Source organism: Lytechinus variegatus, chromosome 1 (assembly GCF_018143015.1).
Source record: "Lytechinus variegatus isolate NC3 chromosome 1, Lvar_3.0, whole genome shotgun sequence".
NCBI lineage: Eukaryota > Metazoa > Echinodermata > Echinoidea > Temnopleuroida > Toxopneustidae > Lytechinus > Lytechinus variegatus.
This window is the reverse complement of record NC_054740.1, coordinates 69,492,910-69,637,088: the sequence shown is the minus strand read 5'-3', so window position 1 is coordinate 69,637,088 and position 144,179 is coordinate 69,492,910. Positions and strand designations below refer to the sequence as shown.

The following is a 144,179-nucleotide window of genomic DNA, read 5'->3' as shown; positions in this document are numbered from 1 at the left end:
TACAGTACACGTACGGGAGAAATTATACATGTACAGCAGCCTTGACAACTGTACATGTATAATTTCTCACAGGGGCAGATAGCTATGGGGGACCTTGATTTAAGCTACGCCTACCATTGTTCTCTACATATTGTACACATATTTGAATAAATGCCAAAATGGAAAGAATAACGAAAATGTTACGCCTTTAATCATCGATGATATATCATCAAACAAAATTGGTCATCTTGAATTATTTACAAATTTTCCGAAGGCCCAGGTCTAGTTTATTTGCAAACAAAGAGAAGTGTTACTTTCGACACAAATAACAAGATGTCTCTATTAGCCATGACCTAGTTTTTCCTTTACAACCCAAATATGGATATTCCAGAGCACACCTCTGTAACTAATTCTTGAATCTGATCTCATGTTGTTTTCTTCGTTTTCTGCATTTGCTATCACGCCCCACGTATCCATTTAAGACTATTCAAAGAAACATCTCGATTGCTTCAGGAAACTTGTTTTTTTCTTGCAATTGTTCTTAGGTTTCAAGTTACCAAATTGAACAGAGCAGAAGCACTTAAAGAGATAAAGAACAATTCTTCTGGCAATTTCTAGAGTAATTATTTCCGCTTATAGCGTAGATCATTGATGTTGACTTTTAAACACCGATTAAAAGTGAAAAATATTAGTATCATACTTTCGTGTGTACTAGATCATGAAAAACAACTTGACTCCTGTAAGTTTGTGACAATGGAGTTAACCTACACATCTGCGAATTAAAGAAAAGTCTAAACTTACACCTTTGAAGTAGTTGCTCCCCTGAAAAAAAACCACAAGTATGTTGTTTTCGTCCTTAAGCACATGTTATCATGATTGAAATGGATTTGTATTGCTCCAGCACTTTTTCTTTACTTGGATATATACGTGAGTAGGTATGTTCAGGATGTAGTGTTACTTCGTCGCCATATAACTACATAACTGCGTCAAAACGTGGCACTCTTTGTTGCTTATACTACATACATTACTGGAAAGGATGGATATTTTTATTCATTTGATTTGCGGGGTTGTCTTTTAGCTTTGATAAAATGGAATTGTTTACTTTCATCAGATGTCATCTTTAAGTTGTTATTCGGGTAATTCTTTCTCAGGGGCATATGGTTTTGGTGACATCTAGGTGGAAGTTTGAGCGTGGTAACAACAGGAATCAATACCTTGTGGTTATCGCATGACCGTGTAGGGCCGTCGAAAGTGATGGAAACCCACCCTTTTTTTTAAGAGAGGGGTGAAGGAGGGGAAGAGAGTGATAGTCGGGAATCAATGTATTTTGGATAGGGTTGCTATGCTTATGCTTTAGGCACACAAAAACTATAGAATCCAGACCGATCAAAGTTATTGGGTTATTTCGAATGACATGTCTTCGGTCGGTTCGAAGTCGGGTCAGTTGGTGTGACTGATGTCTTAAACTTCACCGATCGTCCTGTGAACACGGGCGAAAACAGATTACATATCGTTTTCATTGTTGTTGCAGTTTATTTATTTACTGAATAAGTAACTCAAGCTGCTCTACGAGTGTATTGACTATCTTCATTAAACAGTTTCTACTGCTGGAATTCTGTCAGGGAGATCGCGTTACGAACATATTCACGTAATTAGTTTGAAAATACTTTAGGCGCAAAAGTCAAGTGATTCCACCCAGTCGTTTTTGTATCGTCTGTCAAGTTCACGTACATTATAGCATACTATACGCAAATGCTGTGGTCTTTTGTTGTATTTCGTTTTCAAAGAAAATGATTAGTTATTTAAGACTTAGTCAACTAAGTGAAGGCTGGAGGACTACTCTCATTGGCACCAACATATATATGAAAACTGCTCTGATTATTAGCGATTTCGACATGGCAGTGAGTAATGCACATAAAGCCACTTGTATAGTTGTATATAGTTTACATATTGAAAGTTTAATAAGTTTGATGAATGATTGGACATAAATAGACATTTTAATCTATTACAATGCAATCATTACGTTTTGAAGAATCGACGTCTAATTACCTACATGAAGACACCAATGAGACTAAAAACCTACCTAAAATGTAGCTTTATTGAATCTTGTATTTTTAAGCACTTGCTGCTTAATCTTTTCAAATAAGATTGCATTCATTTGCGTTCTAAAGCAATCAATATCAAGTAAGATCATTCCAAATGCAGTTAACAATAACCACCAAACATCGCTTAGGTTTGTGTAAATGAAACGTTACAACATAATGCAAAATAAATTTCTGATTAGTTACATGGTGTTTAAATGAATATGATAGGAATATGATAATAATGATATTAATACCAATAATGATTATGATAACAACAACAATAATAATAATAATATTGATAATAATAATAATAACAATTATGATAATGGTAATAATAATAGTTAATGCACTGACGTAAGAAAGCATCACATTTTTATTCATAATAACGAATGCTTAAAGAAGAAAAATATAGGTATTGCCTATAGTTGATATTGCTTGTATACTCCAAATCCTTTAAACCGTGTATTTAAACTTAATATGGACTTTTACATCATGTGTCAATATCACAATAATTACTTCTATGCCATGTATTGAAGATGTAAACATATTATATTCGACAGTTTTTCTCGACTACCATCACACACCGCTACCACTATTACTGATGATACTAATAATATAACTGTATATATAACATTTTCAAGAACTCTCATTTTCTTATCCTTCTTTGTTATGTATTGAAAATGCGAACATAATCTATGCTATGCAAAGGTTATTATACTGATAAAAGAAACTACACCGACGGCCCTTTTACGACTTTAATACTATTGATAGTACTGCTACTTCTTTTACTTCTTAACCCTACACTGCCCTTTCTTTCTTTCTAGTCTCTTCCTCTTCTTTTTCAAATTCTCTATCTCATTCTTTTTTCTTTCTCCTTACTCTTTTCCCTTTTCTGCTTTTTCTTCTTCTTCTTTTCCTTTTTTCATCCTCCTTTTCCTCCTTCTTCTTCTTCTCATCCACCTCCTTCCTCTCCTATTTCTTCCCCCACTTCTTCCTTCTTCTCTTTTTCTTCTTTATCTTCTTCTCCTTATTTTTCCCTTTTTTTCTTTTCTTTATTTCCTTTTTCTTCCTCCTCTTTCTTCTTCTTTTTTACCCTTTTTCTTTTTTTCTTCTTTACCTTCCTCCCCTCCTTCTTCTTCTTTTTTTCTTCTTCTTCTTCCTTCTCCTCTCCTATTCCTTTCACTTTTTTCTTCTCTTCTTCTTCTTCCTTTTTTTCTCTTCTTCATATTCTTCTGCTTCGTCATCTAATGAAGATGTGAACACACTCCATATCAAGTTGTTCATGTGGGCTATATGAGTAACTAGAAATCTGACTTGTTTTTTACGACCCACTTACTACAGCTGTTGTGGCTGTTGCTAATTCTATTTACTACTACTACTACTACTACTACTACTACTACTACTACTACTACTACTACTACTACTACTACTACTACTATTACTACTACTACTACTACTACTACTACTCCTACTACTACTACTACTACTACTACTACTATTACTACTGCTACTACTACTACTATTACTACTACTATTACTACTACTACCAATAAAAATAATTGCCGGATTTATAAAGCGCTTTATGCCAGAGGATACAAAGCGCTGCTATTATTACCCCGGCTTTAGCTCGAGCTACCATCATTGGCGCTCAGTGCATGCAAGGAATTACTCCTACCGGGTACCCATTCACGTCACCTGGGTCGAGTGCAGCACAATGTGGATAAATTTCTTGCTGAAGGAAAGTACGCCATGGCTACGATTCGAACACATGACCCTTTGTTACAAAGGTGACAGTGAGAACCACTAGACCACGACGCACCCACGCACCTACTACTACTACGACGACGACGACGACTACTACTACTACCAATACTACTACTGCTACTACATCCACTTCGACGCTAGTCTCGGTTTATTATTTCTTCTTCTTCTTCTACTTGTTCTTGTTTGTTTATCTTCCTTTCCTTCAGCTTCTTCTCTCTTTGTATAACACAATTTCTTGAAGATAATTGTAAACCTACTCAGAACTTTTCAACCTATCAGTCGCCCCGCGTACTATCCCATAAGAATCGATAAACCGTTTGGTTTTAACCTGAATAATATTGCATAATTAATGAATGTCTGCAGAGGCAATTGGAATTAACATTTTGTTAACTTCTCTTAGAATCAACTCCCATACACAGGACTAATACCTTTTAGATATGTGTCAACGTATTCATAGGAGCTTTTGAAATAACCTAAAAGGGTAAATCATTACTTGGATAAGGGGGCGAGTAAATATATACAGTATATATAAAGAGAGAAACTAAGAAAAGCAACAAAAAGGTTTCTTTGTCATAAATGATGAACAATCTGCGTTAAACTATGCTCGCAAACAGGTGATGAGACATTTAGAGGTAAATAATATATCATTGTTTTTATCACTTAACAATTGATGGTGTGACTTTGGCATTTATCAAAGTAAAAAGTAAATAAATTTTATATATATATATATATATATATATATATATATATATATAGGGGGCTGATCCAGGATTTTCCAAAAGGGGACGAGGGGACACATTTTGCACAGAAAAACTTTGACTAAACTTTGATTTCGGAGGAGTATTAAAGGAACTCTCCAGGTAAATTAATCTTAAGCACGATTGTTACCCCATGAAGCGTTCGCTTCAGAAAAAAAGTAACCCGCGGGTTATCAGGTAATCGGAACATATAGGGACGCCATTAGCAAGGACACCGTTCATAACAATCTCCTCCCGCTGATCTGCTTTTATGGATATCCAGTGAAGGTGTCAACAAGTGGGTCATGGGCATTTTTAAGGGAAGGGCTCGAAGTCCCGAATTTTTAAAGGGGTAGATGGTAGATAAAGTCGACACATCTGGCACTGATCGAATTATATTGGATAGTTTGATGGACTGGGACATTAACAAAAAAATCTATAGACGTTGCACTAAATTAGATGATTATGACTGTCATAGCGCTTTTTCCTTTTTTTTCTGAAGTCTCGAAGTGCTCTACGTAATACCGCATAGGTTTTCTTGCTTATACAAGGAGTTAACATACAAGGGGATGTCTCATAGATATTTAAGCATAACTTAAAGCCACACATATAGTTGTTAAATACCCCTATCCCCTTCTCTTTCCTGGTTACAACTTACCTCACTTGGTTTAGACACTTTGAACAGGCCGCTATTTTCAGCGGCGACTTTGTCAAAGCGCGTGACGTTCAATAATAGAATATTATGTAACGCTATCCATGATATCATAGCTAAATTACCATGCATTAAAATGAATATAATCAACTTCAAACGCCTACTCCTGGTTGTAAAATGAAACATAATAACATTGAAACCCTCCTTTGATAATATATTACAGGGTCAAATAAAAGGTTGATGACAGTACATGATATAATATACGTGACTGGAGGGGAGTGATAACAAATCCTTCTATCATATCTTGAAGACATCCAATACGTCCCATCACCGCTTTTAAACCTATCCTTGATGGATAATACCATACTTTTCTAGGGAGAAGCCATATCGTAGTTCAATGTCATGTTCCATGGGCCTCATTTCCCGACGATCGCCAACGCTTTGCTTAAATGGAACATCGGAGAAGATTTTAATCAGGGTCTATTTCAATTCTCCACTAAAATTGAGCTCCCGGCTATTTTTTTGACGACTGAAAACTTGAAAGCGATGTTTTGCAGGATTGTAGCCTTGGAAGGAAGGGGGTGGGGGTGTTTACAAATACTCAAATGTGACTCAAATTGATGCATTCAATGCAGACGCGCACATGAGGTTTAACGCGTAATCTGATTGATTGAAAAACAGTAGTGCGCGTCTTCGGTCATGAATTGGCCAATGCGGTGATGCATTTCATACCGCAGTGAAAATCAAGGAGGGCTATGATGTAGTTATTGAAAGTCACATTTAAATCCTTGTGAAGGTTTGTGAAGGGGTTGCAAAAAATTAGAATATGGATCTTGGTGTGAAGCCAACAGGTGGCCTTATTTTATAAGGAGACTATCCTTGCTTGCAAATTATAAGTCGTGATCAATCACTAAAGGAGATGTTGGCAAGCAATCAAACATTTACGGGTTTATAGGTCGAATTTAACACTAACATGCTTGATAGTTTGGTTTCGGATAAGCTTGGATTTGAAGGCGTCGTGGTCTAGTCGTTCTGGTCCCCGTCTTTTAATCAGAGGGAAGTGGGTTCGGATCCCACTCATGGTGTGTTTTCCATCTGCAGTAAATTTACCCGTTTTGTGCTGCACTCAACCCATGTGAGATGAATGGGCATGATCAACTCCTTGCACTGGAACGGCAGCAGCAGTTCAGCACGTTATACATGTACATATATATAGATTTTGATGATTGAATGCACTATTTAGAGTATTTTACACAGTAAAAAATAGCACGTTGTTTAAGCCTTTCACTATTAACATGTTGTTTAAACAACATGCTTAAAGTTTTAAACAGCACTTTTACAGTGTAGGATTCAAATATTTTCAATTTATTTCATGTTCATTATCACTAGTATAATGTTAAAGCAGTTATTACAATTTTAAACGAATAGTCACGTTTAAAATTTCATTTCCAAGATAGTTATATATAATAGTAATGTTGTAGATATGCTGTGCCATGACATGAGATTATCAGAAAAAATGTAAAGGTTATTGATTTACGTGACTTCTCTTATTTTCAGCTATCAACTTCACTCTTTTAGCCACCTAGGTTACCATGAGTAGACTGGAAAATGAGAACATGGATATCAAAAATGTAATGTGAGATGTCTGTTCTATCTTAACAAGGATGTTTTCCATAGTTGCATATAAATAGATCAATATAATAAAAGCTGTTATGTCGGTGAATTGCTACGGCGCTGCATCGAGTGTGGGAGGGAATCTCACAGAGGTCAAGCAAACCTTTTGTTTGTCAATCTCCTCATTTGAGAAATGTACTCAAACTGTTCCGATAGCGCCATGGGTGTCCATGACCATGCCTGACGGACGTGTGCGTTTATGAATTAATCCACCATTATCGTCACTATATTATTATCTTATATAGAAAAAGATAAATATATGATTATTCCCTTTATACAGTGATGTTGATTATTAGAAGCATTTGTTTTCTTACATTTCAATATCAAAATGTCATTCATACTACCAACATTAGATATTTCACGAACTTGCTGAAAAGAATACAGTTCACACAGTGTGATCAAAGTTAGTTTACAAAGTACACCGTTAGAATGCTCAAATTCAACAATGTTACGATGTTTCACACTGTGGACACCGAGACAATGTGACTGGTCACAGCGTGTGTACATCGACTACGTGATTCAAAGTGTTGAAATGCTTAAATTCAACAGTGTGATGGTGATTTCATATTGTGTTCCACACTGTGAACACACTGTGGCATACACTGTGGGACAACTGTGTCCTTTCCATTATACACTGTAAAAACTGTGGTGTTAAAACTGACACCAGTTGGTGTTAATAGAGGACCACACCCTGAGGTGTTAAAACTATACCCTAGAGATTGAACATAACACCAAAGAGTGTAAATATAACAACCAAAGGTGTTGTAAATAACACCTATGGGTGTAAAACTAACACCACCAATTTAACACCGGTGTAAAACAACTGGTGTGCTCCTCTATGTACACCGGTTAACACCACAGTTTTTGCTGTGTACAGGGAGAGTTCAAAACGGTTCGTTTACAATGTTTGGTGGTACGAAGAAGCCTTTCGAGAAAACCAAAGACTACTTTTGAGAACGATTTTTTATAGGTCATAATTTTCGAGTCATACCGATTGCATGCGATTGGAAATCACATTCTGGCTTTGGTTGGTGTTGGTAGTTTCGCTGGTGCAGCGGAGACATAAGTACGGGAAAAGTTGTTCTAACTAGAACTCAGTTCTGTTTCGTTAAAGTTTGTATATCAAATTGAGGTCATGATTCTGCATTCTTTGTTTTAAACACCCTAACGTAGAGAGACACTGTCACTGAACTCTTTCATCGATAGCATCAAGAGGCTGCTTTTTTTTCTTTGACATGAAGGAGTTAACAGTGCAAAATATAATGAACGTTTCTAGGTAAACTGTCAGTCACTCCTCTTTTTATATCCACCACTAAATTGCATCTTAAGATTTGGCTTTAAAAGGGCTTCCTCGCCACAGGTCATAAAGGTGGATTATCAGATTCAAGTTAATGGTGCCATCGGTTTTTGAGTGATAGCCGTAATTACCTCAGAACCATTTCCCATTTAAATGATCCCAGAATAGACGCATAGCTGACCCCTACAAATTAGAACTGTGACAGATAAGCTAATCACATATAGTGCAGATACTACTAATATACAACAGTATAAAGATTTGCAATGAATAAATAAATGAATAAATAGTAAATTCCCCATAATCTCATTATAGTAAGTATTAAATAATTATGCTTACTCAGAAACGCTATTTGAAAGAGTTGGATAACAAGGTTCGAGTAACGATTGCAATTACATGATCTAATATCCGCCAGAAAATTACTCTGAATAAAAAAAAATCGATAAATAAAGAGCCAGGGGCCTCCTTGAAAATAATTAATATTTCAACAGATTTCAGGCCAACAATAAAAATTCGAAACTTCAACTTTCTAAGAAATACATCTAAAATCTTTTACAATTATGCTTGATTTGATCTGTTCATTAAAATAAAATGAGACTTTGGGGGGAAAAGAACACATCGGCATGATATCAACAGGCCCCACTTGGAATAAATATTTATATATGTTTAATGTCTACCTATTTTTTTCTGCTTAACCATTTCATTCATTTTTATAGAACATCTCAATTCCATTTTAAGTGTATGAATTCATTATTTTCATTTTCTCTTCTCTGACTTTGCTTTTTCCTTCATATATATGAAATAAATCCCATTTGTTGACCGCCAATTGTTTAATGAAAATCTTAACCGACATTTTATCAGCTCGCGAAAATACCATTTAAACGCATTCAATTATTCACACTAGACGAACTTTAAATTCTGCATATCAAACGAAAGAAACTTGTAATGTTTCGTGTTTCGTCCTTGTAATTATACAGAAGAGGTACGAAGTAAGACAATAAAACGCGTCCAAAAGAAGGTTGCCCGTCATATGATAGCTATAATGTTTTTTTTTTTTACACAAAGCCTGAATTCCGGTTTATCTCTAGGGGTTGCTCTTCGGGCTTATTAGAAAAGACGGACTAGGATTAGGTTGTGCCTTATTTATATGTGTCCACCTGCGTATTCTGAAGAAAAGGGTCAAAGAAAAAAAAGGGATCTTTTCTCCGCGACGCACGACAGATTCAAGAACACAGTAAATATATTGAAAATGCCCATCAAATTACAAAGAACGGCTGTACAAGGTGTCTGTCGGAAATTGGTGAACCAGAACAGCGATTTCATTTTAAGGTTCGGAGCTGACGAAAAATTACGAATAAGTCGTTCCTCCAGGGTCTAATCGGGTGTTGCAAGAAATTTGCGATCAATCGCAAGTCTATTTTTGGTCCCTAAATCAATCGTATGTCTTGTAATTAATTGCAAATTAGTGATTGATTGTTAATCTGTTCCTTGAAACAAGAAGTTTAATCTGATTTGATACAGCTAACGTTAATCTATCAGTTATAAAATTGCAACAAAATATTAGCAATTGATCGCAAATATTTTATTGCAACACCCCTAAGACAAAACTGCTGTTTTTTATTTGCCATTTTTTGACAAAAACTTATTAGTTGTTCATTGAAGGACGTTTGGCAATAAATTTTCTTATCTAAAATGGTCTAATATTTCTGAAAATAAACTTGAATTAGAAATTCTATGTTCTTGAATTTTTTTGTCTTATGATCTCATTACGGTTGACCTCTAACTTATTTTGCAGGGGACATTGCAATAATTCTATTTAATGCATTAAAACAAGCCTGAATAAGAAATCTATCCCAAAAGGTATCCAGGCTTGATCTTAATACAATTGTAGGACTTTTTAAAAGTCAAATGTACAGCAAGGAAAATTAGAGAAATCATAATTTTCAAGGTTATCTGTCATGAACTGCAGAAATAGCGCTACTGTCTTATGATTTGGATGCCCGAGGAAAACTATGTGTATCAACTTTTTCTCCAAAGCTAATAAGATCTGCACGTCATCAAACATTCTTCTGCTTATTCCCAGTATTCAATCGACGTCATTTTCCAGTTAAAATATATCGAAACTCAAGCTTCCCTGGGCGCTATTGTTTAATCAAATGATAAAATAATTCTCATAAAGGATTTGCTTCGAATGGAAGCTATTACACCTTAGTTAGAATGTGACTGGGATCCTCATTTATGTTTTCGTGTCTTCCCTTCTCGAAAACTGTAACGGTATCTTGTATGGAACCCCGGATAAAGATATAGCAAATCTTAAAAAAAAAATCGAAAATTCAGCCGCAGGACTCTTCTCCAGATCCAAGGAACACAACCGCATCTCACCAATCCTCAAAGAACTTCACTGCCTACCCATCGAATCACGAATTCGCTTCAAAGTATTTCGAATAACATTTAATGCTGTCCACGGTCTTGCCCCTCATATGTTTCCGAATTCATTTCTCCATACACCCCTCAAGGACACTAAGGCCATCATCCAACAGCTCCTTCAAGACTAAGAACTAAGGTGCCCCCACCTTTGGAATGCCCTATACTCTCCGATTCATATACAAAATAATCCCGGACTTTTCAAATCCCAACTTAAAACGTTTCTCTTCAATGAAGCATTCATTAAGTAAATCATTCCTTATACTTATGACATATGTAATTCATTAATGTTGATGTTGTTTATGTGTAATTTCAGGTAATTTCTTATATTTGTATGATTTTATTTCTGTAAAGTGAATTAAGAGTCCTAGCAGGTCTGAAATGCGCTATATAAATAAGAGCTACACTATCATTATTATTATTATTCGTTATTAGAATAAACGTAATATTTCATGAAGGATAGTGTTTCGAAATACACCACTGGAAATGTGGAAAGTTACCTCTTTTTAAAACATCAAGGTTGCATCGGATGTCGTTCGCAATTTTTGAAATTCTATGGTTTCATTATTTGCACCCCTTACATCTTTTTGTACCCAATCTTTGGAAGAAATATTTAAATTTTAACAGGTATTGTTTGGAAATACTCTGGTGACGAACAAAATTTGGCGTGTGGCTCCAAACCTGTGCAGTGTCCCTTTTCTGCGCATCTGCGCATATGTATATCGGTGCGATGCTAATGAAAAGAGACACACACAACGACCATACATTTTTTTTACCTGCAATGCATAGACATTCAAAAGTCAAATTGGTGCAATAAGAATTTCAGGCATTTCATATAAAGACGTTCAAAATGCAGGTCTTTTTTATCAAAACGTCCAAAAATCGTGTCTAAATAAATGGATGCGCAGACAAGGGACACAACGTTGAATCTGAAAACGACTGGCCGCCATATTTTGTTTTCAAAAATAATAAATACATATTTGGCCAATTTTTGATGATATGTTTGCTGCGTTTACTCGTAATGAAACACGGAACAATGTCAAAAATTCATTCTTAATCTGGAGTTCATTTGTCATAAGTGCACTGACTTCTGGCACCCGTTCACACGAGAACCAGTATATGGAGAAGCTGTGAGTGATTAGTAAAAGAAATACTCCCGAACGAAAGAGGGTGGGAGAAAGGAGAGTAATTCATCTATATATTTTATAAAATTGACAATTTTGTTTTTAGAATTAATCATGCCGTGCTGGCTAGTTGTTAAAGGTATCACACCCCAACACTCTCAAAAATTTATATCAACTAAACCAAAGGTTGGTTATGATACGAATCATACAACTGTTGGTTAAAAAATCCCATTTTATTCTGAATGCAATTCTGTTTTAACTATGAGTTGGTACTTTATACTTGAACCAACTTAAGGTTGGTTAAAAAAAGATTCTGAGAGTGCACTGTTTACCAACTTTCATATCTATCCAAAACATGTCTTTTCGATATCATAATTGATGAATGTCTCAGTCCAATATCAAATTTAATCAAATAACCTGTTGAAAATGTGAATATATTTTGTTACTTTTAATAAGGACATTCTGTATTTTTTACATAAAGCTACATCATTACAGTTATCATGCCAGATGTTTATTTGTTAATGGCTTTTGTAGTAGAAATCATTCGAGTATGACAGATATTTTGAAGATAAAAAATATCAAGAATACAAAGGAAAATGATGAATGTGTGTTGTTTTCTAGTATGGCTTCCACGGCGTTTCTTTTTTTCGTTTTGAGTGTTTTTCTTTCGATTTTTCTACTTTAACATCGCCTTGAATAATCTTCTGTGCTTTTGTCTTGACCAATTCCCTTGTGCATTGATGACATCCTTCACCCGTTACGGATGATTTATTTTCTAGTACGACGTCTTTAATTATACAAGCCGCACTCCCTTATGGGCCATACATTAACACCCTTATACAAACAGTATTAACGTCTATTGGAGAAGAAAACATATTAGATATTTCATAATCAAAGAAAGAGGTAAATCAAATGGAAAAGTGGGCTCGAACGCACGAATGTGCATCAAAGAGAAAATTTGAATTTCAAATGAAGTCGCTTTCGTAAGCAAGTAATCAATCGGATGAGGTTCGAGGTGTCTGATTTGAAGCTAAAATGTGACAGGGCCATGGCTGTATGGATATCATCGATGAGTTATGACGTAATATATCTCAATCTTGGTTGAGAAAATGTCTACAGTGATGATTTCTGTGACGGTGGATTGATGAATCAAACTAGAAGATGCAACTTATGGCAATAAATATTTGCGTCTTCAGTGAAATCAATCGTTGATAAATAAATCCGAAGTTGACTTATTTTTTTATCAATGCGTGAAAAACTAGAATCATCACTGCGAGAAATTCCACAAGATTTTTTTTCTTAATGCTTAACTCTTTACATGCTGAATTAATTTTGTATAATGACATGTGTTTTCTTATTATTTTTTTTAAATTCAAGATTTCTAAATTGCACCATTGATGCTTATTATTATATATGTTATCCAAGAACTATTGCCTTTTATTAGCTTATTCAATTTGAAGGAAGGTGCGAAAACTGAATATTAGGATTGGTGAATTTAATTGTACGAGTGTGCAAGATTGCAACATCAGCATGAAAAGGGTTAAAAAAATCTTTCTTTCACTCTTTTCACTCACAGGACTAAGCTTCACAACCATGGTGACTGACACAACTAAACTCTTGCTACTGGCAGCCATATTTTCTGTTATCCTAGCGTGCCTTCCATCGCTCGGCCAGTGCTTCGTGATCTACGAAGATGAAGTCGACGACGAGAACGAAAACGATGGCGAATGGAAAAGAGGGTACTCCCGGAATAACGTGGTAGCCGATCCTGTTCTAAGGTCGCCGGTTACCTACAGTTCAATGAGTAAATATTTACAAGGACTGGCATCAAGACGATTTGTAAGAGACCCACGTAAGTTTACGCTCTCTTCTGTCCTTAAAATGTTTGACACCTAAAAAAAGGGGGGTGACATATTCTTTTCCTACCAACCAAAAACTAATATCATAAGAACTATGTAAGGTGGACTCTCACCCATGCCCCCCCCCCCCCTCCCCGTACTATAAATATTGTCATACGTATTTCCTTTAACATCATTACTAGTTGTTAATTCTAGCCAACGTTAAACAATATAGAAGGATATTTGAAAGTGCTAAAATGATCGGAGAGTATCGAGCAACCTTTATTTTTTATTTTTGTCCTACCATTACAAAAAATGTTAAAACTTTATTAAAACTCTTTCATATTCTGTTTAATCAACGCCATTATACTGAGGGATAAACTTTTTTTGTGTAATTTTGGGTGACTTAAAAAGCTTTACAATTAAATTGTTGAACACGAATGAAGGGTCTATTCCAAGCAACATCCAAAGCTCTGAAGTTTGTACGATTTTCATTTCCTATTTGGTTGAATGGTTTAAGAAATACTTCCCTGAGGAGGGGCTGGTCGGTCGATGTATGAACCTTAGAACCTTAAATCAAGAAGTACACGATGAACTCGGCCACCTTTCCTAAAAATTCCGCAAAGACGATGACGCTCTCCTATCGACCATCGGACAAAATGTAAATATTATTGCATGTGATCGGTAATGTGAATATAATGTCAATAATTGGGTGCCGCACTCGAACTTATTTCTCAAATGTAGACAGCTGCAGGAAATCTCAGCACATCATTCAGTATGCATGGGCATACACTAATGTTCTGAATGTGCCAAAAGGTCCACCGATGTTTTGAGTTTGTTTTGTTTTCATTTTTTTTTTTGGGGGGGGAGGGAGTGGGTGTGTGTGGGTGGGTGCACGCGTGAGCTTAGATAGAGTTCATGGCCGTACGCAGATTTTTTTTCGGGGGGGCAGGACACCTAAAATTTTAGAAGAAACTCGAAAGCGATGGAAGAAAATGACTGAGCTTGCAATGGGGCGCATTTTCTAAGGTGATATGAAACGGTTTTGTTCAAACTTTTGAAGATTGTTGTGAGCGTTTTCAGTAAAAATTATAGGTTTCCAATATTTCGGGGGGGGGGGGAGGGGGGGGGGCAACTGACCACCCCCCCCCCCCCCCCGCCACTGCGTTTGACAATGTTTGGGTATTTTTTCAGTTTAACTTCTCTTTCAGGGTTGTCCTCATGGTTCTTAAATACGATCATGACTTTCTTCTTCATAATTATCACAATGCTTGGTAACTGGATATGTTTATTCATGTCGCATTTTGACAGTGTGATATGTTTTCCTTGAATAATTGGTCACATCTGGGCCATATAAAATTAGGCCTTCTTGGTACTTTGCAGTGCCCCCATAGCCGCAGATTAGGATAATACTAACGCTCATTTGATTTTAAATAGGGGTCAATCATTGATAAAAGAAAGATTTTGGAGTTCGAAATTAATGTGGGTGTATTCATTGGGTGTATTGAAAAAAAGTATTCATCAATGTATCAAAGAGAAAGGATGTGTATATTAATTTGTTAACAAATTTGTGGCTTTACTCCTATTTGTTTAAGATCAGTATGCTCGATCTGTAATGAAAATCAAAAGATCAGTATGCTCGATCTGTAATGAAAATCATAAGATCAGTATGCTCGATCTGTAATGAAAATCATAAGATCATAAATCAGAAAAAATTGGAACCAGTGGGATTCGAACCTGCCATCTACTGCTTTCCGGGCAGTGACTCAACCACCAGGCTATTCTGGTTCACGGCTAAGCCCTCGATCCACTTCTTTCTGACTCATTAATATTCAAATGCCGTCCGCCGTGGACAATAGATAGTAAATTAAGAGGGTTTTTTTTATAGGAGGAAATTATAATTTGTTAACAAATTTTTCGGCATTACTCCTATTTGTTTAAGAACAGTATGCTCGATCTGTAATGAAAATCTGTGTATATTATTCTGAGTGGGTAATCATGTGTCTTCGAGTTAAAATATTACGAGGGTGTGTGAATAACAACGATTGATAGTACGAACATCTAACACATTTTTGTTAGTAGACATAAAGCGCTTTACTAAGACAGAAAATTTTAGTAATAATACAACAAACCATTAACATGAAACATGAGAATGAAAACCTTGCCTTAGTCTGCTCGTATAAAGTGGGATGGTTAAGGAGTAATTACATAGGAGAAGAAGTGTCTGGATAAAAGAGAAATATAAAGGGAATGGGTTTGTGCGAGAGAGTGGATGGATAGAGAGCGTAGACAGAGAAGCGAACGCAAGAGGGTGTGCTTGTGTGAGTGGGCGCATTAGTTGGGCGTAATTGCGTGTGTTTGTGGTTTGTACTTGTAAAGAGGAGAGGGGTATTCTAGATGCAATTGTATTTTCTGTGTAATTACTGAAGTGTCGGTATTCTGGGTGGCTGGGTTCGGATGGGTGTGTGTGTGGGTGGGTGTGCGGTTGTGAGTATAGGAATTTCTGCAAGTCGAGCATAGTACAAACGGAAAAAGGTGAATGGGGGGGGGGAAATATCCTCTTCTCTTCACCCATTCCTTTAAAAAAATAACCCATGATTTTTCTAGCATTTAACATGACCGATAGAAGTGGTAGAACCAGTGTAATACTACATCCATGCTTATTCTTATGGCTGTGAGTCAAATGACCCATGATTTAATATTATGATATGAGTCAGTCAACGGTTGAATTCACAACCTAATATTTGTGTGCTATGCCAACTGATCCAACTTGACCTGTCCTGCAAGAGCAAATGAAAAGTAGATATCGAGAAAGGGTGTAGGGAAAAAGGGTAAAAGAAAATTTCCGGGGGGGTGGGCAGGTGGCGTATTGGCGTAGGATTAGGCTTCAAGGGCGACGAAATTCGAAGTGTTGTTTAATTGCATCGTATTTTTAACGTAAAATTTTTCATTTGTGTCCTGCAATATCTTTAATATTAACGCCAAGTTAATAATGAAATTAACATTTGAAATATGAATCATGGCTTACTTGCTTCGCTCGCACGCAAATTGTCCATGATAACACTCCGTACCCAAATTTATTCCCCTCAAATAATAGCCTCGTTATTACGCTAGAAGGACATGCAAAAGGAGGGAAAGAGGGGCGGTCGGTAGATTAGGGCTGCTTTTGACCTTAGACATCAGATACTTCAGATTTCAATATCCGGAGAATTTGAAGTGGGCGACAAACATTTTGTCACGTGTTATTACTTATTAGTCTCCAAATGACGTGACAAGTCTTCATCTTGAATAGTTCTCTAGCTTCAGTTTCCGTTTTCGTGGCACCGAGAGCCACAAACATTATTACAAAATATGGGTCTTTTATGATAAGCATCATCGCGTCAAAATGAAAACGGAATGTGTAAAGAAGTTACGGCTAATTAAACTTAAAGAACCATTTATGTTGTTACTATTGGTTATCAGCCATGATCCGCTTTTTAATTTGTAGGCGTAATGGCTGAAAACCTTTCGACTGCCGAATACATTATTGGCATAAAGATGTCTAAAATTTCGAATGAGACATGACAAGTGTTTAAGAAATTACCGATGTTACATGAACACACTTCTGGTATTACCATGTCGTTTGCTGAAATACTAGACCAGTGTTCCTACTTATGAAGTAGAGACCTTAGAGTTAATTGTGAAATGGCCATTATGAAGAAGATCGACCGAGAAATCTTTGTTGAAATTGGTGAATCAAACCAACAATTTCATCCTTGACTCTGGAAAAACGACACATTTGCAGTTTTTTGGACTGCTTCGGAACACAAATGTTTGACAAAGACCTATGAGCCCCCCCCCCCTTTTTTGCTTTTTAACAGGCGTTTTCACTACATTTATTGTGTACTCGAATCCGTCCCCGTTGCTTATTAGTTCATCCGGGCCACATCTCACAAAGATCTGAGATTGATCTGGGGCCCTTTTCATGAAACTTGTTTTAGTAGCAAAATTTGCAATAACAGTTAAAACCTACAGAAATCCCTTAATCTGATTGGTTGATAGTAAAATTGTTTAAAAATTTAGCAGTTTTTTTATAATATCAAAAATAAATTCAAATGTATACGTTACTATCTGAATATATCTGTTCTGTTACATCAACATGCACAGTTTCTGTGCCCCGTTCGGAGCCACCTCTTTTCATCTCACGGGTATTAACCTCTAAACTTTGGAACTCTTGAGGAAGTCGCAGAGAGACTCTATTTTGTCAGAAATCGCCACCTCCAAACTTGTACGATGGGAACTCGGAGCCGATATGAGAGTATCTAGCTTAATTAAAGTTTAACACTTTCCGATCCTTGTATCATTCTCTTCTTGGAAGATCTCTTCAGAGACATTAATATTGAATTGCGTTGTCCCTTTGGTTTTGTGTCACCAGATCGCCTCCAATCATTGTCAAACGCAAGGTCTGTCCTGTGGCAAGTGTAACAGGTTATCCTCTTGAGCCACGGACGCGGTTTAGTTACAAATGCTTTAGTTTCAAGCGAAATCGTCAAAACAGTAATGATAAATAATTTTGTTCTACTTCCGTCCCCCTCCTTTTCGTGATATTCTTATTTCTGAAGATTCCTGAATGTCAGACATTATTATAATGGTATTGATAACAAATACAACAGCAATAACCACATTAAATGTTTAATGATGATATAATGATGATGATGGTAATGATAATAAATATATAAGGGTCTGCTATAGCGCCCATTCTTTATCAGATTACTCATTTCTCACTTTTTTATCAATTCAGTTTTGAATGGACGACAAAGAACTTGACGTAATCAGACCAGTCGTTTTTCTCTAAATGCAAAACCGGAGACATGTTAGAAGAGACATGCCTACACTCCACAGAGATTATCACCTAAACTTAACATGCAATGACCCATACTTATCAATTTGACAAGTGGTTGTCTCTGAAGTCTTCCTGTCAGCAATCAACCCCATGGACACCGAATAAGGGACACTGCCTGACGGTGATAAATTCCCGGCAGAAGGCATCCCCTCCATTGGTCAATCCGTCAAAAGAATCCCCAAGAATCACCAAGCCGTCAAATCGACAGGTCATTTGCAGCCGTTCTTTCCCCTCTTTTAGCGTAGAACGCGGTTCATCATTTTCAGATAAAAAACTTGTCGTAATAGCATGGGCGGCGCTACAGGGGTAGGGACAACCACCCTTTTGATTTTTTAAAAGTAATGGAAAAAGTGTGAAAACGAAGAGGGAAAAAGGGTAAAAAATAAGGAAAGTATAAAATCCCTATAATTCGATTGATAAACAAAAACATTACGTCATTTTCGTGGTTAGCCTCCCCACCCCCCCCCCCCATAAATGAAAATAATCCGGCACTGCATCCGTTTATTGTATACCTGTAAAACAAATAGACCAATAATATTAAAATATTGATAGATCAGTCGATTTCTATAAGAAAGTACAAAACGAAAGATTAACGAACAAATTGCTAAATACAAAAATAAATGGATAATTAGGTAAATTAATAAAAAAAATCTGAATCATGATAAAAAATAAATACTGATTGCAGCATTATTTCGTCCTGAAAAAGATAAATGGTAGATGTGAAACTCTTCGTTTGGCCACAGTCTAAAGGACGTATTTCATTCACTGTCGCCTTGATTAAAGATATGTAATATGCATGTCTAATTTTGTAAAATGATACCATCTTGTCTGTAATAATCACCATCTTTCCACCCCATTCACTCCCCCCTTCTGACTTTCTCTTTCTCTTTCTCTACCCCCCCCCCCCCCCCCTCTCTCTCTCTCTCTTGTTTCTTTCAATATTGCTTCCTCATCCCTCTTTTTTTCTCTCTCCCGGTGCATCTTTCAACTCAACAACCATTCACGTGTAATGCATATTGCTAATTCTTTATTTATAGCTATTTATGTCCTTTAATCAAGTTAATTCAACAATTTTGAAAGAAAGCCGTCTGTACACTGGGGAAAAGCCTTCAATTTTCCAGAATTTCTTTTAAGCTTTCAGTCCTGTCTGTCGTATTAATGAGAGTTCATGAACGTCATGAAAGTCTAGGTTTTACTACATCGAGATCTAGGTAGGCCTATACGGTATATCTTATGACATCGTTTGGTCTAATCGGAGACATTTTAAGGCTCGAATTTATTTGAATTTACAGCTCTCAAACGAAATTATATTCCAAAATAACCAGAAAGAACACATGCTTCTTCCGTTTATCGGTTTTGTGTATCTTTACCCAACCTCGTATATTCAGTTCAAATTTATTTTGCTATGTGAATACTAAAATCTAAGGATTTAACATTAATCCACTGATCAGCCGAATATTATATAGATTTAGATTTAAACCTTGTGAATATGAATTTAAAGCTGAAAGGTTTGAAATGAAATCTTTTGAGATAATTGTAATCCCCGAAACGTTAAAAATAAATCCAGTATTCGCCTGATAACTATAATCACAGCCAATATGAATTAATTCTAAATGACTGGAATTTAGATTTGATAATATCTGTACATATACTAGGGAAAAGCATAATTACACTTTTAGATTAAAAACTGTATAATAGTATACGGTGACTTAAGGACGTCATTGAGGAAATTGATTGCAACTCAGCTGCCAATAACTTTCAGTAGGTTTCAACAGTCATGACGCTAAAAAATGGGAAATTCATGTAGTGAGGTTATGAGCCCACTCTGTACTTTAGAATTATGTACTATTACTAAATATTTCACCTCAAAAGAAGGCTCATACTTTTTTTAGTACAGCGAGTCAGTTAAGAAGTGCAATCAATTGTGAATATGAATTAATCAAAATCAGCCTTTGACGATCATTTGGTAATCAAGACATTACTAGGGCCACAGGAAGATGGAAAAATCACCTTTACTTAGCCAAAGAAATGTCATGAATCATCCGAAGGTTCAATTAGCGTCCTATATTTTGAAGCAGTGAATTTAAGACACAATATTTGGTGGTGTGAGGGCGCACATCGTTACCACTGACCACTGCAACTGTATTCAATCTTCTTTTTTTAATGCTTTTATGCGCTAGCTACATTACTTTTTTAACGCAAATATACTCTAATGATTATTCAGCCAACAATCCGACAATCCATCCACTCTTTTTGGTTATCACAATTCACTATACATTTTTCATTTCTAGTCTCATTGATTTTTTTTTGTCCACTCTGTCTGCCATTGTTTTTATTCAATAAAAAAATATTTTCATAGTTTAAATTGGACCTCTCCTTTTCCAGCCAAACATTGATCCATGATAGTTTTTGGATGGCAATGAGTATTTTAAAATTTCAGTTTCGAATTAAGATATAAGCTTTATATTGCATTTTTTAATAACTTTAATTGTTAATATCCATGATACTTGTATGTATTTTGTACTTATTTTGTTGTAATAAATTGAAATAAAAAATAAGAATTGTTAATTGAAACTGAACTGAACGCCCGTTTTGTCGAAACACATTATATGGGTCTGAATGTGTAGGCTACAGAAGACGAATATGGAGTGTGCAATGTAGTTTCTCCAAAATAAGAGTTTGTGTCAGTCCTCTATCAAGACCCACATTTGTGGAAAATACAGTTGAGTAACTTTATGCTTCCATCCAGGCAGACTGCATGTCAGCTGAATGTCACGACCGTTGTAATGTGGGAATTTAATCTTTAATGTTGATAAACTTGACGATTAAAACATGATCTGATTTGATTTCTCTTCATTTATTCCTCACATTCTCTCTTCTGTCTGGGTTGATATATATCCGTATTTCGCTTTGTTGTATTAATAATACATTTCATGAATGCACATGTTTTTGAAAATATTCATGTATTAGAGTATTTCAACCATTAATATTTCTCCCGCCCTTCTATGACGAAATCCAAAATAGACTGTGTCAATGAATGAATGTAATGTTAATTAATTTCTCTCCCCCCTCCCTTTCTCTCTCTTCTCCCCTTATCTCCGCCCCCCCCCCTCACTTTCACTATTACTTTCTCTTTCCTCCTCCTTTTTTTCAACAATCAACCTTATCTCCATCCTCCTATCTTCTTCTCTGTTTCGCTCTTCATTTTCCCTTCCATCTTACATCTCTATCTTTCAACATTCAGAAATGGACAAGAGACAAGTAAATGTTGGTCTTCGTCTGGTGTCATTGGAAAGGTTACGTAATCATCTCAACACCGTGGCTGATTCCAGGAGCAGACAGAAACTTCGTCATAATCAGAATCTCATGGACCGGGTCGGCAGGAGGAGATAATGATCTAATGCAGCAGTTATAAACAGGTAATAAAGATATCAATCGGAAAATATATATTGAAACAAACATTAATAAAGCACTGTTTCGGTTAACGGCCAATGGCCTTCATCTTCTCATCCACCAAATGTATACGAAATGGCTTATTGTTGTTCAGTGTTCGCATTCTGTTCAACTCTGCAGTATAATGCAGCTGAACATATTCGTCGTCTAAAAAAAAAAAAAAAATAATAATCTACTTTGTCAATCAATAAGGCAGCTGATGATTTTTTTTACACTATTCGTACAAACACTAAATTTCAGGTATCTTTTCTTTCTCCATTCTTTATAGGGAACATCAGAATTGAGTGCACAGCAGAGTCAATGTGGAAGACAGCATCTTTTTACAACAGGATGTTTAGATACTAAACAGCTTGCGATTTTCAGTTTAGGTGATACAATTGTTAGAATATGTAGAACCAATCCTCTATCTTCCTTATTATGCTGTTTTACAATAGTCACAGTATTCTGAGGTCATAATCCAATATGACCATTGATGGCGTAATAGGAAAATGTTAGGAAAAAATAAGGTATAGGCATAACGCTTTAGTTAATTTTGCATTGCTTATTACATTACAATTTTCGTAGTCGTCTTTTAGTTTGAATTATGCTTTCATATGCATCGTAAATAGATTGAACATGAAAAGATTGCCTAAAATATGGCAAGCAGTATGAATAGTGTTTTATCGTCATGAGAGAAGGGGTACTGGCAGATTTGTACCCCTCCCCCACCACAAATAAAAAAAAACTTCTTTTTGTTAAATTCCATCACAAAGCCCTATTCCCATGCAATTTCCACTGCTCTTTTATTTTCGGCAAATAAAACTTCATTCTTCTTTATCTTTTATTACGTATATTTTATTCGTATTGGCATTTTTTTCTACCATGCTGCCCGCGACACACGCGTACAAATGTGCCGGTTGTGAAACGTTAGCCAAAATAGCATCCGAAGTAGAAATGAAAAAAAGAATTATATCAATCAAAGTAAAAACTGTATTCTTGTGTATTCTTTATATTTTTCAGTGCTTATGTTATGAAAGCGTGTCGTGTAGTTGTGGTTATCTCTTTAGATATTGTTGTAGTTTGAAGCTAAATGTGCGATTAGGCAGGCATCTTGTCGATTAGGGTATTAATTCACAATTTCTTTACATGCCTTTTAACATATCAATATTGACAGTCCACCAATGCAATACGTTTAGACAAAGAGTTAATGTAGAGTAGACTTTAGATGAGAACCCCGTTACGTTTCATTTCCTTCAATCTGTATGGCTGTTGAACATTCCAGATCAAAGATAATTTTGTTACTTGTGTTTTATGATGATAACATTGTGTATTTTTTCTATTATTTTTTCAGCATTATATTGGAGATGAATTGAAAATGTGCATTCATCCCTGTTAAAGGTGTGCTTAAGAGCCAAATATATTGCATAGGTTTGGAGGAAATAGACGTGATATAATGTATGTAAATATTAATTAAGAGAGAGTATAAGGAATATATGTCTTAAGATTATGCTTGCAAGTTGCATATAAATGGTGCTTTTATTGGGAATTGTGAATGATCCAGACGTCAACGTTTATTCATTCATTATTCACGCTTTGAGAATGGTAGGAATCTTTAGACAATTATCTATGTGATTGAAATGAATGCCAAATACGCTTGGAAATTATGATGAAATTAACACTTTAAAAGTGATTTAAAATCTATCGATCTATATCGAAAAAGTGAATACATGCACCCTTATAATGATTCACAGTGATTTACATGATATTATAATGTACTTAATTCCTCGTAGAAAACCGAATTGATTTATATGACTTACCATTACCTATTATATCCAGGCAATCAAAACATTAAAAGTCACATTGTACTTTAGGATCGAAAATGTATTCATCTATCTTGTTTCATTATTTGAAGCATTAAACACTATTTCTTTCTTACATATAATTTATGTCGGCTGTTGTAATATAATGAATGTGAATAAGTGATATAATAAATGATATATAATAACTGAAAAAAAATACATTTTGTATTACGTCATTTTCTTTTCTACATGATTGTCACAAGTTGATGAAAATTGGATCATAATGGAAATAGATACCGTGTTGACAACCATAAAATTAAAAACGATGTATTTTTTTTCTATCGAGAATACTATACGCATAAACAGACAGGAACACAATAAGAGAGCCCGTGAGAGAAATGATACGTTTAATTCTAAAATGAGCTAAATCCAATTTTAGTGTTTTCCTGTGAATCAATTTTTTTGGGGAGCTTTTTTTTTAAAATCAACCACTTTCCCTTGCCACCGACGGCTATTTAGTTTTGATATATGATAGTGCTATCATCTCAGATCAATCAAATCTAATATTAATCAATCTACCATTTAATATCAATTTTTAAGATTTTTTAAATTAATTTTTCGTGGATTTAGCTCCTTTTGGAATAACACCTTATTTGAATGTCCATTTTTGCCTATTTAAACATGTTTATTATTGGAAATCGAACACGAAACACATAAATATTGCTAGATGAGTACATGTTACATCATATCTGATACCCATTGAAAATTTGAAAAAGAAAAAAAAAAGATATTTTTTATCTTTTCTGAGGACGGTGGCTTTCCGATATTGAAGGAGCTAAATCCCCCTAAAATCATAAGAATAATAAAATTATGTTATTTTTAATCAAAATGTGTACAGATGCTGTGAACTTGTATCCACAACATGTAACAAAAAAATTGAATGCATAACTTTATGTAAAGTGGTAAAATCAACCGATTTTAAATGACCCTGTAGTGGATTTGGCTCCTTTTGGAATGAAAATCAAAATTTGCAATCAATGTTTACCAATCTTCACACTTTTTTAATGCGAGATGTTGCATTTGATTCTCATGTGTAAAATACATATATTTATTTAAAAAAAAAAATTTTGCTCAAAGCTGGACTTAGCCCCTATATTTGAATCAAGCTCTGAAATAAAGACGAAGCTTTCAGACTGTATTTGTATTTGCATATCTTAAGTTATCTATATTTCTGTGATTCATTGTTTCTGAAGATAACTGGATTTTTTTTTGCTATATTTCTAAGCTGTATGAATTTCTGAAGTTTGCTTAAATTTAATGGTTACAGACTAGTTCCCCACAATTATCTCCATTTCCATACTATTTATTTAATTTTGATGAATTGATCCATTTCTGTGTGAACTCACGTATCATTCTATTCGTGTGTTCGTCCAGCTTATCCGGCCAGATCTATCTAAAAAAATCTTTTACATTTGTTTTTATTATTTCTGCATTTACCTACTTACCTATGCTTATTTTATAAAAAAAAAATCAAATCAACTTTCAGTTGAAATGGACTAGTCCTTTTAAAATATTCTTAAATAACCCCTGGTGTTCGTTTCCTTATTTTCTTTTAATAATAATCATGATAATGAAAATAATAATTATAGTAATGATAATGATAATAATATTATTAATAATAATAATAATAACAATAATAATAATAAAACAACAATAATAATAATGATGATAATAATAATGATAATAATAACAACAACAACAATAATAACAAAATAATAATAATAACAATGATAATGAAATGATGACAGGTTGACTTTCCTCTTTTATAATGAAGTGATGGATGAAAACAAGGGAGTGAAATTGGAAGAGAGAGAGAGAGGTACAGAGACAGGGAAATGAATGAAAAAAAGGAAAAGAAGAAGAAGAAAGCAGAAAAGGGAAAGAAGTAAGGAGAAGAAGAAGAAAAAAAGAGTGAGAGAAAGAATTGGAAAAAAGAAGAGGAATTAGACGAGAACGAAAAGGCAGTAGTATAAGTAAAAGGATTAATAAGTAGGAGAAGTAGCAGTACTATCAATAGTATTAACTAAGTCGTAAAATGGGCCGTCGGTGTAGTTTCTTATAATCAGTATGATAACCTTTGCATGGCATGGATTAAGTTCACATTTTCAATAAAATAACAAAGTAGGATTATCAAGAAAATGAGAATTCTTGAAGAGATTATAGTATACAGCTATATCATTAGTATTATCAGTAATAGTGGCAGCGATGTGTGATGGTAGTAGAGAAAAACTTTTAAATAAAAGTATGTTAACATCTTCAGTAGATGGCACAGAAATAATCATTGTGATATTGATACATTTATTTGTGTTTCAATTTTTTGTAAAGTCCACTCTTGAAAGGCCCGAACCAAGGCAAAGACACGCTTATCCCGTGCTGGTCTTCAGTTCTTAATGAGACGTGTTCACTGATTTCTTTATAAACGATCAGTCACCACTACAACAAAATCACTACCACTACTACTACTACTATTACTACTACTACTTCTACTACTACTACTACTACTACTACTACTACTACTACTACTACTACTACTACTACGCTGCTGCTGCTGCTGCTACTAATACTACTACAACTGCTGCTGCTATACTAATAATACTACTTATACTACTATTACTATTACTTCTACTACTACTACTACTACTACTACTACTACTACTACTACTACTACTATTACTTCTACTACTACTACTTCTTCTACTACTACTACTACTACCACTACTACTACTATTACTACTATTAATCCTACTATCATAATTTCAAAAGGAATGAAAATGAAGATATTTCGTATTTCATCTGGGTGGGGTGCCACCCCTCCCCTCCCTCCCTCGTAGCTTACGACCATAACAACAACAAAATAGCAAGGATGAGGAGGAATTATCATCATATCATTCAAATTCGACGGATTTCTGACCATTTTCATCGTAGCAGAAGGGAGCATACCAGGCAGGATCAAGGGGGCGCCATTCAAGAATAGTGCCAATTCATTTCAAGTATAGTATTTTTAAATATTTTTTCACACTAACACAGAGAAAGAAGTAGAACCGACATCATCATCATTATAGCTGTTGACTGTTGTTGTTGATAATGTTGATGATGATGATGATGATGATGTGATGATGATAATGGGACTGATAATGAGACTGATGATGATGATAATGAGACTGATGATGATGATGATGATGATGATGATAATAATGATGATTATGATGATGATGGTGGTGGTGGTGGTGGTGGTGAAGATGAAGATGGTAGTAATGGTGTCATAATAACGATGGTGATGGTGGTAGTGGTGGAGGTGATGATGATGATGCTGATGATGCTGATGATGATAATGATGATGATGATGAAGATGAGATGATGAAATTACTGTTATGCCAGTAATCATCCAGAAATTTCTAATTTCCGCGCCAGAATGGGTGTCACATATCATATATACCTGAAGAGATAATCAATGCAATGTTAATAATATATTTACATGTATTGATTTTAAGAGCATTCAAAAACATTCCAGTGATTTATACAAATTTCTATTTCAAAGCATCTCTGAAAATGAAAGCCTTTGTATAATTTGACGTGAAAATGACATTTGTAAACGACAATGTGTCTCACTAATCGTAAATTGTGAGCGCGAAGCTCGACCTGAAAAGGGACATTTAAAGGAAGAATTGGTCCAGCATTTTTTTTTGGGGGGGTGAAGTTGATGTTTAAGTACTTTTTCACAAGATAAGATAGTCACATAGGGACTTAAAGATTATACAAGCGCGAAGCGTGAGCTGATTTTCAGAAATATATACTAACCTGAAAAGGGACATTTTACTATATTTAGCTATTTATGAAGGGGATGTATATCATGAATCAAGTAATGCGAGCGGAGAATGGGAACTAGAATCGTTTGTGATCAGACCTGAAAATTGAACATTTTTAGCCCCTTTATTACTTACAAACAGTATCCGTAAATAAACGATTTAAGCACTGCTTGACTCCCCCTCCCCGAAAAAGTCAACAACAAAAAATCAAGTCATGAAAAGAGCATTCATATGCTGGTACAAAGCAATATGCGTGTGGAAAGTGTGAGTTGAAATTTTAAGAGATAAAAACCTCAAGAACTTGAAAGTTTACTTTATGTAATCACGAACAAAATCGCATCTATATAGCTTAGCATATAACTGCTTATGTGATTACGAGCTGAAGTGATTGATATACTGACATGTAAAATGATGGTTTAAAAGACAATTCCGAGGAAGCTATCGAGAGGAGACATTTTTCACCCAAATTTAAGGTAATTTTGTCTCGTCCGCGAAAAATTTGACAAAAAGGTCCTCACTTTCGAGGGGGGGGGCACTTGTGTTATAAAGGCATATTTGAATCACAAATTTTGATAATGCCTCTCAAGGGGAGGGGGGCAAGGGCTAGATGCCCCCCCTGGATCCGCCAATGGTGACACCCATGTCCTCGATATCTTCAATTTTCAGTCAAACCAACGAAACCTTGTCCAGCCCGGCTGATGGTACGTCATCGGTGCAAAATGTAGGGGCAGATCTGGCTATTTTCTAAGAGGGGGTTTGACCAGGCCCTAGAAACATTTTTTTACAGGGAGGGGGGGGGTTCTGGTGTAAATTGACAAAAAAAACATCGTTTCACTACCAAATGGTCATATTGGTCCAGAGAGATTTAGCAAGCAAAAAAATGAATAAATAAATAGATAAAATAAAATAAACTAAAACAAAAAAAATGAAATAAATAAAATGAAATAAAATAAAATAATATAAAGGGATTCACTGGTAAATGAAGGCATTTTTTAGTCCCGAGAAATTTGAAGAGTACAAAAAATGTCCAAAAATTAGAACCCTATTATTTTTTTTATAATTGCCAGCCCAAGGCGGGGGGGGTAAACCCCCTTAAACCCCCCCCCCCCTTAGATCCGCCACTGGTGCGGAGTCGCTTTCGTTGTTGTATGACTATGGTACAACTTTTGAGCTCATGATGACCAAGGACATCCCGAAAAGAGATTATCAAGTTAAATGAAAGCTTTATTGATTAAATTCAACGAGGTCAGTGGTCAAGCTCAATGCAGAGGTATTCGATCAATATCAGGGGGTATTTCAAGAAGAATCTTCACAGTGATTTCATGAATCGTGTTACAAGCTATGAGTATCCTTGCATCCGATTGGCTGGTACCAAATGTAAATCACTAATAATGTGTGACGTACTTGGTATTCAAACAGACACTTTTGAATTCGGGAGACTCGTATACCTTCGGGAAGGGAACGCGATCTTCGTCTCTATTTCCCTATTCTTCAGTGGACCTGCCGGTAATGTATCAAGCATATTATTTCTTTTTAATCTTAGCATTAACTCTCATACTCATATTATATATCAAGTTTTAGGGACAGGGGATGTGGATAAGTGATAGAGAGAGAAAGAGAGGGAATCCTGACTCCTGTATTATTAAAGAGCAGTGGTTAATGGCCGTTTCTCATTTCCAAATCACCCTCGTTACTGAATAGACCAGTTCGTAGTTACTTGATGGACAATTTTGGTCAAATGACTTTTCATTTCTTTCATTATGAAAGGCAGATTTCAAAGCAAGATATTACGTAAGCTTGTCTTACATAGCAGGGTGAAGGAATTGAATAGACCAGGTGACTAGAAAAGCGCACCGATGAACACTTTATGAAGGTATTTGTTGCATTCCTACTTTGAATGCATATCATAGCATGTTGCACAATGTACTTGGCAAACTGTGAAATACCAGTCGTTCGTGGACGCATTGTTGTTTTTTGTGGATGTTAATTATTTTTTTTAGTGAATTATTGATATATATTTTGTTTCAACTTTCAATTCTCTCAGATTACTATGTATTTTTTTGTAGTTTTATATCATGAATTCCCTAGTTACTTGGTTAAATTGTATTTGTTATTTTTAATCTATTTGATGAATTTATATTTATATTCAATTTTTAACATGTTGTATCAGAAACATGATGTAAAACAGCTGTGCTGATCATGTTTTTATCCTGTATAAATAAATTCAAATAAATAAATACATAAATGAAAAACAAAATTCAAAAAGAATATATGAATAATCAAGACATCAAAGTTGGTGCTTATCTCATTAGATTTTAAACCACCATGTCACTTTAGTACAAATGACCTTCCTCTGATCATGCGTAGAATCTTTTGATCATGCGCAGAAAGGAACTACGAACTGGCTTATTCTATTGTTGTAGTGTAATGTAAAACATGGATAGTTATTTAAAATGAAATATTTTGATTTCCTAGGATCTTAAGCTTTCATTGTGTTTCATTTACTGTATTGCACAAATGATATAAGTTAATTTGCAATTTATAGCGATTTTCTTCCTTATAGATAATGTAGATACACAGAGGCCTTTAGTCTTTAATTATCCTTGGATTGTAACATTATTAGAGATATATCATCTCATTTCATCATATCATAATTCTTTTCTAAATTATAATCAACCTTTAGTATAAACTGATGATAATGACACAATTTTGGATAACTTTTTTTCTTCATGGTATCATAAATTGATTTGTTGGGACAGTATATGACATTTTGAGGTCTATTTTTATGCATTCGTCTCAGGCGCGTATCCAGGATTCTGATTTTGGCGCCATATGTACTTTTTGAAAAATTGCGCCACCTCCCTCTCCACCAAGCAAACAAGTGCCTTAAATGCATGTTGAACTATTTTATTTCATAGTCACATGAAAAAGCGATTGAAGACTACTAAGAATTTCAGTAAACTGATCTGAAAAGGAACCTGGTAATGACAGTTTGCAATGACTCATGAAGAGGATATTGCGAGCGCGAGCTGAAATTTTTGATACACTGATCTGAAAAGCGACCTGATGATGACGGTTTCCCGTGACTCATGAAAAAGATAGTGCATATATATTACCAATCATATAATGCGATTGCGAGTTGCCAGCAGTATAATAGGTTTAAGTACCTTTTGTGAAAATAAACAGAATAGGTATATATTCAAACAATATTGATGCGAGCGCCCCCCCCCCTTCAAACATCAATTTTGAGACCCTGGTTCGAACATCGATTCGCCGCCCCCTTCTTTGAACATCAATTTGGCGCCCCCTAATTCGAACAACGATTTGGAGCCCCCGCCACCCTATCTCGAACATCCCTTCGGACCCCCCACCTAGGTGGAACATCAATTCGGTCACCCCCCCCCTCCTTTGGTTTGAATATCAATTTAGCGTCCCTTCCCACTTCAAACATCAATTTTGCACCCCTATTTCAAACATCAATTTGGAGTTCCACTGGGTCAACACCAATTTGGCGGCAAAAAGTTTGAACTTCAATTCGGCGCCACCTAATTCAAACATTGATTCGGAGACCCCCCCCCCCGCCTAGTTGAAACACCAATTTGGCGCCCACCTTCTAATTCGAACACCATTACGGCACCACTAGTTCAAACATTGATTTTTGCCCCCTAACCCCGCCCCTACCCCCCCCCCCCCCCCGTTGTGAATATTGATTCGCCCCCTCCAAGTTGGAACATCAATTCGGCGCCCCCTTTTAGTTCGAACATCAATTTGGCTCCCCCTAGTTCGAACATCAATCCGGCGCCAACTAGTTCAAACATCAATTCTGACCCCCCCCCCCCCTAGTTGGAACATCAATTCGGCGCCCCCCCCCCCCTCTAGTTCGAACATCATATGTTCAATTCAATTCATTTCATTTTAAACATCAAGTCTGAGCCCCATAGTTCGAACATTAATTCGGCGGCCCCCTAGGCCGAACATCAATTGGTGCCCCCTAATGCGAACATCGTTTCAGAGCCCCCGCCACCCTAGCTAGAACATCCGTTCCGACCCCCCCGCCGAGTTGGGACATCGATTCGGCCCCCCTCTAGTTTGAAAATCAATTTAGTGCCCCCCCCCCCCACTTCAAACATCAATTTTGTGCCCCCTATTTCAAGCATCAATTTGGAGTCCCACTGGTTCGAACATCAATTCGGCGGCCCTAAGTTTGAAATTCGATTCGGTTTGAACATCACTTTTGCTCCACCTAATTGGAGCATCGATTCGGCGCCCCTTATTTTGAACACCATTTTGGAGCCCCCACCTAGTGCGATCATCAATTTGGCTCCCCCAAGTTCGAACATCAATCCTGCGCCCCCTAGTTCGAACATCAATCCGGCGCCACCTAGTTCAAACCTCAATTCGGAGCCCCCCCCCCACCTAGTTGGAACACCAATATGGCGCCTCCTTCTAGTTCGATTATCAATTTGGCTCCCCCTATTCTAACATCAATCCGGCGCCCCCTAGTTCAAACATAAATTCTGAGCCCCCCATCTAGTTCGAATATCAATTTGGCGCCCCCTAGTTCGAACATCAATCAGGCGCCCCCTAGTTCGAACATCAATTCAGCACCCTGCCCTAGTTCCAACACCAGTTCGGTGCCCCATCCATCGTACATTGTTTTAGCCCCTCCCCCTATTTCGAACATCAAAATGGAGTCCCCAATTTCGAACATCAATTCCAATAGGCGCTCCCTAGTTCAAACATCAATTTGTTGCCCCCCTAGTTCAAACATCAATTCGATGCTCCCAGTTCAAACATCAATTCGGCGCCCCATAGTTCAAACATCAATTCAGCACCCTGCCCTAGTACGAACACCAGTTTGATGCCTCCCTACTTCGTACAATGATTAACCCCCCCCCCCCATTCTGAACATTATCAATGCAGCGTCCCCCTTGCTTGAACACCAATATGCTCTTCCTAGTTCAAACATTCGGTGCCCCCTAGTTCAAACATTAATTCGATGCCCCCAGTTCAAACATCAATCCAGCGCCCCCTATTTCAAACATCAATCGTGCCCCATAGTTCAAACATAAATTCGGCGCCCCCAGGCCGAACATCAATTCGGCCCCCCCCCCCCTTAGCTCGAACATCACTTTTGCTCCCCCTAGTTGGAGCATCGATTCGGCGCCCCCTAGTTTGAACACCATTTCGGAGCCCCCACCTAGTTCCATCATCAATTTGGCTCCCCCTAGTTCGAACATCAATCAGGCGCCCCCTATTCGAACATCAACCCGGCGCCCACTAGTTCAAACATCAATCTGGCGCCCCTAGTTATCCGAGCCCCCAATCTAGTTCGAACATCAATTCAGCACCCTGCCCTATTTCGAACACGAGTTCGGTGCCTCCCTCCATCGTATATTGATTAAGCCCCCCCCCCCCCCTATTTTGAACATCAATTCAGCGTCCCTCTTGTTTGAACACCAATAGGCGCTCCCTAGTTCAAACATTAATTCGATGCCCCCAATTCAAACATCAATCCAGCGCCCCCTATTCAAACATCAATCGGCGCCCATAGTTCGAACATAAATTCGGCGCCCCAAGGCCGAACATCGACTAGAGCCCCCCCCCCCCTTAGTTCGAACATGAAATTTGCCCCCCTAGTTCGAACATCAATCCTGCGCCCCCCTAGTTCAAACATAAATTTGGAGCCCCCCCCCCCCCCCCATCTAGTTTGAACATCCTTTTGCTTCCCTAGTTGAAGCATCGATTCGGCGCCCCTAGTTTGAACACTTTTTCGGAGCCCCCACTAGTTCAAACATCAATTCGGCGCCCACCTCCCTCTAGTTCGAACACCAAATTTGCCCCCCCCCCCTAGTTCGAACATCATTCCCGTGCCCCCTAGTTCAAACACAAATTTGGAGTCCCCATCTAGTTTGAACATCAATTCGGCGCCCCCCCCCCCCTAGTTCGAACATAAAATTTGCCCCCCTTGTTCGAACATCAATCCTGGGCCCCCTAGTTCAAACATAGATTGGAGCCTCCCATCTAGTTTGAATATCAATCCAGCGCCCTCTAGTTCAAACATCAATTCGGTGCCCCCCCATCTAGTTGGAACACTTATTGGCGCCCCCCTCCCCATCTAGTTCGAACATCGATTTGTACCCCCCCAACCCCGGCCCCTACCCTCCCCTCCCCTTGTGAACATCAACTTGCCCCCTCCCCTTAGTTCGAACATCAATTTGAAGCCTCCTAATTCAATCATTAAATTTGGCTACCCCTAACATCAAATTTGCCCCCCCCCCCTCTAGTTCGAACATCAATCAGGCGCCCTAGTTCGAACATCAATTCAGCACCCTGCCCTATTTCGAACACCAGTTCGGTGCCTCCCTCCATCGTATATTGATTAAGCCCCCCCCCCCCCCTCTATTTCGAACATCAATATGGCGCCCCATAGTTAGAACATCAATTCAGCACCCTGCCCTATTTCGAACACCAGTTCGGTGCCTCCCTAATTCGAACAATGATTAAGCCCCCCCCCCCCTATTCTGAACATCAATTCAGCGTCCCCCTTGTTTGAACACCAATAGGCGCTCCCTAGTTCAAACATTCGGTGACCCCTAGTTCAAACATTAATTCGATGCCCCCAGTTCAAACATCAATCCAGCGCCCCCTATTTCAAACATCAATCGGCGCCCCATAGTTCGAACATAAATTCGGCGCCCCCAGGTCGAACATCGACTACAGCCCCCCCCCCCCTTAGTTCGAACATCAAATTTGCCCCCCCCCCCTAGTTCGAACATCAATCCTGCGCTCCCTAGTTCAAACATAAATTCCAACCCCCCCCCCCCCATCTAGTTTGAACATCAATTCGGCGCACCCCCCTCTAGTTCGAACATCACTTTTGCTTCCCTAGTTGAAGCATCGATTCAGCGCCCCCTAGTTTGAACACAATTTCGGAGCCCCCACCTAGTTCGATATCATCAATTGGCTACCCCTTCTAGTTCGAACATCAATTTGGCTCCCCCTAGTTCGAACATCATTTCGGCGCGCCCACCTCCTTCTAGTTCGAACACCAAATTGCCCCCCCCCCCTAGTTCGAACATCATTCCGGTGCCCCCTAGTTCAAACACAAATTTGAGTCCCCATCTAGTTTGAACATCAATTCGGCGCCCCCCCCCCTAGTTCGAACATAAAATTTGCCCCCCTGTTCGAACATCAATCCTGGGCCCCCTAGTTCAAACATAGATTGGAGCCTCCCATCTAGTTTGAATATCAATCCAGCCCCTCTAGTTCAAACATCAATTCGGGCCCCCCATCTAGTTGGAACACTTATTTGGCGCCCCCCCCATCTAGTTCGAACATCGATTTGGTACCCCCCAACCCCGGCCCCTACCCTCCCCTCCCCGTTGTGAACATCACTTGCCCCTCCCCTTAGTTCGAACATCAATTTGAAGCCTCCTAATTCAATCATTAAATTTGGCTACCCCTAACATCAAATTTGCCCCCCCCCCCCCTTCTAGTTCGAACATCAATCAGGCGCTCCCAGTTTCGAACATCAATTCAGCACCCTGCCCTATTCGAACACCAGCTCGGTGCCTCCCTCGATCGTATATTGATTAAGCCCCCCCCCCCTATTTCGAACATCAATATGGCGCCCCATAGTTCGAACATCAATTCAGCACCCTGCCCTATTTCGAACACCAGTTCGGTGCCTCCCTAATTCGAACAATGATTAAGCCCCCCCCCCCCCTATTCTGAACATCAATTCAGCGTCCCCCCTTGTTTGAACACCAATAGGCGCTCCCTAGTTCAAACATTCGGTGACCCCTAGTTCAAACATTAATTCGATGCCCCCAGTTCAAACATCAATCCAGCGCCCCCTATTTCAACATCAATCGGCGCCCCATATTCGAACATAAATTCGGCGCCCCCAGGCCGAACATCGACTACAGCCCCCCCCCCCTTAGTTCGAACATCAAATTTGCCCCCCCCCTAGTTCGAACATCAATCCTGCGCTCCCTAGAGTTCAAACATAATTCCAACCCCCCCCCCATCTAGTTTGAACATCATTCGGCGCACCCCCCTCTAGTTCGAACATCACTTTTGCTTCCCTAGTTGAAGCATCGATTCAGCGCCCCCTAGTTTGAACACCATTTCGGAGCCCCCACCTAGTTCGATCATCAATTGGCTACCCTTCTAGTTCGAACATCAATTTGGCTCCCCCTATTCGAACATCAATTCGGCGCCCACCTCCTTCTAGTTCGAACACCAAATTTGCCCCCCCCCCCCTAGTTCGAACATCATTCCGGTGCCCCCTAGTTCAAACACAAATTTGGAGTCCCCATCTAGTTTGAACATCAATTCGGCGCCCCCCCCCCTAGTTCGAACATAAAATTTGCCCCCCTTGTTCGAACATCAATCCTGGGCCCCCTAGTTCAAACATACATTGGAGCCCCCCATCTAGTTTTGAATATCAATCCAGCGTCCACTCAGCGTTCACAACATCAATCAATTCGGTGCCCCCCATTTAGTTGGAACACTTATTTGGCGCCCCCCCCCCCATCTAGTTCGAACATCGATTTGGTACCCCCCCACCCCCGGCCCCTACCCTCCCTCCCCGTTGTGAACATCAACTTGCCCCCTCCCCTTAGTTCGAACATCAATTTGAAGCCTCCTAATTCAATCATTAAATTTGGCTACCCCTACATCAAATTTGGCCCCCCCCCCCTCCTAGTTCGAACATCAATTCAGCACCCTGCCCTATTTCGAACACCAGTTCGGTGCCTCCCTAATTCGAACAATGATTAAGCCCCCCCCCTATTCTGAACATCAATTCAGCGTCCCCCTTGTTTGAACACCAATGGGCGCTCCCTAGTTCAAACATTCGGTGACCCCTAGTTCAAACATTAATTCGATGCCCCCAGTTCAAACATCAATCCAGCGCCCCCTATTTCAAACATCAATCGGCGCCCCATAGTTCGAACATAAATTCGGCGCCCCCAGGCCGAACATCGACTACAGCCCCCCCCCCCTTAGTTCGAACATCAAATTTGCCTCCCTAGTTCGAACATCAATCCTGCGCCCCCTAGTTCAAACATAAATTTCGAGCCCCCCCATCTAGTTTGAACATCAATTCGGCGCACCCCCCCCCTCTAGTTCGAACATCACTTATGCTTCCCTAGTTGAAGCATCGATTCAGCGCCCCCTAGTTTGAACACCATTTTGGAGCCCCCACCTAGTTCGATCAACAATTGGCTACCCCTTCTAGTTCGAACATCAATTTGGCTCCCCCTTGTTCGAACATCAATTCGGCGCCCACCTCCTTCTAGTTCGAACACCAAATTTGCCCCCCCCCCCCTAGTTCGAACATCAATCCGGTGCCCCCTAGTTCAAACACCAAATTTGAGTCCCCATCTAGTTTGAACATCAAATCGGCGCCCCCCCCCCCCCTAGTTCGAACATAAAATTTGCCCCCCTTGTTCGAACATCAATCCTGGGCCCCCTAGTTCAAACATAGATTGGAGCCCCTCTCTAGTTTGAATATAAATCCAGCGCCCTCTAGTTCAAACATCAATTCGGTGCCCCCCATCTATTTGGAACACTTATTTGGCGCCCCCCCCATCTAGTCCGAACATCGATTTGGTACCCCCCTAACCCCGGCCCCTCCCGTCCCCTCCCCGCTGTGAACATCAATTCGCCCCATCCCCTTAGTTCGAACATCAATTTGAAGCCTCCTAATTTAATCATTAAATTTGGCTACCCCTAACATCAAATTTGTGCCCCCCCCCCCTCCTCGTTCGAACATCAATCCGGCGCTCCCTAGTTCGAACATCAATTCAGCACCCTGCCCTATTTCGAACACCAGTTCGTGCCTCCCTCCATCGTATATTGATTAAGCCCCCCCCCCCCTCTATTTCGAACATCAATATGGCGCCCCATAGTTCGAACATCAATTCAGCACCCTGCCCTATTTCGAATACCAGTTCGGTGCCTACCTAATTCGTAAAAAATGATAAAGCCCCCCCCCCCCCCTATTCTGAACATCAATTCAGCGTCCCCCTTGTATGAACACCAATAGGCGCTCCCCTAGTTCAAACATTCGGTGCCCCCTGGTTCAAATATTAATTCGATGCCCCCAGTTCAAACATCAATCCAGCGCCCCCTATTTCAAACATCAATCGGCGCCCCATAGTTCGAACATAAATTCGGCGCCCCCCAGGCGAACATCGACTACAGCCTCCCCCTCTTAGTTTCGAACATCAAATTTGCCATGCCTAGTTCGAACATCATTCCTGCGCCCCCTAGTTCAAACATAAATTTCGAGCCCCCCCCCCCCCCCATCTAGTTTGAACATCCAATTCGGCGCGCACCCCCCTCTAGTTCGAACATCACTTTTGCTTCCCTAGTTGAAGCATCGATTCAGCGCCCCCTAGTTTGAACACCATTTCGGAGCCCCTACCTAGTTCGATCATCAATTGGCTACCCCTTCTAGTTCGAACATCATTTGGCTCCCCCTAGTTCGAACATCAATTCGTGCCCACCTCCTTCTAGTTCGAACACCAAATTTGCCCCCCCCCCCTAGTTCGAACATCAATCCGGTGCCCCCCTAGTTCAAACACAAATTTGAGTCCCCATCTAGTTTGAACATCAATTCGGCGCCCCCCCCCCCTAGTTCGAACATAAAATTTGCCCCCCTTGTTCGAACATCAATCCTGGGCCCCCTAGTTCAAACATAGATTGGAGCCCCTCTCTAGTTTGAATATAAATCCAGCGCCCTCTAGTTCAAACATCAATTCGGTGTCCCCCATCTAGTTGGAACACTTATTTGCGCCCCCCCCCATCTAGTTCAAAAAACATCGATTTGGTACCCCCCTAACCCCGGCCCCTCCCGTCCCCTCCCCGCTGTGAACATCAATTCGCCCCATCCCCTTAGTTCGAACATCAATTTGAAGCCTCCTAATTTAATCATTAAATTTGGCTACCCCTAACATCAAATTGCCCCCCCCCCCCCTCCTCGTTCGAACATCAATCCGGCGCTCCCTAGTTCGAACATCAATTCAGCACCCTGCCCTATTTCGAACACCAGTTCGGTGCCTCCCTCCATCGTATATTGATTAAGCCCCCCCCCCCCTCTATTTCGAACATCAATATGGCGCCCCATAGTTCGAACATCAATTCAGCACCCTGCCCTATTTCGAATACCAGTTCGGTGCCTACCTAATTCGTAAAAATGATTAAGCCCCCCCCCCCCTATTCTGAACATCAATTCAGCGTCCCTCTTGTATGAACACCAATAGGCGCTCCCTAGTTCAAACATTCGATGCCCCCTGGTTCAAATATTAATTCGATGCCCCCAGTTCAAACATCAATCCAGCGCCCCCTATTTCAAACATCAATCGGCGCCCCATAGTTCGAACATAAATTCGGCGCCCCCAGGCCGAACATCGACTACAGCCCCCCCCCCCCTCTTAGTTCGAACATCAAATTTGCCCCCCCCTAGTTCGAACATCAATCCTGCGCCCCCTAGTTCAAACATAAATTTCGAGCCCCCCCCCCCCCCATCTAGTTTGAACATCAATTCGGCGCACCCCCCTCTAGTTCGAACATCACTTTTGCTCCCTAATTGAAGCATCGATTCAGCGCCCCCTAGTTTGAACACCATTTCGGAGCCCCTACCTAGTTCGATCATCAATTGGCTACCCCTTCTAGTTCGAACATCAATTTGCTCCCCCTAGTTCGAACATCAATTCGGTGCCCACCTCCTTCTAGTTCGAACACCAAATTTGCCCCCCCCCCCTAGTTCGAACATCAATCCGGTGCCCCCTAGTTCAAACACAAATTTTGAGTCCCCATCTAGTTTGAACATCAAATCGCGGCGCCCCCCCCCCTAGTTCGAACATAAAATTTGCCCCCCTTGTTCAAACATCAATCCTGGGCCCCCTAGTTCAAACATAGATTGGAGCCCCTCTCTAGTTTGAATATAAATCCAGCGCCCTCTAGTTCAAACATCAATTCGGTGTCCCCCATCTAGTTGGAACACTTATTTGGCGCCCCCCCCATCTAGTTCAAAAAACATCGATTTGTACCCCCCTAACCCCGGCCCCTCCCGTCCCCTCCCCCTGTGAACATCAATTCGCCCCATCCCCTTAGTTCGAACATCAATTTGAAGCCTCCTAATTTAATCATTAAATTTGGCTACCCCTAACATGAAATTTGCCCCCCCCCCCCCTCCCGTTGGAACATCAATCCGGCGCTCCCTAGTTCGAACATCAATTCAGCACCCTGCCCTATTTCGAACACCAGTTCGGTGCCTCCCTCCATCGTATATTGATTAAGCCCCCCCCCCCCTCTATTTCGAACATCAATATGGCGCCCCATAGTTCGAACATCAATTCAGCACCCTGCCCTATTTCGAATACCAGTTCGGTGCCTACCTAATTTGTAAAAATGATTAAGCCCCCCCCCCTATTCTGAACATCAATTCAGCGTCCCTCTTGTATGAACACCAATAGGCGCTCCCTAGTTCAAACATTCGGTGCCCCCTGGTTCAAATATTAATTCGATGCCCCCAGTTCAAACATCAATCCAGCGCCCCTATTTCAAACATCAATCGGCGCCCCATAGTTCGAACATAAATTCGGCGCCCCAGGCCGAACATCGACTACAGCCCCCCCCCCCTCTTAGTTCGAACATCAAATTTGCCCCCCCCTAGTTCGAACATCAATCCTGCGCCCCCTAGTTCAAACATAAATTTGGAGCCCCCCCCATCTAGTTTGAACATCAATTCGGCGCATCCCCCTCTAGTTCGAACATCACTTTTGCTTCCCTAGTTGAAGCATCGATTCGGCGCCCCCTTGTTTGAACACCATTTCGGAGCCCCCACCTAGTTCGATCATCAATTTGGCTACCCCTTCTAGTTCGAACATCAATTTGGCTCCCCCTAGTTCGAACATCAATCCGGTGCCCCCCTTCAAACACAAATTTTGAGTCCCCATCTAGTTTGAACATCAATTCGGCGCCCCCCCCCCCCTCTAGTTCGAACATAAAATTTGCCCCCCTTGTTCGAACATCAATCCTGGGCCCCCTAGTTCAAACATAGATTGGAGCCCCCCATCTAGTTTGAATATCAATCCAGTGCCCTCTAGTTCAAACATCAATTCGGAGCCCCCCCCCCATCTAGTTGGAACACTTATTTGACGACCCCCCCCCCATCTAGTTCGAACATCGATTTGGTACCCCCCTAACCCCGGCCCCTACCCTCCCCTCCCCGCTGTGAACATCAATTCGCCCCCCCTCCCCTTAGTTCGAGCATCAATTTGAAGCCTCCTAATTTAATCATTAAATTTGGCTACCCCTAACATCAAATTTCCCCCCCCCCCCTACCTAGTTCGATCATCAATTGGCTACCCCTTCTAGTTCGAACATCAATTTGGCTCCCCCTAGTTCGAACATCAATTCGGCGCCCACCTCCTTCTAGTTCGAACACCAAATTTGCCCCCCCCCCCCTAGTTCGAACATCAATCCGGTGCCCCCTAGTTCAAACACAAATTTTGAGTCCCCATCTAGTTTGAACATCAAATCGGCGCCCCCCCCCCCCTATTCGAACATAAAATTTGCCCCCTTGTTCGAACATCAATCCTGGGCCCCCTAGTTCAAACATAGATTGGAGCCCCTCTCTAGTTTGAATATAAATCCAGCGCCCTCTAGTTCAAACATCAATTCGGTGCCCCCCATCTAGTTGGAACACTTAATTGGCGCCCCCCCCCCATCTAGTTCAAACATCGATTTGGTACCCCCCCCTAACCCCGGCCCCTCCCGTCCCCTCCCCGCTGTGAACATCAATTCGCCCCCTCCCCTTAGTTCGAGCATCAATTTGAAGCCTCCTAATTTAATCATTAAATTTGGCTACCCCTAACATCAAATTTGCCCCCCCCCCCCCTCCTAGTTCGAACATCAATCCGGCGCTCCCTAGTTCGAACATCAATTCAGCACCCTGCCCTATTTCGAACACCAGTTCGGTGCCTCCCTCCATCGTATATTGATTAAGCCCCCCCCCCCCTCTATTTCGAACATCAATATGGCGCCCCATAGTTAGAACATCAATTCAGCACCCTGCCCTATTTTGAACACCAGTTCGGTGCCTACCTCATTCGTAAAAATGATTAAGCCCCCCCCCCCCTATTCTGAACATCAATTCAGCGTCCCCCTTGTATGAACACCAATAGGCGCTCCTAGTTCAAACATTCGGTGCCCCCTGGTTCAAACATTAATTCGATGCCCCCAGTTCAAACATCAATCCAGCGCCCCCTATTTCAAACATCAATCGGCGCCCCATAGTTCGAACATAAATTCGGCGCCCCCAGGCCGAACATCGACTAGAGCCCCCCCCCCCCCCTTAGTTCGAATATTAAATTTGCCCCCCTAGTTCGAATATCAATCCTGCGCCCCCTAGTTCAAACATAAATTTGGAGCCCCCCCCATCTAGTTTGAACATCAATTCGGCGCACCCCCCTCTAGTTCGAACATCACTTTTGCTTCCCTAGTTGAAGCATCGATTCGGCGCCCCCTTGTTTGAACACCATTTCGGAGCCCCCACCTAGTTCGATCAACAATTTGGCTACCCCTTCTAGTTCGAACATCAATTTGGCTCCCCCTAGTTGGAACATCAATTCGGCGCCCACCTCCTTCTAGTTCGAACACCAAATTTGCCCCCCCCCCTAGTTCGAACATCAATCCGGTGCCCCCTAGTTCAAACACAAATTTTGAGTCCCCATCTAGTTTGAACATCAAATCGGCGCCCCCCCCCCCCTAGTTCGAACATAAAATTTGCCCCCCTTGTTCGAACATCAATCCTGGGCCCCCTAGTTCAAACATAGATTGGAGCCCCTCTCTAGTTTGAATATAAATCCAGCGCCCTCTAGTTCAAACATCAATTCGGTGCCCCCCATCTAGTTGGAACACTTATTTGGCGCCCCCCCCCATCTAGTTCAAACATCGATTTGGTACCCCCCTAACCCCCCCGCCCCTCCCGTCCCCTCCCCGCTGTGAACATCAATTCGCCCCCTCCCCTTAGTTCGAGCATCAATTTGAAGCCTCCTAATTTAATCATTAAATTTGGCTACCCCTAACATCAAATTTGCCCCCCCCCCCTCCTAGTTCGAACATCAATCCGGCGCTCCCTAGTTCGAACATCAATTCAGCACCCTGCCCTATTTCGAACACCAGTTCGGTGCCTCCCTCCATCGTATATTGATTAAGCCCCCCCCCCCTCTATTTCGAACATCAATATGGCGCCCCATAGTTAGAACATCAATTCAGCACCCTGCCCTATTTCGAACACCAGTTCGGTGCCTACCTAATTCGTAAAAATGATTAAGCCCCCCCCCCCCCTATTCTGAACATCAATTCAGCGTCCCCCTTGTATGAACACCAATAGGCGCTCCCTAGTTCAAACATTCGGTGCCCCCTGGTTCAAACATTAATTCGATGCCCCCAGTTCAAACATCAATCCAGCGCCCCCTATTTCAAACATCAATCGGCGCCCCATAGTTCGAACATAAATTCGGCGCCCCCAGGCCGAACATCGACTAGAGCCCCCCCCCCTTAGTTCGAATATTAAATTTGCCCCCCTAGTTCGAATATCAATCCTGCGCCCCCTAGTTCAAACATAAATTTGGAGCCCCCCCCATCTAGTTTGAACATCAATTCGGCGCACCCCCCTCTAGTTCGAACATCACTTTTGCTTCCCTAGTTGAAGCATCGATTCGGCGCCCCCTTGTTTGAACACCATTTCGGAGCCCCCACCTAGTTCGATCATCAATTTGGCTACCCCTTCTAGTTCGAACATCAATTTGGCTCCCCCTAGTTGGAACATCAATTCGGCGCCCACCTCCTTCTAGTTCGAACACCAAATTCCCCCCCCCCCTAGTTCGAACATCAATCCGGTGCCCCCCAGTTCAAACACAAATTTTGAGTCCCCATCTAGTTTGAACATCAATTCGGCGCCCCCCCCCCCCCTCTAGTTCGAACATAAAATTTGCCCCCCTTGTTCGAACATCAATCCTGGGCCCCCTAGTTCAAACATAGATTGGAGCCCCCCATCTAGTTTGAATATCAATCCAGTGCCCTCTAGTTCAAACATCAATTCGGAGCCCCCCCCCATCTAGTTGGAACACTTATTTGACGACCCCCCCATCTAGTTCGAACATCGATTTGGTACCCCCTAACCCCGGCCCCTACCCTCCCCTCCCCGCTGTGAACATCAATTCGCCCCCTCCCCTTAGTTCGAGCATCAATTTGAAGCCTCCTAATTTAATCATTAAATTTGGCTACCCCTAACATCAAATTTGCCCCCCCCTCCTAGTTCGAACATCAATCCGGCGCTCCTTAGTTCAAACATAAATTCGGAGCCCCCCATCTAGTTCGAACATCAATCCGGCGCCCCCTAGTTCAGACATCAATTCGACGCCCCCTAGTTCAAACATCAATTCTGCACCCTGCCCTAGTTCGAACACCAGTTCGGTGCCTCCCTACATCGTACATTGATAAAGCTCCCCCCCCCCTCTATCTCGAACATCAATTCAGCGTCCCCCTAGCTTGAACACCAATTAGGCGCTCCCTAGTTCAAACATCAATCGGGTCTCCATAGTTCGAACACAAATTTGGCGCCTCCCTAGGCCGAACATCAAGTCGGAGCCCCCCTACCCAGTTAGAACATCAATTCTGCGCCCCTTACTTCGAGCATCGATACAGCGCCCCTCTCCCCTGGTTCGAACATTAATTCAGCATCCTTAGTTCAAACATCAGGTTTGCGCCCCCTAGTTTAAACATCAATTAAGCGCCCCTCTATATAGTTCGAACATCAATTCCCCCCCCCAGCGTGATCATAAATTTTGCGCCCCTAGTTGGAACATTGATTCGGCACCCCCTCCTAGTTCGAACATTGATTCGGCGCCCCCTCCTAGTTCGAACATCAATTTTGCGCCCCCTAGTTCCAACATCAATTCGGCGCCCGTGTAGTTATTCGAACATCAATTTGGCACTCCCTATTTTGGCCATTACTTCGGCGCCCCCTAGCGCGAACATCAATTTTGTGCCCCTCTAGTTCAAACATCAATTCAGCGCCCCCTGGTTTTAACCTCATTTTTTAATGCCTGAATTCCTCCGTAAGTGCCGTCAAAGTGCTTATATTTGTCCAATTTTGCATTCTATAAACGCAAAATTTCTCGCGCTCCGCCCCCTCGCTCAATCTTACTTATTTAGTCATGACAAACTCCTATATTTGCTTTCGTTATAAAGGTTATATATCTGCTGCATCACGAGAGTATGGTATAACGAGTCATTTATTAATCCCTCATTACCAGGCCCCTCGGAGAGGACTTATGCCGTCGGTTTTCTGGTTGCTTCCTTAAAAGCATTCATGCTTTCTTAGCAATCGGGTAAAAATTCACATTTATTCACCATATAAATGTAAAAATATTCTGTATTATGATTATTAATATCATTATTACAATTTTATCCATTTTATAAGGTGGGTAACAACTTAAACTTGAAAATAACTGAACTTGAATAACTCAAAATAAATTTTATTAATCTCATAAGAATTTTAAAATGTGAATGAACTTTTGTTGAATGTTGAATGTTGATTTATTAAAAAAAATATGCAAAATCTTTCCCTTCTATTTGCATCAATTTTCTATAGTTTCAAGATTTTTAAAATAAGGCATCCTTATTCTTAATAGTTATGATCCCATTTTCTTTCATTCTCATCTCACCTCTGACTAATGGGTAAATGGGTTTTCATTTACAAAATTTCGAATATCTAATCCTCGTTTGCTCGTTTCAATCTATCAACCTTCTATCCTCCCCTTTTTTTCTAAAGTCTTATTATGGATAAGTTAACCCTTACTTTCCTCTATTATGTGCACGTTATTTGTAACGACGCAATATTAGAATGATATTGGAATGCTTATAGTCTCCCACGTACAGGAAGACAATTTTGAACACCATGCATTCACTCTTTCAACGACTAAAAATTTGCTCGCTCGCTTTGTTCGCTCGCATAGTATCAATAATTGTCAGCCTATCTGCAATTGCGTTTTTTTAATTGACTGAGTCAATTTATAAAAAAGAAAAAATCATTAAAACAGCCATTGAAAAAAAATCGTTATGGGCACCTTCATCACTTTAAGTGTTGTAGATGGTGGTGTTTTGTATACGTTTTATGTACTCCAGTATACTTAGCCCTTCATGTGGAGTGTCCCCAAAATTTGCCTTTTTTTGCTTTCACCGCCCATCGCACGATCGGATCGGATCGGATCTTCGCCAGTGTACATGGTACCTCTATATTTGACCCTTACAAATGTAATCTGCCGCATCATGTGCAGGGTATGGTGGTATTTAGTTGTTTATGCCACATTAGAGTCATTTAAACAGCGAGGGTTAAAAAAATGTGCAAAGCCTTAACTGTCATCACTAATAGTGATAGATCATCTTAATATATATAATTTACATGTACCCCTGCATACATGACCCCTAATGCCGGGTGCCCCCCCCCAAAAAAAAAGTTTCAGAATGTATAATGCTATCATCTCCCCCCCCCCCCGATATACCCCATTTAAACAAGAGTAGAAATAAGAATTAAAAATGACTTCAACACTATAGAGAATTTTTTATACATATACGTATATTATATAGGCAGTTATTTTAAACGGGTTCTAAATATTTTGGTCATATTGCTACGTATATGAATTTGGACATTTGGAAGGGGGCGGGGGCTCGGAGGCCCCCCACCTCCTCAACTATTCGCGCAATATTTTCGCCGCGCGAAATTTTTGACCGCGCCGCTCGCTGACTTTTTATTTTCAAGTCTTGCGCAACTTTTGAGACCAATTTTGCGTCACCCGGGTACGTGGTTCCGAAATTACGCAACATTATGTAAGTGCATGTCAGACCAAAAATTGCTCAAAAACGTGATTTTGTGTACAAAGTCAATGCAAATTGTGTTTTGAACTAAAAATCATAAATTTATGATTACTTTTAGTTTTACTGGTCTAAATGTATTTATTTTATGCTTTTTATGATCTCAGAAGAGTCCCCAACAAATTTCATTGAAAAAACACGGAAAAACAAAAGGTATATAAAAAAAACCAAAGGAATACTTAAGAAATTGCAAAAAACAATATAATGCATAAGAAAATAATTTGATATCGCAATTTCGTTCATGTACACTTGCTAAGAACACCACAAACAGTTGCTATCCAAAAATTAGAACATTTGGAGCTTTATTTAGGGAGTTAGAGGAAAAAGTATGATTTCGCATATTAATTACGCATAAATTAGCATAATCACTTAATAGCGATTCGTCCCAGGCAACCAGCGTGCCAATTTTTGGCGCGATCGCGCGGTTGACGGCCGAGATCTCAAGGGGGGGGGGGTTGGGGCTCGGAGGCCCCCCCCCCCCCCGGCCATATGAACTCCCAAAATACCCCGGTCTAGATAGGGTTATAAGGGTATTCCTTGTTTAAAGTAATACATAAAAAGCATTAAAATTTCATCAAAATTGTACAAGGAATGAACAAAATTTATTAGGTTTTACCATTATTTTCGTTGATATTATGAATGAGTAATAATGGCGGCATGAATCGATTTTTTAAAAAATATTGCTTAACTTTAAGTTTAATTACTTTGTTATTGATATCAGATTTTGATTAAATCATAAGCTTTTTTTCTTTTTTTATTTTACTTAATTTACTTATTAATTATTTTCAGCCCTGTGTATCCCTTTTGAAGCTGTAGGCTAACAGATCGTATAGTAAAATTGTTTTTCAAGTATTTCAAAGAATGTCAGGGAGATACTGTCCTGTGAATTATGAGCCTACTGGGCTAAGCCCTTAAATTTCAGGAAAATGAAGCACCAGTCTGATTATTTTATTTTTTTTTAGGAATTTGGCATAATATTGTTAACAAATTGTTCATTTCTGTCTGGGAGATGGTTTCCTGTGAATGATGAGCCTACTGGGCTAGCCCCTTAAACTGTAGGAGAACGGAACGCCCAGACAGATTTTTTTTTTTTTTTTTTTTAGGTATTTGCCATAATATTGTTAACAAATTACTTCTGTCTGGGAGATGGTGTCCTGTGAATGATGAGCCTACTGGGCTAGCCCCTTAAAGTGTAGGAGAACGGAACGCCCAGTCAGATTATGTTTAAACTGTATGTATTTGTATTCAAATAAAAAATTTTGTCTTCGAGATAATGTCCTATAATGAGCTAACTGGGTTAGCCCCTAAGATTTATAGGAGAACAGAGCTCCCAGTCACGCAATTTTGTTTTTATGTTTGTACAATTTTTTTTCTAAGAAATGGTATCCTATCATTGATTAACAAAATTGGCTAGACCTTTAGGTTGCAGGAGAACTGAACACCAAGTCAATTTACTTTTCAACTTAAAGTATTTTTAAGAATATTGCTTAATTTCTGTCTGGGAAATGGGGTCATGTGAATGATAGGCCAACTGGATTATCCATTTAAATTGAAGGAGACATTAACAACAAGTCCGATTACTTTTTAATTTAAGTATTTGTAAGATTGTAGTTAATATTCTGTCTGGAAGATGGTGTCCTTTAAAAGATCGGCCTATGCAGGGCTAGCCCTTTAACGTCTATAGAAAACTGAACGCCCAGTGGGCGAAAAGATTTTACTGTCTAAATATCTTTTTTTCAAGAATGTAGTTAATTTTTGTCTGGGAAATGGGGTCATGTGAATGATAGGCAAACTGGAATATCCATTTAAATTGAAGGAGACATTAACAACAAGTCCGATTACTTTTTAATTTAAGTATTTGTAAGAATGTAGTTAATATTCTGTCTGGAAGATGGTGTCCTTTAATAATAATAAAAAAATAAATAATAAATGGTGTCCTATACAGGGCTAGCCCTTTAACGTCTATAGAGAACGGAACGCCCAGTAGGCGAAAAGATTGACCTGTGGGCGAAAAGATTGTACAGTCTAAATATTTTTTTTTCAAGAATGTAGTTAATTTCTGTCTGGGAGATGGTGTCTTGTGAATGTTGAGCCTACTATGCTTGTTCGTTAAATGGTTAGAGAAGGGAATGCCGCCCAGACATATATTAAAAAAGAAATATCATTTTAAGTATTTGTAAGAATACTGTTAAATCTTGTCTGGTAGTTGGTTTCCTTCGGATTATGAGCCTTCTGGGCTAGACCCTTAAATGACAGGAGAACAGAACACCCGGTCAGATCTTCTTATTATTATTATTATTTTAAGTATTTGTATGTTTTGTCTGGTATAGATGGTGTCCTGTGGATTACCCACTGGTTTAGCTCTACAAGAATTACACTGTAAAAAATATTGAGTAAAATTTTAACCAGCATGAGGGTAATTATGTGTCCAACCGAATTTGGGAAGTATTTTACCCAGTGCTGCGTGCAGGAAGCATATTGTCCAGTAAGGTAAAAAAAAATGCAGCAATTACTTCAGAATGGGTGAAATTTATCACACTGGATAAATAAAAATACCCAATGTTCTAACGTTATAATATAATTACACTCACGGAGCATTTTTCCCCAATATTTTTTATAGTGTTTAGGAAAAAGGAACGCCCATTTTTTTTTTCTAAGAATTTTGTTATTTTTCGTCTGGGAGATGTCCGATAAAACAGGAACCTACTGGCCTTGGGGGTATTCCAGGTTGAAATTGATATGACAGTGAAAATTTCATGATGAGTAGACAAGGAGTAAATGAAGTTATGAAGTGGAGCCCATGCATGTTTTAATTTAGCATAAATTCGGTGGAGCCCATGCATGTATTACGGAAGGTAATGATGTCACCGTGTCCTTCCCACTTTTTATATGAAATGATATTGAAATTAAAAACTTTTTAATTCAATAACTTTGTTATTGTTATTATTGTTGAAATCATAGCGTTTTTCTTCTTTATTGATTTTACTTTATTTATTATTTCATCTTCAGCCCGGTGGATTCCCCCTTAGCTGTAGGCGAACTTGTTACTTTGCCCTTATGACAATTAACTACCATATGGTAACAGGGCTCATCAGCCAATCAAAATCAAATCTTCCATCACAGTTGCCATAATGGCAATGTTACCATACTTGTATAACTTTAAGAATCGGACCCCTGGTCGTAATTAGTCAAATAATTTTAAAAATATTTGTATATAGGATGTAATAAATATCTGTCTGCAAGATGGACAGTGTCATGTAAAAAAAATCTGCCTACTGGGCTATAGCCCATTAAGTTGTAGGAGAATAAAACGCCCAATCAGATTTTTGTTTAAATTCAATCATTCTGTCTGTGACATTATGTCCAGCTAGCATGTTGGCATGCTGATAGGAATAATATTAATCGTGTGTATTGTGGAGGAGAGTCAGTGCACATAGATTTGCTTTAATTAATCACAAATTTTCCCTGATGATCATGATGCCATCAATAGTATAATAAATCTTGCGCGAGCAGTGGGGACAAGATAACAATATATTGAGATGGTTTATTTTTATTATCTATTTTTTTGGGGGGGTGGTACCCCCACATCGAGGGTTATGTACAGTATACGGAGTACATAGAAATGCCCATAATTATCATCTATCGCATTTGGTCGTGACAGTAAAGGTCTGCATTTTATGGCTGTTTTAATGGTTTTAACTGACACATGTAAACTGCGGTTGCAATTATGGGCTGAACGTGCACATTAGTGCGAGACAGGCGAGCTTATAAATTAGTTGAAAGACTGAATGGTGTCCAAACCGTGTTGCTTTTTTTAAACCCCAAAACAAGAAAAAAATTAACATTTGCAAATATATTCCATGAATATTAATTTTACAATTTACTTGGTTGATGCAGGAGATATGAGAATGTAAGATTTTATAATTATCAGGAATCAGACGTAATTAACTCCTCGAAATGAATAAAATAGCTCATAATTGATGCAAATGAAATGGAAAATATTGCTGAAAGGAATGAGTTTGAACAGTCATTATAATTAAATGCACAGATTGTGCACTATTCAAAATTGTAAACAAAAGTTCACATTTTCAATAGTTTTTAGGTTTCGTGCTACACGTTAATTTAAGTCTCATTTGAATAAAATTGATAGATCATAAAGTTGTGAGGTATAATATTGTTCCTGTCTTTTACTAATTTGATCAGTGTCAACAGTCAGTGGAAAAATAAGTCAAGCATTTTGAGGGGGCCAGATGTGGTGTTTATGGGGCAACATTTCAAGAACTTTATTCAGATACTAATATCATATTCATTTCCCCATTTTTCTTGGTTTTTAGAATTTCGGGGGTCTGTGCCCCCATAGCCCTCGCCCCATCTGTACGCCATAATCATTTGTATTCGATTGTATATTTCACTTGAAGATTCCTCAATAGCTTATATTCTCTTTTTCGAGTTTCAAGATTAAATGTATATATCAGGAATATCCCACCGGTGCATGGGGACCCTCTGTACGTCTACGCGACCGGAGAGACAGGACGATGTCTGGAATGTGTCTTAAGGGACATGATCCGGTAACCTGTAAAGGCAATAGTCTTGATTTTTATAATGACAATGATAAGAAGAAAACACTAAAAATATATATATAAAAAAAGGGGGAGGAGCAAAGATTTTGTGGACCGGCCACACGGAGGAAAAGGAAAGGAAAGAAGAAAGGAGGGGATGGCATTGAGAAACCAGCAATGAAACTGGACTTTTTTTAATAGTACACTGTCATTAATGATAAATTAGCCTTAATTAGTTTGAGATGATCAGGTTAATATTTAGATGCATATGTATTTTTGTGTTGATTAATTAATACTTGTAGTACAAGTATATCCACAGTTTGACCATATTAAAGCCTATTTTGCATAAAGCTGACCTCAATTTCATACATTGGACCAATCGAATTCACCTTCTCGTTTCAGCCAATGAATATCGCCGTTTTATCGATGATCGAGCGTAGCTTATGGTTAAATGGCAGAGAAAGAATAAATTACGAAATGCGGATACGCCATTGATACTTCATGTTAAATCCATAAATGTATCATTTTGGTGACTTTAAATGTCTCGAAACTCGAAGATGACTACTGTTCACTTTGTTGTCCATCCATTACCTGGCACAGAAGACCAACTGAATGACAGGTAAGGCTGTTTTATGCAGTTTGTTGTGTCATGTAATTGTAAGACACGATGTAAAATCGGTTCCTAAATGTAGTCCCATGTGTATTGATCTGCGTGATGTCTGCATCAACTGAAAGCGATTCTCTAGCCACGACTACGTTGCTCGTTGCCGTTGGCAAGTTAGTGCTTTGGCTGGGATCGGGCTTAGCCGAATGAGAGGTGGTGGGGGTAGCCAGGAGGCTCCTAGAGATTAAAAATCATTTACTAACCTATGCTTACCCTCCACAGAGCCGAGAATTCCTTCCCATTCATCTGCACGTACCGCCAAAAAACCTGAATTTACTTTCGCCCCGAATCGAGATTTCTACTTTCCTTCTAAAACTTGTAAAACTAAAAGATCTAACAGTTAGCCCTAACATAAATCATGTAAACCAATGGGATACAAAGTCATTTCCAACATTTTTATGCTGTTAATTTCGTCTTTAAACAAGAATTTATCAAAAAAATGAGAAAAAAATTATGAAAAGATGGAGACTTGCCCGACGTTTTACCGTAAGTAACGGTGTATTAACCGCACCTTTTTCTCGGCGGGGTAGAAGCAAAAGTCGGGGGTGCGGTTTATACACGGTGACGGGTCTGAGCCAGCCCGCCGTAACCCCTCCCGTACATGTACGATGTCTGCCAGTTCACAACACATCGAGTGGCCGGGCGTAGCCGCCCAGGCAATGTCGTTTAGAGGGGTATGAGCCGCGGGTAATGGGAAGCGATTATTGCAATATTAATTAAATGTTGTCCATAACAAACGCACCCACCTTCATGACACTAATTTTGACTTTATTCTCGATTCAAAGTAGTGAAGTTCCCTGGCTAATTTAAAAGAGACGCCAAGCATACTCGGTAAAATTTTGTCACCGCTGAGCGAGAGTTGAGTGAGCTTAGAGATTGCGTTGTAATGTGGTTATAGTGCGACTTAAGCTGGCGCTATTCAAAGTCCCGTTTCGCGCCAGCTTGTTTTTTTCCTTCCTGTTTGCTTTTCATAAGATACCATGTAAACCACGCACGAGAGAGACGGCACGAAGCCGTAAAAAACAACTGGAAAAAATGCCAATTTCTTTGTTTCTTGAACCTTCCTATAATCCTGTATCCAAAATTCATGCTAAGACATCAAATTTCTGAAAGTGATTGTGAGATTGTGACGCAAGAAATGTGAATGTTTCTTCCTCCTACACTGGGAAAGACACAGATCATAATTTGATAAGATGTACTGGCATGACTTGTACTGTATCGTAGTTTGCAATGTAATGGTGAGCGAGTGTGTAAGTTGCCAATATTGTCGGGACCGTTCTTTCTTTCTAACATTTGTAGATGAATTGATCAAGAACAGCATATTTCTGCATACTGCTAATTTTTTTTGGATACTTTGAAATCTTAAAAACTTAGATTTTGTTTCTTCGTACCTTAAATCTGCATGTAAATGTGAGAAGATTTTTTTTTTTTGTCCAAAGTTGGGGGTGGGGTTAATACACGGGTGCGGTTAATACACCGTTACTTACGGTATACGCCATCATCTTGTTTCCTATTGTTCTTCCCCAATGTTACGCAACGCACTTGTTTATAATTATAACATTGGGAAAGAACAGTAGGAAACAAGACAGTGGCGTAAACATGCAAGTCTCCTCCGGTGACATTACCCATTAACTATTTGTTAAATATTATTCTCATGATGTAATTCAATTTTCTGATATTGTCAAACAGAATGTTATTCCTATTTGAACATTAATTGACTTTTGTATCCTATAATCATTGATCTGGTAAGAGTCTCTTGTAAATCTGAAAAAACAGAATAGAAATATATACTGTATTTAATTTCATAGTATGATTGAATGACATCTTGGACTCTCATTTGCTTATAAATCACTGTTGTGAAAATAGGGAATTGATATAAAATGTATTTTTAATTCACATCTGATTTTGATAAAAATCTATGTTAAGCTTGTTTTTTTTTATCTCTTTGTTGAAATAAGCTTTTCATTTCCAAGGGTAAACTTTAAGTGCATAAGTACTTTTTTCCATTTTGAAAAATACTAAGAAATTTGACATGATTGCAAACTGTAACAAAGTGCATACACATGCATGAAGCTCTACATGTAAATAAAAATATTGGAGACAAAGAAAAAGGGGGATATAAATTTTTGCATGATTAATGCTCTTTGTTTCTTATTTCTTTAAATTTAACAGATTGAGAGAGTTATCTGAGAAACTGTACAGGCAACCAGCACCATGGTAAGTGTGTGTGATCCCTTATTCAGGGTTTAAATTAATCCACGGCCTCCAATGCCAGCAAGGCCATTGCCTTTTGGATGCCCTTTTGATTTGCGTCAAAGCCTTTCTCATTGGCCTTAGATATTTTTGGTGCCCCATTTTTCTTGGCTGCATTGCAGAGTGACAGGAAAAAAATTACATAAGGGCTAGAGCGATTTAGCCCTGGAAATGCTCACAATAGCCCTGGAAAATACCCATTCCTTGCAATGTTGAAGCTTATCCAATGTTTACAGTTCTATTTGGGCAGTAAGTTGTGAAAAGTAGCCTTAAAAAAACAACAACTTTTTGCCTGAGAGTGAGACAAGCATTGCTTTTCCAACAGCAGCATTTAATCAATTTTAATAGAAAAAAACCAATAAGATTGTCTTTGAAAATAAGCCCCAGTAGTGTGAGAGTTGTTTTGAATATTTAGAAATTTGTCAGCTCGAAAGAAATGACTATTTAGTGATGTTCAGTTATGAATTTCAGACATACATTACATTTAGATTTTAGCAATATTTGTTGGAAAATTGATGAAATTATGTAATAATTAATATTAATAATGAGTTTGATGCAGCGATACTGATGAAAAAAAGAAGCACAGAGAATAAATGATATTCGCATTGGTTGGTTGGATGCTTTTAGTGCTTCATACATGTAGAACTTGATGATATGTGATCATTTATTGTTTTTTTCTTAAATGGCCACCAGAAAAAATTAGTGGGATATCAAATCTCTCGCATAGACCTTTTGAGGAGAGTATGACAAAAGAAAAACCCAAATCACTTTAATGCCAATTTTCCCTTCTATCAATCTGACAACTATTGAAAAGAAGAAGAAGAGTGATCAGCAAGTTTGGCTCTACTGTTACTAAAATTTTGTGATACTAGTATTGGAGATGTCAAATAGCTGCCTGCCATGACTCAAGTGTGATGAACAGTGATAAATGTGATCCATCCCATCTTTCATGTTTACAGTGCTTCAGGAGTTTTACCCCTGAAAAACCTTCCAGTGAAAAGCATAACTGTTGGACCAAATCATGCAGCTTTTCTTCTTGAGGTAAGTCTGCGGTTTCATGCAGCATTGAGGATTTGTCATTCTGTCTTGTTACCAATATCCACTGCCAGACATTCATATTTCTCTGCCAATCAAAACCAAAGACTTCACAGAAAGGATCAGATTTGATAACTTAGTGCTTGCTTGCTTGAATTGATTGATGATGATGATGACAACGGCAATGATGGTGATGATGACAACGCTAATGATGGTGATGATGACAACGATAATGATGATGATGGATGATGATGGATGATGATTATGGATGATGGTGGTGATGACGATGATAATGATTCTGCTTCTGATGTTTGTTTTACATATGGTGGTGATGATGATATCAATGATGGTGAGGTGTGGTGTAGGTGATAGTGAATTTGGCTATGAGGATGTTGGTGAGGAGAGTGATGATAGTGATGATGCTGGTGGTGATAGTGATGATGGTATTGATGATAGTAATGATATTGATGAGGAAGATATTGATGAGAGTGGTGATGACAGTGTACATATAGCTGATAGTGATTTTGGCTGTAATGTTGGTAATGGCAGGGGTGATGATGATGGTGATGATCTTGATACTCATGATGTTGGTGATGATAATGATGGTGTTACTGATGATGATGTGTTGGTCATGATACGTATTAATCTACAACTGTATAATTCCTGTCATAGGATGGTCGTGTATGTCGTATGGGATTCTCAATCAACCCTGAGAAAGTTGACAGTGGTCCAACCAAGAGTGAAAGCTCCAAGAGGTAAGATCCATTTCATTTTGTTGATTTCTATTCATGTCAAGAAGATAAAAAATGTTATGTTCACACAAGTTCAATTTAATAATTCCGCAATAAATTAATGAGGCAGAAATGTTCAGTTGTTACTCTGACTGATACAACAAATTATCTAAATTGTATACATGTAGTTCAGTAATGGTTTCTTATAAGACCCCATGCACATAGACAATGTTCATACACATCGTACTATTTCCAGTGCTGGATGGCTCTGGGCTGTGATCACAGAAAGCGGATTATGCGTGCATTTGTTCCTATTGATAGTCATACGCATGCACCTATATTACAGGATGTATGAAATGATGCTTTATTTTTTATTTATTTTTTACAGCAGCAAGAAGAGCTGGGCCTCCTCTGCTCAGTTATCTTCAGCTCGTTCTTCATCATCTTCATCATCATCGTCACGGCCTACTAATCCTCTTAACCCTTGGCTCATCAATGCCGATGAACCTTCTGGAGTTTCGTCGAGGTGAGAAATCAAAATGTTGTTGTATCTCAATATTGATTGCATGGATAGGAAACTAATCCATGTAGAAATGAAAATTGACTTCTGGTAGACACTTTCAATCATTTAATTTCACTGCTCAGGATTCTAATTGTACAACGTAATATGTGGAATGAAATTGGCATGTTTCTGGTCACTTTATTTTTCACTTTATGAAGCACTAAATGATAATTTTCAGGTGCAATTTTTTCAGGCCTTGATATTTACAACACGTCACAGATGCAGGTGATAAATGGGACCTTCTAGCAAAGATTTAAAAAAAGTCAAATTAATGTTAGCCAATACCTTTTAAGATGTATTCCACTGTGTCAAATAATAATAACTTTATTTTTTGTAGTAAATGGTCCTCTAATTGCCGTACCCCATCCAATCGCACAACATCAAACAACAACTCCAGTGCTTCCCGTAATCGAGGGCGTGTCATCCGTGCTCACTCCCGGGGTCGTGGTGGGGTGATAGTGGGTACCAGGCCAGTTGTCCCAGCATCTGTTGTCCCTGAAGAACTGGTGTCCCAGGCACAGGTAGTCCTACAGGGCAAGAGCAGGTCGGTCATCATCAGAGAGCTCCAAAGGACAGTAAGTACTGTTATACCCCTTAACTACCAGAAGATAATTAACTTTCCTGGTTGATAGTACACATAAATTCCACTCTTTGTTGTGAATATTCTGTTCATTTTTTTCTCTCCTAAATGTTATTTTATAGAGGAGCAATGCTGAAATTTGATTTGGAATTGATAATAATAGTATAGAAATGTAAATATAATCCGTCATTGTTGCATCTAATATCAGTTACTTGGTTTAAAATATCTGATCAGATATGACCAATTCCATTTGCTTTACCTTAAATGTAGTCATTGTTGGGCACCTTTTTTATAGTAAGTTTATTTGACAGTTTTATCCTGCAGCAGCCCTTGCATTGATTTCATATTAGACACTTGAGTAAACCTTGTTTTAATATCTTCATGTTAATGATGAATACATTTATATGTTCATCTATGATATAATTCATGCATTGTTTCCCCAATGTCTTTGAATAGAACCTGGATGTCAACCTGGCAGTCAACAACCTGTTGAGCCGTGATGATGAAGACGGTGAAGACCCAGAGGAGAATGACACCTATCTGTCTGGTGGTGATGACCTTGTCTCACTCTTGGATGGCGGTATCCACTCGGATCATCCAAGCGTCATCATTGATGCTGACGCCATGTTCTCGGAGGAGTTCTTGGGCCTACCGCCATCGAGGTCCAGAGCTAGAGGATCTAGCAGTAGAGGTAACTTAAAAGAACCCTACTTGTTCTTATGTGGTACTTTTGCTGGGACACGTTTAGTAAATATCTATTTTCTTAGGGTAGTTCCTAGCTCTTCCTCCATCAGAACAAGAGACTATGGCAGTGTGTTCAGCACTTCACAACTGCAGGGAATGGCATTTCATAAAATATCTTCTGTATTGGGTGAATTTTCACTGGTAAATTTTTACAATGCAAGTTTGCTCATAGAGTCATAAGGATCATTTGGTATATTTGCTTTCTTCTTGCGTATGTATATGTAGATCGTGATCGTGATGCTGAGCGAGATCCGCTGCTGCGTAGCCGGGAGCGGCGTTGGCCCGAGATTGTACTCCGAGATACCGGATCAGGAGCTAGTAACATGAAGGCTGGTAGCTCAGAGGCAGCAGGATCGTCAGATAGCAGACGTGGGGGAGCTGCAGGGCACAGCCAGAACCCTGTGGTTATTGGAGAGGATCTAGAATGGTGGTCAGAAAAGGTAGGGTGGCTTACAGTATCTGACTTTCCTTCCCCCTTCCCCCATCTTAGAAATTATACTGCATTGCATGTAAAAATATCAGAAGTAATAAAGGCAAAAACCTATACTTGAAGCAAATAAGGATTTCACAAGAAATTATATTTGTATCAATGAATTTGACCATAAGAATTAATTTCATTGATTAATATTCTTAACTGTTAACAGTTATATCCTGTCACAGTTGCAATAATGAATTTAATCTTATCATGAAATAATTACCACTTGATTGATCATCTTTACTGTTTATATCTTGTACATCTTGTATAATTAGGGTGAAGAAGCACCTCGATTTGTAAGCATTGGTGCCATGTATTCTGAGCTGATAGCTGTGGGTCAGAATGGCCTTATGTACCAATGGAAGTGGTCGGATCCAGAACCATACAAGAATCCGGAGGTAATACTATTCCTTAAGAGACTTAATTTGGATTTTTTCATTCCATGTTACAATATGTTTGATAAATTCACTGTTATGTCCATAAAGTATCATTCAGAGTTATTTAACATACGATAATATCATTTTTATAACCAGGGCCCCGTTCATAATAGTTTTTATCACTGGGAAGATACAGGCCACTGTCAAAAGCTACTGAAAATATACAACGTGAATGAACGGGAGCTCATTTGCAATAGAATTTCAGTATACATTCATTCTTGACCGAATCCTTAGTATTGCCATGTAACTGTACAAACCAACTTGACCCAAACTGAAAGGTTCACATGACTCATGTGTTATCAATTTTCACATTCCTCATGAACACTCAACTATACTATTAAGACTCTCTGATTCTTTTTTTTTTCACTATGGGACTGGATGGGGAGGTAGGTGTTTCTACTTTGTTACCAACTAATGTACATCTGAGTTCATCTGTCTCCACCCAAATTTGTCAAACGCGTTCAATAATAGTCTGTAACACGCATGAATCGTACACAGGTTTCATTTGTAACAAACCATACTGGAATTTCTTAAACAGAACTGTTGTCTGTCACTATTTGAAAGAAACCAGGGTGGTGTTTCATGAAGCTGTTCGTAAAGTTACGCACAACTTTACGCACGACTGAAACCTGTTCTTAGGCGCAAAATCAGTTACATAGGGATATCATTTAGCATAAGAAAGGGTCACCAGTCATGCGTAAAGTCATTCATAACTTACAAACAGCTTTATGAAACGGGGCCCCAGGTCAATGTCGTTGAGTCTTTTTCTATTTTTCATTTTATTTCTATGAATAGAACACTGGAGTACACCATCCTAAGGTTCCATTCCTGGGTCTGGTAGGGGAAAAGATATCCCAGATAGCCACCTGCTTTGAGAAATCAGCAATCCTGACTGAGTCTGGAAAGGTAAGGAATTCCACGTATCATAGATTTTTCCCGTTTGAGAATGAGCATGCATATTTGGGGGTGCCGGGAGGTCTACTGGTTATGACTGTCATCTTTCAATCTGAGGGATGTGGGTTCAATTCCCAGTCATGGTATATTTTCCTTCAGCAAGAAATTTTACCCACATTTTCCTTTACTCAACCCAGGTGGGGTGAATGGGTACCCGGTAGGAAGAAATTCCTTGAATGCTTCAACGCATATACGGCAGCATAGATAAAACCAGGGCAATAATGGCAGTGCTTTGGATCATCAGGCAAAAAGCACTTAATGAATACAGCTACTATTATTATTTGCTGGCTAGAGTCTATGGAAAACATGTGTTAGAGCAAATTCATTCAGTCTCTTGGTCAAACAGTTGGTCTACTTCTCAGATAGTATAATACAGCAGTTGCTGCTTCCGTTTGGTCTCTTGTCAATTTGGTCTTATTGTCTCTTGGTCTACACTACACTTTGTCTAATATCCACTTGGTCTGATTCTCATTTAGTCAAATGCCCAGTTGGTCTCAGCTCCACTCTGTCTACCTATTAGTTTTTACTTTCTTAAATTAAAAACTGATTTAGAAACAGTTCAACTAACCATAGACTAAGTGGTGTTAGACCGAGTTGAAATTAGACAAATATGGAACAATGGGCCAAATATGGCTATTAGACCAGTTGGTTAGTAAATGAACTGGTTTGGGATGAAGTAGGATTAGACCATGTGGGACCTTGCTGAAAATATGCCCTGATCATGATGCCTCTATTCATAGACTATAAAGAATGTACTAAATCTTTGCAGACAGTGTGAATACCAGAAATATAAAATGTCCAGGTGTTGGGGAGAAGTCCAAAGAAAATGAATGTTCGAGGAGGTTTAGGGTTCAAATCACACTCCATCAATCATCTCCTTTGGCCTTGCGGAGAGAGGGTCCCCTCAAAAATGTCCTTTTTGCAATTTGAGAATGTGAAATTCTTAGATTAAAATTGTCTTTAAATTCCTCCCATCTGTCTTCCAAATGTTCCAAACCTGAGCAGAAATAAAGTAGTAAAATTACGCTGTTAGCTAGTTTTTACTTTAAATTGAATGCCATACAGGATTTTGGTAAATTGATTATTTCTGATAAATTTTTATTAGAGTTTGATGATGATTACACCTTCAACTCTGATTTATGTTTAAATGATTCCTTTACATGAATATTGAACATTGAATTATTGTTTTGATCTCATATTTTCTTTTTTTGTATCAAACAGATAGCAACGATGATTGATGAGACCCTATCGCCTATTGCATCTAGACTTGAACATCCAGCCACTGTGTATCAAGAGTTTGCCTGTGACAAAATTGTTTCCATTCATACCTGTGCTTTATATACCTGCACCTGGATGGAATCTGGCCACATCTTCTGGTGGTAAGCCTATGAGCTCTTCTTATGCACTTTATAATTTTGCATGATATTTTGCTTGTGATCATGATGAAGATGACAATTTGGTTTGTACAATTTTATGGTATCCAGAGCCTAATATTGCGTCAAAGCTCTTTGCAAATGTAATTTATTGTGCATTTTATTGACCTTTTAATGTCCTTTGCCTGTAACTGCATATTCTTAAAAGTTTGGACCCTGTAGTTGCAGCAAACCACAATGCCATGTCACCATACTATGGGAAATCTGGTTTCTTTTCTTAAATCTAGCACTGTAAAATCATGAAATCTAAGTTGAAAAAAGGTCACTATTTGTGTTTAACTTTATGATGTCCTATGCCTGTCACTGCATAATTTTTCAGCCTGGTAAGTCCTAAAGTCAGGGTTAACTCATGATATTGAGTTTATTGAAAACATTCAGTTTGGTTACAAAGAATATATTTTACTCTCTCTCTTCAGGGGTGTGCTTCCTTTAGCACTGAGGAGTAAGGTCTTGGAGAAGGCTAGAGATAGAGCCAGAGCGAAGAAACGTGAAGCTATGGCATCAGCTTCATTAACTGCTGGAACACAGGTAATCACACATCGTACTTTACCCATTCTCCATCTTTCCCTCTCCAAATTTTCCTTTCTAAATCATTGTTTGTTTTATCTCATAATCTGCCATGGTTTCTGAAAAACCAACTATATTCCAAGTACATACATGTACAGACCCCCTTCTTCCTCTTTCTGGCTTTATGTTGATGTTCATTCTCTGTCTGTTCTTTCTCTAATGTTTCCATTGTTCTCTCTTTCTATTTTTTGTATTTGTTGATATCATTATTATTGTGGCAATTTTTTTTCATTCTTCATGTGATGTAAAGATAATAGTCTGACTGCACAGGCCTTGGTATGAAAAGAAGTTTCTTCACCCCCTCAATCCAAACTGTCAGGATTTATTTATTCATGTCTATTGTATTATTTGCTTTTGTAGGTCTGTTTACGTAGTTGCCCCATGTACCACTGTGGTGCGTTGGCCTTCAACGTGAAGAGTGCCCCACCTCGAGTAGGTCAGTTGATGGACACTGCCTGGCACCTGACAGACACCTGCAGGTTCCGTATACGTCGTTCTTCCCTGGACCTGAGTGACACTTCCACCACCGGCGGATCCTCTACCAGTGGTGCTTCCACCTCAGCAAGCCTCCCTCAGGCAAGCCGAGATACCAAGGATGAGACAAAGGGAGATGGGGGTAAAGCAGATGCTCGAGGAGATGCTAAGACTGATGCAAATAGGTTAGACGTGAAGCAAGAAATGGGACCACCACCTTCACCTGCTTCTACCAGCAGTGATGTATCCATCGTGTCGAGTCCTGCAGCTCATAGTAAGTCTTTGAAATAATCATAAATTACGTTTTATTCACTTTTTACTCACATGCTTAGAACCTTATATTAGGCTTCTCACTTGTACAATGTACATTTGTGCTTTTTCAAAAACATGTTGGTCCTGTTTCACAAACTTGTTATGATGATAAATTTAATTTTATAGGTTAAAGCTACTGAAATCTTTTGATCTGATTGGCTGATAGTAAAATTGCCATAGAAATTGTTCATTTGTTATTGTAACAAGTCTTTATGAATAGGGCCCTGATGACCGTTCCTCACATCACCTTAGCAATGGTTGATTTGTGATTTTATGTCATCAGAGATTAATTCCCTCATTTGCTGTTCTATCTACCATCCCATTTCATCCTCTCTCTATTCCAGGGATGATGGAAAGAGGTTGGTTCGTGGAGCAGTAGATAAGGAGCTGCACCACTTCACCCAAATTCACATTTCGACTCGCGTGGAGTTGAATTTCTTTGTGAACTTTGGTTTTGCACGTGCAAACATTTCTGTTGTCAAGTTTTTCTCTACGCTGTACCATTTTAACATAACTTGAAAATAGTAATTAATTTCATCTCTATATCACCTCATGAGTATTATACCAAGTGAGTCAGAAAATGATTTATAACTAAGAGATTATCAATTTAAGGAAAAAAGTGTCATGATCATAAAAGTATTATTTTATTTCCTGAAAGTATATATTCTACCCAAAAAATTAATCCCAGTTTTACAGGATGTATGTCTATTCTTGAATGGTAAAAAGGTATTCATTATTGTGATGTAAAATTTGATTGAAGGCATATCTGAAGTGAACGGAATGAATTAATCCAGGGGCCTTACAAAGAGTTGCGATTGGTCCGATCAATTGCAACTATGGAAAGCCAGCAAAGTCAACATAGATATGAATGTATATCCATAAATTCATTGATTTATTGACAATTTGGTGTGTTCTCCTTTGTTTACAAAATTTCTTGTTAAAAAAAATTATGACACTGATGGATTTCCATAGAGTTACGATTGATTGGATCAATCCTAACTATTTGTTAGTACTGATGCTTATTTGTATGTATGCATAAGAGTGACACATTAAAGATGTGAGTAAAATGTAACCATAAATCTGAAAATGTTTTGACAATGTATTCTACGCCTAAACCCCGTTTCTGTCTTTAGGGAGAGGGTCAAAGCGCCCTTTGTCATCTCCAGCTAGAGAGGTAGAGAAGAACGATATCGAAGTTTGGGCTTTGACTGATGTTGTGTTTGTAGAGGATATACGCTCGGCTCCTATTGGAAAGGTGTTGAAGGTAAGAAGTGTATTGCAATGCAATCATGAAGTTAAGCGTATAATTACAGCTTACATACATATATTGTAGACACTGCATATCACAAATTGATGTAAGTGCCAATAATCTAGTGCAGGATAATAATTATGTTAATTACTAATTTAGGATGACAGAAGCATTGGAAATGCTATGAGGTGGCCTATGATAAAAACTTTTCAAAGCATTGTTGACAATGATTTTGTATGTTGTGTCCATACTGTGGACAGACAAGATTACCTTCGATAACTATACTTGAAAATGCCTGTTAGCGTTTGCCACGATCATTGTACGATGGATTTGTCTACAAATGTTTGATGGTATAGTACGTGGCTACAGGCTATGATAGTTGCATTTACATTATTTAGAGCCACCATACGATTTTTTGTGTTGGATATCGTAGAGAGCCAGAGACAAAGCCATACAAATGCACTACAGAGATTGAACAATGTCCCTAGATGCTACAATGATCATGAATCCTTACGAAAATTGTATGATCGTTGTACAATTAACAGGATATGATCACCCTACCATGAATGTAATAGATCAAATGTACATAGGGCGAAACTCACAAGTTTTGCTTCCCTTTATTTTTATAATTTCCATGATAGACCTATTTTTTCACTCACAGTCCATTATCCCGTTCCTTCTCATCAAACCATGAGACTAGATATCACAATGCGGAACACTTTCACTGTATTAGTGTTATGGAACAATTATATACCGCTTAATGCAAATGTTTCAAGATGCTGCATATAATTAACCCAGCTAGAGTAAGATTTCCATTATCAAGTGCTCCTTAGCATTTAAAGGGGAAGTTCACCCTGAAGAAAACTTTGTTGTAAAAATAGAAAAAATAGTAAAAAATATTGGTGAAGGTTTGAGGAAAATCTGTTAAAGAGTAAGAAAGTTATTAGAGTTCAAAATTTGGGATTTGTGACGTCATAAACGAGCAGCTGCCCCATGTGTTATGTAATATAAAATGTATGAATTTCAAATTTTGTATGGTTCCTGATGACTTAATTTTGTTTTCTTTCCATGATCGGGTGTGAAATGATTTGTCTATTGATATACAAAAGTTACAGTGAAAACCATTTTCAATTTTCTGAGAAAATGACATTTCATTGATTTTTTACCATTCGCTATGTAGGAATGCTGCTCGCATATGACGTCACAAATCAAATAATTGAAATTCTAATAACTTTTCAATTATTTGATGAATTTTTCTCAAACCTTCGGCAATATTTTTTATTATTTTTTCTGCTATTTTTACAATAAACTTTTTGTCAGGGTGAACTTCCCCTTTAAGAAATTTCTCCCGAATAGGTACCCATTGACTTTACTGGAGTGGAGAGTAGTGATTGAAGAGAAATCCTCCAATATTAGATATATTAAATGATATTATTTTTCATTTTATATTTTTATCGGATCAGGTTGACGGTGCTTATGCTGCGGTCAAGTTTCCCTCTCTAGATTCTAGCGCTGAGTCTTCAGGGGATGTTGATTCCTTCCTACAAGACTGCAGATTGCTTCGCAAGGATGAACTCCAGGTAACACGTCAAGAACACTTTATTTTGCCCATCAATTCCTGGAAACTGCAATTACAAAATGAGCTGATATCAAACAATACAAAATAGGAAAATAATGTCTTAAGTGTGTGTTGCGACATAGGGTAGTGGCAAAGCAATCACAAACTTTGTCAAAAGGAATCCCCCCCTTTGTTTCAAAGTAGTAGAAACATACATGTAGTTTTTATTTGGTTTAATCAGTAACCTAACAATTTCAAAGGAGAAGCTAGCAGTTTGATGATTGATATTTAATTACCATTTGTTACACTTACATTTTCAAACTTAAAGAATATATTACAGTTTTCTGACAAATTAATAAAAGTTTTTCCTCTTTTGCTTCATGTAGTTTTTCAGAAGTTTAAAACAATTATCATTCTTACTTTAGATTGTCAAGCAGGGCTCGGGTCCAAAGGTGCCAGATTGTTTCCAGAGAGCTCCAAAGAAACTCAACGTCCCTTCAAATGGACAAATTCTTGCTGTGTCCGTTGATTTCAGAGGTATGGTATAAGCTTCAAATGGTAATAATTATTTAGCTACACTTCAAATGGACATATTCCAGCTGTGTCTGTTGAATTTTAAGGAATGGTATAAACTATAAACTTCAAATCATAATGATTCTTCAGCTACTGTTCAGTTCCTAAATGACTGGTTATAAGTGTGGAAGCGCTATGGTGTAGCAGTTCTGACTCTCGCCTTGTAATAAGAGGGTCGTGTGTTCGAATCCCACCATGGCCTAGCGCCCTTCGGCAAGGCGTCAGTCCACACTTTGCCACTCTCACCCAGGTGCTAATTGGGTAACGGTAGGAAACAACCTTCATTGTGGTTGGTTTAGCGCCCAAAAGCATGCATGAATGTGACCGGGTAATAATAATTGTGAAGCGCTTTGAACAGTCATAGATTGATAAAGCGCTATATAAATGCCAATTATTATTATTACCGTTTACTTCACCCATTTGACCAAAACCTGAAGAGAAAAAAAACGTAATCTGTTTCTCTTGTCTTCCAAATTAATTTATTCCGTCAGTCATACATGGTGCCGGTGGTACAAAAAAAAAGAGAAGGAATTCCTCTTTCACATTCTGATGAATGTAAATTGTAATATTCAATGATCGTTTCATATTAGCCGTCTAAAGTAGCAATACTATACCTTAACGTTGAATTGCATTGTTTGAATATCACATGTTAAATTTGTTAGTTTTTTGTTTGTTGCTTTGCTTTTATTCCTGTGTTCAAAACAATATGTGTAGTATGAAATGTGTATACAAATACAATATACAAAGTAATCCATAATGTAAACAATATAGTCATGACACATCATGAATACAAAGTAACAATGTGAGCATAAACTTCTCTTTTACAAAAGAGACAACTTGTAATTAATGAAGTTTTTGAAAATATCACCTATTTTCTTTCTACTTAACCAGGTGTGCATGTCTTGGTCAAAGTGAGATCTGAGCTCCTGTATCAGCTGTATGAGCTGTGCTCCAGTCGCCCTACGACGGAGAGCCCCTTCCCTACCGATACCAATGCTTTCATGGGAAAGAGCATTGATAATATACGACTGCACAACCCAGGCAAGGTGAGCAGGATGATTATGTTAATTCCAGTACCAGAACATTACCTAAACAAGGGTTGTGTGTTTGTGTTTAATTGTAGATTCCACAAGGGATGTTGATTCAGTTTAATCTTACGAAGCATCGCAGATATCAGACATTGAAAATATATTGCCATGATCAAGTTGAAATGAATACAAATTGGCATAAAAATCATATGCTCCTGCGTGAAAATACCAATTGGTCTTTACGTTACAGTGTTTTATACTGCAGATAGTTAGCATATACTATCTATACTATATACACAAGTGGTATTGTTACTCAGTAACTTATTCATGTATGTATCAAGTTCAAACAAGTCTTAAGAACTATATAGGACTCATCTTCAGGAAAGCTCACACCTTGTTCCCTCTGGCCATTCACTTCTCATGTGACTGTGAAGTTTACATACTGTTTCAACCATCCACCTAGTGACACCATTGACTCTAACCTTTTTATTAAAAATGAGGAAACACCTTTTATCCTGTGGCAAAATCACCTCTGACTATGCATGTCTAAGTCTAAATTGGGTATTTTACTTGCTGATTCAAAACATGTCTTAGTTAATGGATGGTTAAATCCTTGAAACCTGCAAATTGTATGAAACTTGTATGAAAGAATAAATAAAAGAAAAAGATAGATGAAAGTTGACAAAAATTGAGTTATAAGAATATTGGGATGTCTAAAGATATGCAAGCAAGATATGTGATGTCCCTCATGAACATGGACTTTTCCATTAGGGGATGGGAGAAGTCACCAAAGCTTATTAGGATTTGACAGTTTATGCTTAAAATCAGAAAACAAATTTTTTGTTACAAAAATTAGAATAAAAAAAAACACTTTTAGCTCTGTAATTTTCTGGTCGATTTTCGCCAACCCTTTCATTTGTCAGTTTTTATTAGTAAAACTAATCCATTAGGGTGAACCTCCCTTTAATATGATTCCAACCTTGTGTCATTCAGGACTCTGTCACCTTACTCCAAGATGGAAACAACACCTTGTATCCGTTGGCTAAGACGGCTACTGTGACGATCAGAGATCCTAACTGGGTCGACCTTCCACCCATCCGCAGCCTGAGCATGGGCGTGCATCATCTCCCTCACCCTGGGCAGTCTACTAACATCAAGAGTAAAGCAGCTATCATGGTCATGGCTATAGAGGTATTTCAATACTTTTCACTCTCTCTTTCTGTTTCTATTCTTCAAAGGAAAAGTACAGTTTTTTTTAGTAGTTCATGTTCAAGTGTATCATTAATCTTTCTTTTCAAAATTTTACTTGTCAATGGCATGTGAAACTTCAAAAAGCATCTCTAAGTTGCCAGCTTTAAGCGATCAACCCTAGTGAGTAGAGAGCAGTTTTCATTTTGATAAATGAAACATGTTTCAAGATAATCAAAGCTCTTCCTCAGCCAGTTAATTTCCAAGAATGTAGTTATAAGAATTGATTTAAAAACAAATTAAATACCATTGAGAATTTGATTGAATGTTTTATTTATTTATTTTTTACTAAACAGAACCAGCTGTTGATGCCCCATGTACTGAGGTGTGATTATGAAGCAGTCTCTCATTTCCTTAGCAATCTTCAATTAGAACCAAGTAAGTCACATCTTAATCTCATCAATTTGGCTTCAATATGAATCATTTTTGTAATTGAATATTTTCTGTTTTTGTAAAGGATTCTTTTTCACCTTATGATTTCAGTTCTTCTCCACTTGTTGCTTCCCCTTTTTTCTTCCGCTTCAGCAGGTCCATTTATATAAGATAAATTGTGATGGTGATGCACAGAATAGCTTTACATGAAATGGAATAAGTAGCAATTATCTCTATTCTATGAAAGGACTTGTCACATGTTTTATGAGACATTTATCACGGGAACTGTGCTTCTCAGGCAGTCAAAATCAAGAAAACTTGTCAGATTTGACAAGTTGTTGGACAAAAATTTCTGTTTTTCGTAGATGGAGCTGTTTAGGGCCTGCTTGATCCTTTACAGTGACAAGATGTGTAGATTTCTCTTGCCCCATTGCCCCTTACCATATCTTTCAGATATGTCATACATTAGGTACAGGCTGGCAATCATTAAGAAGAAAGTAATTTAGTGAAAAAATCTTTTTTTGGGGGGGGGGGTTAAAAAGGATTGCATCTCTGGGTCCAGTTTTTCATAAAGGCTTGTTATGATAAGAAGTGCGCAATTTCTATTGCAAGCCAATCATATTGAATAATTTCAGGAGCCGTTATTGCAAGTTTGTTGTTGTAACAAGTTTTATGAAAACAGGCCCCTGTTTTAATGAGACAATGACCCTCACATGTTCTTTTCCAATAGATCCTGCGATCAAGGAGCAGAAGCTACAGCATCTTGTTGAGGAGAGGTGTGATGGAGGGAGAAACATCTTCCATGCCTGTGTCAGTCTATGCAGGCCACTCTCAAATCAGACCAACAACTCATCAACGGGTAAGGAGGCATTTTATTCCAAAAATGATAATAATAATATGCAACATTTATACCGTTTTAAGGATAGTATCTGTTGTTGGGCTAAACTTAAACATAATGCTCAAATTCCCCATTGGAATTGGGAGGTATTGTCAATCACTTGACATCAAAAACCACACTGTATGCAGGGATGGAAATTGCTTGATGTAGACAGTGACACTAGGGTAGAAATGATATGTAGCCTTTTTTTTTGAAAAATTATCCAGTGATTAGGATACCACAGAAGTAAGTCTTGAGCTATTTGATTGCATTAATAAATATATGATCAGTAGATTAAATAATTTTAAAAGAAATCCTGTTTTTTATGTCCTTCATGTTAATTGGGATGAATGAACTTTACCCTTTGACCTTCACAGAATCCAGCAGTCTGGCTACTTTGACCTCTGAAGTTAGCAGCCGTGCTAAGATGTTGTGTAATGCCCTCCACACTCTGAGCAATGCAATAGCAGGAGCAGCTATGGCATCTGGTAGTGGTCCCAGTTCACATGGGTAAGTGAGTCGGGAGTTGGGGGCGGAGGGGTATTTGGCGTTTCTCAGTGCTGTAACTCTAACTTTCTCAAATATAACTGTGACTTCACTCAAGCGAGGGTTACCATTTTGATATTTTCCAGTGCTGTAACTCTAACTTTCTCAAATATAACAGTCAAGCGGTACAGAGGGGGCACATATTTATTTTGTTAATATTGTTAAGTAAAATGGAAGGTGTGTGATGCCAGTATGCGGAAATGTATGACCTACAGTAGGGAGGCATGGGAAACAAAATCATCCCGTATGGAGCAAGTTGAAGGCTGAGATAGATATACAGGGTATCATGATCTGAGAGACAGAGAAATAAAGACCTCCTGCGGTCCATATTCCTGGTAATGATAACACCAGTGATGCAAAAGAGCAGGTCGAGAGGGTATGGTCCTGTGGCTAGGAGAGGAGAGACCCATTGGCTCCAGAAAATACCAATTTTCACAGTTTCTTGGAAGATTTTATGTGGGGGATCTCGCAAGACACAGGGGTAAACAATCAAAGAAGTTTGGAAAAGAGCCTTCAAGGAAATAAATTGTCCAACCCCATAAAGTTGGAAAAACAGACTGTAAATATTGCTGAAGTAATCAAATGCATTTCCTGGAAATTTAAACAAAGTAATCAAAGAATTTAAACAACATTGCTTATGATTATTAACCTATAGGACTTTCAAGCTCAGATTTTTATAAGTCAAATCAACGTTAACAAATATTTCTATGTTTATTGTCTGTATGTTAGAATCGGTATGCGTGATGCAATGAGTCGAGGTGGTAGCAGCAGCTCTGCCCAACCGGCTGGTCCTAGCGGTATACCTGGTGACGACGGGAGAGAGTCTGCTTCTTCCCCGCTCCCAACGGCACCAATACCTACACTTAGCTGGCCCCCAGAACCGTCAGGACTGTATATGGGTAAGATCATCATATATCATTATAATATAATCTCTAGCAATTATAATCTTCCAGGCACTTAGATATTGGTTTGTGATACTAAAATTTCTAAAAGTTCGGTTTTTTAACCGATGTAAATATTTTCATCTGCCATCCAGTTTGTACCTGCTATCCTTATGTCTGTATTTGTTTGCTACATTGTCAATGTCTTGAACTTGAATGAAGTAGTGATGAAACAGCACAATGATAATAATAATACAGTTCTTGTATAGCGCATATCACAGTATGTTATGACCTATCTGTGCACTTCAAATAGACAGGCATGTTATTGCCCTAGCTGATATGAGCCCTGCAGCCTTATACAGTGCACAAACATCTCAAGAAGTAAATCCTGCCAGGTATCTATTTACCTCATCCTAGCCTTGTAACCCAAAAGGTTATAGATTAATCGCTAATCTGAAAGAATCATTCTGATTGGTTCCTGGTGAGTTTACTGAGCAAAATGCGCATGTAACAATTGTTTTGATAGGCAATTTCTTTCATTGATCAACTGCTAAAACTTTGTGTTATGTGGCTCTGATGATACATCTTTTATTGTATTATCCCTCAGACCAAGATGAGGATAACCTTAGCCTCGGGAGCACTTCGGCAACGGTAGGCGGATCTTCCAGCTCCCTGGCTAGCAACCCACCCTCTCTAGCAACCAGTATGTCTTACACCCAAGCTGTAGCCCTGACCCCAGAGGAGCGTAGAAGCAATGCCCATAGCATCTTACGTCTGCTCTGTGAGGCAGCTGCTCTTACTGAAAGGCTACCGGACTTCTTGTCTGCCAAGTACGAAGTTTTGTTTTACTTATGGTCCACTTGCATTTATTCTTTATACCTCAGAAGTGTGTTATTCCCATTTAATACCCATTGCTACTGGGCAATTCCATAAAATATGTACGTCTGACCCCCTACATGTATATGTGGGACATTTATGAAATCTTCTGTCTCTGATTTATTGTTCTTTTGACAGTCTGTAACGTTGTCAAAGGACTTGGTCAGTTTATGAAGTGATGTAAGACATGAGAAAAATGGGGGTTAAATGTACAAAAAGGTTGATCATTTTACAGAATTGCCCTACTATTTTTGTTTCACTTGCATAGCAAAGTGAGACTCTAGGCGCTGCTTTTCCGACAGCGGCGGCATCAACACCAAATCTTAACCGAAGGTTAAGTTTTTGAAATGACAGTATATCTTAGAGAGTATATGGACCTAGTTCATGAAACTTGGACATAAAAGTAACCAAGTATCACTAATCATCTTGTGCGAGTTATAGTAGTTTTCAAAGTCATCACTGCTGCTATATTGAATCGCGTGATGCAGTTGAGACCGCCAGAGGCATTCCACTTGTTGTTGCTTTTAACTCTTCATTTGCCTTAAAAGTTTATTAGATGTGAAGCTAGATATCGATTAGAGTTATGAAAATATATTATTGGTCTAGAATCCGGAACTGAAGATGAAGATCATGCTTGATTTTTCATTTTCATCTTTAAAAACTTGGTTTGTAGTGAGGATCAAAGGCATCTTTAGTATTCATCATTTAACAAGTGAGATTTCTAATATTCGAGTGCAGTGACTTGGTTTTGAACTGGTATCTATTTGATTTATGAGTCCTCTGTTATGCCTTTCTTATTCCATTTTGTGTCCTGTATCTGTCTCCAGGGACTCCCATGGCAATACCCCTTTCATGTCGGCTGTCAAGATCCGAGCTTATTCCGTAGCGCTGACCATTTTCGATACCACCGAGAACCTGGCGTCCCGTCGACGCCCCCTCACTCGAACTCAGCCTGGTAGCCAGGGTGGAGGCGGTAGCCAGAAAAGGGAAGAGCAGCCAGCCAGTTTCAACAAAGAGCTGTTTGAATCAATGGTGTTCCCCCCTGGTAGTCACCCGGACTCCTCCCCTCTCTATGTGCTCTGCCATAATGATACGTGTAGCTTCACATGGACAGGAACAGAACATATCAATCAGGTAGGTTATCTTGTCATTGGTGATAACATTGTGGAGCAATGTGGCCCACGGTTAATTATTCGGACATTGTAACAGATGGTTGTGGGTTCAAATATAATGGTGTAATTGTGCAAGATATCCACAATTTTTAGCACTTAACTCGGGTGATGTGATGGATACCTGGTTAGAGTTTTTTTCTTGAAACGCTGAATGTGTAACAGTAGGTAGGCTCTAGCCAGGGTTATAAGTAGGCACTGTAATGGAATTAATGTAAGCTCCAGATATTAGGCAATTTTATGGGGTGAAAGCAAACTTTTTCACTGATTTCTAGCAGTGTTTGACTACTAACAGGCCCCTGGTTTGTTTTCTAAGAAACGTTAATATATTAGCCACAATTTAAAATTGCCCAAAGTAAAGTTAGTGACATTATTTTTTACAAATGGGAAAATGCTGGATCATGTATTGGTATCCCTTCATTGCCTTTGGGAGTGGTGTCCACTTTGTCGGGACCGAAAAATATAATTGGTAAAATGGAATTGTATATTTCATTTGTTTATGTTTATTAAATCTCCTGTCAATGCTACCTATTTTAATGATGGAACTGATTTATTATTGTACATATATTTTAGTAGTAGTCATGAGGATAATGTCATTCACCTTTCCCCCTAGGACATCTTTGAGTGTAGGACCTGTGGTCTCCTAGGACCACTCTGCTGCTGTACAGAGTGTGCCAGGATCTGCCACAAAGGACATGACTGCAAGTAAGTTCTTGACCATTCTGATGATAAAAATGGTACTTTTCCTCAATATTTTTAGGGTATAGGTGTACTTGCTTGTAGGTGACACTTTAATCATTGACTCTCTTTGAGTAAAACTTTTAGTGAAACTTTTACTGGTTAGAAAGAGGTTAGCTGAGTAAATGGAAAATTTCCTCTCATTTTTCTCCTTTTTAGTCTTTTATCAATCATTTGTTCTTTGCTTGTTTGATTTCCCCTATATTAGCTCCCTTTTTCTTATCTAGTCATCTCAATCATCTGTAATCATACTTGTTCATTTTTTCTACTGTTTTTTAGTACCAGTTTTTACCAATGTGATTAGTAATGGTAATATATACTGGTATTTGTGTGTACTGTGCGACCTACCATGTGACCTGCGATGATTTATGGCAAGGGAACATGGACCAGACCAAGTTTCATAAAGATTCACAATTTTTGGTAACTTTGCCATTATTGCACCCGCCATAAAAACCTTGCTTTTGATTGGCTTCCAAATCCTATGGTATTTGCCATAATGGCAAAATTACAATAGGTGTAACTTACATGCCCCTGGTTACGATTTGTCATATATAGCTACGTTTACATGTATGATCAGAATAAGATAGGCATTAACTTTTTGTTAAGCGATTCAAATATTTCCTTTGGACCTATTTTATTACAGATTGAAGCGTACATCACCTACGGCATACTGTGATTGTTGGGAGAAGTGTGAATGCAAAGCTCTGATTGCAGGACAGATCTTCACTCGTATGGAGCTTCTTGACAGGCTTATCAATGAAACCAACTTGGTTACTATACCAAACAGCAGGTACAAATTATTTTACTTAATCTGGTTCCTCTTTCTTCTCCCCCCCCCCCCCTGTTAACACCTATATGCTTGTCTGATTTTTCTCTGTCTATTCAAATCCTCTTTTTTTTGGGGGGGGTGGGGTGGACTTGTCCAAGGGAGGGCTCCCAGCCCATCAGGGAAAATTATTTTATTTTTTTTTAGTTGGGGAAAAGTCAGGGAATTCAATAAATATACTTCATATCAGGGAAAATTGCCTCAATTGAGGGGAAAAACAGGAATTTTGATCGACCCAAAGTAAAAAGCATGGTAGTCACTCAGACTCTTGACATTATTGTTTTTATACTGAAAATACATGTAATTAACTGCAACAACTTAGAAAAAATGCAAAACTGGGAATAGGTTTAAATATCAGGGAATTTTATTTTCTTGAAAAGCTGGGAACCCTGCAATGATAGCTGTATGATTATTGATTTGCAGACATTTGCGATCCAAGATGCGCAAAATGTTAGATAAAATGAGATATGTTGGGAGACTTAGTAGCAGAGCAACAGATAATTCCAGACCACATTCTGATTTTAGTCAGAAAAGTGACATCCCTGGAAATAAATATGGTTCTCCCTCCAGGTAGCCTATATTTTTTCAAGCACTAATAAAGCACTGCCCCACATGTAATATCTGTGTTGATGATCTTGAAGGACAAATCGGTCCTCATGAAAATGGTGATTGTCTTGTTACATTTCAGAGGGGATCACATTCTGCTGTTCTTGGCTCAAACCGTGGCCCGTCAGACGGTAGAACAGAGACAGTACCGCCAGTCAAGGAGTAGACTCTCTCGTAAGAATGAATCAGGTAAGTGCTCTATTTTCCTTCTTGAATACAAAAATTCTGGTTACCATGTCTAAATATGCTTGAGTAGATTACCTTATTAAGCACTAATAAATGCGTGAGGATTATAGTTCGTTAAAACAAAACCTGAGGAATAATGACAGACTCCTTTTATTGTACACCATGTTTTACAAGGTTAAGATATGTATATTACAACATTGACACATTTTAGAGACATGATATGAGTGCATGTTTTGTCTGCCTAATTGATTAAAGCATCACAACATACGTCACACTGGCCGAACTAGGGTTTAGCAGTAAGACTAGGGATCATGCAATTCATTCACCCCCCCCTTCTGGTAGCTGATCGTTCTGTACCTGTTTATTTTGTTTTCACACTGTCAATGTTTATTTGTTTGTTACAGACATTGACATGCCTGATCATAACTTGGAGCCACCCCGGTTCTGTCGTCATGCCCTTGAGAGCATCCTACAGGAATGGCAAGCTGTTAGTGCTATGATACTCAATGGATGTCAAGATAAGAAGAAGTAAGTCACTTCTCTCTCTTTTCTCCCCTTCGTCATCCCTACCATCTGGGATCTGGGATACGATCTACTTTTTAAACACTATTTGTTGCAGACTTTTTATTAGAAAAATCTGCCTGCAAATACATGTACTTGTCAATAAAATATAACAAGGACTAAAGCAAGATGCAGGTGTTTAGGCGGCGGCCTCTTCTGCAGCCACTGTTTGTAGTTCTGCTTATTTGGCAAATTAGAAGCGTGTAATTTTTTCTTTATCGCTTCTAAATGTAACTTTTTCTTTAACAGATCCCTCAAAGAGAAGAAACAAAGCTTTCCTTTTAGACATTGTCATGTTTGAGTCACCACTATTTGTGGAAAATTATTTTGGTGTTATTATAGCAGAAATCGTAATTGATGAAAACGTTAAGAACAAGGCCTTCAAAATATATAAAATAAAGATCTATCGCAAAGTATGATATGGTACGTTTGACATTACATGAAATAATTGATTTTCTGTCTCTATGCAACAGGGTCTCACTATCTGTTGTGCTTTTATTGGATTACCCCCCCCCCCCATGCCATTCAACTTGATTTTTTTTCTCAATTTGTGTGTTATACAGGGATTGTGGAGGAGGGTCTGGTCACACCCCTATACCGGAGGACCAGGTGTATCTAATGCGTCAATCTGGTACTGTCAAGTTAGACTGGTTCACCCATATGCTCATTGTCAAGTGTACTTCTTCAGTGAGTATGAGTCTGTGTATCATTCTAGATCTAGTAGGTTTGTGTCACTTGACTTTGTGAAATCATGAATTCTGTGCTGAAAAGTGAGCACAATCATGATCACCAATACAGATAAACACATTTGGGACCATGTTTTATTACCACCTGGAAAGTACCCATCACCGAGCAGAAATGCCATGCATATTTCGCTCATTTCTTCGCAATTATGCATCTTCTAAACCATGTGGCTCATAGTTATATTTTTCATAAAACACTTGTGTGGCCATTTCATGACATTCTGTTCAAATTATTTTATTTTTTAGATTGTTATTACACACAGTGTGCAAAGTTGTGCAAATTGGGAAAAATTTGTTGTTTTGTAGCTATTCCATGTGTTAACCCTATGGAAAAATCTAATTGGACAATAATCTATTTGGACAAAATTGTGATTTTTTAGCTGTTTTTTAAATGGCTACAGAACAGCTTTAAAAAAAGGAGAGAAATTGCTCCAAGAAAATGTATACTATTTGTTTAATTATATGATGTCATCCCTTTCTTCCAGGATCTTGATACCCTACTGACAACTTTGATTCGCCGTCTTCGCCATGCTCAATCTGCCACCAGTAAGGCCGAGGCAGCAGAGGTAGCCCGTCGGTTCATCCGATCCGTTGCTAGAGTCTTTGTTGTTCTCAGTATTGAGATGACCCCTGGCAAAAAGCTGTAAGTGCTTAGTCCCATTTTCTGTATTACTTGGTCTTGAGTGCTTTTCCAAAGCTTTTCTTACAGTCCCTTGCAGATTGGTCATTTTGAATATGGTTTCATATTGATTTTTTAAAATGTAGTACATGTAGGAATAGTGTATCAATTTCAATTATCCATAATTTTGTGCGTTATTGATATCCTTCAGATAAGAATTCCATTTGTAACTGGGTCAGGGGAAATATTAATAAAAGTTTGGACTGGGGATGAATTTATAAAATCTTTATGGGGCTGTTTTCTTAGCTCATCAAAAAAAGTTGTCATTAAGTTGGTGTAGTCCTATTTCTATATGTTTCACTCTTTAGTGCCCTGTAACACAAAGGACACAATCAATTGTTGAATTAATAGTAAGTCTATAGCAATTCATGTACAAAACTTTACAATCAGATGTAAAGCTGTTACACCCCCCCCCCCCCCCCCTCCAGGTCTGAGCCAGTGCAGCGTTGCAAGCGAGTGTTCCAGGCATTGATCCACCAGTCCATCACAGAGCTGTGTGAGATAGGAGATTCACTGATAGCACCTGTTAGGATGGGGGTAGCTAGACCCTCCTCACCGTTCCCTCTCTTCAACAGCCATGCTGATGCTATCCAGGTTGGTAGGATGTTATCATGCAATAGAATTCCATAATTAGTTTTTACTGTAAAATGCAATCTTATAAGAATGATAATACAGTGTAATAGATATGATTCATGATGAATCCACTTTGTAGATGGTTTGTAAGATCGGTTAGGATCATCAAATGTTATCAAATTATCAGGGGTGAGAGTGGTCACAAATAAAAGATCTGAAAAAAGCTAGAGTATTGAAATAGTCTGAAATATAAAGAGCTCCCATACTTTTTGTACAGAGGAAAACCAAAAAAAGCTGAAATGAAGATGAAAATAAAATTTAAAAAATCTGAAATCAGATAAAAATCTGAACACTCACACCCCTGATTATGCATCCATTGTAATACGGATAATTTCCTCTTTCGGATGGGATCTTTCTAGATTATTTTTGTGGTTTTCATTTTACCTGGAGATAAATATGAACTATTATTTTAATATTGTTATCAAGTTAATATTCCTTAGAAATCGAAGACAGGTGCTTGAAGCTAAGTCAAATGTCTCTGGATCAGAGAAGTCTGTTTGACTGAGGCGAAAATTGACTTACAAGATGTTATTACCAAATGCTTTTCATATTCTGATCTGACATAATTTAGACCTTAAGTTAGACAATTAATTGACTAATGGAAGGTAGAATTATGCAGAGTCTACACTAGTGTGTATATCATCAATTTGAATTCATCATTTTGCAACTACAGGGAAGTGAAGAATTGTTTTTTACGGAGCCCCTCCCAATGAGGTCTGCTTCTAGCAACCAGTCTAGTTCAAGCCACACCCATCACCATGCCCCTTCTCTGCGGACACACCCACACCGTATTACCCGTAATCGTACCATCGATGAAGACGATCAAGACATGGAGGTTGGAGAAGGCGAAGAGGTAAGTAATACCTAATCAAATGTTATCTGGGATTGATTCACAAAAATATTAATTTGAAGAAAGTCCCACTTGAATTTCTAGTTGTGTGACCGTCATACATTCACTGTCTTGGTGAATGCCCAGGGGTTGTATGCTATTGGGTAAAGTTTATAAATAATTCTCTACTTATAACGTACACAAATCTGCCACAAATGCTTCCTAGGTGCACAAAAATGAAACAAGAACAATTATGATGGAATAAAACATTAATGTTGCAAATTATAAATCTTCATGTACTTAAAACTTCATGCAGAACAATTATTACTGTACATGTACTTGGTTCCCTTGGCTGGTCTTTATGGTATTTTTACTCTGCTCTCTGGTGGGTGTTTCATAAAGTTGTTCTTAAATTACGAGCAATTTTACTGATACCTGGCGACCCTTTCTTATGAACAAAATCAACTCAAATTGAAATGTGGTATGTATCATTTCCCACAAGAAAGAATCACCAGCTGTTTATAAAGTTGCTTTTAAATTATGAACAGCTTTTTGAGACACCCACACAGTTTATGTGAATTGATATTATAGTGATTCTTCATATATGTTTGTATATTTTGTAGATTGACATGGTCGAAGGAGATATTGTGGTTGTATCCAGTGATGTACGTGAGAGGGATTCCAGCAGTGCCCCGCCCAGAGACCCTAGGGAACAACCAAGTCAAGACGATCAACAAGAAGATGACGGTGAGCTCCTTACATTCCAACTCTAATTACCCTCTATATATGAGAAACTAAACATCTTACAGCTTCATGTGTTAGCTCCAACAACCTGTGAAATTTATTGTATTGTGGCCAGTAAATACTTCATTCAACGGCATCCTCTGTCTTCTTGAGTTTACAATGTGGTATCAGATCTTCATTGTTTTTCTTTGCTAATTTGTATTTGATTTTGTTTCTTTTTTTCCCATTATGATTGTTTGTATATTTCATGATTTTATTTATATAATAAAACATATAATAACAGAAGAAAAAAAATGTGGGTTGGATGGATCAGGGAATGTATCCTTTGTGAGATGTTGATATGATTACTGGCTGAGAATGCACACCCTTCATAGAATAATAATAATAGGCATTTATACAAAACATTCTTTAAAAAATAATTTAATGTAGACTACTGATTGGGATAATCATTTTGTGATTTTTATTACTTTTTGAAACAGCCTGTAGTTGTCTTTTTCAGATGAGTGAGACGACAGAAACAGAGTGCAGTCAGAGAGAATCACATTTGCGTACAATGATAGTTAATGATGCGCCGTGCCTTGCATCGATGCCCATTTTTTCACACAAAATGACCAGTGTATATAAAAAAAAAAATAAAGGCGCACGCCATGCTTACGTGGTCTCTTGTTCATTTCGGAGGGTTGAGTCCCCTGCCTCAAGAAAGTCACTTTGATTCCTAAATCCACCCGGGAAGCAGAGACCAGTAGCTAGAGGCCAGCACTCGTGCACATCCAGCGCTATAATTGATGAGCCGTATCCAGCGTAATGAATAACAAATCATTGCAGTCAAGTTCGTCAATGAATAAAACATTCATGGTGCGCGGGACAGCCTCATACTCATAGCAACAACATCGCGAACAGCTGGAGCAATTAGACCGTTATTATTGGCCGGTTGAGCTTGGGTTTCCCCATGTATACGTGCGATTGCGGAGGAACTGTGCTGTACTTCATTATAGTGGGTATTATCGACAATGAGAGAAAGGTTATCGATATCGCTAAGTGGCAAAAAACAAGCGATTATCGACATGACTAGCAATAAATAGGTTGTCCATGACAGCTCTAGTATGTATTGTGCTATCCGTGATTTCTCCCTGATCAGTTTTACACATTGACTAGTTCAGGCTCCTTCATCCAAATGTTGATGCAGAGACAACCAAGCTACTGTAGGTAATGGGTTTAAAACTAATTCCTTGATATATAATTATATTTCTTCTTATATGCAGCTGGTAATGAGAGTGACATGGACCTAGACCTTCTAGCAGAGAGTGACTATGATAGTGAGAGTAACCATAGCAACCAAGATCAAGAAAGCAGCGCTCAGGACTCCAGCCGTCGAGGTGGCGTCAATGCTCCTAATGCTGGATCCGATGCTGGTAGGTTTGATTCAAGTTTTCGGGATCTCGGTGGCCTGTATTCTGAACTCAGACTTCCATTTATACTCTGGTCTGTCGTACCTTGAGAAAAAAATACAGTTGATATAAACATACCATGTCAAACATAAATAACATTTTCAGTTCCCGTCATTCCAACACATGTGTAATACCATATCCTATAAATTCAAAATGGATTTGAGATTATGGAATTGTGTTTTATATCATTCTGTATGTAATCATTCTTCACAATGGAAATATATGTAATGCAATACCATCAATTGTGCTCATTAGCCCGGATGCCCTAAAAAGAAGTGTCTATTGAGTTAACGTGTCAATTTTGTGTTTCAGGCGGTGGTCTAGCATCACTATTCTTTTCTGAAGATGAATCATCGTCCAATGCTGATGAAGCCGAAGAGGAAGAAGAGGAGGACAGCGATAATGAATTCAATGAGATAGAAGAAGAGACCGTCGATCAGGCGTTCAATGAAGACTCGCTGGAGAGACCGACTACAGCTAGTGCAAGTGGATCTCAAAACATTGAAGGAAACAGGTTAGGAAAAAAAATGATGCAATTCCTATTTTATCTCTTTTCCTATTAAAAAAAAATAAATTGAATATCTTGTTTTCCATTGCTCGTCAAGGTCTGAAGTCTGGTACAACATCTGTATTCATTAACTGTCTCATTTCAGAATTGTATGAAGTTATTTTGCATCTATGTGCATTAACTTGATAAAGATGTTTACTTAAGTTTTAGATTTTAAAGACCAGTTCTTCTAATATAGATTGTTACATTTCGGTGTTTTTGCATTGTATGATTGTTTTATTGAAGGAATATATAAGGCTATTAGCAGCTATTAGCATTACACAAGATGATATAACTTTGGAAGTAAGCAGTAACGAGGGCAAGGCAAGCTTTCAAAAATTGCTCTGAAACTTATTATTTTTTAAAAGGATAATTTTGAATTCAACAAGGCAGTTGAGGTAGGCATCAAAGGCAGTCAACTTCACCGCCTCTGGTTAATACAAGCCCTGGTGCCCGTTTCATAAAGAGTTGTAACTGTTGTAAATTTGCCATTATGGCAACTACCATATGGTAACATGGCTCTGCACCCAATCAAAATCAAGGTTACCATGGTAGTTGCCATAAAGGCAAAGTTACAACAGTTGTAACTCTTAATGAAACGGGCCCTGATGTGTTTTAAATGACATCTTCACTTTGATTTCTTCCTGTCCATTTGATTGTATTCAATATGAAATTGATCATTCATATTTTGTTTATAATGTAGATCTAGCCAGCCACCACACCCTCTCCAGTGGGCCTTCCGCAATCAACAGCCTCTGTCATCAAACAACTCCAGGACTAGTGGCTCTGGAGTGGTCAATGAGGTGCTAGGATCTGCCAGTACCGCTCCTCCTGTTGGTGAGTCTGGCATTAATATCCTTATCTGTGGCCCGTTTCATAAAGGCTTGTTATTTGTATTAAAAAAATGTACAATTTCTATAAAAAGTTTACGATTACCCAATCAACTGGAAAGATTTTGGTAGCTTTGAACTGTCATTTCGAATTTGTTGTTATATCAAGTTTTGTGAAACAGGCCTCTGGTAATGGAAAGGTTTTCTAAGTGTTCAGTCTTCCTTACTTTACAATTAAATATAGTCAGGGTGATGACCACCTGTCTATTAAGACCACAATATAGGTTTTACTTGAATAATTTTCCAATAGAAACATGTATTACAAGTACCTGTCCATTATAGAGCTTGTCTCCCTTGAGTGGTCCTTTGCATACAGATATTTGCTTCCTGCCAACATAGACATATAGAAAGATAGTTATTAGGGTTAGAAATTGGAAAAGGTATCCTCAAAGAGGAGAATTCAATTCTTATCTCACAGTGGAAGGAATTTGTAATTTGTACATATTCTTCTTTGCTCTTAATTTGATGTATTTATTTCCATGTATCAGTTCATTTCTGTTAAGTTGAAACCATGTTCATAAAGTAAGCTCTCAAGGGCAAGAAGTGGAATATGGGATTCTATTGCACCAACTATGTTCAGAGTTCTCAAGAACCAATTCAACTGGCAATTTTCAGAGACATTTTTTTTATTTGGATTTCATTTTGTTGTCATTTTCATTTCCAGTACCCACAGGTCTCATTTACATCGACCCCTCCAACTTGAGACGAACGACCATCTCCACGGCAGCGAACCCCACTCCACCTACCACCAACACAACTGAGACTGCTCCTACCACCACAGCAAGCCGACTAGCGAGGGCGTTTGGCATCGTGCTACGACAGGTGTCTGATCTAATGACCTCCCTACCAAACTACAAGGCTCCTGAACCTCTCACAGAAACACTAGAGATTACCGCTGATAATGCCAAAGAGCTGCAGGTAAGGATGGTAAAAGAATTTGGAAAGCATGAATGTAGCTATATCTTATGTCCTTATTCTTCTTCACTCCTCTGTATTGTACAATGCAAGCAAATGGGAGGTTAAATGCATTGCCGGCGGAAGCCAAACAATTTAGGGGGGTCCACCTGAAATTTTGGGATGGACACAGGTAAAAAATTTGACAAGCAAAAAAAAAATTCGTCAAAAAATTTAGGGGGGAAACACCAAAAATTTTTGACAAGCAAAAAAAAAAAAGTTAGCAACAAAAAATATAGGGGGAGACAGGACCCTCCCGTCCCCCGCTTCCGCTGCCTACGGTTAAATGTACAACATTCTTAGAGTTGCACACACATACTGTCCAAAATGTACTGTTGCACTGCTTAAGAGGTGACGTCACAGTATGATTCAATTCATTGTGCTTTATACGCGTAGGGCCTACCAGCTGAATTTGCACTGCATCTGTAGATACATGTATGCATGCTTGAGGGATTATACTTATTACTTTCAATATTTTTTCTTTATTTTCGTAGATAAACTTTGGAAAAATGGATTACTTTTCATATTTTCTATAACTTCTGAGGCATTGTACCACATATATAGCGAATATTCGTATTTGTGCAATGGTACTACTGTTCACATTTGGTGAAAGAAAGAAACACTCTATTCAACTCAGCTTTGCCGTGTTGAAAAGAGCATCTTTCTTACACCTCATACAAAATCTCATACCATCACACTCATGCCTATTTGTTATTTGTATAGTTGTGGATTCACTGTATTATTTACTGATATGTTTCCTGAAAACCTCTGTACAATATTCGTAGAGGTATATTTGAGATACTATGGGATATTTTTTGTCGCAGTTTTGTTTCACATAAATTTAAATTATTATAGATGACATTGCATGATGATTCAATATAATTTTAATTCAATTCATCATCAGTATCTTCATTTGATAAATTGTTCATATCTTGGGTTTTTTAACAGAATTACGTGCAGTGCAGTCTGAAGCCCACATGGGACTGGCTGGTGTGTGTGATGAACAGTACAGAGGCTCAGTTACGATATGGCAAGGCATTGATGGGAGCTACTGATCCTTCACACCCATCCCATCCAATGCGCAGTCAGTACATGCGGACTTTGAGGGGAGCAGCCCGCGATGCAGCGGCCAGGGAAGAGACGGCCTACCAGCACTCCTTGGAGAGCAGAAGACGAGGAACCCACAACAACACAGAGGAACACGGCTCCATGATGGACTACTTGACCTATGTGCTATCACTCATGAGATCGCATAACAGCGAACACTTGGGATCACTCCCGATGTTGGACATTGCTGCCATGAAGCACATCGCTTATGTTCTAGACTCCTGCATCTACTTCTTACGTTGCTTTGAGCGCGAGCCACTCTCTGAACCCTCTCAGGCATCCTCAAGCAAGCGTTCATGGTGCTTCTCCCAGGACGTTGATGGAGGCGAAACCAGCGATTCCAACATGGATGTTGACGGGGCAGAGGAAGATCGGTTGGCAACGTCTGGTCGCAAACATCCATTCTTTGTCCGATCAGATTCAACCACCTTCCTAGGTTGCCCACCACCTGATCCAATAGAGACCCCTCTCTCAGAAGCCCTACCTCTGGCTGATAGACCTCACCTACTGCAGCCAAGTGCCACCAAAGAACAGCTCTTCGGAATGCCTCAGAATCCAGTCCTTCCTACAGACTCTGAAGTAGCTTTAGGTGAGTTCATGTGCAGATGATGTATTTTATAGTTTGGTTGATGTTCCGGTTAAATATTTTCTGTAATCTGTCTTTAGTATAAGGAAATCCTTCAGAATTATTTATTATTTTTTGATACATGTACTTAACATCTCTCTTCTCTGCATTGGTAGCAGTTTTAGGCTTAATAATGTTTCATAGAGTACTATTCTGTACGTATTGGTGACAGATACATGTATGTGTATACTCCTGGAAGTAGGGGAAAGCAACATCCATAAGTTACTTTAAATCAACACTAAAAGCACATGTATTTCTTTAGTAAGTATTTTAAGAGTCTTATATAGGAAAGTAGAATATATACTTTAGTGAATAGTTTCTGCGATCTATAAAATCTGTAAATCTAATCTACATGTATTCAGGTTTTATTTGCCGCAGTGCATCAGTCTTGAGGAAAATGCTGCACATGTTTCATCATATATCTGATAAACCTTTTCATTGATTCATAGGCCACAACCAATCGGTAACAGTACACCAATCTTTCTTGGAGATCCTACCCACTCAGATGAGTGTGTCCCAGCGTCAGGTCTTGGGTCAGCCAGGCATGGATGATGACCAAGAAGAGGAAGAAGATGAAGAAGATGGGATAGAAGAAAATGAGGATGGAGCTGCTGCTGGACCGTCCACTCTGCCATCCAATGGGCCACCAGCCCCTCAGGCTCAAGGTGAAGAGGAGAGAACAGAGACACAAGAATCCTCCTCGGTAACATCAGGTAAGAAGATATTGTGAAATTGTGTAAAAATTTTGGATGTATGTGCATTTCAAATTTTAATAAAATGATATAGATCAATGTTGTTGCCGATTTAGAAATTATGTAGTCCCACATGTAGACTTTCATGGTGTTGACTGAGTGTAACATCAGAAAATAATTTTTAGAGTCATGAAAGCAGTGTATATTCTTCATTCTTTGAAAGTTTTCCAACTAAATTAAAACAATGTTTGTCAAAATAGCTGAACGTTTATGCTTTTTAATGGTCATTTGAACGGCGTTTAAATGTTTTGACTCAGCCCTAGGCAATTCTTGGTCCCTTTTTTTGGTAAAAACTGGATGAACTAATTAGAAAAACAAATGTGGAATGTTCAAACTTTTCGTTACAGGTGCAGTTTCAGCAGCCACAGGATCAACACTACCTGTAAGCCAGAGCTTAGGAGAAAGCAGTGACCTGTATCAGCCATCAGGACCATCATTTTCATCAAGCAGCTTCTCTGGTCCATCGTCAGATTACAGTCAATCCAGTGCCGCATCGGCAAGTGCTGCATCAGCAGCAAAGCCCATTTTCCAAGATCAGCCGAGGAACTTGAGTGGAGTGATCCAAGGTTCTTCTGCTCAAGAAAGTCCTGGACCGTCACATGGAAGTGAAAGTGAAGGTGGTGACTCGGTGCCAAGTGCTTTAGATGTTGCAGGAAGCAGTAGCAGCCAGGCATCCTCAGCAGGACCTTCTGGTGTTAACACTGCAGGAGGTGCTTCTGCAACAGTTGTAAGCGTGATTCGTACAACTGGATCAGTAGATAAATCTGCAGGAGATCCTCAAGCTCATAGCTCAGGAAGTAGAGAACCATTGGTCAATCAGCCAGGGCCTGTAAGGGTATCTGAGATACCTCTTCCTCCAGACCCTGTAAGGGACAGCAGTGAAGAATACTCTGGTGCTAGTAGGAATGTTAGTTTGGGTGCCCTCTTCCATGTTGGAGGAGAAGAATCCGTGCAAGCTAGTCCAATGAACCTATCTGAATCTGCCCATAGTGGACAGGCTGCAGAACCTTCGGCTTTAGAGTTGTCTAATCATGAGACTGGTGAACGGAGTCGTCCGACATCGGCTACAAGAGACCTTGATGGAGCCGATCCTGAAGATGGAGGAAGAAGGAAATCTTCAGGAAGAGGAGGTCCAACAACAATCACTGTTGACAGAGCTGATATACAACCTGTTAGCGACATTGATCAAGTCATTAGACTCACAAGGTACAGATAATAATGCTTGTAGGTTTACCATAATTGATGAGATAATTATAGGACAGTTGCCGTATACACCTGTTGAATATATTCTGAAACATCTAACATACCATTGATAGAGCATAACGATTGTCAAAGTAACCCATCTTCACAGAAAATAGTAGTAACCCCAGTTTCTTTTTATTGACAATGATTGACTTCTTATTTCATTAATGTAGGCCGCTGTCTCCACTGCTGTCAGCGGATATGTTACTTGGTAGATGGCGTCTGTGTCTAGAGCTCTTTGGCCATGTCTTCCTCGAGGATGTTGGGGCTGAGCCAGGGTCTGTCCTTAGTGAGCTAGGAGGGTTTGAAGTCAAGGAATCTCGATTCAGGAGGGAGATGGAGAAACTCCGCAACAACCACACATCCAAGGATCTCACGTTAGAGGTATGCCCATAAATGGAATGTCCATATTTCTTAAAGATCAAAACTGATTTCGTGAGAATGTCTGTAAAACCAAGATCTAGATCAGGTGGGTGTTTCGTAAAGCTGTTCGTAAGATACAAATGACCTAAGAACATGTTCCAGTCATGAGTAAAGTCCTGCGTAACTTTATGAACAGCTTTATGAATCACCCACCTGTTAAAGTTATGTAAACTGAATTTTGTGAAATCATATCTAAGCTGAAATATTATCACACTCTATGTAAGCACACTTGGGCCAGTGACCCAGTGTATTATCATTGCTTGTAAGAAGACCTGACATCTGGCTGGCTATTTTAGCTTATTTCTCAGCACTTGAAAAATTTCTTCTGGAATCATTTGGCACCTAATTTTTGTATAATACATACATGTACACTTTTTTGGTCATTCGATTGGATTTTGTACAAACTTAATTTCGAAATTGTTACCGCAACTGGAATATGTCTTTAACCCATTTGCTGCAACATTCTGTATGCGTATAGACTTTGCTTAGTGTTCAGGTGGTTGCCTGTTCCAAGCTTATAATGAAAAAGAAAAGTGCATCACAGATATGATGATGAAACTGCAATAGGAGTTACAAAGTGTGTTAAGTAAATAATTTTAACCCAAGAAGAATTCATTTTCGTTTGATTACATGCAGTGTGATTAAAGATACTTTTTCATTATTGATCTTCAGGTGGAACGCTCTCGTGACCTGCTTATACAGCAGACCATGCGCCAGCTGAACACTCACTTCAACCGGAGGAGCAGTAGCAACCTTGCTGGCCTGCCACTTGCTGTACACCGGGTGAAGGTGACCTTCAAGGATGAACCAGGTGAAGGCAGTGGGGTAGCAAGGAGCTTCTATACAGCCATTGCAGAAGCTCTGATGTCTCAAGAAAGATTACCCAATCTCGATGATTGCCAGGGTTCCAACAAGGGACCGCAATACAGTAAGTTTCTCTCTTTGAGTGTTTTTAGATTTCAATGTGGTGAAGTGGATTGATTTTGATTATAGTGAATGTGGTTGTTCATTGAATGTATAGTTTTGTTGGACTGAACTTTGGCATATTCATGTACCCATTTTAGTTTAAAATGAAATATCTTATCTCCCTTATCTCTGCTTTGCACGGTATGATGTGGGCAGTATTATATGTTACACTTATTTTCATCCCTATTCATATTATTGATACATCAATTTCATCATCTGATTAGGTCTAATCCAGAGGCTTCGAAGCAGGGAGAGGGAGAGGGAACGTCAGCGTCGCTCTGAGCTGCGAACAGGCAGCGGACGGATGGCCCAGAGTTTGGACCGTGATAGGAACACCCTGTCCTATGATGCAAGACCATTCTACCCTCGGGATAGTGCTAATTCTGATGACCGCAGTGCTGACTATGAGCCGCTTCCACCATCCAAGCAGGCTCTAGGTGAACGGCTTTTCCCGAGGGTGTATGCTCTACAACCAGTGAGTGCTTTGCCTTATATCTTTACATGCAATTAGATCTTTAGCTTGATAGGCACTGCCTTGTATTGTATAAAGATTATTTATTGCAGTTTGTAGTTTACGTGCTCGCCTATCTGTTTATTGAATTGAATGAAGGGGTAACTAAGATTAGAACTTAATAAGTTATTATAGATCCCAATCTCACATTTTGTTCACTGTGAAATGTGGCAGAATATACAAGAATGGAAAGATCCCTGGGAGATGACGTACACATTGAATTGGCATCTCTTTTCATACATACTTCTGTTCAGCCGTCACAATACATTGGTAGTGTAAAAGTTTCTACGAATACATATTCTTTGACTTACACTAATATTCTAAGAAAGCACTTAACAATAAAGGTTCAGCAAACCAAATGGAGTGAGTCCAAGAGTGCTAACATTCATGGTACCTGTATATGATGAATTTTCACTAAAGACATTCACTATATTTTTCTCAAATTTCTACACTTATGACAGTCCCATTTTCCAATATTGTTTATTGTAAACGACACATTTGTTGAGTCTGAAATTCACATTTTTTTGTGTTTGTGAAAGAATTTATCAATTTGACATTCAGACTGTATTTTTTAGCTGTGATATCTCTGCTTACTATCAAACATGTATTTTTCTATACAGTCTTTGGCCAGTATGATCACAGGTATGCTATTGGAGCTACCGCCGGCTAGACTACTGCTGTTACTTGCCAGCGAGGAATCTCTCAGGGAACGGGTGGAGGAAGCTGTGGATATCATCCTCTCTCGTGGAAGGTAACACTTGGCCTTGACTTCATTACTTATGATTGATCATAAGAATGATTAATTATTTTTATGATTAATTGCACATGAGCATCAGTGTAATTAGTCGTAAAAATCAGTTGTATGAAGAATGGAGTTAGACATTTTGTACTATGCCCTTCTGAAAAGTCTTGGTAACGCTTCTTTTTGTCCCCATATCTGAGTGATTGATCATGGGACCGATTTTTATGATTGCATATAACATGTTATTGATCATAAAAATCAGTTGCATGGTCAGTGCAGCTGGGCTTTTCTGTTCCTTTAAAAAAAAAATCTCACAATCAATGCACCTTAAATTCATACTGCTGCTTAATCATTTTACCTCAAAAGTTGAAAGATGCTGATACTTGCAGAGCCAGATGACAGATAAATGGTGGAACAAACATACCTTAAATCATGTTCATTGTCATCCTAATCATTATCATCATTATAATATTCATTGTCATCATCGTCATCACCATTATCACCATCATCAAGAGATTTAAGAAAGCTACATTAAACTTAATTTAATTGGTTTAAAATGCATTGTTTAAAAGAATGTTGAAAAGTACTATAGGTAAAACTCCCAACATGAATTTTTTTGTTGAAAGAGTCTATTAATAATAATCTATTGTGGTATGTACCATTCCTTGTCATTTCACCACAGCCGTGACGACCCTTCAGACAGCAGCCGTCTAGACCTTGACATCTTTGGTCTTGGAGAGAGAGAGAAGAGCAAGAACGAGAGCAGCGGATCAACGTCTTCAGCCATGGCGATAGAGACGGAGGACTGTGACGATGCAGATCGTGATGGTGAGGCATTGTTCTTTCAGCCCGGCAAGAGGGGATTCTACTCCCCAAGACCGGGCAAGAACACCGGGGAGAGACTCAATGTCTTCAGAAATGTCGGCAGGTATGTCATCATTTGCTCTCAATGCAAGAAGTGCAAGCAGACACTTACTGATGTTGGTTTAAAGTTCATTTTATTCATTCATGATTTTTTTTTAACCTCATTGAGGTGGAGTTGTTTACTTGAATAATTTGGTCTCTTTGAGCTGAGCTCAGAAATGTGACCTCTGTGTCTGTTTATCAGGTATGTATATTTACATATACATGGGTTCGGTACAGTTGTAATTTTTGAGTGTCAGTGCTAGCATTTTAAGCTCTTTGGTATGTTACATAAATCTAAGCGATTGATTGTAGGGCAATATTTACATTGAAAATTCACTTTGTTTACATGTCAATACAGAATATTCATATCTCGTTGGTAAGTATGCATATATGGAAGCAAAACGTTTATCATTTTGTGTTTTCTATCTGATAAACCAGGATATTGGGCTTCTGCTTGCTTCAAAACGAGCTGTGTCCTTTGACCCTAAACCGACATGTCATCAAGTTTCTACTAGGAAGAAAGGTTAGTCCGTATGTCATGAGGTCACCTTGTATTCATCCTCATTGGGTGATTTCAAGTTCAGTGTTGACCTTTTGGTGTTGGTGTTAGGTAAAGTTTTACGAGATTTACACATGAAACATAAATTGAAGGTGGTCCTGAAAATTCACTGACTAGTTGTTGTGATGTCAATAATGTGATCTGGATCAGTCTTACAAACTCATAATAAGTTTGGAGCTAGGGGAAGTAATCCAAATTCCAACACTAACACCAAGGCCAACACTGGACTTGAAATCACCCATTGCCTTCTCATAGTTTGTAGTAATACATGTGTGCTACATTTATATCATACTAAAAAAGATATGTGATAAATATTTCTTTAAAAGAAAAGGAGTCTTCAGGTGTATAAAGTTTTGTTGGGTTATCAGATCTGAATGTATTTGGGAAAAGTAAGTCATGAATATCCAGTCAGCTGTCATTAGTATGTGGGTCTACTTTAAGTCCATTGCTCTTATATTCTATTGAAAATCAAATTTCTACCATATCAAAGATATTGGAGGCTAATAGCACAAAGCTTAGCGATTGCACGTGGAACACATTTTCATAATTGAGTGCTCTGACCACTATGTCCAAACAATGGTGAAAATTGATTGTGTGATCAATTTTAGTTTTCCTGTCACTGGACCCTTGAATCTCTTTGGATTTCAGGAGATAAAGTTGACTGATTATGCAATTCCTTTCATGATACAATACCCTCCTTTTCATACTTCAGATTGGTTGGCATGACCTGGCTTTCTTTGACTCAACCCTATACGAGGGTCTACGCCAGCTACTCCTGGATGCAGAGCGAGGTCACGCTGCAAGCATTGCTGCAATGGAGCTGACATTCTCCATCCAGCTGAGTAAGGAGGAAGGAGGTCAGACGGTTGATCTTATCCCAGGAGGGAGCAGGGTTAGCGTCAATACGGACAACATCTTCGAGTATGTCAGGCATTACGCAGAGTACAAGATGGTAACCGTGGCCCACAAGTGTCTCACGGTAAGTTTATCCTACAACTGAAATGGGCCAACGATATTTGCTCCTCCCACAATTTCTCCTGCTGGAAATATACATGTTAACCCTAACCAGGCCAGGCTTTTTGGGTGTTAGCTGGCCTTCATTTTCAGAAGCATATCACTTGCTGTTATTTTTTTGTATGAAGGAGACATAAACACATAATACGTAGAGCAGTGGTAAATTGACCACCCTGATTGAATATACATGTATGGGGCCTGTTCCATGAACAACTATGGAAACTATATCGTAACTGTGATTTGCTGCAGAGCCCTGTTACCATAATGACAAAGTTACCATAGGTGTCAGTCTTTATGAAGCAGACCCTTGGCCAAATAACCTTGAGGAATGCATTTGTTCTTTCACTACCAGTTAAATTTTGGAGAGGTGCTCACTCTATAGTGATGTCACAGTGCGGACAAGTTGCACAGGTTTCTGCCAGATGAACATTTCTCTATTGAAATAAAAAGAAAAGTGTGTCAAGACTATATATGAAACGTATCTTTCTTTGTTTCAATCTACTCCCCTACCCCCACCCCACCCTCCTTTCAGTCTATGAGGCAAGGACTGTTTGATGTCTTGCCACGTAATTCAATGGATGGCCTCACCGCAGAGGACTTCAGGTTACTGGTCAATGGATGTGGCCAAGTCAACGTCCAGATGTTGATCAGCTACACTACATTTAATGATGAGACAGGCAAGCTAGGTGAGTACCCACATTGCATTATCTCTCTTTTTTTTATTAAGACTCATAGTAGATGAAAAGTGATATTTTGTGTCCATATGAATCTGCTACAACGCATAGCAAAGTTCAGGATTTTAAAAAGAGATAAAGACCCTTTATTTCCATCATGAAATTTGCAAAGAATCATTGGCCATTCCTGGTGGAATTCACTGAGTCCTATAATCATAATTACCATGGATTGATTTCAATACAGAGCAATATATCTTCTAGGTATAAGGTGGACTAAAACTCATTTTTTTAATCCTTAGGTGATGGTCACAGTAATGAAGGTAATGACAAGCTGTCAACCTTCAAATTATGGTTCTGGAGTATTGTAGAAAAGATGACAACTCAACAAAAACAAGATTTGGTGAGTAACCATGGAGATTCTTATCCACCTGTTTCCATTGCTAAGACATTATTCTCCTTTATCCCCTTTCCACACTGGGGGATTTTATCACATTGTTCAAACCTGCCCACCTATACGATTTAGTTGTATTTGTTAAGCTTTTTGAGGTGGAAGAGTGTTAGAAATCATTAAATTTCGTACAGAAAAATAGCACTGATTCACTTTGAGCACACTTTAGCAGTGCAGTACACACATATACACATGCCATCATGTGAAAATGTTATTTAGCACGCACTATATAGTATGCTTCTTCTTAGAGATCTTGTTGCGTGCTAGGGGGCTGGGAATTACAGCAGCCATTTGCACCTACATACCACAATCGAATCCATTATCGAATCAAAGTAAACTGCAAGTTCCTATGCCTTTAAATACATGTACAGTATGTGCTAAATGAATGTGGCTAACTTTTTCCATAGTTTATTTTTTGCTTTGTCATCTTGAAGATACCATCAAATAGTTTTAGAAATACCTCCTACTTTGCTATTTGACCTCCGATGATTATCGCTTCTCTGGTAAAATTATGATTAGTCACATGAAGGCCTCTTGACCACTCTATGAGCAACACATGTTCAAGAAGGGATATAACAACTCTCTATTTAGTTATTCTCTTCGATAATCCATTGAGATTCTTACAGAATTTAGTGATTATACTTTTACATGAACATTGCATGTTTAGCGTAATGATAACATCAGACATTTAGGTGTACACAAAATATAAGTTTTATAGCTGCTAATATTTTAACATAAGATGTGATACCTTGTCCAATCCCATCCCCCCCCCCCCCCCCCCCCCCCCCCGTGAAAACCTTTCTCAGATGATATCAATGTAACTTTGAATACTTTTGTTCTTTTCTTGAACCTTGCAGGTGTATTTCTGGACCTCCAGTCCTAGTCTACCAGCTAGCGCAGAAGGTTTCCAGCCCCTCCCTACCATCACAGTACGCCCACCCGATGATAACCATCTCCCAACCGCCAACACCTGCATCAGCCGTCTGTACATCCCACTCTACAGCTCAAAGGCTATCCTCAAGAAGAAGCTGTTACTTGCTATCAAGACCAAGGCCTTTGGTTTCGTCTAGATCCTTAAGGATGCTCTATGCTGTGAAGTCTCCCTTTGAATAATCAGAGCCTTGCTCTTGAAGCCTTTGATTTTAGTCTGACACCTTTATGAACCCAAAGAAGCTGTTGCTTGCTATCAAAACCAAGGCGTTTGGTTTTGTCTAATCAGAGCCTTGCTCTTGAAGCTTTTGATTTTGGTCTAATACATTTATGAAGCTGAAGAAACAGATACTTGCTATCAAGATCATTGTGTTTGGTTTCGTCTAGATCCTGTGGGATGCCTTATGCTGTGAAGTTGCCCTTTGAATACTCAGAGCCTTTGACTTTAGTCTTAATACCTTATGAAAACCTGAAGAAGCAGTCACTTACTATCAAGACCAGGGCCTTTGGTTTTGTCTAGATCCTTTAGGATGGCCTTTGCTGGGAAGCTACCCTTTGAATAATCAGAGACCTGCTCTTGAAGCATTTAATTTCAGTCTAATTCATGAACCTGCAGGAGAAGCATTTACTTGCTAAAAAAATCCAGGGCTAGTGACATTGTGACGACCTGTAAGGTGTCTGAGGCTGTTTAATGGCTCTCGGAACAACTGTAGCCCTCTTTTACCAGCATTATGACTGTTGTATGTCGTCATAATCTGGAGGAAAAGGCTCATCTAAAGCAATGCCAGACATGCCACGTCTCATGCCTTAGGTGTTATCTTTCTCCTGCCTGTATCACAGCCTATCCTCATATACATTATACACCATCCTGGTGATCTCACGCCTAGTTATGATTCCATGCCTAATATCCTCACGCATCAATGGTCTTTGAAGTTGGCATCCCTGCAGTGCTAGCAATGTGCCTAGATCTGTCAGTACCGTCTTTACTCTTGACATACCCCATCAAAAGCCTAGCTGTTTTGCTTTGTCAAAATTGCTCTTTGAGAAAGTGATGCTACCCCTACTATTTCTGAGAGGCTGATTGAGATATCAAGACCAAGTACGAGATCTAAACCACTTATTTATTTTCTGCCAGCCTATGTAAACCATTTTAGAAAAATCTCTCAGGCTCTTTACTGGCATGAGTGTAATCCTAAGATAGTGGTCTGATTCTTTTATAAAAAACACAGATATCATGAATGTTCCCTGCAGTAAGCATCAGACGTGGGCATTTCATCTTGCCTCTTGCTTCCAGCTCTTGTACTGACCAAGAGTGCTACATGTACTGTACACTTGTTCAGAATTACCTTAGGAGAGCACCGCTCAAGATGAATTTGAGGATGAAGATGCATTGGTGATTTATAGCAATGAGAACATTCCTTGACTTCATGGAATGTCCTATGCTTCATCTCCGGTTTTAGCTCTAAAATTCCTGACTAATGAATTTTTAAAAATTCACATAGGCTATGTACAGGGACTTCCCTGTTTCAATAGGCAATGGGTTAATACTGTGTGCCAGTCAATAACATCTTTCGACTGGCATGTCAATAACATCTTTAGATTGACATTTCTTCTTTGAGAACATCACAACTTCATACATTCACACGTGTGAGAATATTGTTGATGAGGATAAAGATGTTGATGTGAAAAGACATTGATTGGTTCCAACAAAGGATGGTACATGTACCATTATTGCCACTAGTGTCATGGCGTTTGGTGCACCAAGCCAATCTGTAGCCCTACTCCAGTTATGGAATTTACCTTTACTAGTTCATGCGATCCCTATGCATGCGTGGGGTATCTTTGGGATACCCCATTTCTTTTAATACAGTATTCAACTCGAGATACAGTTCATCCATTGTGCAAGGTTAATATGCTACCGCTAATCTAGCAATGAGTGTGCTCTGCGGAATGTACTACAGAAGAAAATGAAAGCGTGTGTCTTTGTTCTTTGGTGTGGAGTACTGTTCATGCATCAAAATTAAATGGTGTAGCAAAGCAAGATAGATGAACATGAGCTTGGAAGTGAGTTTGGGAAGGATGGTGGGGTAGAAATCTGTGGATGATCAAAAGAGGACACTGACAAGTAGAGCTAGAGTTGAAGGAAATTAACAATGTTTTGTCTTTGAGTTCAGATGCAATAGAAATTGTTGAATATTACAAAGATGCAAAATAACTTGAGTCAAGTAGACAAGATGTCTGTATGGTTCTGAATGACCTTCCTTTATTTTAAATATATATTTTAAATGGCACTGATTTTTGTTGTGCTTATTTTATGTTATGAGCGGACAGCTCTCAAAGTGATGTTTTTTTTCTATTTTTATTTCAATCCAGGACCCCTTTGCATGAAATTAAGTTACTATTAGTGTAACTATGCCTTCCAGTGGTCTCCATCATCTTTCATTTTGATTGTCTGCTGGGCATTGTAATCATGGTACATTGGATGATATTTTACAGTAGTAGTAATTTTTATACAATGGAGACTAGTCCTCCCTCAATGAGGTAATTGTAAGATTGGACAGACATTAAAAAGCTTTGATCAGCATCAAATATGTATCAGATTCGAGTCCTTTTGACCCCAGCAGGAATTGAGAGCGAGATTAATTTGAGTTTGACCAATATGATGCAAATATGGAACTATGTAACAAGTATAAATTGAATATACCGGTATTGTTTGATGTAGGAATGGCCCAGATAACCAAAAATAATCTCCTTGTGTGTTAATTCCATATATGTGATTGCGAGCACTTTGCATACATGTAGTTAGTTGTTAGAGAGGACATGTGATAGATCTGTTGATATTTGAATATGATTAGCGAGATTGTGCAAGATTCATTGGTATCAAAAAAGTAATAATGTACTGTGAAATCATTCATGTGTGAGCATGTGTCTGTGCTTGTCTTGGCCAATGATATGTAAGACCTGATAGGCAAGTGTAGCAATATTTCAAATCATGGAAAACTTGTTTTGCTCCAAATGTCTTAATTTTCTGTTTTTTAATGTATGGCCAGTTTGAGCTTTTATATACAAATTTCTTTTCTCCCGCAAGCTGTGTACCATACTTTTTATTTTCCACTGCACTCCAGTAGCAGTATAGTGACAAAGAAAGAAAGAAATTTGATGTTTTATTTAAAACTGCATTTCATGTCAGAAAAAAATAATATGTTTTAAAAAAAAAGTGCTGTAGTAAGAGTAGATAGACTAGAACTAAGTAGTTTAGATTTGATGCAGTGTTGATGTAGCCACTGTCAAGATTAAAGATAGATTCAATGGAACAGATTAAAGGCAACTTTAACACCTCAAAAATGTGTTTATTTTGCTTTACTTTGTACGTGAAGGTCATCTAGAAAGGTTAGATTGATTTGGTAGAGAACCTGAAAATTACCATTTCAGTGTGTATGTAATATGTACCACGGTAAGAGAGCAGGCTTATTTGTAGTCTTTGGCTGTACAGTATGGTTGATTCCTTGCTTCTGCGCTATATCATGGATACAGACGACCAGTGCCCCTGCTGTCGAGCAAGCTACATGTACCGCAGGTGGCGCAAATTGTGGAACACCCTTTTAGAGTGTGGCAAAGGAATTTTTCCCTTTTTTCACATTATGATTGTATATTCGAAATGCCTCAGAAATGGTTAAATGCATGTAAAACAAACATTGAGACTCGTGTGTCGTTATGAATACAAAGAATTATTCAGTTGTGAAAACCCAGTGAGATTTCAGTTTATGTGATTATGAGTGGGATCCAAAGCATCATATACTTTAAGTATTGATATGTTATCATATAAATTTATATTCATCAGTCAACGTGAGTGGAAATACCAAATGTCTCATATTGGTATTTTCATCATGTCAAACAATCTTATCTTAATTAACACTTTTGGGGCAAATGTGAAAAATATAGAATGAAATTTTGCCAATGGACAACGGGATTTAAACCTCTTGGCTTACAGACATGCTTATTCACTAGTTCAGAGAGAGAAGGGGGGAGAGAAGATGAGAAGGAATGTTTCACCACTTAACCCTAATACTCCGGGGGTAGGGGGGCATTATGTCCCCTCCCCCTGTAGAATTTTTTTCGGTACTTCCTAATGCCTCAAATTTTTTATTCTTCCCACATATTTTGATACCAAATTTAAGGCAATCAGACCTACCATGCTGGTGTCAGATTACATTTACCGAACATGTCACCGAAATTTCGCTATTTCTCTATATGAGTGCATTACCCCATGGACAAAATCAGGAGCTTTTCCAACTTGTGTGAATACTTTTCTAGTGTCATCATTACTTCAAATAGTGTAAATATTTACCTCACACACACCCACATCCACATACTTCTTTTTTTAGCTTGAAGATATAGTGGTACTTAAAGAAACATTGCAATGTTTGATACAAAGCATTTTGGGGCAATATAAAATGAAATGTTATTTTGTTGATTAGCAAAGAACGCTTGACAAAAAAAAAAGAAATGCATAAGAAAATCGAAAAACAATAATATATATTTTAATAATTACGACAACCTATCTTTTTTCTTTTGGGAGTTGATGACGTACATGTAGAAATGAAAGATATTTATACCAAAAATTACTATTCCTGAGGCTTTATTTTAGTGAGAAATACCCAAATCTTAATTTACTCTCATAAATTAGCATTAACTAATTACATGCAATAAAAAAATTAAACGACTTTCATAAATTCAGCTGTACAGCTTAGTAGATTACATTATTCTTGACCCTTGTGTGAAATTTTGAGACAATCTGGCTACCCATGGCCAAGATCTGGGGGGTAAAAACAAGCTTTGACATACCCTGGGAGTATGAGCTAGCTAGGGTTGAGTAGCAAACCAATTAATGGGACTGTTACATCTGGCTATTTAAAGGCTACTGCAGACCTTATGATCGGGCTACCACCCAAATTAAAGATTAAATCATGAAACAAAATTTTTAATTCATCATGAGAATTCATTAATAAAAATGATTATTTCTCCCCCTTCATAAAGTCACAAGTAAAACCCTACATGTAATTGTGCTGTTTCAGACTGCAGAATGAAAGGAAAGAAAATGGCACTGAAATAGCACACGTCCCAATCGCAGATAAATGCTCAAGGGAACACCATTATGGCGGCAATCGCAGGCAACACTTGTTCATGCGTGTACCCCCTTCCGCGATCTTGGCCCCTGAAAGCACGATCGCCTCAAAAATTTGGATGCATGTAATAGAGCCCGATGTATATTACAAGCCCAGGGGGGGCACTTCCATTCACGAGTGGATACCATGCGCGACCATGGGGTCTCGAAAAGCACCCTAAACACGTAATTTTCATATTCTGAAAATGCACCCCTCTTAATAAGTATTGGCGTGTGAAACCCTACCCTTAACAAGTCTTGGAAACAAAACGATACTCTTGGCAAATATTCCCTGAAACGAACCCCTAAACAAGTACAGGAATGTTTTATTGTTATGTGTCCTTCGGTCGTCGGCTTTACCTTATTTGGTTTAGTACGACCCCACCTTCTACACCTCGCGCAAATCGGACTCTAAACACGTATGGGGCAGAAAGGACATCCTTTATAAAACATTTAATTTTGTTTTATCATCCCCGCAAAGTCGACCCTAAACACGTAATTTTCCTAGCGAAATAGATACCCTTTTTTCATTATTTTTGTGTTTTTGACACCCTTATCACGTTACGTACGTAACGTGCCCTATCGTGAAAAAGACATCCTTTTTACGTGTTTTTTTGGTCGCGCATGGTATCCACTCGTCAATGTAAGTGGCCCCCCCCCCCCGGGGGAACTGCCATTTTCACTGTTTGTTAGTGAATACATCGTAATACTGTTCTGAACAGAGGAAGTGAGTTTCATCTCTAATACCGATTAAACGAGAATGCTAGCACTGTGAGACATTGCTCTTTGGTTATTATTTAAATACTTCGTCAGTTGGAATGGAATGACGTTCATTATATTGAATTACTAAACTAGAATACGTTCATCGTTTATTTGAGCAAATTTGATCAATATGATTGGCTGGAACTTAAACAATTAAATGTCTCTCTAATTAACAATAGCGTCGTCCATTGAGTTAAATAATATAACCGGGTCGTTCGTTATTCCGAAGGTTCGTCAGTCAGAAAACGAAGTAAGCTTCGTTAGTCCAAAACGAATAAGGTTTATTAATCCGAAAATGAAATAAGGATCGATAATCCGAAAAATGAAATAATCTGCGGCGAAACCGGTGAAGCAGGAAGGACAAGCGCGTGTTGGATGGGGAGGAAGGGGGGGGGGGGTAGAAACAGCGTTCTGTTTAGTTGGATGGAAAGGCAGGGCGGCAGAACGTATTTTTGTTTGGGGGCAAAGCCAAATAGGGCACAAAATGGATATTTGGAGCAAACGAATATTCACCATGGAGTCGTTGTGTGTTTTGTAGTAATTAAGATGAGAAAGGCTGGTGCCGGGCTGTTTTGTCCCGCCCCAGCCCCCCCCCCAAAAAAAAGGGGTGGGTCCATGCTCCTGTTTGAGGTCTTAATCGCTCCTATCTGGTCTAAACAATCTCCGCCCCCCGTAGAGCGATTTATTTTAAAGCCTTGTAAGTGGCAAACATGAAAAGAATGGCGCTTTTAGTAGAAATTTTGAATTCGAACAAAACAATTTCAAAATGCATCAAGACTCCCCTAGCGAAATTGACAGGTCTGGCAATGAGAGATAAACATTATGAACTAGCCTCATTAGCCTCTTTTTTAGTTGTTGTCCGAAAATTATTGCCCCTTCGTTTAAGGTTTTCCGAGTACACGACTGCATTCATAACCGAAAGAAAAAAAAAAAGATTGTAAGGCCATTGTCTGTGGCCCGGTCTGTGGTGTCATCCAAAACATGGCTCTACAGGATATCCGAACCGATATCCGAAGATGAGGTAATGCCAACCGGTACCATGCACTCTCTAAAACAATGAGCAATAAATTTATGCGAATGAAAGTTGACCAGGGTCGGGTAACACAAAGGTTAGCGATTGATCGTACGCTTGATTTCTACGATTGATTGTACATTGCAGCCAATGGAATCAATCGTAGAAAAATGTTCTACGATCATTTGCTATTCTTTATGTTACGGGCTCCAGGTCACCCGGATCATGTTTTGATATTGAAAAGAGTAACCAGGTGAGCATTTCACTAAACAGTAAAGTAAGGGATTTCCACTGAAAACTGTTATAAGCTACTGAAAATCCTTGCATCTGATTGGCTTAGAGCAAATTTGTCCAGTGAAAACCATTGACACGATGCCTCAACGAAACGTTTCCCGAGTAAATAACAACAAACTAAAAAAGCAATAAATGATTTAACCAGGTAATACGTGGAAAAGCCTGACACGGTTTGGTACGAGGGCGGTTCTCATCTGGGAGAGAAAGTGTATAAATACAGTGATCTTAAACAGAATTTAATCAGGTTTGGAGCTGATCCTGTCATCCTGAGAAGCTATCAATACACGGAAAGAATTCAAACTTACGGGACTGGAGTGAAACCCCCAATACGTCAACATGGAGTTGAAAGCAACTGTGATAGTTGCTATCCTGGCTGCACTTGCTATGTCAGGTAAGCTCTCAAATTTCAATTTCGATCATCTAAAAGTATTTTACACAAGACGATATTTTGATTATCGCAATTCATTGATAGGAATCATAATTATTTCTATTTTGTTTGTTAAAGGAGGACTTCATATCATTATCAATCATCACTGCTGTATCGATGGGGAGGGGGCTAGGGGGGTAGTCCCCAAACGTTCCGTGACCAAACTAAATTTTCATTTAGGAAGGAGTGAAATATGATTTTATTTTCTGAAAATAAAAAAAAAATGTCGCAAATTAAGATCTTAGAAGGTCAAAATTTTCCCTCGCGATTAAAAAAATATTTCCCCCATACGCCAGGTTTTAATCTGTCATTATCATTATTTATTATCATCATCATCACCATCATCGTCATTATTATTATTATCATTACTACTGTTATTGTTATTTGGGGAAGGGGAGGGTGATTATGGCTTTGCCAAAAGTTGTAACTCGTAATTCAACATTAATCATGAGTATTCAGTATTCTGAGTTTGTCGGGGAATTGCTAATACAAAAGAAACTTGCCTAAGTCAAAATGGTTTATATCCTATAATCTGTCAAATATTTTTCGAGTTTACTATGACTATACATGAATAGTGTCACATCGAACCAAACAAACAATGAAATTTTTATTGTTGTTATAAATTCGGACTATAAGAACTAAATCATCATAAATCTTTAATCAGATTAAATATATCTGAAATATCAGACATAGCAAGAAATATAGGCCTAGGCAAGGCATAAATTGGTAAAATGAACATTATAATATATATATATATATGTGACAGAAATATTCTTACAGCAGTGTCACTATAACAATATAATGAGGTAAATTGCCACAGTATCTGCCCCCCCCCCCATCCCCATCGTCCCAATGCTCAAGTGATCAGATCGACGGCCCCTGGGGGCATCGGAAAAAGTTTCATATCATTGGAATCCTGAAGGCTTTAAAAATTAATTAATAGGAATGATAAAGTTTTCTGTACCTTTACCTCTTTTACAGCTCATGCACGAAGAGGTGGTCGTGGAGGTATGGGGCCTGGGAGACAGAGGGGAGATGGTCTTTTCGGAGGAAGGCCTGACGGGTTGCCAATGGGCGGGCCAAGGCGAGGAGGTGGTGGAATGATGGATGGAAGGAGGTTTGATGGCCCCGGATTAGGACTAGGTGCCCCTGATGAGATGGACCAACGAAGACAATTTGGTGGTCCGATGGGTGGTGGAAGAAGATCTGACGGTCCTTTCCGTGGCTCTAGACCTGAAGGAGTCGGAAGGCCTTTCTTCGGTCAAGACGGAACCAGACGTGGTGGTGGAGAAGAAGAAACCGCAGATGCCTCCAAATCAATCTTTGATCGTTTTGGACTCGGTCCGCTTTTTAGAGGACAATCGCGAGGTTGGGATCGTCTTCAAGATCAAGGAGAAGGTCAACAGCATAACGACAGCAGCGAAGAGGATGGAGGTCATCGTCACCATCACCATCGCTACCACCCCCACCACCATCACCACCGTCATAACCGTACTGAAGGCCACCGCCCTCACAACAAGACGGGAGATTACCCCCATCGCCATCACAACAAGACCGGAGACTGGGATTGGGACGGACCAAGATTCCAGATGAGGCCGTTCCGGTTCTTCAAAAACTGGCCATTTGGAAGACACAACCGAACCGGCGAGGAAGGATCTCACGGACATGATGGCCGCCGCCATCCCTTTGGCAAGTTCCCAGGACGCTGGGGGTCACATGAAAGCGAGGAGGAAGAGGAGGAGCAAGTGCAGGAGTCAACAACTAGGGAAAATGCAACCCCATCTTCCCCATCGGAAGTGATAACACCATCCTCCCAACCGGAAGTGATTGAAATTGCAATCAATGACAATGAAATATAAACTAATGTCATCGGACAACTGCAATTTCTTTTTTAAATGACTGATACGGTAAAAATGAAGTCATCCATGTCTTTCCTCTAGTATTGACTGATAAAAATTCCTGACGATGTTTCATCGATTCTCAGGCCGGGCATCCATATATATTTTTTTAGTCATAAACAGACATGAAAATTGAATGGAGATACAACACGCTTCATCATGAATTAGACCTTTAATTCATTATTGAAAGACTTGTAAAATAAACATGATAAATATCATACCAGACTCATGTTCTTTCATAGCATTACTTTTTCATACACTACTATAGATAAAGTTTACATAATTTCTGAAAGAGAAAAGTAGAGAATGTGATATTATGGGTTGATTTTTTTAGATTCATTTAGAGAGAGGTATAGGGGGTGGATGGGAAAAAGGAGACTCCAAATAATTATCGGAGTGAACATGGTGAAAGCTCGGAAAGAAAATTGGGGAGAGATGTGCATGGGAAACTTTATATGCGTGTGAAGTGATACAGACAGAAGCTTGAAAGGAGACCCAGAGAAACAATGATAGAGAAAAAAATCAATAAACAGACATGAAAGATTGGGTGTAGAAAGATCATGAAGACATATAGAGAGGAAGAGTGATGGATATAATTATAGAGGTTGAAGAGAAGAAAGGAAAGGGGAAAGGATGGGGGGTGTCACTATAACAATATAATGAGGTAAATTGCCACAGTATCTGCCCTTCCCCATCGTCCCAATGCTCAAGTGATCAGATCGACGGCCCCCGGGGGCCACTTCATTGACGAGTGGATATCATGCGCGACCATGGGGTCTCGAAAAGCCCAATAACAAGACAGTATTTTCCATATTGGCGTGTGAAACCCTACCCTTAGCAAGTATTGGAAACAAAACGATACCCTTGGCAAGTAATTGAACCCCTAAAGAAGTACAGCGATATTTAAATTGTTATATGTCACGGACTACCGTTACCTTTACCGACAGCATTTGGTTTAGTACGGCCACACCTCGCGCAAATCGGACTCTAAACATTTAGTGTTGACTGTTGGGGCAAAAAGTACAACTTTTATAGAACATTTTAGTGTTTTACCCTCGCAAATTTGACCCTAAACACGTCGGTAGCTTTCCTCGCGAAATAGATACTCTTTTCCCATTAGTGTTTTTGACACCTTATTGACACCCTATCTTGAAAAAGACATTCTTTTTACGTGTTTTTTTTTGTCGCGCATGGTATCCACTCGTCAATGTAAGTGCCCCCCCCCCCCGGCAACTGCCATGTGATATGAATGTAACTAACAATTCTGGACATATCTCGAGGTGAGGTGATTCATTGGCCGGTCTGCTTGCCTTTGCCAAGACGTTGCCAGGAAGAGTCCGCTCCAAGGGTCCACTCCCGTACATGCACGCCAGAATTACATAGATTGCAGCTTTCTCCTATATGTAGGCCTATATATATGGGGAAGTGTATGGCGCAATGGCGTATTTAACACCCGGGGGGGGGGGGGCACTTCCATTCACGAGTGGATACCATGCGCGACCATGGGGTCTCGGAAAGCACCCTAAACACGTGATTTCCAAATGCTGAAAAAATGCACCCCTAACAAGTATTGGCGTGTGAAATCCTACCCTTAACAAGTATTGTAAACAAAACCGTTTTTGGCAAATATTCCGCCTTGAAATGAACCCCTAAACAAGTACAGGAGTGTTTTATTATTAAGGGTCCTTTGGTCGTCGGCTTAATTACCTTAAATGGTTTAGTACGACTACACCTCGCGCAAATCGGACTCTAAACACTAAGTATTTGGGCAAAAAGGACATCCTTTATAAAACATTTTAATTTTGTTGTATCATCCCCTCAAATATCCTAAACACGTAATTTTCCTAGTGAAAAGGATACCCTTTTTTCATTATTTTTGTATTTTTGACACCGTTATCACGTTACGTACGTAACATGCCCTATCGTGAAAAAGACATCCTTTTTACGTGTTTTTCTGGTCGCGCATGTTATCCATTCGTAAATGTAAGTGGCCCCTCCGGGATTACAAGACTGCACATTACAAATTTTGCCCCCAAAATGATTTTTTTAATTGTTAGTTGTATGATTTCCCCTAAGTGTGCATGTTTTGCCTTTAACTTTAATACATGTAGCCAGTAGAATGCGTCTTCCTTTGACTAGTCTAACAAATATCTACAAGTTACCAAAACATAATTATGTAGCGCATGTGCACTCTGTGTTTTTTTAAAGGAATTCTACACCGTGTTCGCTCCAGACGATCGTCTAGTGTGACACCAGACAGATAGATCTAAACAGGGTATAAGTCACACTTCACACTATCTGAAACGCCCACTACATGTAGGTGTGACCGGCCCATTTTCTATTATTACTTGCAAATGCTCAGTCTGTTTAATTAGAGTACAATGAAATAAACTGCACCTTGAAGCATTTCCTTTCCTTAGAGCTTTCTCAATTTATTCCATTTCATGACAGAATACTAGGCCTTGCCAATACAATTATTGGAATGTACAGTGACTGCTCACGGTCAAACACAATATCATGAACACCTTCTCAACTGACATTGCTTTATTTCATTATCTGATACAGCAGTTTAATGAATGCCACTAATTTCAGTTATTTGATGAGACACATTTAGAACCTGAAATGCACATTACATGTACATGACACTAATCTAAAAATTCTATTGTATCACCACATGAAATGTATCCTTACAATGAAACTGGAATGATAAATTATATATTAGTGACACACAGATGGTCTCATGTGAAATATTGGAGTTATGAGGAAAGCACTTCACTGTTTTGTCAACTCTGAGCTTCCTGCCGCCAGCCTTGTGAAGATCATTAATTTACAAATATATTTTAAATCAACATACCAATTTTTATAGAACTTACATTTTCCTAACCTTTGGAAGCCTTGTGCACACATGATGCACAGAGATGTATCTACCAACACAACAACAGCGGCAGATTAAGGATTTTCCAAGGGGAGGGGGGGCACATTTTCCCCAAGAAAAATTGGACTCCCCCCCCCAAAAAAAAAAACAAAGGAAACACAAGGTTTTCACCCCCAAAATAAGGACAGTTTCATCCACGAAAAAATTTGGCAAGCAAAGGGGGGGTGGGGGTACACTTATGTTTTAACGTCAGTTTTACATTACAAATTTATATTGTGCCTCTCAAAAGGGGGAGTGGGCACATGCCGACTGTGCCCCCCCCCCCTTGGATCTCCCAGTGCAACAAGGCTTACTTTCATTCAGAATACAAAGGCCTGTTCATCAATGGAATAAAGCAAACTGACAAAATACATGTAGTTTTGTGTATATCGAACTTCAAAGGAATATTCTAAGAGTGGCAATTTATGTTGCCAAGGCAGGAGACAGTTGTTTGACAATCTCTTTTTTTCTTTTTACTCCAGACATGATGCATACATGTACATGTATAATCTATATTTAATATCAGCAGATGTGGGGCACATTTTTGCATAATGCCAGAACACTATTCAAAATGATGGAGAGGTTTTCCGGATCTGTTACAAACACAAGCCATAAGTCCCTCAATGATTGTAAAACTGTAAACAAAGTGCTATTGGCCAATGTACTGTGCTAAAAATGACAATCTCCAACGGTTTTGAACCATGAAAGCAAATAATAGATGTATGATTTGGTAAAAACAAGAATACAAACAATATAAAAAGTTCTGAGGATAGAATTTCATAGTATGAATAGTTGTCTCTCTCACATACAGATAAAGTAATGAATACTTGTATATCATACAAATAAATGCAATGAAGATAATATCAAGGTTCCAAAGATTGAAAGACAAACTTAAAAAAAGGAAAAAAAACCATACTCCTGTTTGATTAGAATCTGATTTGTTTTAAGCTTATTAACACAGATTTAAAGAATTACAGAGGAAACCTTCAAAATAATTGTTACGGACAAGGGAGACATCGACAATGTATATTGAAGGGGAAATTTGCATGATGACAAGTTGCTATTCATAATTTAAGCAACAAAGAATCAAGATATGATTTCTTATAATTTATTGTGACGTCATATGCGAGCAGCTCCCATATACCATGTTACATACGTTCTGTAAATTTCACCTTTTTAATGGAATATGATGAATAAAGATGGTATAAAATATTTGCGTCTAATAAAATATCCCCCTAAAAATACTTTCACTTTTTTTTTAATTGCATTTTTTAAATTCATATCACACAACATTTGGAGAAGCGGCTCGTCTGTGATGTCACAAAACCATCACATATTCCTGTTATTTTCATTAAACCCTCACTTTTTTTTCTATCATTTTTCAAACTTCTTTAACATGCATATATATTTTTTTCTTCATGTTTTTCTAAAGTTGAAACAAAAACACTTTGTAGGATTATGGAATTGAAAAAAGGATAAAACAAAATGAGATTTTTTTTCCTTCAAATTTTAGGATGACAGAATTTGTATATTAATGCATCCTGTACCACTGATTTGTTTATCTTTACAAAAAACACATCTTAACAATGGCTGGTCTGTGTAGGTAAGAATTATCTTGCTTCTCATTACATCCATACGTTAATCTTACTTCAATGTCATAATACACGTTATTCCTTTCTGCCTATTCAAGCTGCACAAGGTATTTGAGTGATCTAAAGATAATTTTCAATTGTGCTTTAACAAAAACAAAAATATTATTACATGGCTATCTTTTATACATTACACTTATTTGCACTTCAGAGATGTACACACATTCATGTGAGTTCATATTCAATACATTCTTTTACTAAAATCTGTCAGACATGTATATTCAACTGCATTTTTCAGAAAGACTGTTCAAAACAAAAGTGCTTATTAAGAAATTTATTTCTTTACTCTACATCCTTACAAATTCACTTGCACTTTGAAAGACTGGAATTATAGTGCTTTAAGATAATAATAGGTCTATCAATAATAATATGCAAAACTTAATACAATGTTTTTAGGTGCTGCATACTCATTCTATAAAATATACTTGTAGAGTTTATGTACATATATATAAATATGTGTGTGTGTATATATATAAACTTCTGCAACTCTAAAAAAAGAACTGAATTAAATGCATACATGTACATGTAAACATGCAGTATTTGATTTGCAGGGTAATATACAGACAAATGACACACAGAATATTGATTTGTTTTCCCTGATTCACTTTTGTATTTAAAAAAAATCATTAATTTCCTATTGCACAGCTCACAGATGTATGTTTCATAAAGCTGTTTGCAAAGAACTAGTAACACATGACTGGGAGCATGCATGTATTACATGCTAAGTCAGTTATAATTATAGGGATATCTCAAAATAGCAGAAGAAATTGTCACTAGCCATGCATAAACTCATCTGTAACTTGCAAATAGGTACCACAAATCCACCAAAAGTTGCCAGAAATGAACTCGAGTTCAAGATTCTTGGCCTTAAACTGGCACATGGATGTTCACCACCATAGGATACCGCTTTTTGAGAATAAAGGAATTAAAATTAGCTAAGCTATTGGACCACCCTGACTCATCAAGTTTTGTTAAAGGGAGACAAAAAGAATAAAAATAGAAATCGAGGTGTCAAGAAATAGCCCCATTGTTGGCTTACTAATTAAGCATATCCTGTTCATTGTTATGGATAAGTAGTGGTGAAATAGTCTATTATCAAAGGGAAATCAGAGTGCAATTGATCTTATGAATCTGCAGGAAGAAGTAGTTTTAGTTATCCAAAGACTAAAAAGTAGGTGTATAATTTTTTTTTTGAAATTGGCACTAGCAATTACAATGCAAAGCAATGAACAACAAACTAATTTATTTGTTTCTTTGTTGTTTTTTTTGGGGGGGAGGGAGGTATAAATTATAATGATAATAATTGTTAGGGCCATATCCATCTCGTAACAGATAGGTGAGTGAAGGGGGGGGGGCAAACAAAATTAAGAGAAAATCATTGATAAAATGAGTAAAGTTAAGTCATCAATTTCAGCCCATGATCTTAATAAGGATTGTGTAGCGAATCCAAAATTTACGTTTGAATATATAGATTAAAAAAATCAAGTTCATTTTCAAACTATATGTGAAGATGAAAAGAAAAATGACTGGGACATGATCCATAAGTGTTGATCACTGGCTAACAAAAGGCAAAACATTTCACTTCTATCAGTCAAATACATCTTTTAATATATCAACTTTTTGACAGTATATTTCTTTTGAAATAAATATTTTCAAATGAAAAGGAATGGCAAGTTAATCAGTAAATGTGGAATATATATGTAAATAAAGTGTATGTAGATTTTTTCCCTATAATTTGCAGGTTGATCTACAACTTTCAATGCTCAAGCAATTTTCTTTTCTGTATTTCAAAAAAAGGAATTTAATAGTAGACATGCATCAATACATTGCAAATGTTTTTCACGCAATATAACATTTCAGGATGGGTCAAACCAGACCCATAAAGCTTTATGCCATGAACAAAGCAGTATATTCTTGTATATTAACATCTCACTACTGGTCAGTAAAAACTGTTTAGTGACAGCAAACAATCTATATGCACTGATCTATATAATTTACAGTTATGTATAAATAAAACTTCATATTTCACATAAAATATTTCATCAACATTGATATGAAACCAAATCAGCCTTAATATGAAACTACATGTATAAACTTACATTAATGGTTAACCTATATATCATGTGATACATTTATGTGTATATCATGGACCTTGTTAATTAAAGCAGATTAGTATCCTTCAAGAGGGAGAGAGAGAAAAACAAGTGGAATGCCTCTGGCCGTCTCACCTGCATCACGCAATTTAACATAGCAGCAGTGCTGACTTTGAAAACTACTATAACTCGCACAAGATGTTCAGTGATACTTGGTTACTCTATTTCCACGTTTCATGATCTAGACCAATACACTTTACAGAGATAGGATGGTAATTCAACAAATATCCCCAATGTGGCCAAAGTTCATTGACCTCACACGACGTTTGACCTTGATCATGTGACCTGAAACTTGCACAGGATATTCAGTGATACTTGATTACTCTTATGTCCAAGTTTCAAAAGTCAGATCAATAAACTTGCAAAGTTATGATGGTAATTCAACAGATACCCCCGATTCGGCCACAGTTCATTGACCTTTGACCTTGGTCATGTGACCTAAAATGCGCACAGGATGTTCAGTGATACTTGATTACTATTATGTCCAAGTTTCATGAATCAGATCCAAAAACTTTTTAAAGTTTTTATTGTAATTCAACAGATACCCCCAATTGGCCAAAGTTCATTGACCCTAAATGACCTTTGACCTTGGTCATGTGACGTGAAACTCATGCAGGATGTTTGGTGATACTTGATTAACCTTATGTCCAAGTTTAATGAACTAGGTCCATATATTTTCTAAGTTATGATGACATTTCAAAAACTTAACCTCAGGTTAAGATTTTGATGTTGATTCCCCCAACATGGTCTAAGTTCATTGACCCTAAATACCTTTGACCTTGATCTTGTGACATGAATCTCTGATAGGATGTTCAGTAATACTTGATTAACCTTATGGCCAAGTTTCATGAACGAGGTCCATATACTTTCTAAGTTATGATGTCATTTCAAAAACTTAACCTCAGGTTAAGATTTGATGTTGACGCCGCCGCCGCTGTCGGAAAAGCGGCGCCTATAGTCTCACTCTGCTATGCAGGTGAGACAAAAATGTAAAGTTTTTACTTCAGACACAATTTTTTTGACGGCTTTTGAGTGCAGCATATGCAAGATGAGCTGCATACATGGTCTACATAATCTACATATTTGCTTGACAAATACTAAGTATGTTAATTTTAATCAGCAACACTCAATCAGTAATTCTGCATGATAACACAAAATAAATTATATTTCTTGCTCATTTCAGACAAGCAAGAGTGAGACTGCATAAAGCTTTATCCTTAAGGCACGTCTTCAAAAGTAATTAAAAAACAATTACAACCATATTGTCTGCCAAAACGTACGACCCATCAAGAACTATAATTAATCATTAGTTTATTGCAATACATGTATCGAGTTTGAACTAAAACACAAAAATAGAAGGCATACAATGAATAAAAAAAATAATAATGTTCTTGATGATAATCACTTTCATTGAAGAAAAAATGCACATCTTACATTGCAAGATGGGTAGAAATTGGAAGAAAGAAAATGGTGGTATTATCTTTATTCCAAATTGGTTGAAAATTGTAGAGATTAAAGAAGCAAACCAATAGTATTTTGGGTGTTCCTAAAATGTCTCTCCCAATTAAATTTTTGTTTGATGTCACGCATTGATGTTCCTGGGGCCCGTCTTACAAAGAGTTACGATTATTAAGGTGGAGCGTTGTGGCCCAGTGGATTAGTCTCCGGACTCTGAAACAAAGGGTCGTGGGTTCGAATCCCAACCATGCCGTAATTTCCTTCAGCAAGAAACTGATCCACAATGTGCTGCACTCAACCCAGGTGAGGTAAATGGGTACCTGGCAGGAATTTATTCCTTGAAACGCAATGCGCGTAACAGCTTCACTGCTAAAGCCAGGGTAATTATGCTGCATATACTGTAGAGCGCTTAGAGACTTCTGACAAAGTAAGTATTAAGCGCTATATAAGCAAGTATAATTATTATTATTAAATCCAATCGATCGCAACTATGGACGGCCAGCAAGTCAACATGTATTATTCATGTTTGTTCAAACTATTTTCTATGATGTATATTCATGCATTCATTGTTTTCTTGAAAATTCACTGTGCTTCTCAGGACATTGTGCAAATTTCCTATAGAAAAAATTATGACACTGATGGATTTCTATAGGGTTACGATTAATTGGATCAATCATAACTCTTTGTAAGCCCTGGGGGCCTATTGTCAACTGACAGTAATCTTATTTTAAATGCCTCTGAATACAATGAAGACCTGGAACATTTACATACATGACATAATTTAATTTGGTATCTTTAAATCGATATGAGGAGGTTTCAAAACAAGAGAATGTACAGAGACGAAGACTAAATAAAAGTCATTTCTCATCAAAACACAGCTGCTTCCTTGAGAATCGATGCTAAACAGGCAGCTAGACCACAGACCACAAAGCCTACTCCAAAATGAACACCTACCATCTTCATATCCTGCGGTAATAAGTAGGACGAGAATACAGTCGTGATTTCAAAGAGCCAGTACGAGATGAATAAATAAATGGCTGTAGCAAGAGCAAAGTTCATGAGAGGGTAACCTGGTATGTAGGTGATGAGGTCTTTGGCGTTGCTCTGCAGATAGATGTGGAGTTGAGAGATGTACGTTTCTAAGGTGATTTTACCAAGGAATGTGAAGAAGTAGAGGTAGCGTGTGCGGAGCGCGGGGAACATATTACGCAGGAAGATGTAGGTTATTATGGGGAACCAGGAGATATACGGATGGATCTGGTTATAGGCATATTTGTCTTTCAACATGAACGTGCGATACCAGACAACTGTTAGAACCAGGAGGATGGCGATGATGAATCCCTTGATGAGCATGGAGAGACGCTTGTCCCGCGTATCAATGTGCTTCTTGTCGAGGTAGTTCATCCAGCGTTCGTAATGGGGGTAGTTGTAGGCGCAGAGCATCCCCACAAAGCAAGCGTAGTGGTCAAGGCCAGCCCTGAACTGCCATTCGTGGAGAGAGCCCCCATATGACAAGATGAACCACAGTGGTCTGAAGATGTAGACTAGTAAAGGGGTGTCAAAGACAAGGGCGTTGCAGATGAAGTATGCTGCAAACTTGACGGCCATCCAGCGTGGATGCTCATTCCAGGAACGAAGGACAAACATGAAGAGGTAGACACTAAGGAACCAGTAGGTATGCATGGCACAGATGTAATATAACATGTAACTATTGTTTGTTACCATGACGACCAGTATAACCAGAAAATTTAGGCGGAACAGCATCTTCATCATTCGCCAGAGGGTGAAGTCCTTTCGCATCCAGAAGAAAGAGAAGTTACCTGGAAAGGAAAGAGTGAAGTGGGCAAGACATATTGATCATTGTACACACAGGTCAATGTTCAATTAAAATGTACATGCTCAAACAATTGCCACCCTTGTCTGACACCTCTTCCCCTCCTCTGCATTCAATTTCAATTGCAGCAGCTCTCTGATGCTATTAATATTCACCATTCAAAAGTTCATTCTCATAATGGCAATATATATACTAGGACAAATTGTATGTTTGCCCCCTGTAAGAGTCAAATTTTTTAAGGTTAATTTTTCCACATTCCAACACTCTCTCTTGTTTCCCCATGTATTCATCTATTCAATAATTACTTATTAGTCATGGACTTCTTTGTGAATGAACCCATTTGGCCAACCTGGCCATTAGTTATTTCAAATGTACTTTGTTTTGAATTTCAATTGTTTCCTTTACCGGCAACCTGATATCAAATATGACTGATTTATAAACAAATGAACTCAATAAATCTTGCGTTCTACTGCTTACCAAATCCGGTCATCCAGACATAGCAGGCAATGTAGACACGTACTAGGTTATATGTTTCAGCTGCCTTGAAATAATGGTACCATACAAACATTACCTGCATCCAACCTTTCCATTCCTCAGTCTGGTCTCTAATTGAAAAAAAATAACAAGAGGGGAAAAAATGTGAATTATCAATACACCCTGGGAATATAAGAGAAATGCATAGTAGCTATTAATATTGTACTTCATGACTTTGTGTATGTATGGATTGCCATATATTTGCAGTAAGTGGTCTCATGATTTATTGCTCCAAACATCAGTAATGATTTTATTAGGTAGGTGCAATATACATTCTCTCATTCTCATTTTGTACATAATGGGAAAAATTACAGACTACAACATTATTCCAAAGCTACTGGAAGAGAACCTGGAGATTACATTACATTGTAGACACCACCCCCAAAAAAAGTGCTTAAACATGTCATGCGCATATTATTGACTGAATAATAAAACAAATACATGACAATTCAATACAATCACCACTTTCTTACAGTGGAAATTACAAAAAAAAAATTTTCAACACACACAAGCTTTTAAATATGTTTGAAATTGAAGTTTACTATTGACATTTGAAAATGAAATGCAAATGCCTGACTTAATAATCACTGTGCATTTACACAAGATTGTGCAAACAAATGTGCATGCATAAAGGGGAATCTTTGAAAATTCTTTATGAACGGCATATCGCATACTGTAAATTTGCATGGAACCACCACTTGTTTGTCTTCTTTCCTGAACTACATGTATTTTTGTCTATAGGTATATCGGTGGTAGTGGCAGGTTTTTTTTAATCAGGCAGCAAGCAAAGCAAGAAAATACTTGTTTACTATTAGCAACCCGAGGACCAACAGCTGGGATCCAAAATTAAGTCTGGCATTATGTTAACTACCATGGTAGCATGGCTCACACAGCATTTAAAAAATCAAGGTTATCAATCACAAATCTAAACAGTCCCTTGATAAATGCAAAAAAAAATCATCTCTTATCTCAATCCTTAAATATTTCTAAATTTACTCAAGACAATCAAATGAAATGGTAGAACATTGTCTATATAGTGAACAGATGACCAATGAGAATGAGATGTAGTCTGACTGACTTGATCTCCATTCTATGTGTAATATAAAGTATGTATGTATAAAAGGATCTAATGAAATGTGTGATTTTTGGCACAGTTTACAGGTAGAATCCCAATTAGTATTTTCCCTTTTAACCACTCCAGTTTCTACACTGACAAAACAATGGGAGGGGGGGCTACAATACCTAAACATTACATTTTCATTTACAAGCTTTAGAAAAAAAACTCATCAGAATGATTACTGAAAACGATAATGGGAATATAAGTTGTTCAGAATGAAAACAAGTTTAGCACTAACCTGTTGAGTAATTTGTCTGGACAAGTACGCACTGTGAATACACCAGCCACTAAGAACATGAGGAGTGTGAAAAACATGAACTGGTCTCTGTTATAAACCCTCTCTCCCACAGGCCACTCGTCCCAAACCTCACAGAAAAAGAAGTACAGCAAGATCACTCCAAGCCCCGCGGCGTACAGCAAGAACTTTTCAAATGTTGGCCGGGATTTCACGGTAGAGAAATTGCTTGAATTGCTCTTGTTGGAAGTGTCAGTTACCTGGGGACTCTCTGTGTACCCATCTTTGTTTTTTTCTTTGATAACATCTCTGCCCTCTGTCTCCTCTCTACAGGCAGCAGCACTACCATTAGTCTCATTAGAATTCCTATAAAAACCTCTTTTGCCTTCGCTGTTCCCCATCCCATCATCATGATCTTCCAGATCTTCTTGCCCGTCCTTTTCACCATGGTCGCCTTGGTTCCCAGCTTCTGCATCAACAACAAGAACAGTGGTTGGTCTTTGCCGGCGAAAGATATAGCTGCCTGCCAGTAGAACACAGCTGACAAGCCAAAGGATGAAGAGAGTTGCCTGAGGGATGGTCACTCTCACACCACTGTCTATTGCAATCTCTTCGGGATCAACATCTCTCCTCTCGAAATCCTCCGGTCTCTTGACGTAGCCATGGTGCCAGTGGCCTTTGAAGAGAACTTCCATCCTCAAATGTGATCTGTAATTCTCTGAAAGTTAAAAGAATAAAGTTTACTATGACAATGACAGAAAGAAAACTCTTGAGTAGGCAGTTTCGAATCATGTTGTAGTGTTGGATTATTATACCATGACCAGTCAAATCAATGTCAAATGGCATGATGGGACAAATGAAATTTCTATCCACCCCCTGTATTCCAAATTTATTTATGTAATCTTAACTTACAAAACCTAACTCACAGTAACTTGTTTGGTTAGTTTGTTAATTTGTAGTCTAACGTTACACTGTCCCAGTGCTGACCATGTCATCTGGAATCAACTTAAAAAAAATTGTAGTTCTACCTGTCTCTAGTATCGTACCCACTTTACTTAGTACATCATTAAAGCTGTTAATGAAAACATTTTTGTTGTGTTAAAGTATTCTTTTATTGATTCTTCCAGTGATATTTTCAAACAGCAGTGAAATATTAACATAAACTGACAAATAATAACTTTTTATATAATATTAAGGTACCAATAAAAAAGTCATTCATAAACTACCATTAGTCTAATGGTAGTACATAAATTTACAAATCAATTCAACTTGTCCAATACAGAAGATAAAGAACACCATGCCTGCACATCCTTGACCTACTTCATATTTTTGTCAATGATTTTAAAGTTTACAATCTTGCCATCAACTTGGTAGCTATAAAAGTATCATTTGAAAATGTGATTGAATAATTTGTGAACAAATTTCCTGATGAATATTTTTTAAATGTCTGCAAACTGCAAAGTTTGGACACTCCATCATTTCTATACTACTTACTAGTAGCCCTACTTGCTTTCCAAGTAATATCATCTAATAACAAATGTATCTTTATATGTCATATGTTATTTTTCATGTTTATGTAAACAGACTAAAGGGGTAGATCATCTAAACAAGCACCCATGGGTTCATATCATCTTGCATGCGAAGGAATACAAATGCACGCGATACATGCAAATATTTCATGGGCTTTTGCCAAAATAAATTATTATAACACTAAAGTTCACATTGTGCTATGACATTTACTGAACCATATGGATCCTTTGGTGACTTCCCTTTCCAGTTTGTTAAAAAAAAAGAGTATTTTTTCTTGATCTTCACTTGGATGCCCTTAAATCAGCGACAAAATCAATTTTGGCTTAAAGAGGGTGCAATATTATTTATAAGCCCGTTTATTTACGGTTCTGAAGCTTGTACTGCTAGCTGCATTCTAGGCACTCAGCATTATTTTCTTGCTCGTTCAGTCCACTTTCTTCATCATCTTGTCAAAAGATGGCATACTTCACCTATAAGTATACACATGAGATGCAACCTGTTGATTTTTTTGAACAATTTCCTATTATGCGCCGGCGACTTGAATCAAAACTGTTAGGAAAAATTCCCATTTCGATTGGTGTTTGCGTGATTTCCACTGTAGTATTCGGACAGACGGACGGAGTATCTTGGCCAAAATTTGGAGGAAGCGTTAAAAAATCATTTTTACAAATTATTTCGAATATAAATATATATTAGTTAGTTGATAGATGAAAATTACATAGTGACTAAATGTAGAAGCTTTTTGGCATGTTTTTTTAATATTTCCTCACATTCGTGTGATGAATGAAAACATCAAAATGCATTATGAAATCACATGCATTGTGCAAGGTTTATAGCTAACCTTGTATGCATGTGTGCATGCTACACAGGTAGATCTACTCACATTCATTGTTAGACCAAAAGCTTCGGTCTCTGAACTCCATTGGCACCACTCACCAAATACAGAGACCAAAGTTTTAGCTCGATCTGTACAGGAAATCAATGGCCATATGTTTATCATGTACTAAGTTCGGATAAAACAGGGAAGTGAACTTGCGCGACAGGCGAAGTATTAATTCACTGCTTTTTCCCCTTTTAATTTAATTTTCCCCGGTTTGGTGCATTTCAAGCCAAAACAAAATAATAATCTTTATTTTGGTAGTCCTTTTTATATATTTTTATGAAATATAGAAAAAAAATCGATGAGCCCCGTCGGGGGGTTTTGCATTGTTAACCCCATATAAATGATGGCTGCATGAAAGCAAGTCATCTGTATGAGAGATAAAAAAAAATGAATTCTTCAATGTTCTTTAAAACTCCTCGAAACAGACACCTGCCAGGCCAGCTGTCTAACTCTAAGTACAGTAAGCACCCATGGGTTCATATCATCTCGCTTGCGAAGGAATATCAGTCATACGCACGCGACACACACGACACTTCCAAAATACGGTGGGCTTTTGCCCACATAAAACATCATGTATGATTTGGTATTCCACATCCTGCTATGACACTTACCGAATCATTTAGATCCTTCCGTGACTTCTCCTTGAAGTTTCTTTCTAAAAATATGTATATTTTCTTGATCTTTAGTGAAGATTTCACGGAGATAGAAATCAGTCAGCGTTGATATCAATTTTCTCCTGAAGAGGGCGCGCGATTTATATTCATATCAAAGACACGACAAGGGAAAGAATAGGCACCTACACTATTTTACACGCATATCGACGCAAGGCATTACGCAAAGTCCGTGAAGTGTCCAATCTTTTCATTGTATAGACTTTGGTATTATTGACGTTCGTCAAAGCTTGTACTGCTGGTTTCTTTCCAGGCACGTATATTATTTTCATTTTTTTTTTATCAGTCATCTTTTTAAATTAATTGCAAATAAGTGTTATCATCACCAATAATAATCTTTATGTTTTTGAAGGTATTTCATTCATTGGTGCCCATAATTAGTAAATTAATCATAAGGATTGCGCATTCAAAGAATTTAGATACAGTTATAAAATTACCGAGGAGCTGAATCAAGGTTGTGAAATTATTAGCGCCACCAACGGGCTTCCTTGTAATTCCGTGGAAGAGACAAGCGAAGTCACTTTCGAGGCCGAGGTAAGCGAAATTTGCTTTTTTTTATGATTATTATTTTATTATTATTTTCATATTTAATAAACTATTGCTACTTACCGGCAAGAGCCCCGGTGCGTAGCGAGAAGGAGTTTCGGCAAATATTACTTCAGCAATGAAGCGATGTTTGCCGACTACTTCAAAATCCAGGGTCAAACACGGTCTATTGTACAAGGTTAGTACATACTAACCTCGTACGATGTGTGAGTGGCCTAGTACATACTAACCTCGTACAATGTGTGAGTAGTAAGTATGGTAGTGGATCGTATTACCGAACACTTTTCATGAATTTGATCATATCAAACACATTATTCCAATAAAATTCACCAAACTTTCACCATAAATACACAAATACCTACAAAATATAAATATGCAGAAATTTTGCCGAAATTGTTTTTCATTTTTACGACATCAGCTTCCAATCGGACCCCTCTTCGCAAGTGAAATATTTTGGTCACTTGAAAAGGTATCGTATTACCGAACGTGTGTTTTCTATGGGAAATATTGGGAAAACAACAAAGTCACTGATGTCAGTGATGAGCTATTTTGACCATATTTTATTGTTTTGAGGATATAAAGACTTCGAAATTGTGTTTTTGATAATTTTTCATCATTTTTCTATTTCAGTTCCCTTTGGAAGGAATTTGCAAAGGTTTGAGCGTATTTGATTATTTTATGATGCATATGATGCTCGCATCGCGTATACATGGTCGGTCGGTAATACAATCACTCACTATACTGTACAAATTGTAATTTGTAGGCATATGCAATAATTAATGACTTCAGTTTAGACGTTTATAGTATTTTGATTTTTATTGACCCGAAGTTGTGAACAAAACAAATTTCCAACAATATCATGAATAGATCTAGAGAACTTTCAATTTCATTGGAACTGGAAGCAGCGCTCGAGTCGGTTCTCTGCCGGGTCGCCGGCGCGTCGGGGCCGCTGAGGCTGGAGCCATCATAGGGCCCTGCCATGGATCCGGATCAGACTGCATTGATTGAGTACCAAAACACCGAACCTGAACTCTCAATTAGCAAGTGGAGTTCAGTGACCAGCAGTAAATTAAATTACGATTCAAATTAATCACGAGGCACTTAGGTACTTAAAATTCATTAAAATATAACAAGTTAGATCTTGTTTACCTCGACTTGTTCCTGTTCTTGTGCCGCGGCAGCCACCTCCTCATCATGTATCACTGAAATATCAAGATCATAGATGCACAAGATACCGGACTGGTACTGTATATACGATGGTACCGTACCATGTTTTATAGCACCATGGTACTCATATGGTATACTACGTTCGTACGCAAGGGGTTAATTTTGAAAATGATTAATGAAGATTCTATTTTATTCCACCATTCGATACTCTTAATCGTGATTACGGTATTCTACTCCCTCCTTTTCATCATGACCATAATATACTGACCATATTATTTATCATGATTATCAATGTTCTACCATAAATCAATAACCTCAGTATGCACCTGAAATATACTCCCGCCCCCACCCCCACCCCCACGCGGGATCGGAACCCATGCCATAGGCCTAAAATTAAGGGGGGACAAGGGGGCGGAACGACCAAGTCTGGAAAATTAAATTCAAGTTTCAATATTCTTGCACAATTTGCCGATAAAGTATCCAACCATTATTGAGACGATTCTCAATTCATTTGGAAATTCACTAGTTTACTGAAAAATAGCCACAAAAAATTAAAATATTTTGTTAAGTTTTGTTGAAAATCCATTAAAGATTAAAAAAAAATATTTTTATCTTTTTATTGATGACGTCATAATGCAAGCAGCTTATAATATATCATTCATTATAATGTTATTTTATAATTATGTTATGTTACATTACATCAGAAACATTTTTATCATAACTTCATGAAACATAATTTGCCCAGGGCCTACATCTTCATTGTTCCTGGTGCTTGCATTGTCTGTTAACGAGATGTATAATCATGTTACGGTACTGAAACATCCCGTTTTCAAGTCAATATAAACCAAATACATTTCCGAAGTAGCACTTGAGTTATCATTGTTTTATGTTGTGACATATGATTCTTTTTCATGACTCAAAAAGTGATTGCCTCATAAGGTCTTCGTATATATGAAACATTTCCTGTCCGTGATTACGTTCGCATTAGTGGATTGGTGAGATAGGTAGTATAGGTCTGCTCTTCGTGAATTCCTAAAATCAGTCCTTGAAATATCCCTTTGGCTACTGATCTGAATATCAAACATTTTCAGCTCGCGCTTTGCGCTCGCATCATTTGGATATTAAAATACGTATGGTCCTAGTTAATTCCTACAAAGAAACCTTAGAATGCCCCACTTCAGGTCTGAATTATTTAAATTTTCAGCTCGCACTTCACACTCGCAATATTTGATTAGTGAGATGCGTATGATAATCTTGATTGCAATGACTACAAAAAGTGTTTCATGTGTTCAGACGCAGTACATATAAACCAGCGAACGCTTGGCACTCGCATTAGATGACTATATATGTTGAGATATGCATGCTCTTCATGGATTCCTAAAATATATTCCTCAAAATCTCACTGTTTGGGGTCAAAATATACGAAAACTTCAGCTCGCGCTTCGCGCTCGTATTGTTTAGCGAGACAGGTACCTATCATGATTACACAAATTTGACTATAATGTCTCTTTTTAGGTGTGAATACAAAAAAATTCAGCTCGCGCTTCGCTCTCGCATCATTTGATTAGTGAGATGCATATCCGTTTGATGACATTGAGTCCAAAAAATGTCTCTATTAATTAGGTCAGTATAACTGGCAACTGAGCGCGCTCCTCAGCGACTCAAACATTTTACTGGTGCCCCGCTCCCCAATGCCGTGACCCACGGTGCCACTGTCGACATATCAATGACAATTCCTTGCTTATCTAAAAACTCGATTGCAATATATATATATATATATATATATATATATATATATATATATATATATATATATATATATATATATATATATGCCAAAATATTTCAGTCATCCCCCACCCATCTCCAAGGATTTATGCCAGTGTCTGTCTGATCTACGGTTAATGGTTCCTAATTCTTCATTTTCTTTTTCATCATATACTGCTGAAAAGGGACGGTCGCACCTGCCCTTGTAACAAAGAAGGTGATAACAGGCCGAAGTAATTTAAGTAATTCTGAGTAGAAATTATGTGCATGAGCAATAACGCCGAGTGGGCATTTCCCCCAAATGTCCGAAAAGTCCGCTATTTAAAGTCAGTCTATTAGTACATAGTCCAGATGGGCAACTTCCATAAGATATATCGGCAATAATTCTTGTCTCGACACTTTCAAAAATTCACTGAAAACCTGCTTTAAACTTTTAAGTAATTATAATTGTTCTCACTTTTTATTTATCTTCTTATTCTTCTTCTTCTTCTCCTCCTCCTCCTCCTGCTCCCCCTTCTTTCATTTGCTGCGCTATGAGCATCTTTTTATGATGGATAGTCCTAGGCTATCGGTGTATGTCCATATCATGCAGGACTAAAATTTATTCTCTTTTTATAAAATGTATTTTACTCTTTTGCATCATGTTTGCGCCCACCAAAGTGCCACTCCGGAATTCCCCTAAACACTTTTAGATATAGGCTTTGAGTCAGTGGCGTAACTACGAGGGGCATCATGGGGGCACGTGCCCCCCCCAAAAAAAAAAAACGGACAAAAGAAGAAAAAGAGGGAAAAGGGAAGAGAAACGTAGTGGGAAAGAAGAAATTATTGTTCATTATAATGTTATATTGTGATGATGTTATGTTATATCACATCAGAATATTTTATAACTTTATGAATTTGGTCAGGACTTCATTGTTCCTGGTGCTCGCATTGTCTGTTTAAAATGTTAAACGAGATATATTCTCCTGTTGTACTAAAACTTCCGTTTTCAAGTCAATATACACCAAATACATTTCCTCGCACTTCGAGTTGTTATTGTTTTATGTAATGACATATGCTTCTTTTTCATGACTACTTAAAGTGATTACCCCATTCTTGATAGTCTTAATACATAACATTTCCTATCCGTGCTCACATTCGCATTAGTGGATTGGTGAGATATGTCTGGTCTTCATGAATTCCTAAAATCAGTCCTTAAAATGTCCCATTTTCTGATCTGAATATCAGTTTCAGCTCCATCATTTGGTTAGTGAAATACTTATGGTCTTATTGAAATTCATAAAAACAAGCCTTATAGAATTTCCCTCTTCAGGTCTGGTCTGAATTTCCTAAATTTTTAGCTCGTGCTTTGTGCTTGCAATATTTGATTAGTGAGATGCGTATGATAATCATGATAACAATGACTGCAAAAAGTAATTCATGTGTTTAGATGTAATTCTAACAAAATCAGCGAGTGATTGGCACTCATATTAGATAACTATGGTGAGATATGTATACTCTTAATGGATTACTAAAAAAATAGTCCTTATAATATCGCTGTTTGGGGTATATACAAAATTTCAGCTTGCGCTTCGCGCTCCCATCATTTCGTAAGTGAAATACGTGTGGTTTTAGTGAATTCCTACAAACAAGCCTTAAATGCCCCCCTTCGATCGGGTCTGAATTTCCTATTTTTTTTCATTAGTGAGGTGCGTATATAATCATAATTACATTGTTTACAAGTGCTTTATATTTTTAGCTGTAATTCTAACAAGGGCACTCGAATTAGATGACTATGGTGATTGGTGAGATAATCTTAATGGATTCCTTAAAAAAATATTCCTTAAAATATCCCTGTTTGGGGTATATACAAAATTGTCAGCTCGCGCTTCGCGCTCCCATCATTTGGTAAGTGAAATATGTATGGTTTTAGTGAATGCCTACAAACAAGCCTTAAATGCCCCTCTTCGGGTCTGAATTTCCTAAATTTTCAGCTTGCGATTCACGATCTCAATATTTGATTAGTGAGATGCGTAGACCCTATGTTAATCATAATACAATGTCTACATTGCAAGTGCTTTATGTTTTTAGATGTAACAAGGGCACTCGAATTAGATGACTATGGTCATAATAAGATATGTATACTATTACTGGATTCCTAAAATATAGTCCTTAAAATGTCCGTTTGGGGTCAAATTTCAGCTCGCGCTTCGCGCTCGCATTGTTTGTTCAGCAAGACAGGTACATGTATCATGATTACAAAAATTTGCTTATAATGTCCAGTGGCGTAGCTACGGGGAGGCCTGGGGGGGCACGTGCCCCCCTGAGATTTGGTGTGCCCCCCCAGGTGCCCCCCCAGAAAAAATTGGCAGAGCAAAAAAAAAAGAAAAGAAAAAAGGGAGAAAGCAGAAAGAAAGAGGAAAAGAAGAAAAAGAAGAGGAGGAAGACGAGTGAATGAAATAATGTGAGGGGAAGACTTGCAATTAAAAAAATATTTTCATGTTACTATATAGAATTTTTGCTGGCGCTTCGCGCCATAATTGCCTGTTCGATGGGATTCAATCATATCTTGCTCAATAGGCTGATGTGGAGCAAGTTTTGAAGTCAATATGCAAAACATATTTTAGCTCGGACATCGAGCTTTCATTATTTTTTTTCATTTACAAATTTAAGTGCTCTGTAAAATGTCCGTTTTATGGTCTACATATCAGCATTTTAAGCTCACGCTGCGTGGTCACATTGTTTGATTTGCCAAGTTTATATTGTCTACGTGTATTCCATAATGTTCCATTAAACAAATGTATTCAGAATGCCCAGATTTTAGGTCTAAATATAAAACATGCGCGATAGCCTGCATGTTCTTTATATTATCCAGTTTTACATCAGAATATCAATAATTGTCTGCTCACGCTTCACGATCGCATTATTAATGATACCCAATTGACTATATCCTATTTATGACTTACAAAATATGAATAGAGTGTCCTGCTTGTAGGTCTAAAATCTCAATTTTCTTCCTCTCGTGCTTCGCGCTCGCATCAATTGTTTAGTTACATACCTATCCCATTAATTAATACAAAACGTGTTTAGAATGACCTTTTTTTTTAGGTCGGAATGTCAAAAAATTTGCTCGCGCTTCGCGCTCGCATTATTGAAATATATACCGTCTTCGTGGTTAACTGTAAGCAGTCCTTAACAGGTCTCTTTTCGATAATGCTAGAACTGTTGATAAAAATTCTGTTCGTGCTTGGGGGTACATACGAATTATCTTGTTCAGGATCACATATAACATTGCCCAGAAAATTAGATTTTCAGGAAAAATACATTAAAGTAAAAAAATTGCTCGCGCTCGCACTTTTATAAGGCTTATGAGATTATTTTATGTTTATGTTCTGTTATAAGAATAAGAAGTGAATGATATTTGTGAAGATAATTTCTGGCCTGGTCCCCTATTGGCGAAAGTCAGATCCTCCCTTGTGGACACATAGACACACACCGGAAAATGGCCGGTGCCCCCCCCTGAAAAATCAAGGACCCCCCAGTGCCCCCCCGGGAAAAAAATCCTAGCTACGCCACTGATAATGTCCCATTTTAGGTCTGAATATCAAAAATTTTAAGCTCGCGCTTCGCACTCGCATTATTTGATCAGTGAGCTAGATAACGCGTACATACCGTATCCGTTTAATGACTCGGTCCTGAAAATGTGGTATACGTGGCAACTGAGCGCGCTCAATAAGTGACCCACGGTACGCCACTGCTTTATATTTCATCTTCATTTCATAAATTTTAACTTTCGAGATAGGCTGCATGCAGAGCCCAATAGGCCTTTTGCAAAAGAAGAACTGACCCCGATCACATGCGAAGGAACGTCACGGAAGAAAGAAAAGTAATCTATCTTGACGCTCAAAGCTCTGTGGTAATCACGTCAAGATGGCGACGCCCACGACCACGAGACAGCTTCCTCAAAAGAAGTTTTATAGGCAGAGGGCACATTCGAATCCAATGTCAGATCACACTTTTGAATAGTAAGTAAATTTAAAGAAAATTTACATGGCATTGATCAAAGATACTTTCTTTTCAGCTCAGGCCAGGTTAGACACCGCTTGATCTCGGTCCCATATATTCAATTTTACGTTGTCCCTGGCTTTCTCTCATCTCAGTCTCAGAGAAAGGGGTATTAACCCTCAGGGAGCTCCGGCCCGCGCCCGCTTTGATCAGACACTAATTGAGTTAATATTAAAGTTTATGCAGTTTCTTTTTATTTTTCATTTCTTTTTTTCCTCTTTTATTTGTTTTGTTTGGTTTAATGATCATGATGATTAAAATATTGATGTTTTTATTGCTTGTGATTTTGTTTTGTTCAATAAAAACATTGAAATTTTTTTTTTTAAAGTTCATGCAGTTTGGAAAACACCCTGTTGGTACAAAAGGACCTTCAGAGGTTAAATGTCAGTCCAGTGTGTAAATATATAGGTGAAATGGATTTGTTTTAAATTGCTAGCTCCATAGCATAGTACAGCATTGAAAATTCTTACCTTCTTTTTTCTCCAGTCCTTTGAATCCATCTGAAATGGATTGGAGCCAATACTACCCATCTTCTCTCCTTGATGCCAAGTGTAAAGTGGAATTCCTGGATATTGGATGTGGATATGGGGGTTTATTGGGTAAGATCATGGTATTAATGAATTTAGTTGTCGTCTTCACCTTTTTCTTTGCATTTCTTCAGAGACACTAACTTTCCAACTTATGGCGGGAGATCTCCCACTTTGTTCCATTTCACAAAATCTCCCACTCTCAAGCTACTTTCCATAGCTTCATTTTCTTATGTTATTTTGCTTCTGCATCTTCCATTCACATTATCGATGCCATTTATTTGCAAGATTACTGTTCATGTTGATATCAGCAGCAACATCATCATTCCCATTGGTATACACTCAATCAATGAACAAGGTTATACAGTACTCAGTAGTAAGTTAATAGAATATCTCTCTCTTATCAATTTTTTTTTTGTAATTGACACTTTGTTGTAACCTGTTCTTTGTCAATTTTGTCTACAGTTTCCCTGTCACCACTCTACCCAGAGAGCCTGATGTTAGGTATGGAGATTCGAATCAAGGTGTCTGATTATGTGCAGCAGCGCATTGAGGCATTGCGACAAAATCATCCAAATTCCTATTCCAACATTGCATGTATTCGATGCAACGCCATGAAACATCTCCCAAATTTCTTTGAGAAAGGACAGGTAAGCATTAAGGCTTAGCCAATTACATCCTACCAGTAGTTATAGTTAACGGGGGGAAAATTGTTTTCACAGTCCCCAGGCTTGGTTGTTAGAATCAGTATGCAGGTTTCAGAGTGCATCATGTATCTATGGAGCATTATGATCTAGTGCAGGGGTTCTCAAACTTTTTCTTTGTTGGGCCAGATGAGACTCGAAATAAACCTGAAAGGGCCAGGGTGAAGTGGATACCTAGAAAAAAAATGTGCACGAAGTGCGAAGACCCTTGCGGCCGGGGTCCTACATGCTTTCTGGTGCAATCTCGCCCTTATGTTGGGAGAATTTAATCCAAAAAAATTATTACAGTTTCATATGGAACACAGGCAAAATTAGAAAAGATTTCAAAATACAGTGAGAGTCAATATAGTATAGACAAAAAAAATTGTACTTTGTAAAAAGGAATGTAGATTGTACCTAAGTCAATTTTAACACATACCTGGAATTTAAGAGACAGATAATGTTTTGAAGTAGGCCTATCATTATTTTTTGTAGTCAAAGTAAATTGGACAACACATTGGCTTTGTGCTCAATTGCGGCAAACTGAATGCATATTGTCTGTCCATTCTTCATGGAAAACACAATTTTCAGCATCCTTTACTTTCTTTGCAGATTTTGATGCCATCTTGACCTGGCTTCAAATTAATGATGACTAAATTAATGATGGGCCGTAGTTTAAGAACCCCTGATCTAGTGGATCTGAATCTAGTCTTTAAACAGAGGGCCATGGCTCAAATTTCAGCCATGGCATAATTTCCTTCAGCAAGAAAATGATCAAAATCTTGCTGCACTCAACCCAGGTGAGGTGAATGGGTACTGACTACCCGTCAGGAGTAATTCCTTAAATGCACCCAGCACTTTTCAACAGCTAGAGCTCAAGCCAGGGTGATGTATCTATAGGCAGGTAGATAATTAGCATTATCATGATTATTATGTTGTGGGCATGTTGTTTGTTCTGAAGGGGACCACCCAAACTCAATAATTTGTTCTTCTAAGACATTCTCGGTGAAGACCGTAGGTCTGTAAAAACGCTGAGTTTCAGTAATCCTTTTCTGGACTGAGCATATTCATGAATGAATGGATGGTGTACTGTGAAGCCTCAATACGGTTTCATTCTTCATTGTGGAAACCCTTAGAATTTACCTCAAGGATATTAGAACTTCTGTTTAGTGTCCTGATTATTTATACTATTCTTTCATTCCTACAATGTAGTCATGTTGATCTATTTTGAGTAAATGTCATTGTATTCATTGCATATATTTTTTTCTATTATTAAGGAATAGTTTCTTTTTTCTTCAATTGTTAGTTGTCAAGGAATATTCATGTTCATGTTGTGTTTCCAATTTGGGGTAACTATTTTTAATATCTGAAGGCCTGGTAGTGTAAAGAGTGCCATTTCTTATCTGTACTTAACCCTTATTTGCTGCATATTGTCTTGTCTTTTGTTTGTTTTTCAGCTGAAGAAATTATTCTTCCTATTTCCTGATCCTCATTTCAAAAAGACCAAACACAAATGGAGAATCATCAGTCCAACTCTTCTTGCAGAATACGCTTACGTCTTAGGAGAAGGGGTAAGACTACCTATTTTGTTACATGATGTTTTATGGGTATGCTTGTGATGTCATAATAGAAAGCAGATTCATTCCAATTCCAAACGACTTACCATTATTTTAAAACAAATCTTACTTGTTGTATAAGAATGTGTGATCGTTATCATTATTGTTATGGTTCTAGACGGGCTTGTACGCTGATTCTGCAGCTTTCATATCTGCTAAGGATGAACCATTTTTCTCCCAGCTCTCATTTATTTTTTTAATTCAAAAGAAAATTATTTCGACTTTTATACAGGGCCTGGTGTATACAATCACTGATGTCAAGGAGATGCATGAATGGATGTCACATCACATTGAGGAACATCCTCTATTCCAGAGGTTATCAGAGGAAGAGATGGTGAGTCAATGAAAAATAAATCTGTTTTTGTTCCTCAAATTGGTAACCATTGAGTACATGTATGATGGCTCAAGTCCATGAAGGTTCATTTGGAGTAAATAAAGAAAGAACCCCCTCCCCTCTTTTTAAGTGCAATGAGGAGTTTGGTGAGGTTTTAATTCATTTTAGACACTTGTAGGTTGAATTCTAGTATATGTCAGCGTACATGTAGATTGCTCACTAAAACATCAATATTCTATGTTGAACTCGGTTTAGCGAGATATAAGTTTGAGTTGTTCACATTTTCATATGCTCAATTGTTAATTTTTTATTTATTTGCCTACTTTGATTTTTTTTGTGTCCATCACATTGCCAATTTAGAGTGTGTATTGATTAATAGCCTAAATTAAATTGGCAGGTACCTGCCTTTGATGTCAAAGGTGATTGCCACCTGACTCTTTTTTTAAGATGCAACCGGCTGCATTTTGAAGTTGCTTTCTACAACTGTATTCCCTAATAATCCTGTTTATCCCTCAAATGAAAGGCAAATGTTTAAAATAATGTTGTAATGCCATACAGAGATTGAATATGTATTAAGTAGAACTACCTTTAACCTTTTTTTCAAACACTGCTGGGTATTTTTCTACTTCAAACCCAGCTCAAAATCTTTGTGTATGAACAAATATTTGGTCCATTCAGATGGGCTTGACCGGCCGCCTTCATATTTCAGAATGTGCTCAAAGTACTCAGAGTGCAATTCAAGTATACATTAGGCCCGTTTCGGGTACACGTGTACATGTGTACACGCACGGTCAAGTCAGTGCACGTGTACTAAATTCCATCACCGTGTACACGGTAGCATCTGCATAAACAAGCTCACAGCCTCACATTAAATCTTAGTTCTCAGACACTGCACATGTTTTAATTACTAATATGTCAACATATTTCAATTAATCCAGAGTGAGTTCACTTCCAAAATCGCCAATTTAATCCACATTCTTTCTGGAGACTCACGTTTTTGTACCACGAAATCGGCACGAAAAGGGTCTGCTCCGGTCTCAAAAGCTCGAAAGCGTTGCTCAATCACACTCAGTGTCAATTTGAGAATCACCAATTGCGATAGCGATCATCGCTACAACTTACGTGTTATACGCTCGCACACAAGCCTACAAACAAACGCTCTTCAAATTGGCAACATAATGAAAATTAATCGATAACTTCAGTTACACTTATTCTGCAGCGATCTGTGCATGCATGTACGGTACAGTATACAAAATGCGCATCCACCGAGCGTCGGCGATAGCTAGGGCCCTGCACTGATTTTCTTTTGCATTCTTTATTAATTTAATGCGCTGCTAATCCGAGTAAACTTTTAATTTGCACCAATTTTTGTGGATTGATACTTCAAACTTCTCAGGTAAGCTTTAAAACCGTGACTTAGGCTATATAGACCCCTTTTTATGACATATTGATGCGGGTCCGTGTCGACATGAAAACAGAACTTGCTCTCACAGTGTTTACAACGTGTACACGTGTACACGACCGAAAAAACACGCCGTGTACACGTGCATCAAAAATGGACTTTCGAAACGGGCCTAGTATACATGAATAGGTTAAAAATTTCATCAGACTGCATTTTGCCACATTATTCTACTGCTAATAGGAATGGGTATTAGTAAATCTCAGCTTGCTTGTAATGGAATATACATTCCAGGCCAAAGATTTCGCTATGGTATTTAGGGATGGACTGTATACACGGAAAAGGGCATTTTGAACAAATAGAAATAGTAATTTTGGTATCAAATCATAGAAACTGATTCAGAACACAACAAAACACAGCATATATATTTTATTCAGTCTTTTGGGCCTGATGTTACCATCATGGTATGATAAGTGGTCCACCACGACAATATGAAGTCCATGGAATGGGCAGTCCATCCATACCAAATATAACCAGGGGCCAGAGCCAATTGCTCCTGGGACTGAAACAGGGTTTGCCCCATCACAGCCTGTATGGATTAGGATGCAAGGTTGTTGGCAGGCTAGATGCCACACTACTAATCATGACTTCTAACCTCTCCATTTGAATAAACAGAAACAAAAAACAATTGCATTTGACATGCATTCAAAGGTGGAGACTTGAAAAAAAAATATACTTGCATAGTTAGTCTGTTATTCAGCTTAAAGTAAGCTCGATTCTGATAATATCCTTATTCAGCAGACCAAGCACTACAGGTGCAAGTAAACTTCCTCTATCACCCAAACCATCGGCCATTTAGCTTAATCCATTCAGAGGCTAAATGAAATATTCACATGCACCATAAACATTAAAGTTGATACAATTTGATATGATAAGAAGGACAGAATACTTCTAACATTCTTTTTAACGGTTTCGTAAGCTCATTCCAAAGGAGTTCTCTCTGTGTGTCAATGAAAATGCTGAATCAAAAGTAAAAGAAAAATTACAGGCCTCATATTATTGTGTAATAGATCTTTTTTTTCAAAATACACTCCTTGAGAGAGATTTATTAATTCCTTATCTTATATACATGTAGTTGGACAAAAAGTAAAAGCAATGTTAGAAAAAATAATCAATGCGAGAGTAAAATATTCTTTGTATCCGTGTAGAATATGGATCCGATCGTCAAGGCACTCTATGAAAGCACAGAGGAAGGTCAGAAGGTCACCAGAAACAGTGGAGAGAAATTCCCTGCAGTCTTCCGAAGGATTCCGGATCCTTGGACCCTAACTACTTCATAACATTAAACACCTAATGCTCCAAACAAGAGGTTTATTTCAACCTGCAATGATTTGACAGGTTATAAGGAGAATATCTTCAATCCCTCCATTATAATGGCATGTCAGAATCAGACAACGTCTCTCTTGGCATTTAGCAGCATCACTAAGCCAAGAGAGGATTGCTAGGTGCTGACGTCCATGTGCCCTCTTTTCTGCAATAGCACCAGTAAGGGCGAATGCCTTTAAAGACTGTGGCCCAAGAACCATATTTCTTCAAACAATGCTTTGAAAGGGTATAAGGAGAAAATCTTGATGAAGGAAAATGGGATTCAATGCATAGATTCTCCCATGGCTGTTGGATCTTTAAAACATGCTCTAGAATTTTAATGAGAAAGGAATTCACTTCAGTTTAGTCACCAGACCTGTTACGATACTGCAACAAATAACAATAAATATTGAGTGTTGAATTTCCTTTTTTTTATTACAGGAAATTGATTATACATTAACAATCATAAATAAAACATATATAAATATTGATCTTACGTCTCTTGAGATTGCGATAATAATCCAAATGTTAGTATCCAGATAACAGTCCAAGTTGGCTGACGAAAATTCCTTAATGATGGCGATGATGAAACTGATGTTGAAGTATGATGAATAACAAGAGTCACTGTAACGAGTTGAAATGTCCGTGAAGACGATGTTGATGATGATTAACAGTCAATTTCAGCAATCCATGGGTTGAAAAGCGTTCATTAAACAGGTTGATGATCTCGATGAGAACTGAGAATTTCTCTTTCAAAATAACTGCAAACAGTTCATTGATGGCATGCAAATAATTCCACAGAAGAATAATAATCCTGGTGGAAAGAAAGTCTGCTCTGACATAAAGTCTGGCGTGAAACTCTGAGTTCTGATCTGATATGATGATGTCCTTGAAGAAACTACAGCTATATATGCACATTTCAACTATTCTAGAACATTCTAGTATTCACTATTCTAGAAGCTTCTATTATTGTCTGATAAAGAACATTCTGCCAATTTCTAGAGCAGTCTACAATTAGAACACTCTTGAATGACCTCATTGAAATCAACAGTGTCAACAAAATACCTAAGCCTATTGTTCATTTCCACTACCAATACAAGTCTATTATAAAGCAATCTCTATTCAGAAATAACAAAGAGTATTCAAAGATTAGTGTCCAACAAGGCTGTAGTGGAACATTCTTGATCATTCTATGCTATAAAATATCCTTAAAGAGGAAATAAGTGAATGTAATTGCTTTACAATTTTTCTTATATGTAACAGAGGTGTGTTGCATGTCTTGTCTTTTTTTTTTTTAATTGATTCTCACAATCAAATCTTTCAGTTGATTATTATGGCAAAGTTGAAAATTGACTGTCCTGCCGTATTGTTGAAGCATTGATAATTTTATTGTTTTCTTTTGGAAAAAAATCAGACGCTGCTAGTGGCGATGTATACTTGCTGTCTCTTGTCAGTAATGCCTTCATAAGCAGATGTCTAAATTGGAAGAAGTTTGCATGAATAAAAACCAGAAAGCCAGTATAGCCATTCAGTCAGTGGAAAAATAAATACAAGTTAATCAGTGGGATATTGTTTTATACTCTGATCTTTCTAAGCATGAAAAATAGGGCCTCTTTGAGATAATATACAAGTGTGACTGTGAAAGTGTAACTGAATGAGAGGTAAATATAATCCAACAGTCTCATGATTAAGGTGTAAATAATAAATGTTCTCATTGTGGTATAAATGTGATATATTTTCTGTGATCTCGAAAGTCAATTTCCAAAACTGAGGGGAATTGAATTCTAAAAGTTATTATTTTTGTCTCGCCTGCAAAGAAGAGCGAGACTATAGACGTTGCTTTTCTGACGGCGATGGTGGTGGCATCAACATCAAAATCTTAAACAACGGTTAAAAATGTCATCATAAAATATATGGACCTAGTTCATGAAAGCTGGCCATAAGGCTAATCAAGTATTAATGAACATCCTGCCTGTGTTTCACAGGACCAAGATCAAAGGTAATTTAGGGTAAATGAACTTAGACCATGTTGGGGGAATCAGCATCGAAATTTTAACCAAAGATTAAGTTTTTTAAGTGTCATCATAACTTAAAAATTATTTGGACCTAGTTCATGAACTTGCAAATAAGGGAAATCAAGTATGACCAAGGTCAAAGGTCATCTTGGGTCAATTAACTTTGGCCACATGGGGGTATATGATGATTTGCAATCGTTATGTTGAAAGTTTATTGATCTAGTTCGTGAAACGTGGACATAAGAGTAATCAAGTACTAGTATCAGTGAACATCCTGCATGAGTTTCAGGTCACATGACCAAGTTAAAGGTCATTAAGGTCAATGACTTTTGGGGGTATTTTTTTAATTGCCATCGTACCTTCATAACTAGATAGAAGTAAAAACTAATTTGAAAATTTCACACCAACATAAAATTCTTCTGAATATGACCTGAATCAGAGCTGGATTCCAAATAAAGCCAAATTCCAAACACGAGTGGTTGCCAGAACCAAGCCGATTGTAGTTTGAATACCCCGAATTACATCCAAACGGAGCCAAATGACGAACCTTGTGTTGACCACCAGACTTCTAGAAATTAATTGGGGCCAAAATGGACCCATGAAGCAGAGGCCTCCTTGTCACACATATTTATATCTAATTTGGATATATTCAGGTCATTCTGGCAACTAATTTGGCTGCTATTCAGCTATGTATTGGCCATATTCTGGCCTATTTGGCTCACTTGTCTATATTCTGCTCTGCCCATTATATTTGGATGACAGATTTTTGAAGGTATCTGGGGGATTCTTGGCAGATTCGGTTCTGGTCATGATATTCCAGCCTATTTTGCTCGATGATTCATGCTGTTACTCCCCTAATGATATGGTGTCATGTAGAATTGAAAATACCCAGAATGCTGCGAACGCCTTCCACAATCCAACCTTATTCCATCTGAATACATTTTGAATTTGGCCCAAATTAATTTTGTTCGGACACATTCTTGAATATTTTGGAGGTATTCGGCTAGTTTTTGTCTCACCTGCGAAGCAGAGTGAGACTATAGGCGCCGCTTTTCCGACGGCGGCGGCGGCGGCGGCGTCAACATCAAATCTTAACCTGAGGTTAAGTTTTTGAAATGACATCATAACTTAGAAAGTATATGGACCTAGTTCATGAAACTTGGCCATAAGGTTAATCAAGTATTACTGAACATCCTATCAAAGTTTCATGTCACATGACCAAGGTCAAAGGTCATTTAGGGTCAATGAACTTAGACCATGTTGGAGGAATCAACATCGAAATCTTAACCTGAGGTTAAGTTTTTGAAATGTCATCATAACTTAGAAAATATATGGACCTAGTTCATGAAACTTGGACATTAGGTCAATCAAGTATCACTAAACATCCTGCATGAGTTTCACGTCACATGACCAAGGTCAAAGGTCATTTAGGGTCAATGAACTTTGGCCGAATTGGGGATATCTGTTGAATTCCATCATAACTTTGAAAGTTTATGGATCTGATTCATGAAACTTGGACATAATAGTAATCAAGCATCACTGAATATTTTGTGCAAGTTTCAGGTCTCATGATTAAGGTCAAAGGTCATTTAGGGTCAATGAACTTTGGCCGAATCGGGGGTATCTGTTGAATTACCATCATAACTTTGAAAGTTTATTAGTCTACTTCATTAAACTTGGACATATGAGTAATCAAATATCACTGAACATCCTGTGCGCGTTTCAGGTCACATGACCAAGGTCAAAGGTCAATGAACTTTGGCCGAATTGGGTGTATCAGTTGAATTACCATCAAAACTTTGAAAGTTTATGGATCTGATTCATGAAACTTGTACATAAGAGTAATCAAGTATCACTGAACATCCTGTGCGAGTTTCAGGTCACATGATCAAGGTCAAAGGTCATGTAAGGTCAATGAACTTTGGCCATGTTGGGGTTTTTTGTTGAATAACCATCATATCTCTGTAAGTTTATTGGTCTAGTTCATAAAAAGTGGACATAAGAGTAACCATGTATCACTGAACATCTTGTGCGAGTTAGAGTAGTATTCAAAGTCAGCACTGCTGCTATATTGAACCGCGTGATGCAGGTGAGACGGCCAGAGGCATTCCACTTGTTAAGATTTAAAAACCACACTCCATGAATGTTCCAGAATCCCTCTTAAAAATTTTCTCATTTGGTGAGGGAGAAAAGAATGGTCCCAAACCACCCAAATCAGGTGGATTCAAGGCCGTTTCGGTTTTGGTGTAACTAAGGACTGCCTTTTGAGCCAGGGTTACACCAATATTGAATTCTCTTGAATAAATTTGGACTGATTTTGCCCGAATGTGGCCTGATTCAGAACCTATTTGTCTCTGATTCAGGGAGCTCCCCAAATCAGAGACAAATAGGTCCGGGAAAGACCCAAACCAGAGTAGTCAGGCAGCATATATGTCATCTACTTCAACAAATTGGCCAAATTTGATTTTACACTTTGTTAAGTTCGGTGACATCACAAGGAACAATTTTCAAGATGGTTTTCAATTTCTAATGGTCATTTTGACCATATAAGGAGTCAAAATTTGGTCAAAAGGGGTCATACTTTTGAAAATGTCCCGATTCTGTTCAGTGATATATAATTTTTTGTCTTGTTATACTGAAAAATAAGGTGTACAGCACCATGTAACCTTCACCTTCCATTAAAAGTTATGACTGGAAAGTTCAAAAGGTCAACAAACTTTTATTTAATGGTAAATTACACTAATTGTGTGAAGAAAACTCCTTTTTTTGCATGTGTGTATTTCATTTTGGAGTTTGGTAAGTTCATCTTCAGAAGTCCTTATCTAAAAGATATACCTGTAGTCCAGGATAGAAGAGGCGTAACCTTGTTTTTTTATATATACAATATTTTTTGATGGTTTCTTGTCAATTCGAGGGTGCTGATTACGAATCTGAATGATGCCACTCGTGTAACCTTGAGCATTTTCCGCAAATTGGCAAAATCCAATATGGCCGCCAAAATATGCAAATTACCCATAAAAATCCTAAAATTGTCCGCACATTAGCTACGAAATGCATGAAATTGTGTGGCAGGAGTGAGATACTCCCTGAAAAAACAATTTTTGACAAAATATTTATTTTCCTCATATTTAAAATGGCCGCCATAGTCCATTGTATACTCTATTATGTACGATATGAATATGGAAAACTAGCTTTCACAAAAGTGAGCACTAAACCGCCAAGAAATCGCGATGTATGAACGAAGTGATATATGCAAATCATTATTACCAAAGAGATATACCATTTATTATATCATAAATGGGAATATTTCTGTATTTTGATATCTAAAATGGCCGCCACTGGCCCAAACAGTATTACGTACAATGGTAATGGGGGCCAAAAATTCACAAGAGTGATCACTAAAATGCATATTATTAAGATTAAACGAGTGGAATAGTGACTAAAAACATAATTATTAACGAAATATATTATTAATATGCCATGTATGTGATGAATGTTGTATTTAGATATTCAAAATGGCTGCCAAAGGCCCTAAAAGCATTATCCACAATGAGAAAGTGGGGCAAAGAAATCACAAGACTGAAGAGTGATCACTAAAATGCATATTATATGTGATAAATTCATGGGATACTGTTTAAAAACGTATTTTCTAACAAAATACATCATTCAGGTTCAAAGTTTGTGTTAAATACTGTATTTTTACTTTCAAAATGGCCGCCAGAGACATTAACAGTCTTATGCACAATGCAAAGTGGGAAACCAATATTCACAAGAGTGAGCACCATAAATGCAGATATTAGTGATCTATGAGTAAAATATTGAAAGCATGATTTCTATTAAGAGATATCATTTATTCTGCCAGTTAGGTGATAAAAACTGTTATTGGAAAATCAAAATGGCCGCTACAGGCCCTCATGCACAATGTGAATGGGAACAAATTATTTCATCAGAATTTGGCTTTGCTTGGCCAAATGGTGATGTATGAGTGAAATATCGTCTGAAAACATGATTTATGACAAAATATATCATCTCTTATGTAATTTATGTGATAAATACTGTATTTCAACATACAAAATGGCTGCCATATGCCCTTTTTGTGAACATTATTTGTCTACACTAAAATTGTATATTATACGATAAGGGCTTATGTTGACAATTTTCAATTTAAAAATGCAGTGTTTATCACCTTAAATACACAACATTATGATATATCTCGTTAGAAACCATGGTGTTAGACAATATTTCACCCTTGCATCAGAATTCACAATAATAGGCAATATTTAGAGTCAAAGCCAAATTCTGTCAAAATTATATGTCTAATGTTACAATGTACATAATACTTTTAGGACCTATTGCAGCCATTTTGGATTTCAAAGTACAGCATTCATAACCTCCACAACCAATATGTGATGTATTTAGTTAGAAATCATGTTTAAGACAATATTTTTACTCGTATATCACAGTCATATGCATTTCATGATTCTCACTCTTGTGAAAATTAGTTTCTCCATTCGCATTGTACATGATAAATATAGGGATTATGGCGGCCATTTTGAATGTCAAAATACAGCATTCATCACATAAATTACATAAGATATCATATATTTTGTTATAAATCATGTTTTCAGACGATATTTCACTCATACATCCCCAATTGGCCAAGCAAAGCCAAATTATGCTGAAATAATTTGTTCCCATTCACATTGTGTATGATATCGTAGGGCCTGTAGCGGCCATTTTGACTTTCCAATAACAGTATCTATCACCTATCCGGCATAGTAAATGATATCTCTTAATAGAAATTATGCTTTCATACAATATTTTACTCATAGATCTCTAATATCTGCATTTATGGTGCTCACTCTTGTGAATATTGGTTTCCCACTTTGCATTGTGCATAAGACTGTTAATGTCTCTGGCGGCCATTTTGAAAGTAGAAAAACAGTATTTAACACAAACTTTGAACCTGAATGATGTATTTTGTTAGAAAATACGTTTTTAAACAGTATCCCATGAATTTATCACATATAATATGCATTTTAGTGATCACTCTTGTGATTTCTTTGCCCCACTTTCTCATTGTGGATAATGCTTTGAGGGCCTTTGGCAGCCATTTTGAATATCTAAATACATCATTCATCACATACATGGCATATTAATAATATATTTCGTTAATAATTATGTTTTTAGTCACTATTCCACTCGTTTAATCTTAATAATATGCATTTTAGTGATCACTCTTGTGAATTTTTTGGCCCCCATTACCATTGTACGCAATACTGTTTGGGCCTGTAGCGGCCATTTTGACTTTCCAATCACAGTATCTATCACCTATCTGGCATAGTAAATGATATCTCTTAATAGAAATTATGCTTTCAGACAATATTTTACTCATAGATCTCTAATATCTGCATTTACGGTGCTCACTCTTTTGAATATTGGTTTCCCACTTTGCATTGTGCATAAGACTGTTAATGTCTCTGGCGGCCATTTTGAAAGTAAAAATACAGTATTTAACACAAACTTTGAACCTGAATGATGTATTTCGTTAGAAAATACGTTTTTAAACAGTATCCCATGAATTTATCACATATAATATGCATTTTAGTGATCACTCTTGTGATTTCTTTGCCCCACTTTCTCATTGTGGATAATGCTTTTAGGGCCTTTGGCAGCCATTTTGAATATCTAAATACAACATTCATCACATACATGGCATATTAATAATATATTTCGTTAATAATTATGTTTTTAGTCACTATTCCACTCGTTTAATCTTAATAATATGCATTTTAGTGATCACTCTCGTGAATTTTTTGGCCCCCATTACCATTGTACGCAATACTGTTTGGGCCAGTGGCGGCCATTTTAGACATCAAAATGCAGAAATGTTCCCATTTATGACATAATAAATGATGTATCTCCTTAGTAATGATGATTTGCATAATATTACTTCGTTCATATATCGCGATTTTTTGCGGTTTAGTGCTCATTTTTTCCCTATTCATATTGTACATAATAGAGTATACAATGGAATATGGCGGCCATTTTGAATATCAGAAAATAAATATTTTGTCAAAAATTATTTTTTCAGAGTGTATTTTACTCCTGCCACACGCTTCCATGCATTTCATAGCCAATGTGCGGACAATTTTAGGATTTTATGGGTAATTTGCATATTTTGGCGGCCATATTGGATTTTGCCAATTTGCGGAAAATGCTCAAGGTTACACGAGTGGCATCATCCAGATTCGTAATCAGCACCCTCGAATTGACAAGAAACCATCAAAAAATATTGTATATATAAAAAAACAAGGTTTGGTCAAGTTTCTATGGGGCCTATCCTGGACTACTGTAGAGGGTCAAGAGAAGGTTATTGGAGGTGAAATGAGCTCAATGGAACAAAATATGACTCCAATTTACATTTTCAAATTGGGGATTTCGGCAATATGTATTGTTTTTAATTTAGGTGTATATGCGTGTAAGAGGTCATGATAAGTATTTCAAGGTGTATTTGGGGTTAAAACCAATCTTAGGCTATATTTGACTTAACTGTGCTGATATGCTGCTGCTGGTTACCATGGGTTAAATTGAGTGATTACTTTTTATAAATCTGACCAACTCTGCGCTCATATATGATTTTGTTGCAACCCACCAAATAGAAATGGATAGGTGTAGTAGGCTGCGCAGAGTCAGAAGGGGGAATAACAGCCATTAGATTAATTTTTTTTGGTATTAGGTTTGTCAAATGTGTAGCCTGCGCAACTGTAGGCTTGGCTATGTATGTGCGCTATTAATGTTAGATGTTTTAATAATCTTAGAAGACGCTCAGTTAAGAATTTTCGGCATTTGTTAAATTACCATCATAATTTTGAATGTTTTTGGATCTGATTCGTAAAACTTGGACATAAAATAATCAAGTATCACTGATCATCCTGTGTGAGTTTCAGGTCACATGACCAAGGCCAAAGTTCATTAAAGGTCAATGAACTTTGGCCATGTTGAATTACCATAATAACTCTGTAAGTGTATTGGTCTAGTTTATAAAACTTTATAAACTACTTTATAAAAAAAGAGTAATCAAGTATCACTGAACATCTTATGCAAGTCTCAGGTCACATGACCAAAGTCGATTGACCATTTTGGAGGTTATTATTAGATTGCTGCCATAACTTTCAAAGTTTATGGATATAGTTTATAAAATGTGGATAAAGGGGTAATCAGTTATCACTGACATGTCTTAAATCGCATAATCAAGGTCAATGTCATTTATTGTCAATAGAGATAGTATTGTATCATTATATGGATTGTGTTTTTTGTGAATAATTATGTTATAGTAGTTTCCAAAGTCAGCACTGCTGCTATATGGAATTGCATAATGCAGGTGAGACTGCCAGAGGCACTCCACTTGTTAGTTTTTATTGTCTCACCTGCGAAGCAAAGTGAGACTATAGGCGCCGCTTTTCCGACGGCGACGGCGACGGCGGAGGCGGTGTCAACATCAAATCTTAACCTGAGGTTAAGTTTTTGAAATGATGTCATAACTTAGAAAGTATATGGACCTAGTTAATAAAACTTGGCCATAAGGTTAATCAAGTATTACTGAACATCCTATTAGAGTTTCATGTCACATGACCAAGGTCAAAGGTCATTTAGGGTCAATGAACTTAGACCATGTTGGAGGAATCAGCATCGAAATCTTAACCTGAGGTTAAGTTTTTGAAATGTCATCATAACTTAGAAAATATATGGACCTAGTTCATGAAACTTGGACATAAGGTTAATCAAGTATCACTGAACATCCTGCATGAGTTTCACGTCACATGACCAAGGTCAAAGGTCATTTAGGGTCAATGAACTTTGGCCGAATTGGGGATATCTGTTGAATTCCCATCATAACTTTGAAAGTTTATGGATCTGATTCATGAAACTTGGACATAATAGTAATCAAGCATCACTGAACATCCTGTGCGCATTTCAGGTCACATGACCAAGGTCAAAGGTCAATGAACTTTGGCCGAATTGGGTGTATCTGTTGAATTACCATCATAACTTTGAAAGTTTATGGATCTGATTCATGAAACTTGTACATAAGAGTAATCAAGTATCACTGAACATCCTGTTCGAGCTTCAGGTCACATGATCAAGGTCAAAGGTCATGTAAGGTCAATGAACTTTGGCCATGTTGGGTTTTTTGTTGAATAACCATCATATCTCTGTAAGTTTATTGGTCTAGTTCATAAAAAGTGGACATAAGGGTAACCATGTATCATTGAACATCTTGTGCGAGTTAGAGTAGTATTCAAAATCAGCACTGCTGCTATATTGAACCGCGTGATGCAGGTGAGACGGCCAAAGGCATTCCACTTGTTATTATTATAAGTATTATTACTATTATCATTACTATTATCATATTGGACATAATTGAGTATACAGGGATCTATGGCGCCCATTTTGAATATCAAGAAAATGCAGATTTGGTCAGAACTCAGAAATATAGTTTTAGGCAGTATTCTACTCTTGCCTCACAATTCCCTCCTTTTTTAAAGTAAATTTGCATGCAATTTTGTGATTTCCATGGGTACATTGCATATATCGGCGGTCATATTAGATTTTGCCAATTCTCGGAAATGCTCAAGGTTATACTAATACATCATTCAATTCAATTTTCAATTCAGGTATTTATTTCCAAATTCATTTAAAAGGACACAATGGGTACAAAATTAATATAAACAAAGAAAATATGAAATCACAGCAAAAAACAAAAGTGTCAACAGAACATAACCAGAACAAAGAGTGACAATGATAAAATCATGGTTGGCACATGATAAAAAATATAGATGAACAAATAAATATATGGAAATGGGGCATGCACAAAAAAAGCCATAAAAGGCATTGTTAGAACGTGCATTTAGATTTAGAATCAACACCCTTGAATTCACAAGGAACCAACGGTTTATATAAAGAAAAGGGCCATATGCCTCCTCTCAGTGGCATTATGATCGAGCCACAAAAAATTGAGGGGGTGAGATATGGCGTATCGTGTAAAATAAATAAGAAAGTTGCGAGTGAGCACATATTTCGACATTGTTATTTTGAAAATCAGATTTTATTATAGAGTTTGGCATTATATTCAGAAAGTGATATATTTCACCTTTCTCTCTTTCCTTTTTTTCCTTCTCTTTTTTTTCCTCGGCCGTGAAATCCCCCACCCTTTCTGTACGCCAGTGCCTCCTCTAGCCTGGAATATAGTAAGTGTAGAACTTGTTGATGATCAGCTTTATTAATCTTTGAGACGCTTTCGAGAGGACACTGATAGCCTCTTGTGAAACAAAAAACACCAGCATAAATCACGAAGAGCGTTTCAGAGACTTGACCGATTCACGTTTGCTACCTGAATTGTAATATCAGCCGTCGATCGCGGCGCGAACGCCATAGAAATTGGCATATTAGTGTGGGATGTAGTCTACAAGGCTGCATAGTTAAGTTGTCCAAAATCATCGAAATTTATGTCATTATGACAAACTTTTATGCAACAGGGCCCTGATTTGTTTTAATATGAATTAATTATGCTAATTAATATGCATTAATCGTACTTTTTTCTCGAATTCACTATAAAAATATTATTTTGGTAAAAATATTCTTTATACCATTGCTAACAATTAGAAATGAAAAAAAATCCTGGTTTGAAAATGAATTCCTTATGTATTTCATCGTCTTATGAATTTCTCATGTCTCTGCGTTTTTTTTAAAAAAACTTGCTTTCCTTTGTTTTTCACATTTATGGCAGAACCTTAAGTTTTTGAGCATAATTATAACTAAAATCAATCAATTTCAGCTGATGGAATTAAAAATATTCATGTATTCACGATCAAGGCGGAAAAAACAATTTACATTGACTTTGTACATAAAATCATGTTTTGGAGCAATTTTGGGTATGGCATGCACTTACGTAATGTTGCGTAATTATCGAACCGCATACCCCGGCTTCATAAATTTGGTCTCAAATGATTCGCAAGACTTCAAAATAAAAACTCCATGAGAGGCGCGGTCAAAAATTTAGCAGTGGAATGGTCGCGAAAAATGTCGAAGGGGTTGACCCCCCTCCTGGCTGGATTAGAGTTAAGGGGAATTTCACCCTCAAAAAGGAGTTCCTTCTTAAAAATAGCCAAACAAAATAGTAAAAACAATACTAGGTTTAAGGACAAACCATCCAATATTAAAATGTTATT

The 144,179-nt window shown here is 38.1% G+C and overlaps 4 protein-coding genes across 5 annotated transcripts; 3 read left to right on the top strand and 1 right to left on the bottom strand.

Moving 5' to 3' along the window:
- The first annotated feature begins 51,480 nt into the window (after nt 1-51,480).
- On the top strand, nt 51,481-94,198 carry LOC121421298 (E3 ubiquitin-protein ligase UBR5-like). 2 transcript variants are annotated; one of them, XM_041615976.1, is made up of 50 exons: nt 51,481-51,687; nt 53,905-53,949; nt 54,945-55,026; nt 55,693-55,775; nt 56,140-56,277; nt 56,651-56,888; nt 57,350-57,584; nt 57,863-58,077; nt 58,388-58,510; nt 59,345-59,455; nt 60,725-60,882; nt 61,353-61,464; nt 61,864-62,251; nt 63,423-63,553; nt 65,002-65,118; nt 65,522-65,633; nt 66,561-66,715; nt 67,691-67,888; nt 68,242-68,323; nt 69,048-69,176; nt 69,572-69,704; nt 70,470-70,639; nt 71,229-71,451; nt 72,325-72,631; nt 73,280-73,371; nt 74,048-74,194; nt 74,919-75,025; nt 75,427-75,550; nt 76,147-76,270; nt 76,812-76,969; nt 77,434-77,599; nt 78,312-78,491; nt 79,091-79,214; nt 80,474-80,623; nt 80,972-81,173; nt 81,910-82,043; nt 82,761-83,014; nt 83,999-84,746; nt 85,232-85,495; nt 85,882-86,740; nt 86,950-87,160; nt 87,872-88,127; nt 88,390-88,640; nt 89,297-89,427; nt 90,101-90,346; nt 90,763-90,847; nt 91,596-91,862; nt 92,430-92,583; nt 92,871-92,971; nt 93,877-94,198. In XM_041615976.1, exons 1-50 carry the CDS (start codon nt 51,608-51,610, stop codon nt 94,087-94,089), a joined length of 9,513 nt encoding a protein of 3,170 aa, XP_041471910.1. In that variant the 5' UTR covers nt 51,481-51,607; the 3' UTR covers nt 94,090-94,198. The 2 variants fall into 2 exon arrangements, with proteins under 2 accessions (XP_041471910.1, XP_041471916.1); XM_041615982.1 differs by having other exon boundaries at nt 51,485-51,687; nt 56,143-56,277.
- A 7,192-nt stretch (nt 94,199-101,390) lies between these two features.
- LOC121421290 (serine/threonine-protein phosphatase 1 regulatory subunit 10-like) lies at nt 101,391-103,731 on the top strand. Its single transcript, XM_041615963.1, has 2 exons — nt 101,391-101,572; nt 102,590-103,731. Exons 1-2 carry the CDS (start codon nt 101,518-101,520, stop codon nt 103,465-103,467), a joined length of 933 nt encoding a protein of 310 aa, XP_041471897.1. The 5' UTR covers nt 101,391-101,517; the 3' UTR covers nt 103,468-103,731.
- An 8,566-nt stretch (nt 103,732-112,297) lies between these two features.
- Nucleotides 112,298-120,219, bottom strand: LOC121421282 (protein REDUCED WALL ACETYLATION 1-like). Its single transcript, XM_041615955.1, has 4 exons — nt 120,180-120,219; nt 115,404-116,118; nt 113,992-114,119; nt 112,298-113,500 (listed from the first exon to the last, which is right to left on the bottom strand). The coding sequence occupies exons 2-4, from the start codon at nt 116,093-116,095 to the stop codon at nt 112,548-112,550; spliced, it is 1,773 nt and encodes a 590-aa protein (XP_041471889.1). The 5' UTR covers nt 116,096-116,118; nt 120,180-120,219; the 3' UTR covers nt 112,298-112,547.
- Nucleotides 120,220-125,719: 5,500 nt separating this feature from the next.
- LOC121421274 (tRNA (guanine-N(7)-)-methyltransferase-like) lies at nt 125,720-132,197 on the top strand. Its single transcript, XM_041615942.1, has 6 exons — nt 125,720-125,968; nt 126,495-126,607; nt 127,001-127,185; nt 128,676-128,789; nt 129,067-129,168; nt 131,776-132,197. Exons 1-6 carry the CDS (start codon nt 125,874-125,876, stop codon nt 131,905-131,907), a joined length of 741 nt encoding a protein of 246 aa, XP_041471876.1. The 5' UTR covers nt 125,720-125,873; the 3' UTR covers nt 131,908-132,197.
- Nucleotides 132,198-144,179: the final 11,982 nt, after the last annotated feature.

Coding starts and splice junctions, on each gene's coding strand:
- LOC121421290 (XM_041615963.1), top strand. CDS start 101,518: ATGGAGTTGAAAGCAACTGTGATAGTTGCTATCCTGGCTGCACTTGCT. Junction 101,573..102,589: donor GGCTGCACTTGCTATGTCAG/GTAAGCTCTCAA, acceptor CCTCTTTTACAG/CTCATGCACGAAGAGGTGGT.
- LOC121421282 (XM_041615955.1), bottom strand. CDS start 116,095: ATGGAAGTTCTCTTCAAAGGCCACTGGCACCATGGCTACGTCAAGAGA. Junction 114,120..115,403: donor CCAGACAAATTACTCAACAG/GTTAGTGCTAAA, acceptor TTTTTCAATTAG/AGACCAGACTGAGGAATGGA. Junction 113,501..113,991: donor TGTCTGGATGACCGGATTTG/GTAAGCAGTAGA, acceptor TTTCCTTTCCAG/GTAACTTCTCTTTCTTCTGG.
- LOC121421274 (XM_041615942.1), top strand. CDS start 125,874: ATGGCGACGCCCACGACCACGAGACAGCTTCCTCAAAAGAAGTTTTAT. Junction 125,969..126,494: donor TCAGATCACACTTTTGAATA/GTAAGTAAATTT, acceptor TTTTTTCTCCAG/TCCTTTGAATCCATCTGAAA. Junction 128,790..129,066: donor CTTACGTCTTAGGAGAAGGG/GTAAGACTACCT, acceptor ACTTTTATACAG/GGCCTGGTGTATACAATCAC.
- LOC121421298 (XM_041615976.1), top strand. CDS start 51,608: ATGTCTCGAAACTCGAAGATGACTACTGTTCACTTTGTTGTCCATCCA. Junction 59,456..60,724: donor TCCTGACTGAGTCTGGAAAG/GTAAGGAATTCC, acceptor TGTATCAAACAG/ATAGCAACGATGATTGATGA. Junction 83,015..83,998: donor ATAATGCCAAAGAGCTGCAG/GTAAGGATGGTA, acceptor GTTTTTTAACAG/AATTACGTGCAGTGCAGTCT.